Source organism: Lynx canadensis, chromosome C2 (genome assembly GCF_007474595.2).
Source record: "Lynx canadensis isolate LIC74 chromosome C2, mLynCan4.pri.v2, whole genome shotgun sequence".
Lineage (NCBI taxonomy): Eukaryota > Metazoa > Chordata > Mammalia > Carnivora > Felidae > Lynx > Lynx canadensis.
In genome coordinates, this window is record NC_044311.2 from 145,808,022 (window position 1) to 145,929,917 (window position 121,896).

The 121,896-nt window shown below is 41.0% G+C and overlaps 3 protein-coding genes, 2 non-coding genes and 1 pseudogene across 8 annotated transcripts; 3 read left to right on the forward strand and 3 right to left on the reverse strand.

Annotated features, from left to right (window-relative positions):
• Positions 1–1,913: 1,913 nt before the first annotated feature.
• On the forward strand, positions 1,914–2,517 carry LOC115522963 (annotated as a pseudogene).
• A 6,743-nt stretch (positions 2,518–9,260) lies between these two features.
• On the forward strand, positions 9,261–9,396 carry LOC115524371. Its single transcript, XR_003972073.1, has one exon. It is a non-coding gene; the product is annotated as a small nucleolar RNA SNORA1 (small nucleolar RNA).
• A 19,257-nt stretch (positions 9,397–28,653) lies between these two features.
• On the reverse strand, positions 28,654–28,756 carry LOC115524328. Its single transcript, XR_003972039.1, has one exon. It is a non-coding gene; the product is annotated as a U6 spliceosomal RNA (small nuclear RNA).
• Positions 28,757–44,696: 15,940 nt separating this feature from the next.
• Positions 44,697–53,560, forward strand: SOD1 (superoxide dismutase 1). The gene is made up of 5 exons (XM_030329385.1): positions 44,697–44,854; positions 49,523–49,616; positions 51,041–51,110; positions 51,973–52,090; positions 53,133–53,560. Exons 1-5 carry the CDS (start codon positions 44,783–44,785, stop codon positions 53,238–53,240), a joined length of 462 nt encoding a protein of 153 aa, XP_030185245.1. The 5' UTR covers positions 44,697–44,782; the 3' UTR covers positions 53,241–53,560.
• A 2,304-nt stretch (positions 53,561–55,864) lies between these two features.
• On the reverse strand, positions 55,865–116,875 carry SCAF4 (SR-related CTD associated factor 4). Of its 4 annotated transcripts, none has more exons than XM_030329381.1 (20): positions 116,440–116,875; positions 93,883–93,966; positions 92,670–92,714; positions 91,095–91,256; positions 89,513–89,648; positions 89,068–89,207; positions 88,280–88,450; positions 82,808–82,992; positions 82,052–82,160; positions 80,034–80,198; positions 79,432–79,517; positions 78,540–78,730; positions 76,813–76,913; positions 76,256–76,369; positions 75,352–75,508; positions 73,754–73,911; positions 71,648–71,813; positions 71,474–71,560; positions 71,128–71,319; positions 55,865–57,011 (listed from the first exon to the last, which is right to left on the reverse strand). In XM_030329381.1, the coding sequence occupies exons 1-20, from the start codon at positions 116,467–116,469 to the stop codon at positions 56,080–56,082; spliced, it is 3,411 nt and encodes a 1,136-aa protein (XP_030185241.1). In that variant the 5' UTR covers positions 116,470–116,875; the 3' UTR covers positions 55,865–56,079. The 4 variants fall into 4 exon arrangements, with proteins under 4 accessions (XP_030185241.1, XP_030185244.1, XP_030185240.1 ...); XM_030329384.1 differs by having other exon boundaries at positions 71,128–71,253; positions 88,280–88,456; XM_030329380.1 differs by having other exon boundaries at positions 88,280–88,456.
• On the reverse strand, positions 116,507–121,317 carry LOC115522964 (proline-rich proteoglycan 2-like). The gene is made up of 3 exons (XM_030328504.1): positions 121,217–121,317; positions 117,008–117,284; positions 116,507–116,893 (listed from the first exon to the last, which is right to left on the reverse strand). The coding sequence occupies exons 1-3, from the start codon at positions 121,315–121,317 to the stop codon at positions 116,507–116,509; spliced, it is 765 nt and encodes a 254-aa protein (XP_030184364.1).
• Between the last annotated feature and the right edge of the window lie 579 nt (positions 121,318–121,896).

Here is a 121,896-nt window from a genome sequence, read left to right on the forward strand (position 1 = left end):
AGCAGTGGGACTGCTGGATCATATGGTAATTCTACAAGTTAAACTGCTCGACAATGGCCATACCATTTCACATGCCCAGCAGCAATGCACAAGCGTTCTAGTTTTTCCACATCCTTGCCAACGCTCATTATTTTCCATGGGGAGGTTATTTTAATGTTCATTTATTTATTTTTAAATGTTTTTATTTATTTTTGAGACAGAGAGAGACAGAGCATGAGCAGAGAAGGGGCAGAGAGAGAGGGAGACACAGAATCGGAAGCAGGCTCCAGGCTCTGAGCTGTCAGCACAGAGCCCGACGCGGGGCTCGAACCCACGGACCATGAGATCATGACCTGAGCCAAAGTCGGACGCTCAACCGACTGAGCCACCCAGGCGCCCCAATGTTCATTTATTTTTAAAATTTATTTATTTATTTTGTGAGAGAGAGAGAGACTGGGAGGGGCAGAGAGAGGGAGAGCAGGCTCTGGGCTGTCAGCATAGCGCTTGATGCCGGGCTCAAACTCATGAACCGTGAGAGTATGACCTGAGCCAAAATCAGGAGTTGGACACTTAACTGAGCCACCCAGTTGCCCCAGATTTTTTTTTTTTTAAGATTTTATTTTTAAGTAATCTCTACATCCAACGTGGGGCTTGAACTCACAACCCTGAGATCAAGAATTCCGCGTTCTCCCTACTGAGGCAGCCAGCCGCCCCTCCGTGAGGAGTTTTGGAGCTGTCCGCCGCACCAGTGCACACTTCAAGAGGCTGAGGTCCTTGCTTGGTTAACCATCTCCCTGTCCCCACTGGCTTGCCTCCCTTCCCCGCCTCCGAGAGCCTCCCCTGTTCAAGCCCGTGTGGTGATTGTGGTGTGGCGCCAGGCCGAAGAAGCACCACCACACTTCCCAGGGACACACCCCCGCCCCTTTAAGGACACAGCCATTGAGAAATGAATACCTTCTTAGGTTCTGGCGTTTCTAGCTTAACAAGTGCAGGTGGCAACCCACTCCTCTCGGAATTTGTCATGGGGGCTGCTTCCTTGCACACCAGTTGTAAGAGCTTCCACCGAGAGTGAGGCACAATAGGATGCCATGTGGGTTATTCTTCGTTTGTCATCCACACCCACGGTCCACCCTTCTCAGCCCTGTTACGTGCCCTCCGGGGCTGGCCCCTGTGGATGACCCTCTGGGTTGCCTCCACTTTGACTTCCTGTGGGTGTGGCCAGTGAGAGGTACAAAGGAGAGATCAGAGAGCTCGGGTCTTTCTTCCCCCACATCTGTGCTCCATGCACTGGCGCCTGGCTCCTTCTCTCGGGCTCCACGAAGCTCAGCAAGCCTGTTTACTCCCCTTGCCTCTGCTTACCCTCTCTTTGCCTCCATCAAGGTTATTGGTCTCAAGGGTCTTCACTCTCCTTCTTTGTATCCATTACCCTGTGTACCGCTCTGTAAATGGATACTTTGTTAAATTCTTTCCAGAGTTCCGTTTGAGTGTACCTTCAGTTTAAGAAAGCTCTGCCCATGGGCAAGGGCAGGAAGGGGTCACAGGATTGTGGTATGATTTCTCTTTTATTCGTCACTGACATTGTGTAATGTTGTTGATGTCAGTGAGATCAAGGAGAGAAAATGGAGCCCTGTGGATTTGAGAGGGGCCCGGCTCTACACGTGCTACAGCGCACATTCATTCTTCTCTCCACCTGCTGTCACATCAGGAAGGTGGACTTACTGGAGGCTGCTCAGTGTGGAGAAATACATCGACATGAGATCAATTCCTCCAACCTTGGGGAAAGGTGGAATCAACGTTTTTTTCATGCAAATTACTTTTTTTGAAGCTTATGCATCTGTAAAAAATTTTTTTAAGTTTGTTTGTTTGTTTATGTATAATCTCTCCACCGAAGTTGGGGCTCAAACTCACAATCCCAATATCAAGAGTTGCATGTTCTCGGCTGTTTTTCTTCTCTGGATACTGGCGCAGCCTGCGGTCCATGAAGATGCAGCTCAAACTGCTGGAGATTAACCTCGAGTTGCTGAACAAAATGCTGGCCTGGCTGGGGGTCACTGCCAGGGGCGCTTCGAGGACGTGCTGGGGCTGGAGGCGGCTCTGGGCTTGGGACCAGCGCCTGCCTGAGCACTGCTGCTTCTGCTGCTGCTGTTTCCCCTCAAGGCCCAGCAGGAGACCTTTAGGAAGAAAACAGTCGGAGACCGGAAGGGAAGTCAGTCTTAAGGCGCACTTCATGCAGCGGACCATCGGGAACTTGAGAGGTACCACTGGACTTACACAGGCGGTGGCCAGTAACCAAGACAAACTGGAGTGTGAGGACAGATTCTTTCTGAAACAGAGAAGCTGTCCCCTGAAGGCAGAGCAAAATGCTTTGAAAAGAATGAGGCCATTCAGGCAGCCCACGGTGCTGTGACACAGGAAGGCCAATGTCGGGTCCGTTGTCCTGTGGCGCTCTGCAAGGCGGCCTCATGCCCTAGGGGAGGGACACAGCCTTTTCCCCCCTCTTCCCTTCACTGGGAAACCTGTCCCCACAATGCGGTCTAAAATGCGTCAGTACTTGTGGAACACAGTGGTTCTCCTTTGGTTCTGCGGATAATGTTCTTACCCTCAACTAGCAGAGCTCAGCTGTTGATGGAGCAAAATTTGATATATGGTCAGATGGTGAAGCATTTTTCTCCAACCTATGTATTGTACCTCAGTAGCTAATGCTTTAAATGGCTACTTTGTTTTTCTTTTAATATGAAATTTATTGTCAAATTGGTTTCCATACAACGCCCAGTGCTCATCCCAACAGGTGCCCTCCTCAATGCCCATCACCCACGTTCCCCTCCCTCCCACCCCCCATCAACCCTCAGTTTATTCTCAGTTTTTAAGAGTCTCTTATGGTTTGCCTCCCTCCCTCTCTTTTTTTTTTCCTTCCCCGCCCCCATGGCCTTCTGTTAAGTTTCTCAGGATCCACATAAAAGTGAAAACATATGGTATCTGTCTTTCTCTGTATGACTTATTTCACTTAACATAACACTCTCCAGTTCCATCCATGTTGCTACAAAAGGCCATATTTCATTCTCATTGCCAAGTAGTATTCCATTGTGTATATAAACCACAATTTCTTTATCCATTCATCACTTGATGGACATTTAGGCTCTTTCCATCATTTGGCTATTGTTGAAAGGGCTGCTATAAACATTGGGGTACAAGTGCCCCTATGCATCAGCACTCCTGTATCCCTTGGGTAAATTCCTAGCAGTGCTATTGCTGGGTCATAGGGTAGATCTAGTTTTAATTTTTTGAGGAACCTCCACACCGTTTTCCAGAGCGGCTGCACCGGTTTGCATTTCCACCAACAGTGCAAGAGGGTTCCCATTTCTCCACATCCTCTCTAGCATCTATAGTCTCCTGAGTTGTTCAGTTTAGCCACTCTGACTGGCATGAGGTGGTATCTCAGTGTGGTTTTGATTTGTATTTCCCTGATGAGGAGTGACGTTGAGCATCTTTTCATGTGCCTGTTGGCCATCTGGGTGTCTTCTTTAGAGAAGTGTCTATTCATGTTTTCTGCCCATTTCTTCACTGGATTATTTGATTTTCGGGTGTGGAGTTTGGTGAGTTCTTTATAGATTTTGGGTACTAGCCCTTTGTCCGATATGTCATTTGCAAATATCTTTTCCCATCCCATTGGTTGCCTTTTAGTTTTGTTGAGTGTTTCCCTTGCAGTGTAGAAGCTTTTTATCTTCATGAGGTCCCAATAGTTCATTTTTGCTTTTAATTCCCTTGCCTTTGGAGATGTGTCAAGTAAGAAATTGCTGCGGCTGAAGTCAGAGAGGTTTTTTCCTGCTTTCTCCTCTAGGGTTTTGATGGTTTCCTGTCTCACATTCAGGTCCTTCATCCATTTTGAGTTTATTTTTGTGTATAGTGGTAAGAAAGTGGTCTAGTTTCATTCTTCTGCATGTTGTTGTCCAGTTCTCCCAGCACCATTTGTTGAAGAGACTGTCTTTTTTCCATGGGATATTCTTTCCTGCTTTGTCAAAGATTAGTTGGCCATACATTTGTGGGTCCAGTTCTGGAGTCTCTATTCTATTCCATTGGTCTATGTGTCTGTTTTTGTGCCAATACCATGCTGCCTTGATGATTACAGCTTTGTGGTAGAGGCTAAAGTCTGGGATTGTGATGCCTCCTGCTTTGGTCTTCTTCAGTATTACTTTGGCTATTCGGGGTCTTTTGTGGTCGAGTGCACATGGAACATTCTCTAAGATAGACCACATACTGGGTCACAAAACAGCCCTTCATAAGTATAAAAGAATTGAGATCATACCATGCACACTTTCAGACCACAATGCTATGAAACTTGAAATCAACCACAGGAGAAAGTCTGGAAAACCTCCAAAAGCATAGAGGTTAAAGGACACCCTACTAAAGAATGAATGGGTCAACCAGGCAATTAGAGAAGAAATAAAAAAATACATGCAAACAAATGAAAATGAAAATACAACAATCCAAACGCTTTGGGATGCAGCGAAGGCAGTCCTGAGAGGAAAATACATTGCAATCCAGGCCTATCTCAAGAAACAAGAAAAATCCCAAATACAAAACCTAACAGCACACCTAAAGGAAATAGAAGCAGAACAGCAAAGGCAGCCTAAACCCAGCAGAAGAAGAGAAATAAGAAAGATCAGAGCAGAAATAAACAATATAGAATCTAAAAAAACTGTAGAGCAGATCAATGAAACCAAGAGTTGGTTTTTTGAAAAAATAAACAAAATTGATAAAACTCTAGCCAGGCTTCTCAAAAAGAAAAGGGAGAGGACCCAAATAGATAAAATCATGAATGAAAATGGAATTATTACAACCAATCCCTCAGAAATACAACCAATTATGAGGGAATGTTATGAAAAATTATATGCCAACAAACTGGACAACCTGGAAGAAATGGACAAATTCCTAAGCACCCACACACTTCCAAAAGTCAAACAGGAAGAAATAGAAAACTTGAACAGACCCATTACCAGTGAAGAAATTGAATCAGTTATCAAAAATCTCCCAACAAATAAGAGTCCAGGGCCAGATGGCTTCCCTGGGGAATTCTACCAGACATTTAAAGCACAGATAATACCTATCCTTCTCAAGCTGTTCCAAAAAATAGAAAAGGAAGGAAAACTTCCAGACTCATTCTATGAAGCCAGCATTACTTTGCTTCCCAAACCAGACAGAGACCCAGAAAAAAAGAGAACTACAGGCCAATATCCCTGATGAATATGGATGCAAAAATTCTCAACAAGATACTAGCAAATCGAATTCAACAGCATATAAAAAGAATTATTCACCGTGATCGAGTGGGATTCATTCCTGGGCTGCAGGGCTGGTTCAACATTCGCAAATCAATCCATGTGATACATCACATTAATAAAAGAAAAGAAACGAACCATATGATCCTGTCAATCGATGCAGAAAAAGCATTTGACAAAATAAAGCATCCTTTCTTAATAAAAACCCTCGAGAAAGTCTGGATAGAAGGAACATTCTTAAACATCATAAAAGCCATTTATGAAAAGCCCACAGCTAATATCATCCTCAGTGGGGAAAAACTGAGAGCTTTCTCCCTGAGATCAGGAACACGACAGGGATGTCCACTCTCACTGCTGTTGTTTAACATAGTGTTGGAAGTTCTAGCATCAGCAATCAGACAACACAAGGAAATCAAAGGCATCAAAATTGGCAAAGATGAAGTCAAGCTTTCACTTTTTGCAGATGACATGATATTATACGTGGAAAATCCAATAGACTCCACCAAAAGTCTGCTAAAACTGATACATGAATTCAGCAAAGTCGCAGGATACAAAATCAATGTACAGAAATCAGTTGCATTCTTATACACTAATAATGAAGCAACAGAAAGACAAATAAAGAAACTGATCCCATTCACAATTGCACCAAGAATAATAAAATACCTAGGAATAAACCTAACCAAAGATGTAAAAGATCTCTATGCTGAAAACTATAGAAAGCTTCTGAAGGAAATTGAAGAAGATACAAAGAAATGGAAAAACATTCCATGCTCATGGATTGGAAGAATAAATATTGTTAAAATGTCAATACTACCCAAAGCTATCTACACATTCAATTCAATCCCAATCAAAATTGCACCAGCATTCTTCTTGAAGCTAGAACAAGCAATCCTAAATGGCTACTTTGGTTTGTGTCTGTATATTTAGGCCTCGGGTGTGGTTTAATTGTTTGTCCCTAAAAGAAACAAACCTTTTCTGATTAAAAAAAAAAAGAGTTGCATGTTCTTCCTACTGAGCTAGCCAAGCACCCCAAAATTAAAAAAAATTTTTTTACTCAAGTTTAATGAACATACAGTGCATTAGTTTAAGATGTGCAATACAGTGATTCAACAATTCTATACGTTACTCAGTAGTTCTCATCTCAATAAGTATATTCTTTTTTAAATTAAAAAAACTTTAAAATATTTAATTTTTTGTAAATGTTTAGTTTGGAGAGAGAAAGAGAGACAGAGTGTGAGTGGGGAGGGGGAGAGAGGGAGAAAAAGAACTCGAGGCAGGCTCCAGGCTCTGAGCTGTCAGCACGGAGCCTGATGCAGGGCTCAAACTCGTGAATTACGAGATCATGACCTGAGCGAAGTCAGACACTCAATGGACTGAGCCACCCACGCGCCCCTCAATAAGTATGCTCTGAATCCACTTCACTTATTTCATCCATTCCCCCACCTACCTCCCCCTGGCAACCTCCAGTTTGTTCTCTACAGTTAAGTGTCTGTATTTTTGTTTCTTTTTTCTTCATTTGTTTCTTAAATTCCACATGAGTGAAATCATATTTGTCTTTCTCCTACTGACTTATTTCACTTAGCATTATAGCCTTTATATCTATTCATATTGTTGCAAATGGCAAGACTTCATTTTTTATGCCACACCTTCTTTATCGATTCATCTACTGATGGTCTCCTGGGTTGCTTCCATATCTTGGCTGTCAGTGTTTTCATTTTCTTTAGGTAAATACCTGGTAGTGGAATTACTGAATCATATGGCAATTATATTTTTAATTTTCTGACGAGCTGCTATACTGTTCTCCACAATGGCTGCACCAGCCTGTATTCCTACCAACAGTGCACAAGTGTTCCTTCTTCTCCACCTCTTTGCCAATACTTGTCTCTTGTGTTTTTGAGACTAGCCATTCTGACAGGAGTGAGGTGATATCTCATTGTGGTTTTGGTTTGTATTTCCCTGATGATGAGTGATGTTGAGCATTTTTTTTTCATGTGTCTTTTGGCCGTCTGTATGTCTCCTTTGGCAAAATGTCTATTTGTGTCCCGTGCTCATTTTTTTTTTTTTTCAACGTTTATTTATTTTTTTGGGACAGAGAGAGACAGAGCATGAACGGGGGAGGGGCAGAGAGACAGGGAGACACAGAATCGGAAACAGGCTCCAGGCTCTGAGCCATCAGCCCAGAGCCTGACGCGGGGCTCGAACTCACGGACCGCGAGATCGTGACCTGGCTGAAGTTGGACGCTTAACCGACTGTGCCACCCAGGCGCCCCGCCATGCTCATTTTTTAATTGGATCATTTGTGGGTTTTTGGTGTTGAGTTGTATAAGTTCTTTATATGTTTTGGATATTAACCTTTATTGAGCATGTCCTCTGCAAATATCTTCTCTCATTTAGTAAGCTGTCTTTTTGTTTTGTTGATGGTATTGGTTGTAAAAACATTTTTCTAGATATGTCTCCTTTGGCAAGGGAAACACAAGCAAAATAAAACTATTGGAACCACAGCCAAATAAAAAGCTTCTTCAGAGCAAAAGAAACCATCAATAAAACAAAAAGACAACGTAGTGAATGGAATCAACCTTTTATTTGTTGGTGAGATTTCCTTGCTTGGTGTGCAATCTTCTAGATTAGAAAATGTGGCCAGGCTGATTCCACCATGAGATCAACAAATTTAATAAAATATATTTACATAAATCATTAATATATTAAATACATTAATTAAACACATCACATTTATTTAATGCCCATTCTGCTCCACATTCTGCTGAGCTCTACTTAATAATTCACAAATAGACCACAGGTTTACCCCTATATTTTTGGTTCTTAAAAACATAAAATCTGTTTAATAAAATTGATTATGAGGTTTCTTAGCAGCCCCTCCAGCTGGATGGCTCCATGCAAGACGGCACCCAGGACCCCTCCTCAGGAAGTTCCCCCGGCCTGGCAGAAGCTCTTTCCCTGGGGTTTTCTGCCTCTGCATCCTTGACTGCAGTTTCCAAAAGGAAGTGTCAGCAGACAGCATGTCCTTTGGTTCTGTTGAGATTCTCCTTGGGAACCTGGTCTTCAAACTCCTCTTCTAATCTCACTTCTAAAGGTATCATTACTGTCCGTGGAGAGTTCCAAGGACTATGTCTTGAAGACTCTAAGGGAAAGTAGTTGGTATTTTTCCTCCATCATTTCGATTTCGGTTTGGTATGTCAAAGAGAAATTGTCACTTTTGGTGACAAAGAAAAGGGAATAAGTCAATGAAGGGATTAACTGGGCGTTAATTGATTCAGTGGATTCCCACTGTAGGCATGGTGATGGTCAATTTTATGGGCCAACTTGGCTATGCTGCGGTACCAGTTGTTTGATCAAGCACCGGTCTTGATGTTGCTGTGAAGGTATTTTTAGACTTTGAGTAAAGTCAGTTACCCTGCACAAGGTGGGTGGGCCTTATCCAATCAGTTGAAGACCTTAACAGAAAAGACTGAGGTCCACAGAAGAGAGAGGAATTCTGTTTCCAGGCTGACTGTGGACTCAAGACTGCAACTCTTCCTTGGGTCTCCAGCCTGCCCTACATATTTCAGACTTGCCAGCCCACATAATCATATGAGCCAGTTCTTTAAAATCAATCTCTTAAAACCAATCAATTTATTTTTAGTTATTTATTTGTATTTTAGAGGGAGAGTGCAAATGGGGAAGAGGGACAGAGGGAAAGACAGAATCCCAAGCAGTCTCCATGCTCAGTGTGGAGCCCAATGTGGGCCTTGATCCAACGACCCTGAGATCATGACCTGAGCTGAAACCAACAGCCAGACACTCAACTGACTGAACCACCCCGGTGGCCCTGCCAATCAATCAGTGTATATACATACATACAAACTATTGGTTCTGCTTCTCTGGAGAACACTGACTGACACAGTAGGATAAAAAGAGCCGACTCCACTTTCTCAGCAACTTTAAGGGCTACATAAAAGGCTGGAATTTAGTATTGCCAAAATTACCTCATGAATCTTAAGTTTTCAATAGGGACCATCTTTACACAATATTTGGTGAGTGACACATGAGCTGTCCAAAACAGTCTTCTGTGGCTACACTGACACATAGGTGATCCTTCCATCACAGCAAGTTTACTGCAGTGGTGACCATGAGACCTATAACATTTTCTGCTAGGCTCATGGAGCAGAGGGAAAGTAACAAGACTTCCCAATATTAGAAACAATTAAGGAATAAGAATTTCAGATCACTTGCCAAAATAGCAATTGGTATACTTCCTACAGTTTGACTTCTAGGGCCCTAAAGTAAAAAAACTGAATTCCAAAGATTACAGGTGGGGAATTTTGGAAGAATGTCTATATTCAAGTGGAGATCAAAGAGGCCCAACAGAGGGGTGCCTGGGTGGCTCAGATGGTTAAGTGTCAGACTCGATGTCGGCTCAGGTCACAAACTCATGGTTCATGGAATCAAGCCCTGCATTGGGCTCTGTGCTGACAGCGCAGAGCCTGCTTGGAATTCTCTCTCTCCCTCTCTCTTTGCCTTTTGCTGCTCGTGCACTCTCTCTCTCTCTCTCAAAATAAATAAATAGACTTCAAAAAAAAAGCCCAACTGAAAGAACTCTGGACTGATAATGGCAACTGTGGATTAAACAAAAGTTCTTTTTAAAGGGACTATTTTGAAGATTATGATTATGACTTTGCAGGAACTAGGGTGATTGGCAGTGGAAGAAATCACATGTAAAATTCCTTAAATAAAAATTTATTCACTTAAAAATAATAGTCCTCTTCCCCGACACCAGAGATGAACAGATTGTTGTTTTTATGTTTATTTTCAATTGAGCATCAGTTGAAATAACCACTTGGGTATACAGGGCCTGTATACAGTACCTAAACTACATCAAACTAAAAAGCTTCTGCACAGCAAAGGAAATAATCAACAAAGTGAAAAGGCAACCTATCGAATGGGAGAAAATATTTTCAAATCATTTGTCTGACAAGGGCTTAATAACTAAAATATATAAAGAACTCACACAACTCAGTAGCAATATATCAAACCATCTGATTTAAAAACGGGTGGAGGATCTGAATAGACATTTTCCCCAAGAAGACATCCAGATGGCCAACAGACACATGAAAAGATGTTCAACATCATTCATCGTGGGGAAATGCAAATCAAAATCACAATGAGATATCACCTCGCACCTGTCAGGATGGCTAATATCAAAAAGACAAGAAATAACAATTGTTGGTGAGGATGTAGAGAAAAGGGTACCCTTGTATACTGTTGTTAGGAATGCAAGCTGGTGCAGCTATGGTGGAAAACAGTATGGCAGTTCCTCAAAAAATCAAAAATAGAGGGGTGCTGGGCTCAGTCAGTAGAACATGCAGCTCTTGATCTTGGGGTTGTGAGTTCAAGCCCCACATTGGATGTAGGGCTTAGTTTAAAAAAATTAAAAAATAGGGGCACTTAGGTGGTTCAGTTGGTTGAGCGTCCACCTTTGGCTCAGGTCATGATCTCCTGGTTTGTGGGCTTGATCCCCACATGGGGCTCACTGCTGTCAGCTTGTCAGCACAGAGCCTGCTTCGGATCCTCTGTCCCCCTTTCTCTGCCCCTCCTCCACTTGCACTCTCCCAAAAATAAATAAATATTTTTAAAAAATTAAAAAAAAAAACTAATATATCATGTGATTCCACTTCTGGGTATTTATTCTAAGAAAATAAAAACATTAATTTGAAAAAATATATGCATTCCCACGTTCATTCGCTGCAGCATTATTTACAATAGTCAAGACGTGGAAACAACCTAAGTGTCCATTGATGGATGACTGGATAAACAGGATGTGGTATACAATGAAATCCTGCTATCTGTGACAACATGGATGGACCTTGAGGGCATTAAGCTAAGAGAAATAAATCAGACAGAGGACAAATAACCATATAATCTCATCATAAACCCATTTATGTGTAGGGGCACTTGGCTGGCTCAGTCAGAAAAGCATGCAACTCTTGATCTCGGGGTCATGAGTTCGAGCTCTATGTGTAGAGATTACTTAAATAAATAAAACTTAAAAAAATCCATATATATGTGGAATCTAAAAAACAAAACAAACAAAAAACCAAGCTTATAGATACAGAGAACAGATTGTGGATGCTGGGGGGGACAGGTGGGTCAGGGGAGGAATGGGTGAAGAAGGACAAAAGGTACAATCTTCCAGCTATAAAATAAATATGTCCTGGGGATGTAAGGTGCCACATGGTGACTGTAGTTAATAATACTGTGTTTCGTATTTGAAAGTTGCTAAGAGAGTAGAGCTTTAAAGTCTTCATCATAAGAAAGAAAAGAAAAAAAATTATAACCACATTTGGTGAGAGATGTTAAGTAGAAATATAGTGATCATTTCACAATATATACAAGTATGGAATCATTATGTCGTATACCTGAAACAAATATAATGTTATATGCCAATTATACCTTAGTAACTTTTTAAAAAAAATATGTACTTAAAATAGTAGAATCATACACACAGTGTGAAATGCTCACACAATGAGAGTTACCCAGAAACTGAGAGCATGTGAAGAAATATTTGATTCAAATCTCCAATCTCCCTTCTACTCCAGGGCATAGACTTATTGATGGGAATAGTAGGCAAAAATCTCCTTCATGATGTAAATTTATATTCTTTCATTCTTTCTATCTTTGCCCCTGCCCCCAATATGCATATATAATTAAGTTCATGTAAGTTATACATAAATGTATGTTGGAAGTGATCCTACATTGAGTGATGGCTGAGGCTACTGTCAGATTTGACTAAACAAATTCGCCGAGACTAGGGGGCACTTTATTTACTTATAATTTTTTTAAATGTTTATTTATTTGGGGGAGGGGGAGACAGAGTGTGAATGGGGGAGGGGCAGAGAGAACAGGAGACACAGAATCTGAAGCAAGCTCCAGGTTCCAAGCTGTCAGCACAGAGCCTGAAGCAGGGCTCAAACTCATGAACTGTGAGATCATGACCTAAGCCAAAGTTGGATGCTTAACTGACTGAGCCACCCAGGCGCCCCTGGGGGGTGCTTTAAAGTGGCCTGATCTTGCAGTACGAGGCCTCTTCATTACTGTCCCCGGGGGCGGGGGGTCATCAATTATTTGAGTTTGGGTAGAAATGTGTAAGAGACTACTCTGATCTTGGCATAAAAAAATGCGAGCAAATGTAGATCCATGGAATCTGTCCTACAAACTGCAGACTGGACTCTGTAACCATTGGTCTAAGTGCTTCCAAAGACTCAAGATCTTCTAGGGAATAGAAGCTCTATAATTTCATTTAACTACCCAAACAATTACAAATGTGGTCTACTTTTATTATTTATTTTAATGTTTGTTTATTTTTTTTTTTAATTTTTTTTTTCAACGTTTATTTATTTTTGGGACAGAGAGAGACAGAGCATGAACGGGGGAGGGGCAGAGAGAGAGGGAGACACAGAGTCAGAAACAGGCTCCAGGCTCCGAGCCATCAGCCCAGAGCCCGACGCGGGGCTCGAACTCCCGGACCGCGAGATCGTGACCTGGCTGAAGTCGGACGCTTAACCGACTGCGCCACCCAGGCGCCCCAATGTTTGTTTATTTTTGAGAGAGACAGAGTGTGAGCCGGGGAGAGTCAGAAAGAGAGGGAGACACAGAATCCAAAGTAGGCTCTAGGCTCTGAGCTGTCAGCACAGAGCCTGACATGGGGCTCAAACACACAAACTGCTAGATCATGACCTGAGTCGAAGTCTGATGCTTAGCCGACTGAGCCACCCAGGTGCCCCAAATATAATCTACTTTTAGCATATAAAAGTGTTTATAGAGGTGAAAAAATAATTATGCTTAGAGTAAAAAATAATATCCTTAACATTTCTTTTCATAACACTGGCTGAAAGACTTTTCAAATTGAGTTTAGCTGTGATTCTTTTTTTTTTTTTTTGAGTTTAGCTGTGATTCTTAACAGCCAGTCAGTCTTTATGGGATGTATATCTCAAATGAGACATAAAATACACATATGATATGATACATATGTTCATTGGGAAGAGGCAGCTTCACTTCTGTTAGCTTTCCTAAATCCTGAGTCTAATGAAAATTTCAAATGTAGTTTTGTGCACAACAAAAGAGAATGGAAAAATTTTTAATGTCTATTTTTTAAAGAGTGTGCATACATGTGCGTGAGCCGGGGAGGGGCAGAGAGAGAGGGGGACAGAGGATCTGAAGTGGGTGCTGTGCTGACAACAGAGAGCCCGATGCAGGGCTCAAACTCTCAAACTGTGAGATCATGACCTGAGCCTGAGCTGAAGTCAGACACTTAACTGACTGAGCCATCCAGGCGCCCTGAGAATGGAAATTTCTGATAAAATCTCCTGTTATGTTTCTTCTCAAACATCTTTGAATTAAGCTAAATTTTATTTTATTTTTTAAGCAGTTCTGAAGTTATCATCAGAAATGTAATTTAAGTCTGGTAAGGTTTATATAATATGAACATGAAACTGGTAGCCAGCCTCTAAGATGTTCACTATTGACCCCTGCCTCCTGGTGTCCACACCCTTGCACAGGTGTCCACCCTCCTAGCTTGAACCTGGGTTGGCCTGTGGGACCAGTAGGATGCTGTGAAAAGTGGTGGTGTGTGGCTTCCAAGGCTGGGTCATAACAGATATGGTGGCTCTCCTGGATCACTCACGCTGAGGGGAGCGGTTGCCATCCTATGAGGATGCTCAAGCAGCCCCATGGAAAGGCTCATGCAGGGAGTAACTGAAGCCTCCCACCAACCTGCAGGCAAGTGAGGGAGCCATGACCTGGGCACATCCTTCAGCCCCAGTTGAGCCTTCAGATAATAGCAGCCCAGCCAATGTCTAACTACAACCTCAGGAGTAGCCTTAAGCTAGAACTACTGAACCATACCACTTCTGAAATCTACAGCCATAGAAATGATCAGAGATAATAAATGATTATTGCTGTGTAAAGACACTATACGTGGGGTGATTTGTTCACAGCAATGAACAATACAGGAACATGATTTTATTTCAAACATCAGTTATATGGCAGCAAAATGACAAAACTAATCATGCATGATATCCATTCCTGTGGTTTATAATTGATACGCTTCTTTCACTTTTATTCTTTAGTCATATTAGTGCCTAGATACATCTGCAGACATTAAAAACTGAGTATCATTATAAAAATATTTTTTTCAGTCCACGATTTCAATTTGGCAATTGTTTTTTAAGATTTTAATTTTTTTATTTTTTATTTTAATTTTTATTTTTTTTTAACATTTATTTATTTTTGAGACAGAGAGAGACAGAGCACGAACGGGGGAGGGTGACAGAGAGAGGGAGACACAGAATCCGAAGCAGGCTCCAGGCTCTGAGCTGTCGGCACAGAGACCGACGGGGGGCTCAAACCCACAGACCACGAGATCATGACCTGAGCCGAAGTCGGCCGCTCAACCAACTGAGCCACCCAGGTGCCCCAAATTTTTTTATTTTTAAAAAGAGAGCAAGTGGGGAAGGGGCAGAGAGCGAGAGAGAATCTCAAGCGGGCTCTGTGCTGAGCTCGAATTCATGACCATGAGATTACAACCTGAGCCGAAATCAAGAGTCGGATGCCCAACTGACTGCACCACACAGGCTCCCCTAAAGACTTTATTATTTTTTTTATTATTTAAAAAAAATTGTTTTTAATGTTTATTTATTTTTGAGAGAAGCAGAGACAGAATGCGAATGGGTTAGGAACAGAGAGAGAGGGAGACACAGAATCACAGGCTCCAGGCTCTGAGCTGTTAGCAGAGAGCCCGACGTGGGGCTCGAACTCACGAGCTGTGAGATCATGACCTGAGCCAAAGTCGGATGCTCAACCGACTGAGCCACCCACGCGCCCCAAGACTTTATTTTTTAAAGTAGTCTCTACACCTAACATGGGGCTATTAAAATAAATAAATAAAAGTAGACCACATTTGTAATTGTTTGGGTAGTTAAATTCATGTGCCAGCCCCTGAATTTGGCAATTGTAAACATTTATAGTCTTGAGGTATTCAATCTATGATCAAATGTGAAGGTATTTTTTGAATCTAAAGGAGTAAAAATTGATTTCGTACCTGTTACAGGCAAGGTACTGTCATAAAACAAAGGTGAGTGAGATGTGGCTGCTCTCTTCAAGGAATAGATTCTAGTAGGAAAATTAAGACACATGTAGTACACAGACCCACATTTTGATGGCTAAATGCCATTCCTAATGAAGAGGAACCCAGGATTCTTTGAGAAAGACCAAACAGGGAATGTAGGAGAGGAGGGACATTTCTACCACAGAAAGCAAGATCAAAGAGCAGTGGTGTCCTGTCATGAAAACTCAGAACCAACTTGAAGGAATTGCCATGGGTCTAAGGGAGCATCAAAACCAATAATGCACTGATGGTGAATGGATAAACAAAGTGTGGTATATACGTATACACAGGAATATTATTCAGTCTTTTTTTTAATATTTATTTATTTTTGAAACAGAGAGAGACAGAGCATGAACGGGGGAGAGTCAGAGAGAGGGAGACACAGAATCTGAAACAGGCTCCAGGCCCTGAGCTGTCAGCACAGAGCCCGACGCGGGCCTTGAACTCACGGACCGTGAGATCATGACCTGAGCCGAAGTCAGACGCTCAACCGACTGAGCCACCCAGGCGCCCCTATTATTCAGTCTTTAAGAGGAAGGAAGTTCTGACACATGCTACAACATGGATGGACCTGACGCTAAGTGAAATCAGCCAGTCATAAAAAGACAAATACCGTATGATTCCACTTACAGGAGATGCCCAGAGAAGCCAGATTCACAGAGGCAGAAAGTAGAAGGGTGGGTAGCCCAGGGACTGGGGGAGGGGAATGGGGAGTTCTTGTGTAATGGGTATACAGTTTTGGTTTAGAATGATGAGAAAGTTCTGGACACGGATGGTGGTGACGGTTACATAACAATGTGAATGGATTTAATGCCACTGAAGTGTACACTTCAAAATGGTAAATTTATGTTATGTATATTTTACTGCAATTAAAAGGAAGAGAATACTTAGAAATGATTATAGCCAGGAAAGATGTTCTCTTAATCTAATACATACACTGTAAGGGCAAAAAATAAATTAAACAAACAAACAAACAAACAAACAAATAAATAATTAAGAATAATGACTACAACTGATTGAAGCAGTGGGTTATATAAAAAACCCAGAGCAGAAGGTAAATATGAGTGAACAGAAGTCAGGTAAACTTACACTCACTTCCAGAGGCAAAGATAAGGGAATGAAATTCCACTATGTGTTTTCTCCAACACCACAGGCAGTTAGCTCACTCCTAACACCATCTACCTGCAGACTGTGTCACGTCCCACAGGTTAAGGGCTCAGTCCCACTATACTCTCCCCCACCCCCGCCCCTTCGGATGCCGATTACAAGTCCAAGTTGTTACCTGTGCTTCTGGTGACCTGCCATAAATTGGAGCATCCCACGATCCCCCCTTGGGTTGAATTAACTTGCTACAGAGGCTCACAGAACTAGCTCAGAGGAACATTTTACTCGCCAATTATTGGTTTCTTATAAGAGGGTACAACTCAGGAACCATCAGATGGAAGAGATGTGTCGGGCAAGGTACGTGGGAAAGGGTGTGGAGCTTCCATGACCTCACTGAGAACTCCGCTCTCCTAGCACCTCCCCTTATTCACCAACCCGGAAGTTCTCTGAACCCAGTCCTTTTGGCTTTTTACGGAGGTTTCGTTACATAGGCAGGGTTGATGAAATCACTGGCCAATGGCAACCGATTCAACCTGTATTCTCTCTCCCTTCCTCAAAGGTCAGGGGTCAGGGCTGACATTTTCAACCTCTCTTCAACCTCTATTTCCTTGGTAACTGGCCCTGATCCTTAGACGCTTTCCAAAAGTTACCTGGTTGATATAAACGCATGTGCGGCTGAGAGGGGTTTGTTATGAGTATCAAGACACTTTATCGCTATCGTCACTTTAGAAATTCCAAGGGTTTTTGGAGCTCTGGGCTATAGATGGGGACAAAGACCAAATATGTATTTATTGGACATCACAGTATCACAGACATCTTCGAGGAGAAGTGATAGGGCGTCCAGGCAGAGCAAGCAGCCAAGGGAAGGGTTTGAGGTGGGACGGCGATGGTGTAGCAGAAGAGCAGCACGAGGCCCACTTGGCTAGAAGCCGGAGAGCGTGGTTCTTGAGTAAGAGATGGGGCAAAGAGCTGGCCGGCGGGAAGGCAGGACATGGGACACGGGAGGGCCCTGTGATATGTGTGGACTTACTGCTAAAGGAAGCCAGTGGGGCTGCTGGGCAGAAAGAACATGTTATAAACTTAAAAAAATAAAAATCAAGTGTCAATGAAAATGGGAGGAATCACACACTCTCACACAGCTGCAGTTGTATGACCGAGTTCATTCAGTCTGGAGGGAAGTGTCTCAGAACACAGAGACATTAAGTGTGTGCCTGCCCGGCGGGCAGCAAGTCCATGTTTACTCAGGGACACAAAGAAACACGCATGAGAAGGTACATCTGGTAGCAAAGCGCATAGTCAGGGTTCTTTGGAGAAACAGAACCAACAAGATGCACATACGCCTGTGTGCGTGCGTATGTGTATACCTGTATAAAATACAGAATCAGCTCACCTGATTATGGAGGCTGAGAAGTCCCAAGATCTGCAGCTGGCAAGCTGAAGAACCAGGAGAACTCATCGAAGTTCCAGTCAGAGGATAGGAAGAGACGGATGTTCTGATTCAAAGGGTCAGGCAGGAGACGTTCCCTCTTATTCAATCTTTTTATTCTATTCACGTCTTCAGTTGATTGCATGAGTCCCACCTATACCGGGAGGACAATCTGCTTTACTCAGTTTACACATTCAAATGTTATTCTCACAAGAAAAGAACAGCCTTACAGATGGTCAGAATGAAGTTTGACAACATGTCTGCACCCCCCCCACCCCCGCTGGCATGGCCTACTCAAGCTGACACATAAAGTTAACTATCATAAGAAGTATTGGTAGCAACATAGGTGCTCAGCCCAAGGGGATTTATAATTAAAGTGTAGTAAATTGAAAGCATAAAATGTACTGCTGACCAGTTGCAAGCAATGAAATTGTCTCATATCACCATATGGATAAAACAGAAAAAAACGATCAATATCAGGTAACAAGGTAAAAAACAAAACAAAAGAAACAAACTTATTTTTATTAAGACTCTAGAATGAGACCTACAAAATCTCCCCCATCAAAAACCCCCAAATCATAAACTCATTGTGATATTCAACAAAAAGAGAAAGTTCCTTCCCCTAAAACAATGCATTTGCCACCACTGATGGTAGCCAGCGCTATAACTCCTTATTTGGAAAATGGATCATTAAAGAGAAATATGTGAACATTTATTTTACCTTTCCTACAGAAACTGTATTTCAGGATGACCAAATGGGCCTGAGGGATGAGAAAAGTCTCTGCTTTACAGAAGGAAACCGGTTAATTAAAAAAAAATTTTTTAATGTTTATTTTTGACAGACAGAGAGAGAAAGAGCATGAGCGGGGGAGGGGCAGAGAGAGAGGGATACACAGCATCCGAAGCAGGCTCCGGCCTTGAGCTGTCAGCGCAGAGCCCAACGCGGGGCTCAAACCCACAGACCGCGAGATCATGACCTGAGCCAAAGTCGGACGCTCAACTGACTGAGCCACCCAGGCGCCCTGGAAACTGGTTAATAAATGTACAAAAGTCATGATATAAAATCCCCATTGTGCAAACTCTAATGAAAAAACTGACTCAAACAATATCCATCAGCAGATGACACACCCGTTAGGTGAAAGACTGACGGCAAACAGGGTATCAAGTGTCATGCCAGAGATTACTTGCTGGTTGACAGGGGGAAATGCAATTTTTTTTTAATGTTATTTATTTTTGAGAGCGAGTGAGAGAGAGTGGGTGAAGGGCAGAGCGAGAGGGGGTAGGACAGAGGATCTGAAGCAGGCTCTGTGCTGAGAGCAGAGCCCGATGCAGGGCTTGAACTCACGAACTAAGAGGCACCCAGGCGCTCCGAGAAACACAATTCTACACAAGCGATCATGCTGCCAGAACTCACCAGATGCTAGCATCATTAGTAATAGGGCAGCCAGATATTCTAAGCAACCTGGTGAAGCCCACAACATCACTTTTAAATATTCTTACTAAAAATATTTAATATTTTTGTTAAGTCTAAGCAGGATTCTAGATTTAAATGCCAGGTGACAGGAAGTATAGAGGACAAGTTAAATGACCACATGAGGAAGAAACCAGCCAGATTCAGAATGGCAGAGTAACTGATTTGGTTTTCTCAATAAGACAAGGATATGAAACAAAGAAAAAACTGGGAGTTGTTCTATGCTAATTCTAACAAACCAACTGTACTAAAGTTTTGTTTTTTTTTTTAATTTTCTTTTTTTGAACGTTTATTTATTTTTGGGACAGAGAGAGACAGAGCATGAACGGGGGAGGGGCAGAGAGAGAGGGAGACACAGAATCGGAAACAGGCTCCAGGCTCTGAGCCGTCAGCCCAGAGCCTGACGCGGGGCTCGAACTCACGGACCGCGAGATCGTGACCTGGCTGAAGTCGGACGCTTAACCGACTGCGCCACCCAGGCGCCCCTGTACTAAAGTTTTTTTAAGGACAACTGGAGAAATTTGAATGTGGGCTAAGTGGAGGAAGATGCTAAGGAATTAATTTTCTTATGGCGACGAAGGAATTATTCTGGAAGACACTGTCCCTTAAGGCTGAGCTGCTGTGATGTTTGTAACTGACTTTAACATGCTTCAGGAGGGGCGCCTGGGTGGCTCAGTTGGTTAAGCATCCGGCTCTTGATTTCAGCTCAGGTCAGGATCTCATGGTTTGTGGGATTGAGCCCTGCGTCCAGCTCTGTGCTCACAGCACAAAGCCTGCTTGGGATTCTCTCTCTCTCTCTCTCTCTCTCTCTCTGCCTCTCCCCTGCTCACCCTTTGTCTCTCAAAATAAATAACCAAACATTTTTTAAAAATAAATAAAATGCTTCAATAAATTATATAAGACAAAGCATGAAGCAAAAAATGGCAAAACGGTAATTGTTCAATGTAGGTGATGGGTTCACTAAATCATTCTCTGTACTTTTCTGAATATTTAGAATTTTTCATACGTGAAAATTAGAAAGAGCCAGTGGGGCTCTTGGGAAGAAGAAATTCAGGAGCTTTAGGAATCATTTCACATATAAATGTTACATCCAAACAGAAAATGGTGGGTCTAATTCTTGCTGACATATTTATCTTTCCATTAAACCTGTCTCAGAAAGATTATTTCCTCGACGCAGTAAGACAACACAAGTTCCGGTTGTTAAGAGAAATTCTAGGTCATAACGTGGTGAAACTGGCCAGACACCCAGCGCTCTGTAGTAGATTGGGAACTCCAGCTCAGGGCCCAGGAATCTTGGGTTCTCCAGAAGCCTGGGGCTTCTCACCTGGGCCTGCCTATTCTTACTGCAAAGTGGGGATCTGTATCTGTTCAACCGCACAAACCTAACTTACAACCATGTGTAGTGCTCCAGCATAGGGTTAGCAGCTGCCAGGATGAAGGATGTCCCTAAGGGGCTTCCCATCCTGTAGGAAAGACAGTAGAGAGACAGGTAAAGTCCAAAATCCTGCAGGTGCTGGTCAGGGTTATGAAGGCAAATAAATGAAGCACTGAACGAACAGAAAGGGAAGGACTGATTTGGGCTGGGGTACAGGGATCATCTCAAGAAAGACCAAGTCTGGAAGGGCAGCAGGTTTTCTTTTTGAAGCAGAAGAGAAGACACACGGCAGGCCATGTCATGAGCAACAGAACAAAGGGGTGTCTGGGTGAGGCCAGATTAGGGGGAGCAGCAGATGAAAAACCCGAGACCAGATCGTGGCAAACCTCCAAGCGGTTTCTTTGATTCTGGTGCCCAAAGCAGCAAATGCTCGAGGGCCACAGAGGAAAACCAGGAAAGCTGTGTTTTCAAAAGGTGATTCTGGAGAGGTAAGGAGGACCAGCTAGAGAGGAGAGAGGACAGAGGCAGGGGTCATTAAGCTTTTTTGTGCCATGGGCTCCTGCTCAGGATAATGTCCCTAGGTGCTGCTGTGGTCTGAGTGTTTGGTCCCTCACAAATTCACATGTTGAATTCCTAACGCCCAGTGTGGTGATAATTAGGACGTGAGGTCTCTGGGGCGGTGCTCAGTCGGGAAAGTGGAGCCCCACGAGTGGGATTAGTGCTCTTCTAAAACAGACCCCACAGAGCTCCCTGCCCCTTCCACATATGGGGACGCAGCCGGAAGCAGCAGTCTGCAACTCACTAGAACACTACCAGGCCGGCCCCCTGATCTGTCTTGCAGCCTCCAGGGCTGTGAGAAATTAATGTCTGTTGTTTATAAATACCCAGCCTCTAGTACTTTGTTATGACAGCCTGAATGCATTAATGCATTAAGACAAGTGCAGAAAGTCAAGTGCACAGGCTGACAAAGGAAACACTGTTGAAATTCTAGCATCAAAATGTATTTAAAATTTGATATGTAATATATGTGCTTCTTTATTAATACACAGAATGACAAGATCTAGTGATGAGTCTAATAACTTAGGATTTCAAAGGAATGATGAGTGTAAATAATAGTCCGTATCAGTTGTAATGTGATACAAAAACATCTGGAATTTCCATGGGTGACATAGACACTGGTACTGCTATGGTTTGCTGTCTCTTCATAATTTACAAGACTAATGAATTTTACTTCGAGGTTGGTGGAAATATCAACCTAACTGCTTTCCCAGCCAAGTGTAAGGCCTCCTGAGTTCTATCCAAGGACCCCTTGGGACACCAGTTAAAGAATACTGGGACACCAGTTAAAGGCTTCTGAGCTTGAGGGTGCCCTGTTACCCCTGAAAATAGATACAGCACTGATGGGTAAATGTTTAGGATCTTGTCAAGTTCAGGGAGAATCCATTTTCTTTACAAGGTCTGAGTTCACTGATTCTTTTGGGTGAGACGGACTGGAGCACGATATTAACTAAGGCTCTAAGTGGCTCCCCACAGGTGAGGTATTAACTATAGAGAGGAAAAAACACCTTTATAGTGGAGAACTATCCCAGATATTATAATGTTGACCACAGAGCAAGTGTCCAACATTCAAACAATAATAATAGGACACACTGAGATCACAATACTCCAGACCCAAAATGTGTAACCAGAATAATCTCAAGGAAGCAATCAGATAAGCCCCAATTAAGGGGCCCTCTATAAAACTAGGCACTTGTCCTCTAAAAAATGTACATGTCATGACAAAGTAAGGCAGAGGAATGCTTCCAGATTATGGGAGATTCAAGAGATTTGACAATTAAATGTCTTGATTAATCCAGGACTGGAGCCAAGCTTGAAAACAAAGGTTTATAAAAGATATTATTGGGACAACTGGCAAAATATGAACATGGAAAAAAAAATATATATATATATTTATTTATCTAAAAATTGTTTTAAAGTTTATTTATTTCTTTTGAGAGAGAGAGTGTGTGAACATGGGAGGGGCAGAGAACATGGGAGGGGCAGAGAACATGGGAGGGGCAGAATCTGAAGCAGACTCCATGCTGTCAGCATGCAGGCCGATTCAGGGCTCGAACCCACAAAGTGTGAAATCATGACCTGAGCCGCAACGAGTCAGATGCTTAACCGACTGAGCCACCTAGATGTCCCTACAATACTATTGTTTAATATATTTTCCATGTTTGGGTGGAAAATGTTTGGGTGGCTCAGTCAGTTAAGCATCCAACTCTTGATTTCAACTCAGGTTATGATCCCAGGGTCATGGGATTGAGCCCACAACGGGCTCCATGCTGTCTTGTGATTCTCTCTCTCTCTCCCTCTGCCCCCTCCCCACCTTGAGTTCTCTCTCTCTTTCTCTCTAAAATAAAGCAAACAAAACCAAACCAAAAAAAAACAGTATTGTATTAATACTAATTTCTTGAATTAGATGATTTTTCTGAGATTATATAAGAGAATGTTTTTGTTGTTAGTATATTCTGAATTATTTAGGTGTAAAGGGTACATATTAGTAGTCTTAGTGATTCGGCAAAAATGTCTCTTTTATTAGACAGACACATAAATATACATATATATACATGTATATCCAGACACATATACATACATATATGGAGAGAGTGTTCATGAACAATTGTGACATAAAAATAAAAATGTTGGGGCACCTGGGTGGCTCAGTCGGTTGAGCATCTGACTTCAGCTCAGGTCATGATCTCACGGTCCATGAGTTCGAGCCCCGTGTCAGGCTCTGCGCTGACAGCTCGGAGCCTGAAGCCTGCTTCAGATTCTCTCTCTCTCTCTCTCTCTCTCTCTCTCTGCCCCTCCCCTGCTCATACTCTATCAATCTCTCTCTCAAAAATAAATAAACATTAAAAAAAAAACCTTAAAATAAATAAATAAAAATGTTAACAATCGGTTGAATCTAGATAAAAGGTATAAAGAATATCGATCTATCTACCCACCTACCAACCTATTTCTTGTAAAAAAAAAAAATGAAGTCTCCCTGAACTTGGCAAGATCCTATTTACCCATCAGTGCTGTATAGATAGAGCTTATCTATAGTGATATCGAGAGAGAGGCAGAGAGAGAGAGAGAGAGAGAGAGAGAAGGAGGGAGGGACAGAGACGGGGAGAGGGACAGAGAGAGAAGTGTAATTCAGGATAATACCAGAAGTGCTATTTCTAGGTCAAAGGTAAATACTGTGTACTTTTGTTAGATACCGCTCAATTCCCTTCATCAGGGGATGTACCATTTTGTATTCCCACCACCGTGTGTGAAAGCCTACTTCCTCACAGCATCGCCACAGAGTAGTTTGTCAAGATTTTGAGGTTTTGTCCTGATGACAGGTGCACTGTAGCTTAAATTCGTGTCTTGTGACATGCACAGGGCTTTCATTCTTCTACCAGGTAAGTGGCTCCTAAGACCTTATTTCAGAGAAATGGCTTCCACTTAGGCTCCAGGTACTTGCTCTTCAACCCCAACCCCCCTTTCTTCCCTGTCTAGACAGATAAGCTCAGTCAGATTGTAGGAGTGGGATCCTCACTGTCATCATCATCATTATCAAATCTGCCTAGACAAGAGAGGGCACTCAATACATTTGTGCCAGTGGTATATTGGCACGGAACTGGACAGCTTCCCCTCCATCTCTTACATCTTCCATCTCAATATCCACAGCAGCCTCCTCTGGGGGGCACACAGACAACACCCTCCGCATTGAGTGGTGACAAAAAGGAGGTTCAAGGAGATGAAGTGGCTTGTCCAGCCTGTAAGTGGAGAATTTAGGACTAGGGATCACACGTTTGGGTCCCTACTGAGTGCCTGTAAAGTTAGGGTACAGTCCCCAAGACTACCCTCACTTCTGACACCACGGGCAAGTCCAAGGATTCCCACAACCACCCTAAGTTCAAGAATTCACTAGAAGGACTCTCAGAACTTGCTGAAACCTAGTATACTCGCTGCTATGATTTATTAAGTGAAAGGATACAGATTAAAATCAGCCAAGGGAAGAGACACAGAGGGTCCAGGAGAGTTCCACACACAAAGCCTCCAGCTGTCCTCTCCCAGTGAAGTCATGGACAGTGTCAACTCTTGGAAACAATGTGTGGCAATATGCATGGACTACTGCCAACCAGGAAAGTTTACTCAAGCCATGGTGTAGAGTTAATTTTAATTGGGCTCTGATCATGAGGACATGGTCAGTTGCCCACATGGCTGACCTCAGTCTCCAGTGTATCCAAGGATTGAGCTGATACTACATGACCAACACCCCCACACAAATCACGTTGTTAGACCATCTGGCACGGCCCAAGGATCCAAGTAAACAAAATCACTCTTATCAGGGAGGACATTCTCAGGGTTTAGAGATCACCTCCTGGCTGAGGGCAAAGACGAGATATCTCTTTGGGCAAGGTTAATTCTTTACTGCACAGCGCCCTTTCCTTGTAATCCATTATAAGTGGGGGTACCTGCTCACCGTCACAGAAGGCTCGGCCTCTGCACCCATGCATCTGTGATGGAGTAATCCCCCTGGCTGAGCACCAGGACTGGGGAATGGAATCCAAGCATAACAGAAGGGAGGATGGCACAGGGGAACTCAGGAGTGAACTGAATGACGGCCTTTGTCAAGAAAAAGTACAATCGATACTGGTGACTGAGAATTTGCATCTGATACTTTTCTCTGCTCACCAAGGGTGGAAGAAAAGTGCTAGTTTGAGCCCCCTGTCTATTGGGTCAGGCCTGGCTGGCCTCAGTATCATTCTCTGAGTGCATCCGGGACCCCTAGGTGGTGCCCATTTTCAGTTTAGGAAGCAAATTTAAAAAAACAAACAAAAAACAAAGAAACAAAAACAAGGAATCCAAAAGATTAACAAACCTCAGCCTTCTATCAAATCACATTTCCTGCTGAGGTACTGTTACGGTGAAAACTGGCTTGCAATTTGTGCAAAAGGTATTGAGTTCACCTCTTTATTCGCTTTTTAAATCTTAGCCGTGGGAATGTTGTGGACATTTGGAAAAATATTCCACCCCCAAATAGGACGAAGTTCAACAGAGATGAGGCCAGGGGTCACAACAGAGAAGAGAAGGAGAGGATGGGGCGACAGGGAGTTGGGAGTGAGCAGAGAAGTCTCGTTCACTTTCCCTCAGAGCTTCCTCTACTGTGTGATCTGAAGGAGGATGGGAGACCTTTGCTCCGGCTCCCTGAGCCCATCCCAGCTGCTCTTTTCAGGGTTTCCATTGTCTTCCAGCCTTCCCTGGAAAGGACCCCACAGCCACAGGCAGCTGTTTTATTTCTTCATAACACAGAAGCCTGGAAAGACCCAAACCCAGCACCTGGGTTACCAAAGCGTTGGTGGGTGCTTATTTGGGCATAAGATTGAAATAAGACTTCTTACTCAAGACTTGCTCCTCCCTGCCCCCTTCCTCTTCCCTGTCTCATTCCCGCAAAGGAACCAGAACCTTCCTCCCAGGGATACTTTACTTATTGATTAACAAGTATTAACTGAGCATCTATTAATGCCAAGCATCGATGGGAGTGATGATGGGGAGACACAAATGATAAAAACAAACCAGAAAAATACCAGCAGGTGACCATTACTTACAGGTGAGTAAAATAGTGTTTGGTAGAGAATGGGTGGGTGGTTTTCCCATGATCAGGAATGGTCTAAGAAGGTGACACTGAGGGGCACCTGGCTGGCTCAGTCAGAAGAACACACAACTCTCGATCTCAGGGTCATAAGTTCGAGGCCCACATTGGTTATAGAGATTACTTAAAATAAATAAAAATTTTTAAAAAAAGGTGACATTGAAATAAAGACTTGAAAGACAAGAATGGGCCAGCAATGTTAAGAGCTTCTGTGGGGAAAGAAAAGGGAAAAAACCTTGACTTGATGAACCAGCCCTGACTTGCCCCGGAAGGTGTGGAATCAACTAGGGTGAACTGAACTGACTGAAACATGGCTTCTACACCTTGTGGAATGAGTGAAAGAGAAGTTAATAGGGAAATTAAGAAAGCTACAGTTCTCTCTAAGAGGGGGAGAGGCAGGTTAAAGAATAGGGCTGTGGGCTGCTCTACTGAAACCCACCAAAAAGTCTCCAGGGTCTTCCTACCAGATTTGCCCCAGTGGGGACCTGCATTATTTTCAGCATAGTGAAGTGGTAATGAGCAGGGACGCTGGCATCAGACGCATAAATCTTTGAATTCTGAGTGTGTGACTTTAGGCAGAAACTTAATGAGGTGGAGCCTCAGTTTCCTCCTTTGTAAAAGGGGTATAATGAACTCTCCCACTCAGGGAGGTCAGGAGGGCTAGATGCGATGGCCCGGCACAAGGGACCACAAAGGGCAGTGCCCAGCCCTTGGGGTGGCCCAGGAGGACTGCTCAGAGGGATAAGTAGGGTTCCCTTTGGCAGCCCCAGGGACAGGGTTAGGGTCAGGGTCTAAGAAAGGAGTAAGGAATGTCTTTACAATCTGGTGGGCTCTCTTCCAGCAAACTCCTGGCAAAGGCCAAAGGGCACTATCTCACGCTGCTGTTACATAACTGGTTATATAACTGCTTATGGGGAAACATAATTCTACTGAAGGCTGCGATTTAACAGAACCATTTGTAATTGTTTTAAAACACATCATTTCCCCACACCAACATGGAAACAGCCAGCAAAACAGGCAATGCAGGTGGCTTGTGACCATGTGTAAGGTTCGGATTTCTAGGGATTGTCAACATAAACTGAAAGAAAAAGGCAAAAGTAAGCCCATCTTGTTTTGGGACACAGTAGATCAGAATTCCAGTCCTGCTTGAGTAGCCTTGGGCAAGTTGCTTAATCCTTGCTACTCAAAGCGTGGTCCGTGTGCCAGCAGTAGAAGGATACTTGGGAGCTTGGTGGAAATGCACAATTTCAGGCTCCACCCTAGACCTGCTGATTCAGAGCTTGCATTATTAACCAGATCTCTAGGTGATTTTAGGCGCGTGAGAACTGGGGAAGCATTCGTTATACTGCATACCTGAAATACAATATTGTATTTTAACTGAAAGTATTATTATTGTTATATCTTTTTTTTTTTTTTTTTTAATTTTTTTTTTTTTTTTTCTCAACGTTTTTATTTATTTTTGGGACAGAGAGAGACAGAGCATGAACGGGGGAGGGGCAGAGAGAGAGGGAGACACAGAATCGGAAACAAGCTCCAGGCTCTGAGCCATCAGCCCAGAGCCCGACGCGGGGCTCGAACTCCCGGACCGCGAGATCGTGACCTGGCTGAAGTCGGACGCTTAACCGACTGCGCCACCCAGGCGCCCCTGTTATATCTTTTAAGTAAGCTCTATGCCCAATGTGGGACTTGAAATCACGACCCTGAGATCAAGAGTCATATGCTTTACTGTTGGACCCAGTCAGGTGCCCCTTAACTAACTGAAATTAAAACGGAAACTTAAAAAGCCAAAAAAAAAAAAAAAAAGAACTGGGGAAGCATTTAACATCCCTGAGAGTCACTCTCCTAAGACAGGGGCCAAAGTGGCTTTTAAACAAATTAAATATAAGTATAAACAGCTTTTTTTTTTTTTTAATTTGCTAAATCATTCTCACCAATTTATTCTTCCCAACAAGTTTTCAAATCCTTTGTAAGCACTCTGCCAAAAAAGAAACCCATTGGAATTCTCATTAGAATTGCATTAAAGATATAAAATAATTTGAGAATTGATATCTTTATAATATTTTCCTATCCAGGAACATGGGCTGTCTCTATACTCAGTCTTTTTATTTTTTATTCAAGTATAGTTAATATGAAGTGTTGTATTAATTTCAGGTATACAATATGATGACTCAATGATTCTATACATTACTCATAATGATCAAATCTGCTTCACAAATTTTTATGTCATCCTTGTGTAGGGGTTATATTAATCTTCTTCGTATAGTCCCGATTTTAGTATATGTGCTGCCAAACAACCAATAAATATACCCAGCTTTTGAACAATTAAAAATTAACCAGGGGGTGCCTGGCTGGCTCAGTTGGTGGAACATGCAATTCCTGATCTCATGGGTTGTAAGTCCCAGCCCCATGCCGGGTGTAGAGATTACTTAATGAAATCTTTAAAAACAAAATTAAGCAGAACATCGAGTAAAAGTGAAAAAGCAAAGTCTTCCTCCACTCCCCAACTCCTCTTCATCCCACAACTCCTGCCCCACCCCACCCCCAGCCACTCCCTGAACCTTCTCCAGCTTGGCCTGGTATTGGGTTTTTCTCCTCTGCAGGCAGGCAACCCCTGCACTCTAGGCATTACTTGCCTGGAGTTTGGGGGGTGGCAGTGGAAAATCACCCTCCCGCCCACAAGCCAACATGCTCTTCAAAGAAATGTTCACTCTGATCTGGCTGACAGATCACTCCCTTCTTCCAATAGAGCCCATAGGAGGCGATGGTTCCAGGTCAAAAACTGGTCCGGCCACCTCTTAGCAAGTTATGAGGGGAGGTCCCTACACCTCTCTTAAGAATGTCAGGTTCTTGGAGCACCTGGGTGGCTCAGTCATTTGAGCAGCCAACTCTTGATTTCAGCTCAGGTCGTGATCATGGTTTGTGAGTTCAAGCCCCACAGCGGGCTTTCTGCTGTCAGTGCAGAGCCTGCTTTGGATTCTCTGTCTCCCTCAATCGGCCCCTCCCCTGCTCATGCACACACACACTTTCTCTCTTTCAAAAATAAATAAACATCAAAAAAAAAAAAAAAAAAAAGAATGTCAGGGTCTTGTCACATATCACTTATATTCTTGGTTTGGAGCATCAGTTGTTATTCCCGGACAGGGGTCTGCTACAGTTCTCCAAATCTGCAGTTGGTGGATTGACTCCAGAGACGGAATCTGTCCCAATGATCATTTCATGGTCAGCTCCTTCAATATGAACGTGACATGATTGAAATATGACTTCCCTTCATGTGGGCCATTCTAGACGCTCTAAGGGAAATCAACCAGCATTTAGGGCTTCCCTGACTGCTCAGATACCTTCCATCTTTCTCCAGTTTTAAGAGTCTGGGCATCTTGGCCCAACTTAAAATCTAAGGTTCTCATCCGTCATCTCAACTAATGAACAATAAATATTATATACTCTGCTGATTGCTGTGTAAAATGATTCTAGTACCAATCCTAATGTGCGTGTGTTGGGGGAGGGGCTCCCCACACCGTTCAACAAGTATCTGGACACCAGCTAGGTGTCCTACAGTTCAACTCAATTCTGCCACCATCTACCCAGAGAAAGCATCAGATTCCACAGGTTGAGGTCTCAGTCCCGCAAGAATGGTCTCACCACCCCTCAACCTCAGAAGCTGATCATAAGCCCAATTTATCACCTGTGCTTCTGACCAGCCAGCTGTAGATCAGAGGTTCTAATGGCCCCCTCCTTGGGCTTGATTAATTTGTTAGAGCAGCTCACAGAACTGAAGAGGAACATGTCGCTTGCTAGATTACTGGTTTATTATCAAAAGAGGATATGCCTCAGGAACAGCCAGCTAGAAGAGATGCATAGGGCAAAGCGTGGGGAAAGGGTGGAGAGCTCCCATGCCCTCTCCCGGGGTGCCACTCTCCCTAAAACATGTTGACCCACCCACAAGCTCTGTACACCAGTCCTTTTGGGATCTTGTGGAGATCTCGCTGGATAGGCCTGACTGATTAAACCACTGGCCACTGGTGAGATCCAACCTCCAGCCCTTCCCCCCCCTAGTGTAGGGCAGGGGAGGCGAATTTAAGTTCTGACCCTTGAGGCACATGGTTGGTTCTCAAGGCAACCGGTTTCCATCCTTAGGTGCTTTCAAAAGTCACCTCGCTAATGCTCTTATCACTTATGGAATTGCAAGGGCTTTTTAAAGGAGCTCTGTGCCAGACATGGAAAAAAGATCATATATATATTTCAGCACAGTATCACACTGGACACAAATATCCTTTCCTTAGCGAAATGCGGACTTGAGGAACATAAGCAGCCTGCATCTTCTTTTGATACCAATTGATTGATCCATCAAATATTTATTAAGAGTTCGCTCTGTGCCAGTGCTATGCTGGCACTAGTGGTTTCATGATGAGTAAGACAGGCAAGGTCAAGGTTGAAGAAGGACACTCCTATGAGCTGGCTTTCAGTTATTTCTAATTCTAAAGGAAAAGACTCTCTGAAAACTGAAAAACTTACCTCAGTCTTGTTGAAAGTAAACTGAAGCATATTAAACATTTTAAGACTTGGAACAAAAATCAACCACAATCAGACAGCACCCAATCTAACAGACAGGAGCCCCAAGGAGCTCCTAGCTGAAAATGAAAGACTTTTACAGGCAGAAGGGAACAGGAACAAGGGAATTATACTGGGCAAAAAAGTGGGTTGGTTACTGAAAGGTTACTTTTCTTTGGGGACGGGAGGGAGTCTCTCAGGCAGGACACCTAACTATTGCTGATTCCTGACTGACTGGTTTAAGATTCCATTTCTGGGAGAGCCAAAACTGTAGTTCAATTAATTCTCGGTTTGGTGATGTGGGGCTTAACATAAGCAACTCAATTTTGGGCTGGCTGGCTTGTTTTTAAGTCCCAACCAAAGGTGAATTTTTTTTTAATGCCTATTTATTTATTTTGAGAGTGAGAATGAGAGACAGAGGGTGAGCAGGGGAGGGGCAGAGAGGGAGAGAGAGGATCCCAAGCAGGCTCCACACTGTCAGCATAGTGGGGCTCAAACTCATGAACCGTGAGATCCTGACCTGAGTGGAAATCAAGAGTCTGATTAACTGACTGAGCCACCCTGGTGCTCCAACCAAAGGTGAATCTTATATCCTAAAAATTTGCTTTGTAGTATTTTTAATAGTTAAGCATTTAAAAAAAAACTATAATATTTTTGGAAAAATTAACACAGTACATGAACATGGCAAAGTCAAATGGCCCAAAAGGCTATACAGGTAAAAGTCCTTCCCTTCCCTTCCAACCCTGTTTCTGGCTCCCTTTCCCAGGGCTGCTAGGTGAAGTTTTGGACTTAATGCCTAAGTGGGGCCTCCTGGCCAGCTCTCCTTCTCCTCAGTCCTATCTGAGATCTTTGGACCCGAGGGCTTTGGCTTGCTGGACAAAGGGGGTGGGGGTGAGGACAAGTCCCCAGTCCCCACATGAGGCCTTGAGTTCTCATACCCCATCAGCTATCGGGAGTAGAGATAGAAGTCATTCATTCTCAAATGCTTATTGATTGATCCAGGCATTTGGAATACACTGGCCAGTAAAACAAACAAGTCTCTGCACCCATGACAGCTCACATTCTAACGTGGGAGGACACGGTGAAATGCAAACATGAAAAGTAAATTACAGGAATGAGTAAACCTTCCTTCTTGGAGGTGGAGAGCTGGTGGCAGCGGGGGGTGGGGGGGGGCGACGAGTGCCTGGCTTAACGTTTGCCTTCTTGCTACTCTCACTACAAACTAAAGAGCTTTAAGTTGGGAAGTGGGCAGTGCAAGGGGTCAGTGGCTATCACCGACGGCTCTAAAACGAACACGTGTTTCTGCGCTTCCCTTCAACAACAAAAATAAAACAGACCTCACAACACAAGAACCCAGTGAATGACCAATTTTTCATCTTTAAGCAGTGCTCTTCTAGAAAAGGAGCCATTTCTGATTTCCAGGGAGACTTCTTATGGCCAGTGGGTTGGAGGTGGAGCCCAGGAAGAAAGGAGTGAGTGCACATCACTCACAGGGGCCACGATCCTGGACAGGCCCTCGTGTGTGAAATTCCCTGGTGTGAAACAAGGCAAAAATGACCCCTCTTCACTCTTCCCTGTTCCTTCGCTTACTTGTTTTTAATTGCGATAAAATACACATAACAAAAAATTTACTACCATAACCCTTTTTTAACATTTATTTATTTTTGAGACAGAGAGAGACAGAGCATGAACGGGGCAGGGTCAGAGAGAGAGGGAGACACAGAATCCGAAGCAGGCTCCAGGCTCTGAGCGGTCAGCACAGAGCCCGACACGGGGCTCGAACTCACGGACCACGAGATCATGACCTGAGCAAAGTCAGATGCTTAACCGACTGAGCCACCCAGGTGCCCCTCATAACCATTTTTAAGTACACAGTTCAGTGGTACCAAGTACATTCATATTTGTGCAACCATCACCACCATCTACCTCCAGATGTTTTTTTGTCTTGCAAAACTGAAACTCTATCCCCATTTAACAACAACCCCCCCCATTCTCCCTTCCCCCAGCCCCTGGCACCCACCATTCTACTTTCTGTTGTCTGTGGCCTCCTCTGGGTCCCTCATATAAGTGGAATCACACAGTGTTTGTCCTTTTGTGTCTGGCTTCTATCACTCAGCATAATGGAAGGTAACCTCATGGTTCACTCCTGTTGTAGCAAGTGTAAGGATTTCCCTCCTTCCTGTTTAAGGCTGAGTAATATTCCACTGCATCTCTGTACCACATTTTGTTTACCCATTTGTCCAGGGACACTTGGGTTGCTTCCACCTTGTGGTTATTTCAAATGAGGCTGCTAAAGAAACATGGGTATACAAATAACTACCTGTTGATGAGCTGCTTTCAATTCTTTTGGGTTTATGCCCAGAAGTGGAGCTGACCTCCTTACTTTTCTTTTTTAAATTTTTTTGACGTTTATTTATTTTTGAGAAAGAGAGACAGAGTGTGAGCAGGGGAGGGGCAGAGAGAGAGAGAGAGAGAGAGAGAGAGAGAGAGAAAGAGAATATGAAGCAGGTTCCAGACTCTGAGCTGTCAGCACAGAGTCCAATGTGGGGCTTGAACTCACAAATCATGAGATCATGACCTAAGTCGAAGTTGGATGCTTAACTGACTGAGCCACCCAGGCACCCCTAGAATTAATGTGATTTGAAGCCCTGTACTATAAGGCACTGAAAGGTTAACAGAAAGCACATGTTATAAGAAAACTGTAAGGGGGAAAAGAGCCCTGATCAAGTGGCATATGAAGGAAGGTAACTGTTATTTTGAAGGGGGGCACCTGGCTGGCTCAGTCGGTGGAGCATGTGACTCTTGGTCTGGGGGTTGTGGGTTTGAGCCCCATGTATAGAGGTTACTTAAAAATAAAATCTTAGGGGCGTCTGGGTGGCTCAGTCAGTTAAGCGTCTTTGGCTCAGGTCATGATCTCACAGTTTGTGGGTTTGAGCCCCACGTTGGGCTATGGGCTGACAGCTCAGAGCCTGGAGCCTGCTTCAGATTCTGGGTCTCCCTCTCTCTCTGGCTCTCCCCTGCTCATCCTCTATCTGTCAAGAATAAATAAACATTAAAAAAGTTTTCTTAAAAAATAATAAAATCTTTAAAAAAATTACTATCATTTTTGGTAATAGTTTGGTAAAACCAAACATATTCTACAGACCTTAGGTACTCAGTGTGTGTTTTGTCTGAATCAAGACTCATGGGAGTCTGACGATATTTAGTTCCTTTAATTGTATTTAACATGTAAAATTAGAATAACCAAATAAAGTGTGGCTAGCAGACCAGCAGCAGCAGCAGGTCCTGGCGGCCCATTAGAAATGCACATTCTCAGGCCCCATCTTGGACCTGCTGAATCAGAAACGCTGAGGGGTGGGGCTGACTCATCTGTTCTTTAACAAGCTCTCCAGAGGGTTCTGACACACAGAAAGTTTGAGGTCCTCTGAGGTGGAGAAAGTGAAACACTTTTTCCTCAATATTGTGGGAAGCAAGGGAAAAAGAGAGCTGTAGAGGAAACAAGTACTTCCTCTCTCCCTAGTTCTGAGGGCTGAGGCAGAAACACAGAGAGAGACATGGAAGATCTTGAGAACTTTAAGAGGGTTAGTGGCATGCATACAATAGCGGGCGGAAGAAGATCAAAGGTCTTGGAGAAGGTCCATGTGAGGAGACATTTCAACTTGGCACCAGGCGGGTGCAGCCGGGTATGGAGGGAAATGTCAGGAGAGGGAGGTCTGAAGAGCTTCACGTGGCCTATGCCTGGTCCCTACGGCACCTGAGGTTTCTGTGGGCCCCAGTGTCAGAATACAAAGAGGCCAAATCAACCGGTAGGCCAGCAGAAGACTGGGGGCAGGGCAAAGAAGTAGGGACCTGGTGATGAGGCAAATGGTTGGAACCACAGGTGGGACCAGTGATGTCACCCAGTCCAGAACCATACTGGACCAGCTGCTCCGCAGCAGAAACCAACAAGGACCCTGATGACATCACATGGATAGAAGGTGCCCTCCTCCACTGGTGCCCAGAGTCTATCCTGGAGTGCACTCTGAGGAATGGGGGGAAATTCAGCATCTACCAGTGAGACAGGAGACTGTCCACAGTCTGAGGAAGGCAGGCTTCTCCAGATGGAGAAGTGTGGGGTTTGGGATAATTAATAACCTCCTCCGGAAAGTGACTAGCATTTATGAGAAAATAATTAAGCAATTTTCTCATAGACTCTGATGAGATTAAGAGCCTCTGTGGGCAGTTAGATTTACCTGCACTGTCTTGTTACGAATCACCTGAAGCGCTAACCATCAGGCTGATACTGAATAGACAATCGTTCACCTGACAGTCCTTTTTGAACCTAACGTTAACAATATTAGCTTACTTTTTCCATTTTTTTGAGACACAGCGCATGCACACGAACAGAGGGCGGAGGGGGGAAAGAGAGAACCTTAAGCGGGTTCATCGCCCAGTGCAAAGGTTGTGGGGGGCGGGGGGGGGGTTCTGACATTAGGCTCAATCTCACAACTGTGAGATCATGACCTGAGCCAAAATCAAGAGTCTGACGCTGAACCAACTGAGCCACCCAGATGCCTCTGGTCTCCCTACTTCTATCAAAAGTTTTTACCAAAAGAAATCTCTGAACTGGCTTTATTCCATGCCTTGCTCCCCTATAGCAAATTTAAATAAAGTTTTATGCATGCTCATAACAAGTTCATGAGAAAGTTTCTTTAGTGTCTAAAAAGCACTGAGTTAATCTAAAACAGTGGTTTTCTGGGGGCGCCTGGGTGGCTCAGTCGGTTGAGCATCCGGCCCTTGATTTTGGCTCAGGTCATGATCTCACGGTTCACGAGATGGAGCCCTGTGCGGGGCAGCACTGACAATGCAGAGCCTGCTTGAGATTCCCTCCCTCTCTCTATGCCCTACCCCCTGCCTATGTGTGTGTGTGCACGCGCGCTCTCTCTCTCTCTCTCTCTCAAAATAAATAAACACTAAAAAAATCAAATCAAATCAAATTGGTAAAAAAAAAAAAAAAAATAAAGCAGTGGTTTTCAAAAGTGTGCTCTCTGGGACAACCAGCATTACCTGAGAATACACTAAATGTAAATTCTCTAGCTACACCCAGGTCTAACGGATCATAAACACAGGGAGAGGAAGGTGACTTCTGGCTATGGCCAAGTGAAAAGGTCAGCAAATCCTCTCCCCAGAATGCAATTATAAAGCGAGACAAAATTGACAAGAATGACAATTTCAGTGCTCCGGAAATCGGCCAGAGGCATACGACCATCTGAGAAGTGTTTATGCTTGAAAACTGTTGACCTGTGGGTCAGAACAGAGGATGTCCAAGGCATTCTGGCCTGGGACTGCTTCTATGCCCGCCAGCCCAGTGGGTGTGAAGGCTCTACCGGGGCGGGACAGGCCGTGACGGCTGGCAGCCATGCTGCTGTGGTTGAGGGGGGCCCAGGGGGCCCCAGTGTAGGGGACATGATGCCCATGCCCAGTGACACTGTCAGTGGAAGAGACGACAGCCTTGCCTTTCAGGAAGTATGACAGGAAGTCTTTCAGACTGAAAGGAAGTGACATCAGATGGCAATTAGATGCACAGGGAAAAATAAAAAGCACTGGAAACGGTAAATATGTGGATTAATATAAAAGACTTTTTAAACATTATTTCCTCATTTCTCCTCTTCATTTCTTTACAAGATATAGGATTACATAAAGCAACACTCATAGCACTGTATTGTTGGGTTCATACCACATATAAATGTAATACATACAACAATAGTAATACATGAGAAGGGGAAGAGAACTGAGCTATACTGCAGTAAAGTTTCTATATTTTGCCAGAAGTAAATTAGTGTTAATCTCAACTAGATTTTGGTAAGTTTAGATGCTGTAATCTATAGAGCAACTACTAAGAAAATTCATTTTAAAATAGTAAAAAAAAGTTCAGAGGAATTTCAATGCTATACCAAAAAATATTTAGCACAAAAGAAAGCAATAAAAGAGGAACAGAGAAGCAAAGAAGAAGACATATAGAAGACAAATAGCAAAATAGCAAATGTAAATCCAAACATATTATTAATTATATTAAATGTGAATGGCCTAGGGGTGCCTGGATGGCTCAGTCGGTTGGATGTCCGACTTCAGCTCAGGTCACGATCTCGCCCTTCATGAGTTTGAGTCCCGTGTTGAGCTCTATGTTGACAGCTCAGAGTCTGGAGACTGCTTCGGATTCTGTGTCTCCCTCTGTCTCTGCCCCTCCCCTGCTCATGCTTTATCTCTCTCTCTCTCTCAAAAATAGATAAACATTAAAAAATAATAAAAATTTTAAAAATGTGAATGGCCTAAACATCCCAATCGAAAAGTGGAGATATTCAGATTGGATAAAAAAAAGCAAGATCCAAATACATGCTCTCTACAAGAGACACATTTAGATTCAGAGACACAAATAGTCTGAAAGTAAAAAAATGAAAAAAGATATATCATGAAAATAATAATGATAAGAAAGTTGAAGTGGCTATTATATGGACATCAGCTAAATAAGATGTTAGAGGGATATTTCATAGTGATTAAAGAGTCACTAGATCAGCAATCTACAAAACCCTATTTCCAAATAAGATCACATTCCAATGTAAGGGAGGTTAGACTTCAATGGATGAATTTTGGAGGGGTCACAATTCAACCCACAACAAATCTAATGTCCATCAACTTGTGAGTGGAAAAACAATTTGTAGTATATACATATAATAAAATACCATTTAGACATAAAAAGGAATGAACTACTGATACATGCTACAACACAGATTAAGCTCTAAAACATTATACTAAATGAAAACAGTCGGGTGCCTGGGTGGTTTAGTTCGTTAAGCATCTGACTTTGGCTCAGGTCACGATCTCACAGTTAGCAGGTTCGAGCCCTGCGTTGGGCTCTGTGCTGAAAGCTCAGAGCCTGGATGGAGCCTGCTTCAGATCTGTGTCTCCCTCTCTCTCTGTCCCTCTCCTGCTTGTGCTCTCTTTCTCTCTCAAAAGTAAACAAACATTAAAAAAAATTAAAAAAAAAAAAGAAAGAAGTCAGATGCAGAAGACTACATGTTGTATGGTTCCATTTACAAAAAATGTCCAGAAAAGGCAAATTTATAGAGAAAAAGGCAGATCAGTGGTTGCCTAGGGCTTGGGATGGGAGAAGGGATTAAGCAAAAACCAGCAGGAGGAAACTTATTGGGCTGACAGAGAAGTTTTAAAACTGAATTTTGGTAATGATTGCCAACTATGCAAATTTACTTAAAAAAAAAAGAAAGAAATCACTGAAGTGTACACTTATAATGGGTGATTTTTTTATAGTATATAAATTATATTTTAATCAAGATATTTCTTTTTAAAAAGTTTCGGGGCGGGGGGGGCGCCTGGGTGGCTCAGTTGGTAAGCATCCGACTTCAGCTCGGGTCATGATCTCGTGGTTTGTGAGTTCGAACCCCACATCGGGCTCTGTGCTGACTGCTCAGGGCCTGGAGCCTGCTTTGGATTCTGTGTCTCCCTCTCTCTCCGCTCCTCCCCCACTCACACTCTGTCTCTCTCTCAAAAATAAACATTTAGAAAAATAATAAAAAAATAAAAATAAATAAAAACTTTCGGGGGTGGGGACCTACAACCTGGGTATTAAAAAGCCTTCTAGCTAATTCTTATACTAAGGTGTGCAAATCACTGCTCTAAACTGATTAAACCAGATGAACTTGACATAACATCACTGGCATATCCAAGTCTCACCCAGTTCTTACCCACCTAAAGCGGTAGAGGATCATGAAGACAATTACATCCGCCTAGAGGGAACAAATTACTATATTTTCTTTATAAATCTGAATAGCATGTGTGTTAAATTTGATATAGAGCCCGGACTTAGAAGTGACCCTGAGGTTCAGACCCACATCCAGGTGGACAATGCCAGCTTGGCACTTCCAAGGTTCCTCAGGCACCCCAGATGCATCCTGTCCTGAATGAGGCTCTTTATCCTTCCACTTGCTTTCCTTGGTAAATAGCACCATCATCCACACCCTGTGCCCCAAGCCTGAACCCGGAAACTACATTTGCTCCCCACCCCAACCCCCCATCCTGACCGTTGATAGACAATGAGGCTAGCAGTTGCATTTCCATTATCTCTCCCCTTTTTTTCCAGTAATGGCCTTAGGCCAGGGCCTTATCATGGCTCCCAAATGGCCTCTCTGCCTTCAGTCCACCCAACCCTTGGTCAGTCCCCACACTCAGATATCCTAGGAATCACCCTCACATATGAACACAATCGTGCTGCTTCCTGCTAAAACTCCTTGGGTGGCTTCTCCTCTTTATCAGTTAGAAACTGCTTTTGACTGCACATAACAGAAAGCTGGTTATGCTTGTTTCACCAAATAAAGGTGTTATTTTTCTCATGTGATAAAACAATACCCATTCTCAAAGAAAACCATTGTTAGTTTCTTTAAAAAAAATTTTTTTTTTAATGTTTACTTATTTTTGACAGAGACAGAGCGTGAGCAGGGGAGGGGCAGTGAGAGAGGGAGACACAGAACCCGAAGCAAGCTCCAGGCTCTGAGCTGTCAGCACAGAGCACGACATGGGGCCCGAACCCATGAACTGTGAGATCATGACCTGAGCTGAAGCTGGACACTTAACCGACTAAGCCACCCAGGTGCCCCAGAAGGAATGTCTTTTTTTTTTCAAGTTTATTTATTTTTGAGAGTGAGCTAGCATAAGCGGGGGAGGGGCAGAGAGAGAGGGAGGGAGAATCTGAAGCAGGCTCTGCCAGTGCAGGGCTCAAACCCATGAACCATGATATCACGACCTGAGCTGAAACTGAGTTGGATGTTGAACCCACTGAGCCACCTAGCTACCCAGAGATCATGACCTGAGCTGAGGTCAGACGTTCAACCAACTGAGCCACCCAGTGTCTAAAAAAGCCCAGTGTCTAAAAAAAAACCAAAAAACTCGCAGGTGGTTCTAATGTGGGGCCCAGGTAGCTTCGATTTACAGCCGAGATCTAGACAGAATTATCCAAGAAGACACTGTGGGCCAGACTGAGCCAGAGACCAGCTTGGAACTGCTGAAAATAAAGCATATGACATATGTTATTGATGAGATTATTAAATATCCAGCTAACTGGCAATCACAGTTTGCAAACTTCTAATTGCAGACTGTTCACTCCTGCTTACTAATGTAACGACTACATTAATTCTTACGCTATTCACTTTCCAACTTTTAAAAATGCCTCCGATACTTCATGATTCTGTGATATAATCTTCTTACAGGGTTTATTGGGAATAGGTTTCAGGTTAGGGGATTTACTATCATCTGCATTTTAATAGCTGCAGAAAAACTAGCTAATACCACTTTTAACAGTTTCTCGTGGGCTTCCTAGTTGTTGGTGCATTTGTTTCTTAGCATTAAAAAAACCCTCTCTCTTTCTACTTTGCTTCTTTTGGATTATCCCTAGCTCGGACATTTTCCTACAATTCATATAAAAATATGTTTTCATTAGCAAAGGCCTTGGTGATAATCCCTTTGTGATGTGTGATATGAAGGAGATTAATAGAAAACTAAGTATTTACCGAGAATGATGAAGATATAAGGGGGAAATTACTTTCAGTCACAGAAATACAAATGATTCAGGGAAAGAGAAAGATGAGATAAAAGAGAAAAGTAGAAAAATGAGCCCTAGGAAAGGAAGAAGAGGAAGGGGAAAATGGAAACGCAAGACTGAATTTCTAGTCTACCTTCTCACTCACCTCTCAACTACAGAGGTCCCCAAAACACTGATTTTCGTTCTCAGGAATGCCAGAATGACACATCGCAAGCTGCTTAGTCATCTACACAGGCTGCAGTAATATCGGAGACATCTATCCCCCTTCATCATTCCCTATAAAATCAAAGTCTCTCTGGATTACCTGTGCTCTATTCTGAGTGTCAAATTCCAGCCACATTCTGGGGCTCAAGACAACCCCAGCTACTTTAGGACTCTTTGGACTTCTTGGAGATAATGATTCTCAATCGGACTGGCCTGGTACAACAGTGAACTTTTCAAAATTACCCGTCTGAGTACTCTGGTCACACTCCAGTTTGAAACACACGAACTCTGGGGCTAAATTATGGAATTGAGTCCAAAGCCATCACGGAATCCCAAGGTTCAAACGAATAGGCCTGCCCTAACATTTACAAGACTGGGGCAAGGGCACCATACACTAAATATTTAAATGATATAAATCAAGATGACAGCTAAATAAAATATACCCTATCCTCTGCCTTAACAAATATACCTTCATAAAGACCCAGAAGGCAGATTCAAATATGGAATTCTTGGGCTTCTTGAGTTCTATGTAGGAAGGCGGCAAAAGAATGAGAGCCAGTCCTCTGTTCCTGGTCCTTCCTTCCTTCCCCAGCCCCAGGCTTCAAGGTGCACTGAGGGGGCCTATGGTCAAATTCAGATACATACCCATGGTGGCACAGTCCGTCTTTAGTGTGTCCAAGCCCTGGAAACAGGTCTAGTGCGCCAAGAAATTCCAAGGTCTTACATATTTAATGACAGTTCTGAACAGTGGTTCTCAACTGGGGGCAATTTTGCCCCTCAGGGAACAGTTGGCAATTTGTAGTGGTATTCAGCTTGTCACAGCTTGCGGAGGGGGGTGTTAGAGCATCTACTGGGTAGAGGCTGGGGATGCTACTAAACATCCTACAAGGTACAGAACAACAACAACAAGTGTTATCTGACCCAATATTAATAGTGCCAAGACTGAGATATCCTGCTGTAGAAGGACACAATACTGCTCAAGATCACATACAGGCACGCCTTGGAGATATTGGGGGTTTGGTTCCAGACCCCTGCAATAACGTGAATATTGCAATAAAGTAAGTCAGATTAATTTATAGTTTTGTTTACACTATATGAAAGTCCAGTAAGTGTGCAACAGCATCAAGTCTAAAAAAATGTACACACCTTCATTTAAACATACCTTATTGCTAAAAAATGCTAACCATCATCTGGGCTTTCAGCCAGTCGTAATCACTGATCACAGATCATAACGTAATGATAATAACAAAGCTTGATATACTGCAAGAATTACCAAAAATGTGACACAGAGAGTGAGCAAAGTGAGCAAAGGCTGTTGGAAAAATGGTGCCAACAGACGCGCTTGATCAGGGTTGCCACAAACCTTCAATCCGTCAAAAAATGCGACATCTGCCAAGCATGATAAAGTGAAGTGCAACAAAATGAGGTATGCCTGTATTTAAATTCCTTAACCCTGTTCTAGAAGGAGGGGTAAGGTTCACCCTCCTGGCTCCACAGACTCTTTCCCCCTCAGGAGAGCTGGCTTGAGGAGGGGCAGACAGGGTCTTCTAAAGTATGGGGCCCAGTGCCAGGAACTTCCTTGCCCAGGAGGGAGGGCAGTGCTGGGAATGAACCTCCGGGGTCCTCTAAACTGGCAGGACAACAAAGGCCTTCCACTGACCAAAACAGGGGGATGCCCAGGCTTCATCTGAATAGCTCAAGAGAGAACCAAGCCCCTGTCCCAGGCCGTTCTTTGCATCCATGGGCTGGCTGGTTCGGGGGCTGGATCTTTGCCAAGTACTCCCGATGAACTGAAACCTGAGTCTCTAACTTCCTGGAACCCAAAGAAACTTAGACCTTGAGCAAAGGCCCTTTGGCTGGCATGCACACATTTATCCAACTCTCTATTGGCATATGCCTGGAGAATAGTAGTAAGTATAAGCAGCAAAATTACAAATATGTGCACTTTCGAGAGGACGATAAAAAATGTGGATTGTGCATCTCTGGTAGAGGAAGCCTTGGAGTCTGAGGATCTAAATAAATAAATAAAGTTTAACACAGATGTGGCTGAAGCACTCCCTGCCCTGGTGTCACTGTGGCCTTGGATTAGGTCTCAGTATTTTGTCATCCTCACCACTGAATCCTGCCGACTGAGGGAAATACGGATCTCATGGTGAAGAGTTCTCAGGAAATGGGGAGGATTTAAAAATCCCACATAGCAAACAGAACACAAATCCCCAGCAAGCAGAGCTCTTTTTCCTGTATGTCTGTCCCTTCTTGGCCCCTATCGGGGTCTCCTTGTCTCCACTTTTCTTTTCAGGACACTTTCCCCATCTCCTCTTTGGAGTCAAGTAGGGTCCAGCCCTTTGCCTCAATTTTCCTGCTTTCGTGGGCAAGAACTCCTGCAAGCCACAGGTTCTCAAAGCGAGGTCCCAGGCCAGCAGCACCGGTGCTACCTGGGAACAAGTCAGGAATGAAAGTTCCAGAACCACAGCAACCTGCAGTTTAACGAGCCCTTTAAGTGACTGTAATGCACACTTCCACTTTAAGGTAACTTCATCCCACCTCCAAAAAACAGTTTAGTCAACTTTGTAGGTGTTCAGTCAGGCATGCCCTGTCGGGGTGGAAGATGAAGATGCCTACTCTCCTCCATGCCCCCAGCGTGGTTTATTTTAAAATACCAACTTTTTTTTTAAAGTTTGTTATTCTTTTTTTGAGAGAGAGAGAGAGAGAGAGAGAGAGAGCGAGCAGGGGAAGGGGCAGAGAGAGAGGAGAGAGAGAATCCCAAGCAGGCTCTGCCTTCCCCAGGTGGGGCTTGAACCCAGGAACCATAAAATCATGACCTTAGCCGAAACCAAGAGTCCCATGCTCAACAGACTGAGCCACCCAGGCGCCACCCCCTTCCCATGGCCTATCAAACTAGCCTCCCTGCAAAAGTGTGTGCGGAGGAAGGTGGATAGGATTCTCAAAGCCGTATCGTTGCAAACAAATTCACATTCACTGTAAAAAAAAAAAATTCTACGAGAACCTAGCAGAAGTTAAATTTGCACCCCAAAGGTGCCAGAGTCTCCTGTCCATCTTTCTACACATTTCGGAGCACACAGTGAATATGTTTATCCTTTAGTAACATACACACACAAGTAGTTTGTGTTTTTGCTCATTTCATAACAAATTTGGAAATATCTTTCTGGAAGACTAAGCAATATTCCGGCGTTTGGAGGTATAAATTGTGTGCCCATTCTGCCCTCCTCCCCCCGACCGCTGGGCAGGAGGGCCGCACGAAACACGAGAGACGTGCAGCAGTCAGTCAGCTGACGTTTTGGGATTCTCACCGGTTGTGGCCTTCTCGGTCTAACAGGAAAACTGTGAAGAGAACACAGAGTTCCTCTAGCCAGATTACCAACGCTGTGTGCTGAGGACTAAAACAACCGCAGGGAAGAAAAGGCAAGGGCAGAGATTCAGATGCGCCGACCTTACACACCCTCAGAAACCCAAGAAACAAGACACACACGAAAACCACAAAAAGCAACCAGCTTGACGCATCCCAATTTCCAAGCAACAGAGGAGACAAGGTCATTATAACCGATGACATTTCCAGACAAAGTGACTTAAGAAATTAAAGGCGTGCCACATATACCTCATTTCCCCAGGTTCGCGTACTGCAATCCACAGGCTGGAAGGGAATGGCTGATTTTTTCCACAGTTCCATGTTTCTGGGCGTTTTCGAGCCGCGGGGCGGAGGGAGCCGGCCGCGCGGGACGCAAGGTTCCCCACGCCGCCCCTTAGTCCCGCCCCCGGTCGTTCCAGGCCACTCGCGTGCCAAAGCCCTGTGGGGCGCGGGCTGAGCGCGGGGGACGATTGGTTCCGGGCCAGGGTGGGCGGAGCCAGAGCTTCAGCCTTTAAGAGCGCGCGGCGCGGCCGCCTCGGTTTGCGTCGGCGTCTTCTGCGGCGTCCTCCGGTGTCCTCGGAGCCCTGGAAGCTCGGACCGGACCCCGAGCGTCATGGAGATGAAGGCCGTGTGCGTGCTGAAGGGCCAGGGCCCGGTGGAGGGCACCATCCACTTCGTACAGAAGGCAAGGGCTGGGGCGGAGGCCGGCGGGAAGGCCGCGCCCGCTCACCTGTGCCCCGGAGCGCCGGCCCGCCGGGCCTCGAGCCGCCTTCGTCACGCCCCCGCCGCGCGGAGTCTGCGGGTTCGCGCCGCCCGAGGCCTCTGCCCCGCGGCGGTGCGGCGGCCGAGTGCTGAGTCACCGGGCGGGCCGGGCAGGGGCGGCGGTGCGTGGCTAGGCCTGGGCAGGGGTGCAGGGAAGGAGCCTCGGGCGGCCCCGGGGGTGCTTGGAGAGCGCGGACAGAGGCCGGCTGCCCCGAGGGCCTGGGCCGGCGCCGCCGCGTCGGTAGGCCGGGGCGGAGACGTGACGTTTTTGCAGAGGCTGTGGCCCTTCCTTGCGGGGTCGTTTTCTGGGTCCTGAAGCTCGTGCCGATTCGGAGTTGCGCAGTCCGGGGCCTGGCTGCCCTTGAGGTTCGGGAATGGGGCGGCGGGGGCGGGGGGGGGGGCGGGTTGGTGGTGGCGAGTGCGGCCGAGCCACCTGGGTATAGTCGCATCCGTTACCCCGCTTTGGGGTTTCCTTTCCGCTCAAGAGGTCTGCAGCTTGCAGCCTGTGGGCACAGCCCGTCCCCATGCGGGTGTTCGTACAGCCCCGGAGCTAAGAGTGGTTTGTATATGGTTAGTTCAGAGGGTCCTAAAAAACAAGAGTCATGCGACTGTACAAAGAAATAAAACCATTGAATCCCTGAAGTACTGATTAGTGAAAGTTTATTGTGCACACACCAAAAGATGGTCGTGAACCGGGAGCACTCAGACCAATTCATGGAACGCGGCTGAGGGGTATATATTGTCATAAAGCATCTTCTGTAGTGAGAAGGCAGTGACTTTATGTTTCGCAGTGATGGGTTATGATTTTAGTTTTCTTAGATGCTAAGAAATTGGTTAGTGGCTACCACATACTGACCTTGGGAAACAGCTTGACTTTTGCTTACCATTTCCACAAGGCATAAATAAGAGATGACCCATGTCAAGTTAGTCTTGCCAAATAAGCCAATTAAGCTTTTGCCTGTATGACTAACTTGGTTTTGTCTGATCAGGGAATTATCAAGGCTGGTCTCCGTTTGTTTTTGATTTTAAGGGGACAGAAACCTTGGCCCCTTGCCGAAGAGTTTGCTGACCCTTGCTCTGGGTCATGGTCTGGCTGTAAAGTCAAAGAAGATGGCCCTGGGCAAAGCTCCTTTTCCTCCTCCAAAGCTCCAGAAGCCAGAGAACTAACCTACTCCCTTGGGTGTTTTCCAGACCTGTGATGTTTTACCCTGGGTGCACAGTAGACTCATTTGAGGAGCTTTTAAAAAATGTGATACTGATACTAATTCCAGATCAATTATATCAAAATCTGTCAGGGCGCAATATGAGCATTGCTGGTTGGCTTTTTTTTTTTTTTTTTTTAATGTTTATTTTCAGAGGGAGAGAACCAGTGGGGGGGGGGGGGGGGGGGCAGAGAGAGAGAGAAAGAGAATCCCAAGCAGGCCTGGCACTGACATTGCAGCGAGCTTGATGCAGGGCTCTATCTGACGAATTGTGAGATCATGGCCTGAGCTGAGATCGAGAGTCCGAAGCTTAACCCACTAAGACACCCCGGTGCCCCTGAGCATTGCTGGGTTTAGTTTCTACACTAATACTAATTTGCATCAAGCTTTGAGAACTTTTAGAGGGTAGTGGATGGGATTTTGGAGTTGGAAGTCAGGAGACCTGGAGTGTCACTCAACTTGCTTGTCTGGACATTGATTTAACCAAATTTTCTGTAAAGTGGTTTTGAAATTGCTCTACCAACAAGCCCCCTACTGAGATGGTCAAAGAATAAAGTATACAGAAATACTCATTAATTGTATTATGAAACACATGTTTTACAAGGAAGGTGTTTGTCTCCCAAATCTTAGCAAGGTTACGAACTGATGGAAAATTGTCGTACTTTGCTTGATAATCGTGATATTCAATATATGAATGAGGTTTAATCTTTAAAGGGGCTTACAGAAATGTGAGAGGACAGGAAAAGTAATCTTTGTAAGTGTCCCTGTTTATGAAATTTATGCAAGGGAGTTTAATTTTATCCTTTGAGTGGTTTGAAAATTTTCTGGAAGAGGCTTTTTGGCAGTTGACTAAATTTTGCTGCTTTCATTTGCCAGACTTTGTTTTGCTCTTCTCTCCTTGTGTAATTTTGCCAAAATACTAGAGAATCTAGGCAGCTTCTGAGGGATCCCTTCCCTCTGGCTATGGAGAAATGGCTTCTGCTTTACATTCAGAAGCCGAGCTGTGAATCCATACGTAACTCAGTCTACCCACCTTCCCTGAGCTGCATGTATGACTCCCCTTTTTCAAGTTCCAAACTTCATTTTGGTGGTGCTGTTTGTACCTGATAAAAGATCCTTGTGTAGTTCAGCATTACAGCTCTACGGATATGCAGGTGTGTTAAATTGGAAATAAACCATATTTGTTTGGTTTAGAGAGCATTTAAAATTTTGGATTAGTGGGGCATCTGGGTGGCTCAGTCAGTTAAGCATGGTTTGTGAGTTCGAGCCCCTCATTTGGCTCTTTGCTGACAGCACGGAGCCTGCTTGGGATTCTGTTTCCCTCTTTGTCTGCCCCTCCCTTGCTTGCTGTCTCTCTGTCAAATTAAATAAAAATAAACTTAAAATATTTTTGGATTAGTTTCCAGTTTTTAAAAATCTGAAATTTTCACCTAGAAGTCCAGATTCCTGGCTTCTTTTTGAAAAATTTGGAGATCTTTTGAAAAATTTGAGCCTTCATTAGCTCAGGACAGCACTCTGCGGGACCAGTTGGTTTATATTCCTTTCGCTTCCCTGACCTGTTTTTACTCATTTAAGACAACAGTGCGGCCCCTGTAGGGCTGTAACTAGGCAGCTTACTGCTGAGCTACTCCCGTGTGCTCTGCCTTTACCCAGGACCCGTGTACAGATGCTGGGAAGACCCTGCCCTTTGTCTCTGTGCTCTTGGTAACGCCGTGTATTCGGGGGGGGGGGGGGGCGGGTAACACTTTCGTTTTGGTTTTTACAGAATTAAAGCTTATGCTTAGAAAAATTCTAGTGTAGGGGCGCCTGGGTGGCGCAGTCGGTTAAGCGTCCGACTTCAGCCAGGTCACGATCTCGCGGTCCGTGAGTTCGAGCCCCGCGTCGGGCTCCGGGCCGATGGCTCGGAGCCTGGAGCCTGCTTCCGATTCTGTGTCTCCCTCTCTCTCTGCCCCTCCCCCGTTCATGCTCTGTCTCTCTCTGTCCCAAAAATAAATAAACGTTGAAAAAAAAAAAATTAAAAAAAAAAAAAAAAGAAAAATTCTAGTGTATCTGTCCTCAAAAAGCAGAGCAAAGAAGGGCAGCAGTTGCCACACTACTTCCTTTGAGCGGTGCTTTGTATCCAGTGGGAAGTCAGATGTTCAAGGCCAACACCTCTTGTAACTGTTGGCCCTGACTATTAAAAAACAAACCAAGCTAAAAACAAAGACGCCATCATGTGTACTTCTGTGTGTGTTTTATTTTAGTTCCTAAGATCTCTTTGTAGCTATACTAGTTAACTTTCTTTCTGTATGTATGTAGCTGTATAGTACTGTTACCTATTATTGTTGCCTGCGTGGTGATCCCTATGTGTTTTTCTACCTTTGTGTTTTCATTGCCCTTTCTCTGTGCTGTCAGAGTGGAAAGGTTATCTGGGTTTGAATGCCTAAAATGACTTTAGAAGACAGTACCTTTGGTTAGAGCAGAATCAGTCCCCCGGGGACAGTGGGACAGGATATTTTCTGGCTATTAATAAAAAAATATCTCTGGTGGAAACTGATAAATACCCACCTAGGGGGAGAGTGGAGAACCAGGGATCCTAGGTTAGTTGTATATGATTAGTGTCGTTTCATTTTGTTTTTTTTTCTTTCTTTCTTTCCTTTTTTTTTTTTTTTTTTTTTTTGGAGGCAAATTTGTATGTTTGCTTTATGGAAGAGGGTCTGCATGAATAAAAAAAGGTGCTATGATGTGTTGACATTTGGGTTAAAAAGTTTGATATATACACCTATTCAGCATGTGCAGATATAGCATATTCAAAAGTATTTACAAAATAAATAACTTATTCATGTTACATATTCACTGAAAGGGAGTCAATCCCTACAAAGTCTATAATCTACCATTTAAGTGCTCACTCTACTTGCCACTCTGATTAGGTGCTTTTTCTGGGCTATTTTATTTATTTTAATGTTTGTTTATTTTTGAGAGAGAACAAGCAGGGGAGGGACAGAGAGAGAAGAGAGGGGGACAGAGGATCCGAAGCAGGGTCCTAGCTGACAGCAGCGAGCATGATGTGGGGCTTGAACCCAAGAACCATAAGATCGTGACCTGAGCGGAAGTCAGATACTCATCCTCAACCCACTGAGCCACCCAGGCGCCACTGGCGTCTTTTATTTAATTGTGATGCTGGCTTCAGGGCTCCTGGGCTGTCTTAGAACAAGGTCACATCTCCCTAGCGTTGGGTCCTTGGCCTGGAACAGTTTAATAGCTCGCTAGAAAGGGGTGGGCCTGGGATTTGGACACAGATCTTTCAACTCCCGTGTTCTTTTCCTGTGACTGGTAAAGATAATTCACCTGTTTTCTTTGTTTAGCAGCACTTGCTCTCTCAAACTTCTTGCACTTTTTTTTGACTAAAGGGCAATGGGCCTGTGGTGGTATCAGGAACCATTACAGGATTGACTGAAGGCGAGCATGGATTCCACGTCCATCAGTTTGGAGATAATACACAAGGTGGGTGTTGTGTTGGTCCAGTGACTCCTACCTGTTTCACATAGTAAGATAAATGTATTGAGTAGAGCTACCCCTTAACATGAAAAAAAAAAAAAGTCAAGATAATATGATTACTAAGGTAGACCTTAGGGAAATGAGCCATAGCACTGGCTTTGGACTCTTTAAGTGTGGAAAGGAAGAGGACGAAGTTGATGTGGTTTTTGTTTGTTTTTTATGATCATATCTTGATTATAAAAGAGTCTCAAGTATTTTTTTAGAAAACAGAAAAGCTGCTTTCTTACTGCCATAGTGATCGCAGGTGTTTGTGAGCTGGGGTTGAGGGTGGGTGCTTCAAGCACAGGGTCTGCATTTATTTGCATCATCCTGTAAGAATAGCTCCATGCTGCCGACGCAGGGGTCTTAGTGGGACAGAAGGAAAGTCAAATATGAAAAAAGAATGTAAACTCTTGATGCTTTGGATTGAGTTCCATTAATTAGAAGCAAGTTAACAAAAGTTTATGGGTTAAAATGCATTTAATCCTCTTCTACCGTTTTTGAGTAATCTGAACTGGGTGTTGAGACTTTTTATGGTGAAAACTTGATTCATCTTGCTGGAATTTGTTTTTACTGTTCTGTAATTTAGTTCCTGTAAGAATTGTGATTTAATGACACGCTTTGATCTATTTCAACAATTAGCAAAACTCCTCAGGTTGCTCTTTACTTTTTTACTGGCTCTGCTTTGGGAGGTGTGTGCCATGGACTTACTGTGCTGCTTCCTGTAACCTGTGTGTCTTCTCCCTGGGGGAGCTGGGGAGTAGCTGTAAACAATGGAGACTTTCCGTCACCTGCTGAGGGAAGAAAGCCATGTCACAAAAGCACTTTCTGCATTGTGTTCTGTGAGAAAGGCCTTCCCTGAAGCACAAGAGTGCCATTTTTACAGAATATATTCTGAATGCCAACTCCTGGAGTTCTGTGAGGCAACAGCCTTGGCCCTTAGACAGAAGGTGCCATTTTATATTCTGCGGGTACCAAGTAAAGGCCACAGTAGGGCTCCTTGGTAGTGTGTTGCCGGGGAGGTGAGTTTTTGTAGTTAAGGTATGCTACCTTATAAACTACAGTCATAATCCTGGGGTTTTAATGATAGAAGAACCATGAAGATCAAGTCTTGGCCCTCTTGTTTTACGGGGCAGTGAAGAAATCAAAGCCCAGAGAAGGGTATTACCTTTACCGCTGTCACACACACTAGTTAGAACTTGTCCCTACTGCTTGCCTATTTTATTTTGTCTTAAGGTGTTGCTTCCTGTTTTTATGAACCTAGAAGTTGTGATGTAGGTCAGTATTTTCTCTCTTTGAGGTTTTAGTAATGACCAGTTTGTTTTAAGAATTTATTTTGGAATTCTGATTCATAATTTAGCTACCTTTTTGTTTTTGCTTTTGGCAAATAGGCTGTACCAGTGCAGGCCCTCACTTTAATCCTCTATCCAAAAAACATGGTGGGCCAAAAGATCAAGAGAGGTGAGTGACAAAGTGCTTAACTCTTATCCAAAGTATGGCACTGGCTTGTTGGGTCAGAGCGGGTATAGTACTTGCAGATTGCACGCTGACATAACTGAGTAGTCTTCCCCACCTCTGCTCTTGAATTCATTGCCCTCTAGGTAGGCCCTCTATGTATGTATGCCTCCCACCCCGCCCCAAGTAACCCTGTATCCCCAAGTGCTGGAGCGGCTTATTCCCTGGGCTGTTAATTGACAAATGGGGACACTTAAGACGATTTGGTTTTGTAGCATTTATTGAATATAGAACTAATACAAGTGCCAAAGGGAACTAATACAGGAAATGTCATGAATAACAGTACTATCAACCACTAGCAACATAAACCATCATTGTGAAACATAGGTAGCCTTGTAGATAAAATTGTTACTGAAAATTCAGTGAGTCCATTTGTATGTGTGTTTCCTGAGAGAGCCTTTCAGGAAAATACTAAATTTAAGGACTGGGAGTAATTTATTTTTATAACAGGCCTGGGGCATAGCTTTCTTAGCCATGCCAAGAATTAACAGGCATAACTCAGAATTTACCCTTTGGTACTTTACCTCTGAAATTCCAGATGTGCCCCCATCCCACGATTCTTCCCAGAGTATTACTTTGTAGATTTGAAGCTTTGAAGAGCAATGGGTCTAGAATGTCAAGTTGTTCCTAGTTTGTATGTTCCAAAATTTTGTCATTCTGAAAAAGTGGGTGCTATTTGATACATATTATATCCACCTCTTTGTCCATCCTTATGTATCTGACTCAGTTTTTAATTCAGCTCACAAACTAGCCTGATGGTAAGGTAAATGGAAATCAGTCCTAATCCCTGACCCTTTTTCAATGTTAGGCATGTTGGAGACCTTGGCAACGTAACTGCTGGCAAGGACGGTGTGGCCAACGTGTCTATGGAAGATTCTCTGATTGCACTCTCAGGAGACCATTCCATCATTGGCCGCACGATGGTGGTGAGTTTTCATATAATAGGGTATGCATACAGTTTTTTCTAACAGTCCTGTATCTTCTCACGATTTCATGATTATTGATCCTGATCCACATACATTGTACTTTTAGTTCAGATTAGGAAAAACAGTTAACCTATTGATGACAGTGACGATGAATTAATGATCTAGGTTGGTTATGAACACTGTTCTGCTAAGATGCAGTAGTAAAGTAGGTTACGTTTGATCATATTAGATCCATATTGTGGAAGCAGAAGTCGTCTTTGTCTGGTTTTTAAATGGCCGTATTTTCTTGCCACGATTGAATGTCCCCCCCCCCCCCCCCGGTAGTTAAACAGAACATTTTGTTAGGTCTAAAATCTGAGACAGGCCTCAGTATTCCTTATTCGCATCTGCAGGTTATGGTCACTTGTCTAACACGTGGAAGGGACTGCCTGGGAGCTGCATCTGGTTCTCACAAACACCAAGTAGTCTAGGCTCTCTGTTGCCTGTAGTCCTTTCTTTACAGCTGACCCTTGACTTTTCTTCAGCTGTAGTTGTGAGGCAGAAAAATCATCGATCAGTGTTAGATGAGCCAAATTGAAAATGCTGTTATTTAAATAGTCCTGAGATATTTTTAAGATCATTTAGACTTCTAGTTCATTAGGCACAATTTTGAGTTTTTAAAATTCACTTTCCTTTTCTTTTCTCTCCAAAACAATGTTTATTGTAAGAGAATAAGTGTAATTGAGGCCATGAACATGTCTCACAGAGGGTTAACATTGGCATGTGGTGGCCTAGAAGAGTCGTTGGGGTTTTAGCGATAGCAGCTCAAACCTAGCATGGACAGTTAACTTCCATCTGAATCATCAAGTGAAAGCTTTGAGTAGTAGTTGTTGCTATTTTTTACTACTAGATTAAATATTAGCGTATTTCCCTGCTAGGAATTATTTTAACACAGTGTTTTCTAACATTAAGTGGTTCTTAAAAGTCTTTTGGGTATTGTTGGGAAGAGGTGGTAATTACTTGCTAGCACTAAGTATGTTAATGTTCTTAAAACTTTTTAAAGGTCCACGAGAAACGAGATGACTTGGGCAAAGGTGGAAATGAAGAAAGTACGCAAACGGGAAACGCTGGGAGTCGTTTGGCTTGTGGTGTCATTGGGATCGCCAAGTAAATATTCCCTAGGATGCGATCTGAGTCCTAGTAACTCCTATGTTATCTTGCTAGTTGTAGAAATTTAACTTGATAAACATTAAACACTGTAACTTTAAAAGTGTAATTTGTGTGACTTTTTAATTGCTTTAAGTACCTGTAATGAGAACTGATTTATGATCACTTGGAAGATTTGTATAATTTTATAAAACTCCTATTCAGTTAAAATGTCTGTTTCAATGATCTCTGTATTTTGCCAGGCTTAATAATCATGGGTATTAAACTTCATTGTCTGAATTTCTTCAATTCTCATTCAAGCCCGCAATAAACAAATATACCATATGGCACTGAATTTTGAACCTAGTGAAGTATCCAGATTGAAACTCAAAATTAGCTCTTGATACCCTACATAGAGTTTGAACAGAACAGATTTAGTAGTAGGTTGACAGGTATTACATGTTTCATAGAGGTCACTTTTCAAAGTGTTTTAAATGATGTTTAAATTTTTAGCAGCCGGTCTTTTAGCTAAGACTAACCTCAATTTAAATCTTGGACAAATATCTTTTGTCAGCTTCAGGGAAATTAAGATGGTTTCTCTGATTAGCTCCTCAGCACTTCGACTCAGTAAGATTAAATTACCTACCTGCCACAGTGGCACATATTTCTCTCCATACACACGTGAGCAGTTACTCCATCTGTGCCAGTCTGCTTTCACATTAGCCATTTAAAGAAATCTACCATAGCATTTTAAGATGGAACCAAGGAAATGTTTAAACGTGGGTTATGTCTAAGGATTTATACATCAAATTAGTAAATTTAAGGCTAGTTCTCTTATCGTAAGTAAGTACTTGCTATGTACCTATGAGAAACTGCTTTTAAATGAATGTTAACCTATTTCAGATTTGACTCTGGAGCATAGTCGTTTATTGAGAGTTGCAGAACATTATTTCTAATAGAGAAACCAGAAAGAAGCTACAGTTCTGATTGATCATAAATATATGATATACTTAATCAAATGTAGGATATCGCTTGGGAGGGGAAAAGCAAATTTGGAAAAGGACAATTTGTAGTGCTTTCAAAGTTTTAAAATTGGTGATAAAGAATATGCTCAGAATAAGTGGTTAAAATCAGTCAGGATTTAAAAATCTGAACAGATTTCACTAATGTGCAATTTGGAGTACATATGTGGGATAGGACTCAAATATAGGGACCTGCTTGTGACCTTTCAAGTCTCCAGTGTAATCACTACCACTTGGTATGGGGGGGGGGGGGGTGTCATGTGCAAATTGGATGATCCCAATACTTACAATTGGAAACACGGGTTTTTTAAATCCCTGAAATCTGACCACTAAATGATCACATGTATGTTTCTTTCCAGAAGCAGTTTCAGTTAGGACTTTTTAAAACCTCTCCGTGGGCCAACATCAAACAAAGGACAAGTTTTATCATTTAAGTGCAGATACGAACCTGGATTTTTTTCTCATTTTCTAAAGTCGGGAACACAAGAACATTGTCCTAGATACATTCTCCCTGTCAAAACCAAGATCTTGCTGCAGAGTACTATTTAAGAACCAAAGTAATAAAGCAGCTTTGCCTGGGGATGAGGGCAAAGAAAAAGTTACTGCTCAACACACTGAATGAAACGAGGACAGTTTAAAAATGTAATTTAGGGGGAAAAAAAAGGTTCAACAAGGCCATAAATACTTGGATTGTGTGGTCTTTTCCTTGGCACTGAGTAAAGCAGTTTTATGGAACTGCTTTTCTGAACTATTTCAGACACAGGTTTGATTTGGCTTTGGATGACTTCATGTAATAGTTCTTGGATAACCTACATCTATTTTTCCTAGTAAACCCAACAATTTTAAGCAAAAGAGAAAATATATGTTCTCATATGTGACAAAAAGTTCAGTCTACCTCTGCCCAGCAGGGGAGTTTAAAAAATGGTAAAGAAAGGCAACAGGCAAAGCCTATATTATAGGAAACAATAGGTTGCTTTTAAGTCCTTAAAACATATAAGACAAAAAGCTTTTAGGTTGCAAATTTAACCTTGATTTCTTTCACCCTTTTGAAAAATTTAATGGGATGGTAAGAAAACATTCAACCTTCTAAATAAGTAATACCCAGGCAATCGGATTTTATAGTACAAACGGGTACTCTGGGATCCAGTTTCCTCCCCCCAGCAAAATTTCTCTTTACAAATTAATTAGGGCAACATTTACCACAAAGCCAATGGCAAAAAAGAAATCCTTGATTGAACTGCGAAACTAACAAGCTTTTCCATTAACATTAAAACCATGAACCTTTACACCTTATGACTGAAATGCTAAAAATAAAAAGTATTACAAATGAAGTGTTTGAGAGTAACTACATAAAGATGTCTATTTCCATCAAGTAAACAAGTCTAATTTAGACTCCAATACAGTATTAACAGCTCAAACTTTGATGGTGAACAATCCTTTTCCACCTTAATGCAGTGTAGGAAGAATAGCACACATTAAAGTTTGTTATGAAAATAGAGTTTATTAAAAACATCCCTATTGTTTTGAGGAGCTTTCACCGTTACCTTGTCTTAAATTAAAAAAAAAAAAATAGAGAGCACTTCTAATTACGATTTGTAAACTTTTTAAAGTCAAAACTTTTAAAAAGTTACAGCAAAAAGGGTAATATTTATTCATATTTTCAGTATTTTTTGTTATTTTGTGGCTATTTTTAAATAGAAGGGAAGCAATCAAATTGCTTACAATTCCCCACCAACTACTGCGGGGCTGTGATATAGCAGGAGCAAATATAATACAGCATCTGTACACCTCAAGCTCTACACTCCAGAAGCGTCACTGTCACATTTTGACAAATTCCAGTCTCTAACGAGGAGCCTCTGCTGCTGAGCCAGAATCCTTTTCGGGTTCAACGGATGAGGTAGCCTCAGCAGGTAACTCTTCAGAAGATTTTACAACTGCAGACTCAGACTCCCCCTTATCAAGTTCTGAAACAGTGTCTACGTCTCCCACTTGGCTACCGGGAGGTTCAACGGTTTTGTTACCACCTGCCCTGTCTGTCACCTCAGGCTTCTCCTTTCCTCGGTTTTCTTCCTTCTCTCTACGAGACTCTCTATCTCTAGAATCTCTCTCTCTGTCTCGATGCCCACTAGAGCGTCTATTTCTCTCTTCCAAGTCTCTGTGCCTGTCCCGGTCAGGGCTCCTTCTTCCCCACTCTCTCCTTTCACGATTGCTATTATCTCTATCATCATTACGGTTCCCATACCGTTCCCGGTCATTTTCCACCCTATTTCCAAAAGATCTTCTTCCAAACCTCTCTTGGTCTCTACCTGAATTGAACTGCTGCCTGTTATCGTTTCTAAACGGTTGTGGTTGCTGCTGAGCCGGTGGCGGCTGCTGAGCTGGTGGCGGCTGCTGTGGCTGTGGCTGTGGCGGTGGCGGCTGCTGTGGCTGTGGCTGTTGCTGCCTCCCGTCTCTGTCTTCGGGACCCCCTGGGCCTGGCCCCGGGCCCCCAAGCCCTGGCATTCCCCCAGGCCTAACAAAGGGGCCATGCGGTGGAAAGGGGCCTTTCATTCCATGAGGTGGAGGCATTCCAAAGCCCCCGGGGCCTGGCGGTGGACCTCTATGCATCATGTGCGGTGGCATGGGACGAGGTGGCATCAAAGGAAATCGCTGTAAATGAGGTGGAGGCATTCCTGGAGGGCGCTGAAGTGGGATTAGGCCAGGTCGGGCACCAAGGAGACCAGTGGATGGTGCTTGGAGCCCAATTACAGGACCAGGTGCAACTCCTTGAGTACCTAAAAGAGAGTAATAAAAATGTCTATAAAATAACGCAGAAGATGGCATTCTGGTTTCAACTGTTTCCTGTGGAGCCTGAATCAAACTGAAATTCAACCCAGAATCTTCAAAGTTGTCTGCCAGTCTACCTGCGCAAAACTCAACGTGAGGCCAACAACCCATAGCATGTAGTCTTAAAGATAGATTACATACTATATAAAGATATGTATTAGTGTGTAGATGATGAGGATCTAATAATGGTAGAGGTCAAAGTAAGATGGAAAAGGACACTGCAATATACCAATTTTTGGAAAGAGTATGTCCATCACTAGTGGTTGGTAAAAATACTTAAAACACTCAAAATACTTAAGACATTTGAGAAAGACAATGTACGGGTCCTCATGACACAAAGCTGAACTATGCTATGTGAGCCAACTGAAGGCCATCTCAGGTGTACTCTTAGGAAATTTTACACTCTTAAGTCTTAACTTACTGGAAAAAAATAGGGTCACTAACCCAGAAAATCCACTGAAGAGGGAGGTCTCCGATTCCATGTCATTAAAATGCCTTATTAAACGGTAAACATCACTTGAACAGTAAAGCTTATAAAATAAAGATCAACACACCAGTGGGGAGTTTATTTTTACAGGTCCTTTTTCAAAGCACACCCTAAGGCATAAACCTGCTAGGCCGAAATGATGGAATTATGCTGAAAAGTCCGGCCATTCACTTTCTATTCATTCCTCCTAAGGTGGCGAGACCAATGAAGTCGGTGCTGTTGAAGGTGACAAGGACTTCACTAGTTTTATTTCCTGTTTTCATGAGGGTTGGCTCAGGTTTTGGTGTTAAGTCCTACAAATAAAACCACCCATCCTTTAAAACGATATGGCAAAATAGTACAGATTCGGTTTTGGTTCACCACTTCAGTAACAGAACGACATCATCCCCCTCTCTATTTCTTTGCAAATATCAACACCACAAGGCAAACACTATGACGAATAGGAGTTACTCTAACAATGGAAAATGTTCCAGATATTGTCAGAATATATTATTTACCCATGTACTGCATGCAGAAAGGCCTTTGAGCAAGTTAGGGGCTATGACTCTCAACCACCGATGGTAAGAGAAATGCTTTTGGGACACTGATACCCAATACTTTAATAGGAAGTTTTCTTGCCCCCTCCCCCAACAGCAGGTTATTTTATGTTGACAGAACCACTTCTTCATGTGTGCTTTAGCATACATTAAACAAGTCCTGCTTGCTCCTAAATTTTCTGTATCAGCAATACTAAACCTAAACAAGAGTTTCTACTTCAGTTTCGGATCCTCACAACATGTGGTCCAATCCCATTCTGTCCGATTTAAGGACTAAATAGAATGGACCTGAAAATCTACGTATACCAGTTTACAACTCACCAGCTGTGGTATTTACTTAAACACAATACCTTCTTTCAAATGCTTACAATGAAGTCTATTATGTCTGGTGAAATACAATCTCACTTAGGAATGACCTTGGACGTGTGCCTCAGAAACAGTACCTGCCTCTTGTGGAGATTAAGTGGGATAAAATACATAAGACTGAGCTCAGAGCCTTGTCCACAGTTAAATGCTGAAATTTTCACATCTATCTTGACAGATGATAAATATCCTAACATTAAATATCTGACTTCGCAAAACTGAATGCATTTTTCATTTATGATAGGATCTTATTAACCTCTTGTGGTCGGTCCCCCAATACCCACCATAGTTTAAAGTCCAGCACTTTGACAGTTGGGAAAAATGTGAATACACCGAGCTTCTACGTGTCAGGTCTTAATTTTAAAAATGCAAATGACTTCAGTAAGAAGCTAGAAATTATGGAGTGGATAAATGAAGCAAAGACCTAGTTGCTTCACGCACTCTTCAGACGTTCCTTAGGAAAACCCCAATGAACATATACAGAACCACCACCTATATACCGTATTTCAGATTGAATAAATCCAATGGCAAACATTCCTATTGTTTAGTAAACTTTTACTGAGTGCATACCATACAGTGGGACAGCAAAAGCCCCTAAGATATGTCCTTGCTCTCACTTTTAAAAGGAATCAGTACTGGGGCGCCTGGATGGCTCACTCAGTTGAGCATCCAACTCTTGATTTCGTCTCAGGTCACGATCTCACGGTTCGTGAGTTCAAGCCCCGAGTTGGACTCTGTGCTGACAATGTGGAGCCTGCTTGGATTCTCTCTCTAACCCATCCCCACTCACTAGCTCTCTCAAAATAAGCAAAGATTTAAAAAAAAAAAAGTTAAAATAAAAGGAATCCGTCCCAACATTTACAGACTCTATACCTCAAAACAACATAAAATGTATGTACCCCATTACTGTCCTTTAAACAAAGAAATCCTGCACAGATGCACTTAAACAAATTGAACTTTACTTTCCCACCAGTCCTTAAGGAGTAAAATAACCACTGAGGTGGGATTAGGCCTTTTTCAGAGATTTGAGTACTTGTTTATAGGGTTAAGAGACCAATGCCAAATTTTTAGTATATGTGCTGCCGAAGCGAGCACTAATGCCAAATTTTTAAGTAACACTAGAAAAATGTGGAAGAGGTTCAAAGCACCTTATTGTTGTTAAAGAATTAAGTTCAGATGAACCTTTAAGAGGAAACGATGACTCTTACAGGACAATGGAAAGGTCCTGTTTCTTGATTTACCCAGGAAGACTGGCTTCCTCAGTTACCAATCTGACAGTGGCCAAAGGATGTATGGCCACCTCACCCTTGTGCCAATCAGACAAAATGGGCAATCATTCTCCATAAAATATAAACCTGTCTCTAGGAACGCAGCTCTTAAGTCCTTCATAACATGCATCTGAGAGTGCACGAACATCGATTTGATAGGGTTAACATTTACAGTCATATATTTACCTACAAAGCAGTATTTTTGTACAGCAAAATTATTGCCTAATTTGATTCTGTATGTATGGATATTTGTATTTGCCTAATACTATACACTCAAATCCCTTCCCTCATTTGTAAATAAGTGGATTTCCTTTTAATCATTCATGAACCAACATTTACAGATTCCCCTGACAGAATATCCAACCCCATAGTCCTAAACGTTGGCTTAGTGATAAAAGTGTGGATTACAAAAGTGATAAAAGTGTGGATTACATTTTTTTTTTTCTGTAGTGGACAAGTATTGCTTTAATAAGTTATATTTAACTAAAAATATACCAGGTGGCATAAAGCCCTAGATAGGCATGCTAGCTGAATTTCATTTTTAATTAGGAAAGCAGACGTTATGCACATTCAATGGACTGTATAGTGAGTTACCCAGGTCTAAAGGGCATTCAAACCAATTATTCATTTTATCTGGAAGTATGACATGCAATGTCACTGCCAAGTGTTCTAGAGTTGCAAGTTAAAAAGAATTCACACATATTGAACATCTGAACTTTATTAACTCATTTCATGTGCTGGAGATAAAACAAGGCCCTCTCCTTTAAACAGGAAATAGCCTAAGTAGAAAGAAACTGCTGGAAGAGATGGCACGAGCTAGTACTGGTGACAGAGGTGGAAGTGATTAAGCTGGTGGGCATGAGTCTCAGTGCAAGTCCTAGAGCGTTTGAATAGGGTCTTGAAAGAAAGGGCGGAAAGACATCACTGGTCAAGAGAACTGCAACAGAATGTCTTTTGCCAAGAGAGAAACAAATACAGAAGATGAGGTTTGTTACTGAAGTAGCAGGAAAGAATTTGTGTAAATACAAATTACTATCAATTAAAGAAAAAAAGAGGTTCATAAGGCTGAGCAGGCAGGCCAGGGCAATTCAGAGGTGTTACATGCCACAAGAAGAAACCTGGGACTTACCAAGAAATTTTTTGCAGGGATGATCCCGTGTTCATTTTTGAAAGACCTTTCTAGCAAGCAGTGTACAGGAAAGGAAGGGAAAGACACTGGAGAGCAGGTGGACTCTCACTCTCAGAATCTAGGGTACAGAAATGAGAGACTGAACAGAAACAGAGGTGACAGAGAGGAGGAACACAGCTCTCTGCTCTGAATAAGTGGATGGAAGCATCAATACAATGCAGGAATTTAAGAAAAGAAGCTATTTTGGGAGACAGATGACAAATTTCATTCCCTCCACACCCCCCCCCCCAATTTCTGAAAGTTAGAGGGGCCTGGCTTAGATCTGGTGGAAATGTGAAGAAACTGGTATGTATACCTAGAGTTCACAAGAGTCACAGTGTTACCCACAGCACAGGCAAGAAAAAGGGAATTCAGACCTAGGAAACACCACCTTAGAGACTCTGAGATTCCTAACACAGTAAGATTTTAAGGCAGAAAAAGGTGACAGCCGCAAATATCAGTATTCAAATTTGAGGACGAATGAGAAATACACTGGACTTTAACTCAAAATAACCAAGACTTAACTGTGGATATTCCAATGATGAGCCCCAAACCAGTCATTTCACCGTTAAAAAACAAAAGTAAAGATTAAAGGGGAGGTGACTGCTATCTAGAGCAAAGATGTTCAGAATTGTGTGAAATAAAGAACAAGTGTGTTAAAAGGCTGAAGGGGCAGTGAGGGGGCGGGGGGTGACTGGGATCATGGTTGGAGTCCAATGTGGACCTTGAAATCTCAGGGGAACATAAATAAGGGATGCAAATAGGATCTTTCTGCCAAGTACCACAGTGCGTGGGGACAGGGAGACACACAAAGGTTTCAACTAAATACTGTGGGTGTGACCAACTGCCTCAGTCATAGTTGGACGCTCTTCAAGAGGATATAGGGGCACCTGGGTGGCTCAGTCGGCTAAGCATCCCAACTCTTTGTTTCAGCTCAGATCTCATGATTGGTTGAGTTCGAGCCCCATGTTGGGCTCTGCGTTGGCAGCGCAGAGCCTGTTTGGGATTCTCTCTCCCTCTGCCCCTCCTGCATGTTTTCTTTCAAAATAATAAACAAACTTAAAAAAAAAAAAGAGGATGTAAAGTGGAATCTTTTAAGGAGAGCAAGGACTTGCTAGGTGAAAAGGGGAGGGAAGAGAGGAGGAGGAGAAAAGGTGGACGGGACATCTAAATACCTCTTCTACAATCTTGTCCTCCAATCTACCAAAGTCGCTGCCTCTAGGAAGTCCTGCACCTTTCATTACCAACGTGTCCTCAACTGCAAGTACCCTAACTCTCCAACCTCCTTCCTAGAATCATTTTTGATCCCGTGAGAGTCAGGCCCCCACAGTACCCTTCAATGTCTTTACTTTCCTCCTTACCTGCCTCAGAGTCCACGGTTCCCCCTCACCACAGTTGTCTGGTAAAACCTCAATGGTTTTGAATGCAACTGTTCTATCCAATCTGTACACAGACAGGGCTGGGGGTCACCCCACCCCCAACACATCGACTGGCCTCATTTTAAGTTTATAACCTCAACCACAAGTGCTTAATTCTGGTTAGTGATCCTAATTTTCGTAGGCAGCTCACATTCTCATTTCCCTAGACGTCTACTTCACGTGCTCATGTTTCTCCTCAATCCTGTCTACCCTTAGGGGGTTTTAGAACAAATCCAGGGAGATAAAATTTACATAGTTTATAATTCACCCATATAAAGTGCCTAATTCAATGGGTTATAGTGTCTTCAGAGTTGGGCAACCATCACAATCTTTAGGATATTTTCATTACCTCAAAAAACCAAGTTCTGTATCACCCCCCATTTCCCTGTGATCGCCCCACGCCTCCCTCCAGGCAACCACATACCCTGGTTTCTGTGTCTCTACATCTGCCTATGCTGTACGTTTCATATGGATGGAGTCATACAATATGTGATGCTCTGTGACTGGCTTCTTTCACTTAGTGTATGTTTTCAAGGTTCATCCATGTTGCAGCGTGTACAAGTGCTTCCGTTTTTTAAATTACCAAGTACTATTCCATCATAGGGATATACCACAATTTTATTTATCCTGTCTGGTTTACCATGAAAAAAAAAAAAAAAAGGATTTTGGAAAAAAGACTTTCTCATTCACTTACCCACCACCCCACCTACCAATTTACCTGTACCTGTATCCATAGGACTCCTTCTGTCTGAGAACAGCTATGCTCCAAGAATTAAGTCCTTTATTCAAACCCTGAACCGATGCCCTCTTACCTACATAAGGGTTATCAGCTTAGCCAACACCTCTTCTTTCCTGCAGCAAAAATTTCCCCTCTTTCCAGTAATAAAAATGCTGTAGTTTCACCCATCTTTTAGAAATAAAACCAAAAACTCCCTTACCTTGCCATCTCTTTCCAACTTTCACCTCATTTTGCTGTTCCTCTATATAACAAATCTCCTCAAAGAAATGCCCAAAATCACTGTATCCATTTCCTCACCTTCCATTCTCTCCTGCCCCTGTGTAACTGGGCTTTTGGATCCATTATTCTGAGGCAATCACATTTCTAAGGTTACCCAAGAGCCTTCATTCTGCTAAACCCAGGCAGCAAGTTCCAGTGCTCTCCCTAAGCCACCTATGTGACTGATAGTTGATCCCTCCCCCTCCTTCCTAGGAACTCTTATTTGGCTGCCAGAGAAGCCCCTCTACTTTAGCTGCGCCTTCCAGTATCCTCTGCTGAACAGAACAGTGGTTAAAACCACAGGTGTCGGAGCAATGCTAGCTGAAATTCTGACTTCACCACTTGTAGCTGTTCACCTGGGCAGCCTACTCAGCTTTGTGCTTCAGCCTCCCCATCTAGAAAACGGGGTAACTGTACTTACCTCTTAGGGCTGTTAACGCTCAAATGACTCACACATACAAACTCTTCGCCAGAGTTCCTGGCATCTGGAACTATGTCTGTCTTAGTTCTCAGTATTGTATTCTCAACGGCTAAGTTGCTGAAGTTTTCCTAGGCTCATCCCTCTCACTGTATTTACATTCCCTTCTTAAGTAATCACTGGCTCCTGTGGCTTTGCTGATCGTTTGTGGAGGATATCTGGAATTATATCTCAACTGTATTCAAGTTGTTTACTTATCATCTGCACCTGAACTTCAAAGTTAAAATAGCCAACCTTTTAACTCGATATCCCCTCTGCAGATCCAGTCCTCCTTGACATTTGCCCATCTCAGAAATGGAGATTACATCCTATCAACTGCTCACATCAAATACTGAGCTCAATCTTGACTCCTTTCTCTCATATCCCACACTTAAGTAGTCAGGCAATTAGGAAGGCCCTATCTTTAAAATAAATTCGACGTCCAACCACTTCATTTCCTCCACTGCGCCACCCCAACGCAAGCAGTTAGCCTGCACCTCTTCTACTGCGACAGCATCTGAACTAGGTCCTCTTTCCACTCTTAACCAACTCCTAGAGTCTGGTGTCTACGTAATAGCCATTACCCTTTAAAAAGTATACGTAAGGGGTGCCTGGGTGGCTCAGTCGGTTAAGCGTCCGACTTCAGCCAGGTCACGATCTCGCGGTCCGTGAGTTCGAGCCCCGCGTCAGGCTCTGGGCTGATGGCTCGGAGCCTGGAGCCTGTTTCCGATTCTGTGTCTCCCTCTCTCTCTGCCCCTCCCCCGTTCATGCTCTGTCTCTCTCTGTCCCAAAAATAAATTTAAAAAAGTTGAAAAAAAAAAATTAAAAAAAAAAAAAAGTATACGTAAGACTGAAACTACAACATTCCCCACTGCACTCTCAACCTGGCCCTTGACAACCTTCTCTAAACTCATAGCCTGCAACTCTTTTCTTTGTTCATCCTGCTCCAGCCACACTGGCACCCTGTGGTCCCTCAAACAAGCCAAGTTCACTCCCAATTCAGGCCTCCTTTTGTTCTTCTACCTCAACTATCTTTTCTCTGTATTTCCATGGCTTTCCCCCATCATTTCTCTCCATATTACCGCCTTAGATGCCCTCCTGGGCCATACATATACCATTTAAAATAGAACATCCCATGTGACACTCCTCCAATTCCCTAAGTGTTCTCTGCTTTACTCTTCATCATAGGATTATCTCCATGTGAAGTTATTAGTTTATTATCTAAGTCCCTACTAGAATATAAGCTCTAGGAAGACAGGCTTTGTCTTGTTCATTCAGGTATCTCTAGTACCCAGAAGGATACCTGGCACACAGTGGCTACTGAATAAAATACACGAAGAATGTATGAATGGCAGTGGCAGAAGTGATGACCAAATTCTTCAAGGAGAAAATATCTCTCAGGCTGCAAGAGCAGAGACTAGAAGGTCCAGGTCTCTCCCCCAGGGCGGTGGCTTTCCATTGTTAACCTACAAAGATCTGAAATTTATTTTGAGAAATTCTGCAACTTTCTTTAACTACCTCCTTTTCTGTTTCTAGTTGGCAGTTTGACATTTTTTGATCTGATCCAAATAAAATGTCACTGTGGCATTTGCGTGAGCCTAAAATGAAATCCCACACAAGGAAAAAAATTTACCAACCACTCTTATCTCTCCCACCAATGCCCTAAGATCCCTAAGCATGCATATATATGTGTGTGTGTATATATATATGCATATAATGTATATATATATATGCATATAATTTTTAAAAACCATTGTTTTTCTTCATGCGAGACATTCAGAAAATTGCAGTAACAGTGCAACCCATACATGTATTTCCTTTGCCTAGATTTCATTGTTTATTAACATTTGGAGCATAACTATTTTGAGAAGGCTCCCAGGCAATTCTTGCAGTAGGCACTATGTTGGGAGCCGAAGAGAACAAGAGTAAGGAGCTAGTTTTCAAAGAATGAGAAAGCACATTTTAGATAGTATTGTACATTAAGATTACACCAAAAAAATTGGTGCTTAGGATGTTAATGAGAAATCTTTAACAGAAATTTGAGTTTTCAATAATATATAATGCAAATATATGGGAGAGGTGTATCTATTTTTAGCAGAGGGGTACATTATGTTTTGCTGAAATCCAATACACGAAAACCAGAATCTCAGATAAAGAGAAATCAGAGACAGATTATTTCAAAATGACTCCTTGGCTTTTTGCAAAATTATGCACAATAGGTTTTGTCTGGTCAACTTCCTACAGTTCATTTGTAGTGACTTTTTAGAATTTGTATACCAATTGCTATGTTACCGTAACTGGCAAAATGGAACAGCTCTAAGTTAAGAGTTGCACTATCTGAGTCAAGAAGTTTCGAATAAACAATTAACCTATCACGGAATGAGATTTTCGACAGGGAGTGTTACTTTCAATGTTAGCTGGAAAAAATCTTACCTGAAATTGTTCACAGCCACATCTTTGTCTACCAAAATCAATCTAGAGCCCAGAGTGCCTGCCCCTCCCACCTTCCTCAAGCCCAAAGTGATGTATGTCGGAGAGATTTAAATTTAAGAGAGACTCGAGGCTGGAGTTCTATAGCCCAGGAAGCACAGAGGGACATGGAGACAACGTGATAAGCAGTTTTCAAGTTTCTGTATAAGACCTTCCCTGTAGGTTTCATCTGAAGTACCTCACCTTCTGAGAAAACACAGGGTATTCGTCCATAAATTTAAATCCAAGGCAAGTATCTGTTGTGGATTAATAGTTATTAATTACCCACTGTATCCACTGAACAATGTTATATACTATATTGAAGGTACTGTGATGACTATTTGGGAACCATTTCTACTATATAACACTAGTGGAATAATTACCAGTGTAATATTTAGAGTACCAATTTGAGTATTTTAGAGCTTTCTGAAAGAACACCTTATAGGATAAATAAAGTCAACAGATTTTGGGGGGGTACCAAAACAAATACCTAGCAGGCCCCTCTAGACTATAATTTAAAGTAACCAAACATTATAGCAAAGTTCACAATAAGAAAAAATATTAACATGTAGAAGTTGTATTAAAAGTTAGGTATTATCATTAAAAAACTACTTTCCAAAGGATTTTCTTCAGGTTTTCTTTGAATGTTATTCACACTAGATTGGTGCTCTAATGTTCTAATTTAAATGTTGTTAAAAGTACTAACTATAAAAAAAAAAGTCAAAATTCTGGCAGAGAAATCCAAGCTAAGTGAAATCACCACAAATCAAGTATCAATTTTAAAGTAATTATAGAACGTGATGGTAAAACTATTCACCTTCTAGGCAGTTGTAAGGATCATAACTATTACAATAAAGCAAACATGCCTGTTTGATAATTCCAAACCAATTCTGTGCACATAATTTCTTGAAGTGTCCAAATTTGGGAACACTGACTCAAATGCCTACTGAGTTCATGCAGGGATGTGTAGAATCAAGCCTGAAGGGCATCACACCACTGTCTAACAATTCAGCCTGGAGGCCACCAATTTGTGACTTCTGCTTTAGATCTTTGGCAACAAAAAATACCAGTAAGTAGGAGGCAATCTTAGAACTACCCAATTCTTACAAATTTCACCATCATCTACAGCAGTGTGACTAAATTAGGAAGAATCTGCATATTAATAATTAATGAATACATGTATCTGACAAGAGAAAAGGCTTTAATTTTCCACAAAAGGAATGAGTCCAAGTTACCATAATTTTTCCTTGAAAAGATATTCTGGATATACTGGTAACAGAGTAGAGATATGTAACACAAACAAACATTTTTTTGTGTATTTCTTTTTTATTGTCTGGAACACCAAAGTAATAACCCAAATTTCACATTTACAATGCACTTTTTTTTTAATAAAAATGCTATACATATTAGAGATACACGTTATACAAAAGTTTTTGAAAAGTAAACACATACACTTATACAGTAAAGAGAATAAACTGAATTGCTATTATCATTAATATTCCTTCTCTCCTAAATGATCAACCACTGTAGACAGTTACCAACAGCTTTTATGAAACCATCACTATTCTAACTAGCTATCTTGGTGTGTGAGGGACTAAGAATGGATTTCTTTAAAATGACGTGATAATGAATTATTATCGTGCATCATATAACTTCATATTTTCAGATTATCAGTTACTAAAATAATCAGAACCCTACAACATGGAGGTTTAGTTCTCTACAAACACGGTAGCATGGGCTACCTCGGCCCAACTCCAGAAACAGGTAGTCCTCACTTCCAGACCAACACCCCACACTTACATCTGATCACTCGGAAAATTCCTTAAGCCAAAGCATCCTTGCAGCACTCATTGCCTCCTCCCAGTATAATCAGCCTTACTACTAAGTTTTGGGAGATCTGTTGAACATTTGTTTGGTCCCCGCTACTTTAAAAGTATCATTATTACCATGTTTCAATAATTAAATCCAAGAACTCAGTTAAGTCTCAAGGATAGGTTCACCTCCCCTTACAAGAAAATTATCTGAATACTGTTAATAAGAAGAATATAGATATCATATTGTGCTAGTTCAGTGAAATACCACTATGACTGGCATATATTTTCTCAGTACAACTGATGGAACTTTAATATGTGTGAATTTCTGACCTGGTCTAATCTACCATGAAAAGATCTAAGGCAACTATGTCAAGATACATTTTTTCCTAAAAAGCTTGCTTCCTCTGCCAACAAACAAAACAATTTAAAACGAATCATGGCTAAAGTGATATAATTTTAGAATTTCAAAGTATAGATATTCTTCTCTAGGTATTCTAAGTATCACTTAGAACACTCCTTACCTGTAATAAGCACCCACCATTCATGAACAGCCTACCCTGTGGCAGGCTCCGTGTGTCAGTTGTTTTATATACACAGGCCCAGTGAATCACCACAACACCCTGGTGTGTCATTTTTATTCCTTTTTTTTTTTTTTCAAACAGATGAAGAAACTGGAGTTTCATATCCCCTTCTAGGCTTAAAGGTTTCTGGTACAGCATAGCATTTCTTTTTATTATCATAAGAGAAAACATTAGAGCACCAAGAGGAAACTTGAAACCATCTTAGTTCTAATATTCTGTGAACCTGGTTAACAGCAACAACATCCCACCCTGATCAGCCATCCTTCAGTGCTGCAATACTGCATGTGATTATTGCATTCCTTTATCAAAATGATGCAACTATGATTACTCTTTTGGATAAATCCTCCTTTATTTGCCCACGCATTAAGGTCTCCTTTCTCTAAAAGGTCAAAATCTACGGGATATTCTTTTCAAGATTTCTAGTTGAAGGGACACAAAAAGTCTTTCTTTCTTGACTGGAACTAAACAACTGCATTTTACTTGAAAGTACTCATTGTAACAGAAGTTTTCACTTTTATGTTATGTCACATTTTAGTCTTTCCAGATTTGGAACAGCCTTTAATTTCTAAGTTTTGTTATGAAAGTTATAGACAAAGAAGTGAAGTATAAACAGCCCAGCACTGAAAACCATCTATCTATCTACTTATTCAAGTAACAAATGTCCCTCTCTCATGGAGTTTTCATTCTAGTATGTATCTGGGAGAGGGAAGGAGGGAAAGACACACACAGTTATGCCAGGTAATGATAAATGCTAAGTGCTTAGCTTACTAAGTTTGCTTTTCAAGCTCACCAACTTTTGATCTGTGCTTTATTTTGTTTCACATGTTGGATGCAGAGTTTAAATTATGCACTTCAGTTGTAAAATAAAGGGCAGAGGCGTCAAGACCTAAATGTTAAATCAGAAGCAGGCTACTTATTCTTTACGTTTGTTTGAAAGTAGTGGTTATTAAACTCTTAGGGATGAAGAAATCGTTCATTCAGTGAGTTTACTAAGACCAGAAAAAAAAAAGCACAAATGCATGCCATTTTGTAGATACTCTCAGGTGGCCTAATATCCATGGGATGCTAGACTAGGAATTTTCACTACAAAGAGAATTTATAATCACGGGTGTTGGTGTGATGTGGAGAAAAGGGTTTGATCAGAAAAGTCTAGCCAACTCAGATTCTGTGATTCTTATGTAACCATCTTACTGCAAATATGAAAAAACAAAATGCGTAACAAAACTGATATCCAAAGACGTTAAGGTCTCCTGGATCCTAGAACAATGTTCCTCTACTATATGATTTTCATTATAGTGTAGACCCCTTAAGCAACTTCCTCATTAAACAAACTATTTTCCATCATTATGATAACTATTGCTACATTACTGGTGACAAATTTTAATCCCTAATCCTCTTTCACCATTACCCAGTCTGCGTACTAAAGGAAATAAAAATCAAGTTTATTATCGGACTAAGCTCAGTCTCAGAGAGGGCAGAAGACAGCATGCCATTTAAAAACAAATTGATTTTTATTATAAATATAGTATATGCACAAAGTAAAAATTTCCAACAGCACTGAAAGGTTTAAGTGAAAAGTAGAAGTCCTACATCACAAACTAATGTCCTATAGTCCTAATGTCCCATAGTCCTACATCTCAGAGGCAACTATGTGCTCTCTCCTAAAAAAAAAAATCTAAGATTATGAAAGCACATATGTACATATACATATACCTCTGAAAAATACAATGGGCTCACAGGACTAGAATGTTATAATACTAAGGATTATACCTTAGTATAATCTAACTACCCATTAGGAGAATCAAGTGTTAATTATACTTGGCAAAACCACTTCAAAATACAGGAATTTATTAATGTAATAGATTAATAACTATAACAAGTGTATAAAATATAACAAGTGTATATAAAATAATCATTTATAATTCAAGCAAAGGTAAAGCCTCTTAAAGACGTAAATAATCTAAATCACACTTCCCTTGATCGTGGCAGTAAAATTGTGGGTAAAAAGTCCAACAGATAAAACTAGCAGGAGAAAACTGAGGGGTCAATGAGAAAGCATTACCCTAGGCTGTACAAATGTCATTCAGACAATAAAGCCATTTTATTACATGTACCTAAGAGAAGTTCTCTGCTAGCCAACAGAGAATGCTACCACAGCCCAGAGTTTTAGAAAAATTGGTCCAGACAGGAAAAAATTCTGTTGTCAAAGAAATCCTATCTCTTTATAAAGCTGAATGTCTGGGGTTGTATCAGTCATGGACTCTGCACCAATTCCTTCTCTCAGAGATTAATCACTTTCCTATACCAAATTAAGATGTACAAATCCACACTTTTATTCAGGACGAACATGATTTCATCTTTGAGGCTGTCTCTGGGGCTACTCTTGGTAAAGACCAAGTGCACATATTTAAGAGGAAGATCTTCCTCAAAGAAATTAGCATTGTTCTTTAAAAAAACCTAACTTGGGTGGGGAAAAAAAAACTAATGATAAAAAAAATCAACTTACCAAGAAGTGAAACAGGCTGCGTTACAGGAGGGGTGGGCAGATTCGTGGGTGCAGCAGGTGGCACAGCAGAGCCATACATTTTCACACTGTCACCAGACTCGGCGTTTCCTCTAGCCCCAGACACCACTGTTGGAATGGGATTTCCAATAGATAAGTCTTTTGTAGTGTCTTCATTTATACCAGCGATAGTAGCTAAGGAATATAATTACATCAACATGTGAAGCTGAATAATTATCTCCCCAATCAACATTCTTTTGCCACACTCTAGACCCTGTTACTGGTCCACTCTCCCCTCCTACTCCCAACTCCAAGAGGACTAGTGAACACAAAAGAAAAACATGCTTACAGTTTGGGATGCTTATTGGTGGAGTGTGAGGAGGAGGAATGGATACTGGTGGAGTTATAGGAGGTGGGGGTCCAGGAGGAAGAAAACCTACAATAAGAAAAATAATGTCAACTTATGTTGTGCCAACTAATCTTGGGCTCTAAAAAGAATGTCTTCTTGAACAACTCACGGTACCTGGTGGCAGATGCATCGGATTAAATCCTGGGCGCAAAAATGGTGGAGGAGGAGGTGGAGGAGGAACACCAGGACCAAAACCCGGAGGAGGAATGCCCAAGGGAGGCGTGAAAGTGGGTGGCTGGAGAGCACCAACTACAGGAGGACCCGGCTGATGTGGTGGGACCTAAAGACAAAGGAAGAATAATGAAGCCACATATCTAGCCACCCTCCCATCCATACAGTAAGTTGAGATGAAGATCTTGTTGAAAAAGGTATTTCGAAATTTGTGATTATGTGAGTAAATTTGTCTAGTAACAGGTGGTAATTAGTACCTACTCTAAATGACAGTCATCACATTTCTGTTCTCTATGACAGCAAATTCACATTGCATCTCACAAGCATCTACTGGTGTTCTGACAGAATATCCTATATGTTAAAAAATGTTCCGTGGTCAGGTTAGTAAATTTGATAACCACAACTCTAAGAAAAGCTACCTGGCAATTTACAGTGATTAAAATCACAGGTCCTGGGGTGAAACTGCCCGCCCCTTTCCCATTTTTAACTAGCTTTGTGACCTTGAGTAAGCTATTTACAATCTCTAGACCTCAGTTTACTAATCTGTAAAATAAAAAAATGTCAACCTCACATAGTAATAGGGATTAAAGAGGGAATACGTGTTAAGTGCTAGTGTCTGTCACTTAATAAACACCCTACAAATGTTAGCTATTAAAAAAAAAAGTCTGAAAAATTTTAACAGATTAGTCAGGTTTAAGTGAGTGGTGATATATACATTGAATCTTATTTAGAACTTGTGCTGGAAGGGCCTGTCCAAAAGATCAAATAACGAGTCTGTCAATGTAGGGAATCTATTTATAAAATGTCACCACTAAGTATGTATGAGAGCATGTAATTTTCTCCTTACACTGGGAAAATCAAGAGGCTAGGTAACCCACTTTTGTGACAGCTCAGATTTATCTGATTCAGATTTAATGTGAGAAACTGAAAAAGGTACTGAAAACAAGAAAAACCTAACAGATCATAACACTGTGGGTCAAGGACTTAAAATTTTTACCAAACGGTTGTTCATTATTGAGCTCTTATTATGTAACAGGAAACATGCTGAGTATTTAACATTCACGATCTCATTTAATCCTCAAAACAGGGGCGCCTGGGTGGCGCAGTCGGTTAAGCCTCCGACTTCAGCCAGGTCACGATCTCGCGGTCCGTGAGTTCGAGCCCCGCGTCAGGCTCTGGGCTGACGGCTCAGAGCCTGGAGCCTGTTTCCGATTCTGTGTCTCCCTCTCTCTCTGCCCCTCCCCCGTTCATGCTCTGTCTCTCTCTGTCCCAAAAATAAATAAACGTTGAAAAAAAAAAATTAAAAAAAAATAAATAAAAAAAAAAAAATCCTCAAAACAACTCTGACCTAGGAAGAACACCGGAGCCAAAGCCAGGAAAGGGAACTTGTGCGTTTATAGATAGGAAACTGAAGCTTAGATTAGGTAGGTGATCTGCCCAATGTCACATTGCTGTGAATAAACAGTTGAGCTGAGATTCAAACTACATTCTGTCAGAATCCAGTTTGTCTCCTCCTACGTCATAAATGCACCCACTGACCACACAGCAGAGGTTTATGAATATACCTTTGTGTTAAATAGCACTCAATTTATTAAATAGCTCTCACTCATCCATTAAAAAACTTCATGATAGCACCGCCCAAACTGAAGATTAAGAGACTCTCTTTCTCTCAAAACAGCTGCTTGTTGGGTGGATATCCAAGTTCTCCCAGAACATAAACCCCCACCAAAGAATAAAGATTCAATAAAAGAAAACAAGGGGAAGCGGAATACAAGAAATGCCATCAGGTTTGCATCTCAAGTCTGAAACATTATAAAGACACTAAATAACCTAGACAGATGTAAGGCGGTATGAATTGATTTTACTGATGTTTATGAAAAAATGTGTTAGTTTATAAACAGTAGGTCTGACATACCAAAATACTATTAATATGCACATTTATGTGTTCACATCTTTGAACACTGACCTAGACATACATCTATAAAAAGATTTAGAAAAGTTTACCTTTCAGACACTTACAAGTTTAAATAACACCCCAAATGTTCTTACCTGTGGAGGTGGCACTGTTATAGGTGCGGGCACAGGAATAGGAGGGACAGGCACTGGTAAAGGTTTAGGTATAGGTGATACTGGTTCTGTATGTGAGGTTTCTGCCCCTCCATTTTGAGCAACTTCATTTTCATGCTTCTTGGGGATTCCTTTCCAATCTATGAGTTAAAGAAATTTAACAATAAAAATTGACAATTTTTTTATAACTTTAAATCTAGAATTTTTAAATGATTATATAAAAAAATCAGCAGTCTGATTTACTAAAGAAATGCTTATGCTAATCTTATATTATTTAAATGAATGAACAATAACATGCACGCAAAAGAATGCTTATTGTGTGTCAGCCACAGTTTGAAGCATTTTATATATATATTAATCCAATGAATTCTCATAACCATCTAGAAGTAGGTCCCATGATCATTCCCATTTTATAAGTGAGGAAAAGAATTTGGAAACTGAGGAAAACAAGGTCACATACTAACAAGTGGCAGACATGGGACTCAACATACACACATCTGGCTCCAAGGTCTATGTTCTTAACCATGATGGTGTGTTGTCTGGATTAAAGATCCCCGGAGGGAGGAGCAAGACTCTCTGCACCCTGACCAGAGCCTGTGCCAAAATGTTTGGCACACAGTAGACCCCTAATACCTATTGCGTGAACGGAAACCTAGCTCTACCTGCCCTTTTTAAAAGAAGTTTATTTGAGAGAGACAGAAGAGAGAGCAAGACAGAGAGCAAACAGGGGAGGGGCAGAAAGAGAATCTCAAGCAGGCTCCGCACTGTCATCACAGAAACCAGACTCGGGGGGCTGGAACTCACAAAAACCATAAGATCATGACCTGAGCCGAAGACAAGAGTCGGACACGTAACTGACTGTGCCACCCAGGAGTTCCAACCTAGCTCTCCCCTTAAGTGAAGGCATCACGCACTGTGGGGAAAGAAGTCAAGGTATGGGAATGGCTCAACATCGTTCCACCTCTTTTTGGCTCTCAAACCAACTCTGCTTGCTTGAAACTCCTTTAGTCGCTTATTTTATTTTGGCACACCACCCTGCACTCCTTGTCCAGCTATCTATCAGTCTCCAGGTCATGCCCTCACATGCTGCTATTTTCCCCACTGTAATCCTACTGTCAATCTGGATTTTTAATATTCATGCCACAGGTAACTACCTTCTTGCCTTACATGTTTACTTTCAATTGTTTCTCTGGACATTTAAATGCTTTCAAAGAAATTATTATGAAACACTGGATGAAAACAATACCAGTAATGTTCAGTTTAAGACTCATTTGGATCTGCTAGGTTTTTCACAGCGAAAAATTCTATTTAAGATCTACTTAATACGGAAATTAATGATTAACTCCACAATCAGTATTATTTCACTTATGTCTGAATCTATCCCACTAAATATAAGTTGCATTAAGGGCAAAGACCACATCTGTCTTATTCACCATGGTTTCCTCAATTTTTAATGGAGAGAATGGCACATAGTGGGTACTTGAAAAATCTCAAAAATCCCTACAACAAAGAATAAACATTTTTCATATGCATTATCAAGAAAACAGATGAATTTTAAAAGAAATTAAATACTGCGTCACCTGGATTAAGTGTATCACTGTCCAACATTCCTCCTTCACAAAAACTCTCCAGTTCTTCAGGCTTGACTTTGTCCCATGGAATATAAGTAACTCCCAGTTCTACATCCCAATACTGCTTATAATCTGCCTTTATTCCTTTGTTTAAAGCCCAGGCAATCTATATCACCATTAGTTAAAATACAAAAAGAAAGCACAGGAAAGAAATGTCAGTTTTGAGAATTAACCGTTCCTCACATTTCTAATCACTCAGATTTGGGCAACAAGGGAGCAATCTGACCTATCCCTGGATCTCCCTTTGATGCTAGTTAATTGGTTAACCTTTTCTCCTACTTTGTCCTGGTGGAAATTTAACTGGCATCACCTCCTTATCCACTCCTCCAACCATTCACTCCCCAATCTACTGACATAAAACATAAAAGAGAAAAGGAAAATAATGTTTATTGGGGAAAGGCTGAGGTTTCCTGCATAGCCCAGCATACTGGGGACCACTTTCCAAAGTCTTGGGTACTTTGAAATTATTTAAGATTAGACAAAATCCTTTTGCACCACAATCATCCAAGGGTACATAACTGAGGAAATGCTGACTCTGGCCCCTTAGGGGAAGAATATCAATGTACCTATTATCTTTATCTCTGTTGAACATTTTCGTTTATTCTAAGAATGAGATGGCAAACTTTAAAAATAAAATGTGTAAAATCCAAAAAAAACTTGCAAATAAACATTTAACATTTTAAATTAAATTAAGTTAAACTAAGATTTTAAACTTTATGTTAACTTTTAGGAGATACAACCTCTTAAATAGATATACATGAAATGCCTTAGTGTCCAAAATAAGTTTTTAAAAAGCCAAGTAATATTCTGTGTTAAGTTTTTAAAAAATGAATTACAAGGGATAAAAATGTACCTTTATGGATTTCTGGTTCACTTTATAGTTTCCGCGGCTCAGTTTCTGCAGGGCGCGATAAGCATCTTGCCTATGAACCATAACAATATAGGCACAACCTCTGGGAGGTATCATCTGCTCCGAAACATTTTAATATTATAAAATATAATAAAATCAAAGAGCAACAAGAGAAAATAAATACTAAATAACTAGTTCCAACAACCCCAACTCCCCTGCCCATTACCTACCCACAAAGCCAGGATTCTATAATCTGAGATTAACTTGTTATAAATTGGCAAATTCAAGTTTGGTCTCAACTATCGACTTTTAATGAACCTATGCTTCTCCAAGTTTTATTAACACAGATTTTTCTAGAGAAAGGTTTTAAATTAAACTTGGTTGTCCAAGAAATGTGGTTAAATAAATGAGAGGATGCTAAACAGGGACTCAACACTTATACTCTAGCCACATCTACTACAAAGCTGGGCAAATTTTAACTTGGGCCTCAAGTCCTTAATTTTATAAAATGGCATTAATCACACCCATCCACTGTCACTACATTAAACATAAACACTCACATTAATTGATTCAATTGGACCAAACTCTTCTAAGAGACTTGCAACATCTTGCTGAGTAGTCCGTTTGTCCAGCTGTCCCACCCAGAGTGTAGTGCTACAAACTTGAAATAAAATTATAATCATAAAAATATATACATTTGATAATGGGCAGCACTGTACTTTTCTACAGTGAAAAAAATCATTATAGAAAAAATGCACAAGTTACAGGATACCATAAGGCTAAGTAGCAAATCCTATATACATCTAAAAAAACTCTAGAGGGGCGCCTGGGTGGCGCAGTCGGTTAAGCGTCCGACTTCAGCCAGGTCACGATCTCGCGGTCCGTGAGTTCGAGCCCCGCGTCGGGCTCTGGGCTGATGGCTCAGAGCCTGGAGCCTGTTTCCGATTCTGTGTCTCCCTCTCTCTCTGCCCCTCCCCCGTTCATGCTCTGTCTCTCTCTGTCCCAAAAATAAATAAACGTTGAAAAAAAAAATTTTTTTTAAAATAAAAAAATTAAAAAAATAAATAAATAAATAAAAAAACTCTAGAAAATTGTGGTAGTACTTCCAGAAATGGGAGTAGGATGGTGAATAACATAAGAGTTGAAAAATTCTGTCCCTTTTGTGGACAGATCTAAAGATTTCATCTATGAAAACAGGCCAGAGACACAATAACCTGCCCAAGGCCATGAGAAGACCCGATCCCAGCTCTCTTGATCAACAACCAGTCTAGTGCTTCTGTCCACTGCTACAGTTGTCCCTTTCTGACCATCGAGTGTACACGATGGTTTTTCTCTTATGCTGTGTTCTACGTAATAAATCTTATAGAATCAGAAGTTTTACATATGCCCTATTTGTATTATAAATTAAAATTTCAATAATAACTGCAAACTTGTACCAAGAACGTGTCTAGGGGTGCCCAGGTGGCTCAGTCGGTTGAGCATCCGACTCTGACTCAGGTCATGATCTCAGTTTCTGAGTTCAGGCCCCATGTCGGGTTCTGTGCTGATAGCTTGGAGCCTGGAGCCTGTTTTGAATTCTGTGTCTCCCTCCCTCTACCCCTCCCATGCTCATGCTCTGTCTCTCCCTCTCTCTCTCAAAAATAAAGAAACATTAAAAAAATTTAAAAAAAAAATGTGTCTAGCATACTGTATTAAACATATTCTAAATACATAATGAAATTCAGGAGATAATATAGTCTGTAAAACTGTATCTTTATAAAAGAGGTTATTAGTTAATCTGGAAAAAAAGGAGAACCTTGCTATTATGTATAGGAGAGCTAGTTAACTGCTTTCTATTCCATACATTAAAAACATGCTATTATTTTTTTTTTAATTTTTTTTTTGTTTATTTATTTTTGAGACAGAGAGTGACAGAGCATGAACGGGGGAGGGTCAGAGAGAGGGAGACACAGAATCTGAAACAGGCTCCAGGCTCTAAGCAGTCAGCACAGAGCCCGACGCGGGGCTCGAACTCACGGACCGCGAGATCGTGACCTGAGCCGAAGTCGGACGCTCAACCGACAGAGCCACCCAGGCGCCCCAAAACATGCTATTATTTTATTCCTCATCACTATTAGTTTGGTTCACTCCTTATTTGCTGCTTTACAGCTGGCTTAACATATCAAAGCAAACTCAAGGGTATACACCAAAACACAAACAAGATATGACAAAATAGTATTTTGCTATCAGTTAGAAAACATTTTAAACCCAGGACACAAAAAAAAATAATGCAAGAAGTTTAATTTACCACTTGCAGTTTCTGGTTTGATTTGAGGAAGGCCTTTTTGTCGGCGTTCTCTTTCTTTTTCTCGATCTCGCCTTTCTTGGGACCGAGATCTAGGCGAATGTCGGCGTCGATCTCTGGACCGAGAACGAGAACGTCGATGACGGGACCTTCGTGATCTAGAGCCAGATCGAGATCGCCTTCTTTTTGGTGACCTAACATTTTCATGAGGGAGAGAATGAGTAGAACATGAGAAAAAAAAACAAAAAAGGTAAGCAGGTGTTAATCTGGAAAAAAAAAAATATACATATATATATATAAAACTAGATAGTTTAATGTTTGGATATGTAATAATTCAGTAGCAGGGAATTCATTTTAAACATTTTTAATATGTTGAAAGTTAGAAAGCATGCATATACTTAAAATGAGATAAATAAGGTTACTAGCATATAAAAGTATTTCTCATCTTCGATAATTTGGTACTAGACTGAATTACATACTGGTAGTGTTAGAAGCTGTCATCATTGGGATACACTTCTAGTATTGATATCTATCTTCTCAGTTAACTTCTTTTCTGCAGCAATTAAAAATGTTACCTGATTATAGTATTACTTATTATCTTCCCATTTTTGTCAGCTAATAAACTTGTGAAGGAACTGTGAATACATAATTCTTATTCTATGTATAGCTGTATGCAGCGATTACATCAACTCAAGGGGAAAAGCATGGGTGAGATGACCAACCTTAGTTGTTTTGTTTTTTTTTTATTACTGCCTCTGCCCCCATTCTACACATACAGACATACAAATATACCAAATGTTATTTTATTAACACTGCATATCTAAAAATAATCCAGTTTGATTTTAATTAGTCTCCTAAGACATACAGGATTGGAAAAACACTTTCTATCAATTACCTGGATGCTGACCTAGATCTTGACTTTCTGTTATCAGACATGTGTCGCTTAACCTCTTGGATACAAGGTTGTTCTACTTCCATTTCCTTTAAAAAACCAAAACCAAAAACAACCACCCATCATTAAATGAGAAAAGTGGAAATTGTAAAGGCAAGAAGACAAAATCTAAAAATTGCTAACTTACAAAATTTCTCTTGCCCTGAAACAGATTTATTCTGGTTACTTGACATCACATTACTAGTTTAATAATGACTGTCCATCAGCAGGGAAAAAATTTTATATGGTTTACAAGATTAGAAGAAACAAACACGTCTGGAAATTTGTATAAGTCATATACTGTTTTAATAAGCCATTGACTACAGCAGTAAACTAGGCAATGATTAAGTATTCTACATTCTATCTCGATCCTCACAGAATCCTATGGAAATTGGTATTACTATGTCCACTTTCCAGATGAAAAACTTTAGGCACAGAGAGGGTTAATATGTGCCCAATAAAGTCTTTCTCCACATTGAAAAATGAAGATAACAAGCAAACAGGCAGGAATCTGCACATAAGCTGAAGCAACCAAAAAGATCATCAATCTGAGAATACAGTTTTACCTGATGTGTCTTCTGTGTAAGTGGTTCATTTTGAGCCTGAAAAGAAGCTTGGAAAGGCTGCTGCACGGGTGGAGTTGGAGGAATCACAGACTGAGCCATGGGAGGAAATGGAGGTGTAGGAAGAAGGCCAAAACCTGGCATCTGTCCATTAGGAGGAAGTGGAACCTTTTGAATTTAAAGAAAGCATATGAGTAGATTTTAAATAACAGCTACCAAAAATAATTAAGAAAGTCCTTAGTTACTTGATATACAACTAAAATATCTTCGGGGTGCTTTGGTGGCTCAATTGGTTGCACGTTCGACTCTTGATGTCGGCTCAGGTCATGATCTCCTGGTTCGTGGGTTCATGGTTTCAAGCCCCGTGTCTGGCTCTGTGCTGACAATACAAAGCCTGCTTGTGATTCCCTCTCTCTCTGCCTCTCCCCAACTTGTGTGTGCACTTTCAAAATAAATAAACATTTAAAAAAAAAAACCTAAAACACCTTCAATAAATTTTCATCAAGGGAAAACTGTAGTGAGATGCAATGATTAACAATGTCCATAGGTATAATATTTACCTGAAGAACTGTTACATATCCAAGTATATAGGTCAAAAATCCTATAACTCATTTAAAAATTATAAAAAGGTTTGACTTTATAGATTTAAAGACGTGATTTCATTTATATGAGGAACAATAGTGACAGACTAAACTTAAAAATCAGAGAGGTACTGTATTGCAAACTATCTCCCTTCAACCTCAAAGGCAATTAATTAAGCCTTCTGGGAGGGGGAGTGGCTACAGCAATGATGTGTACAGGTTCACTTTTTAAAAATTTACTCCAAGGGATGTTTCAACTAACATGCCTACTTTTTGGGCTTAAAATATCATAATAATAATGCGAATAAGCCACAACGTAACATATTTCTGCATGTGCTGGTCCAATACCAACAAAATTAAAAGTATAATTGTAATTATCACAAAGAAGTATTCCTTCTAATTTAAATTTTCAGTAACTGTTAATTGGAACATTTGGAAATAAGTGCACCAGGTTTTCTTCAGATTTTAAATAGGCTTATAAAAAACTTCTCGGGGCGCCTGGGTGGCGCAGTCGGTTAAGCGTCCGACTTCAGCCAGGTCACGATCTCGCGGTCCGTGAGTTCGAGCCCCGCGTCGGGCTCTGGGCTGATGGCTCAGAGCCTGGAGCCTGCTTCCGATTCTGTGTCTCCCTCTCTCTCTGCCCCTCCCCCGTTCATGCTCTGTCTCTCTCTGTCCCAAAAATAAATAAATAAACGTTGAAAAAAAAAATTTAAAAAAAAAAAACAAAAAAAACTTCTCAAACCTCATTCATCTATAAGTCATCAAAATCATAGTATCATTTTCATATTACCGAATTATCGAATGGACCAAACACAATATACATAAGAAAATGAATATCCTCTGAAGAAATTTCTTAGAGCCCTTTCTAAATAAGGCTACAAAGTAGTATACAATTAAAAAAAATATACAGATTCTCTAGATTGGCTTTAGCCTGGATCCCGACACCTATAATTTAGCGGTGTAGTCAAGTTTAGGAAACTCTGAATAGAGGATTTACTAAAATAAACCCAATGAACAAATAAATCTCTACCTAACTTCTTCCAATTCTCCAGTGTGCTATGCTCCCTTGACTGCAGATTTCACACTACACTTCTGAATGTGAGAGCTGAAAACCCTCTAAAGCATCTTAACATTTACCCCAAAAAAGGTTCCTCACGAGGGAGAAGTGTACAACTAAGCAGGCTAACTCCCTGAAACAGAGCCATAATCTCGCCCTAAACGATTTTAACAAAAAATACTTACTATTAAAATATACAAGGATGTAGTATTTAGCATCCCTGTTTTAATTAAAGTTTTAAAAAAATAACTCAATTACATGCTCATCGGCTTTGACTGCAGCTGCAGTACTACGAAGCCAAACACACAGCTGAACAGTGGTCTGTGAAACACAATCCATATGCTCTAATGAACAGATCTTCGCTTATTAAAACTCAGCTGTACCTGATGGTGCACTGGATCCTGCTGTATTGTCATCATTCGAGGCTGAAACTGATCCATGTTTTGATGTTGTGTGTATGCTGGCTGCTGCATGCCATCTCCAGGAAACCCACTAAAAAAAGATGAGTCATCTTTTATCCGTTCAAAAACACGTAAGATTCTTAGCCACATTTATGCTACAGAGACATTACGAATGTTGCTCAGGGGTCATCAATAATCAACATCTTACCGAATCAGGTACTTGCCCACATTAATTTATATACTCAGCATTATTCCCAACATAAAAGCCATTTTTAACTGTAAATCTGATAGGATCTCCTCCCAAGAGAAAACCCAAAATATAATTTTAAAAAACTATATGAAAAATGATTTTGTTACTAAAGTTATAGCTGACCCTTGAACAACATCACCTTTCACTGTGTGAGTCCACTTATTCACAGATTTTTTTGTCGACAGTGCAGTACCGTAAACATATTTTCCTTATGATTTTAACGTTGTCTTTTCTTTAGCTTACTTTATTGGAAGAACACAGTACGTAATACATACAACATACAAAATATGCGTTACTCAACTGTTCCTGTTACCGGTTAGGCTTCCGGTCAACAGTAGGCTATATAAGTTTTGGGGGAGGCAAAGTTCTACCATGGATTTTTGACTGTGCGTGGGTCATCACCTCAACACCACGCTGTGCAAGGGCCAACTCTACTTGCATCATGTTTCCCACTGTATCCCCTGTGGAACAGAAAAAAAGACACTTACAAGGGTGCCTGAGGAGGGGAAGCGGCAGGCGTGGCAGCCGGTGTGGCAGCAGCAGGTGCTGGTGCAACAGCCACAGCAGGTGCCGTGGCGGCGGCGGCAGCAGCGGCGGCAGCAGCAGCATCTTCTTTCTTTGATTCTTCCACAGCTTCTGGCTCATCATCATAATCAAATCTATCAAGAAGCTTCTGGAATATGGATGCCAATATTCCATTTTATTTTTTAATATTTTTGTTTATTTTCTAAAAATCAGCTCTATCCTCAACATGGGGCTTGAACTCCCAACCCTAAGATCAAGAGTCGCATGCTCTACTGGCTGAGCCAGCCAGGCGCCCTCCATATTCCGTTTTAAAATTGAGATTGGGATACACCGCACAGAAGACTTCATAAAAACAACAGATGTTTACTATCATCTATGATGCCACTGTGTTGTCATGTACAATCTCACGTTCCCACTGGCCCCTTAGGACCTTGGTTTACAGATAGTTTCCATACAAATCCCATCTGAAAAAGACAATTTTTCATTCTGCTTTTCTTCCTCAACTTAAATGCAGTGTTTTCTTTGGATTATTTTCTATATGCTTATTTTATAGTTAACTTAGCACTATGAATATTTTATTAAAATATTCTCTTTCACAGACCAAAAACTTTTGGAACTTGGCACACATGAAAATGGGCGTACAGGGGCACCTGGGTGGCTCAGTCGGTTAAGTGTCCCCTTGATTTTGGCTCAGGTCATGATATCACCATTCGTGAGATCGAGCCCTGTGTCAGTGCAAAGCCTGCTTGGGATTATCTCTCTCCCTCTCTCTCTCTCTGCCCCTCCCCAACCTGTATGTGCTCTCTCAATATAAATAAACTTAGAAAAAAAAAAAAGAAAGAAAAAATGGGTGTACGTTTTCAATTAACTGTAAAATGTACCAAGACTGTCTTATCAAATGACTGTAAATGCCTATAAAAAATGTCCATGTACTGCTTGCATAAGAACATACTAATATGACAAAGAAAAAAAGAGAATGGTATAGACAGGGCCATGAAGAACTTACTACCTAGGCACTAGCTTCTTCCTTAAAACTTCACAGCACATATCAGATTACCAGAAACATTAAAAAAAGAAGAAAGGTAAGAACCCCAGCACTTCACAAGATCATGTCTAGAAGAAGAGGCATTTAAAAATAAGATTACGAGGACATCTGGGTGGCTTAGTCAGTTAAGCATACAACTCTTGATTTCGGCTCAGGACATGATCTCAGGATTCATGAGACTGAGCCAGCATCGGGCTCAGCATTGACAATGCAGAGCCTGCCTGGGTTTCTCTCTTCCTCTTTCAAAACAAATGAATAAACATTAAAAAAAAAAAAAATGATTACATCCGTTCAGAAAGGAAGGAAGGTAACACCACAAACACCTACTACTAATTCTATTACTATCTACTGTGTCTTACTATCTACATGATACTTCATGACATCACAAGAAGCCTGCAATGTAGACATAATTTAGGTACAGCTTCTTCTTTTTATAGACAAGGAATCTAAGGTATAGGGGATTAAGAATCATTACTAAGATTGCACAGTCAGCGAATGGAAGAACTGGGATGTGGAACTGTTCTTTTGACTTCAAAGTTCTCAGTCTCTGGCATTCAACAAGTAGACTTCCCCTCAAGCTGTGTCCATTGTCATGGATTTTCAACTTCAAATTCTTAAATCTGAGTTGTTTCATGCCAGTTCTGCCTAAAAATAATGGTTCTACTTTATTGCACAACAGATTTCTAAATTAGGATGGGAAGTCCCCTTCTTGGACAATACTGTGTTTCTTTGTAATGCTAGGCCATGTCATTAAAAGTTCTTATTATATTGAGCAATCTAATTATGACCAGGACACTATGCTGTTTCACACACATTAGTATGTTTAACCCCCACAGCAATAGTAAAGCGTAGGTATTACCATCACTATTTTGCAGTGCTGCACACTGAATATTTAAGGGACTAAGTACCAAGACAGAGTCAGTATCAATAATAGGAATCAAAATTAAAACTAAGGTCTAAACTGTCTACGAAAAACAAAACCCATGGTCTTTGCCATTTATCACACACACAGATATGTTCTTTTCAAGTTTATTCAGAGAAAGAGAGAGTGAGCACATATGCTCGAGTGAGCAGGGAGAGGAGCAGAGACAGGGAGAGAAAGTCGCAAGCAGGCTCCTCGCTGTCAGCACGGAGCCCAACTCGGGACTTGATCTCACGAACCATGAGATCATGACTTGAGCCAAAACCATGAGCTGGATGCTTAGCACCCCTCACAGATAGATATGTTCTTTGAAGTTTTAAGATCTATACCTAATGCTTTGGAAGAAGATTTGAAGCAATTAAAAAATTAAACTGAAATCTATCCAAAAAGGCATTTTTTTGTTGCTTTTTAGGAAACTGAAGATCCATGAAGCACCTGAAATAAATCGTTCCCAGTCAAGCTGTTCTACTAGCTTAAAACAGACCTTTTAGTCAAAGGAAAAGCACAGAATTTCTTTTTCTAAACTTCATGCAACTAATAAACACTGACCAACTACTAGGGGTGAAACACTAGAGGAATTACAATTCAAATTAACAACAAAAAAATAAGGACTCCATTAGCATTACTGTTATTCAACATTTTTTTTGGAAGTCCTAGCCCCCCAATACAGTAAGAAAAAGAAACAGGCATAGATGTTGAAGAGGAAAAGTCAAATTTAGTAGCTACCCAGAAATCTCAGAGAACCTATTAGAAAACTGTTTAATAACACGACCACTTAAAAGAAACAAACATGAAAAAGGACTAAATACCTTAAGAATAAATGAAGCAATAATTGAATAAGACTTAAATGAAAAATGATGTCAATAGAGATGCAGTATAAGAAGCTCTTGGCACTTCTTAAATTAATACATTTTAAAATTTATGCTAAATTTCATCTTTTTTTTTTAAGAGTTTTTAGAAAAATATTTTATTTATTTTTGAGACAGAGAGAGACAGATCATGAGCAGGGGAAGGGCAGAGAGAGAAGGAGACACAGAATCCAAAGCAGGCTCCAGGCCCTGAGCTGTCAGCACAGAGCCCAACACGGGGCTCAAACTCACAAACCGTGAGATCATGACCTGAGCTGAAGTCGGACGCTTAACCGACTGAGCCACCCAGGCGCCCCATGTTCATCTTGAAAAAGTATGCTGTGATGGTTAACTGTACCAATTTGACTAGGTTAGGGTGCCCAGTTGTTTGGTCAAATATTCATCTAGATGTTCCTGTGAAGGTCTTTTAAAAATGTGATTAACAATTAATAGCATTTGAATAAAGAAATACCCTCCATAATGTGGGTGGGCCTCAATCACTCAGTTGAAGGCCTTAAGAGTAAGAACTTAGGTTTCTTGAACAAGGAATTCCCAAGACAGCAACATAGAAAACTTGCTCTGTAGAATTCAGACTCAAAACTGTAACATTAACTCTTACCTAATAAATTTCCAGCCTGCCTTCTGCCCTACAAATTTCAAATTTGCCAGCCTCCACAACTGAGTCAAATAATTTCTTAAAAATCAACCAATCTCTCTTTCTCCCCTTTCCCTCTGTGTGTGTGTAAGCAGTATTTTCCCCTGGAGAATACAGATTAATACATATGCCAAAGAAAGTCTGAAAAAGAAGCAGAGCGGGGTGCGTGTGTGTGTGTGTGATACTTGGAAATGAGATACAGAATATAGTATAGAAGCTGCAAGTATTTAAATTGTTATGACACAGAAATAAACGTATTAGCTGCGCACAATAGAATCCTAATGTCCACAAATAGACACAGAAACAAATGAGAATTCGGAATTCAGTGTATGACAAAAATAGTGAGGGAGAATTGGCTATTTCCAAAAAATTCGAGATTTAACTGTCTTGAACCATATTCTAAACTAGGTTCCAGATGGAATGAAGAGACAAACATAGAAAACAAAAATATAAAACTACCAAAATATTAAAAAAAAAAAAAAAAAAAAATCCAAGCGGGAAGAGTTTTCCTAAACTCTGAAAGAGCAAACACAAATCTGTTCAAAGCAGAGAATTGCTTCCCCTTTTACTTTAGAACTTCCTGTTTGCAATTTTTTTTCCCTATTAGCATGTATTCCTTTTCTACTTATGTATGTTATTTGTTTTGAGAGAGAGCGTGCACGAGCAGGGGAAGGGCAGAGAGAAAGAAAGAATCCCAAGCAGGCTCCACTCTGCCAGTGAAGAGCCCAACGCGGGGCTCAGACTCCTGAACCATGAGATCATGACCTGAGCCAAAATCAAGAAGTGGACGCTTAACTGAGCCACCCAGGTGCCACTATTCAAACTTCTTTTAATCAGTAGTTGTTCATAAATCACTAAGATATAATGACAACCAGTATATACCAAATGCATTCTTTTTTGTTTAAGTGGGCTTCATGCCCAGTGCAGAGCCCAATGCAGGACTTGAACCCACAATTCTGAGATCAAGACATGAGCTAAGATTGAGTCGGACACTTAATCAACTGAGCCACCCAGGCACCCCCAAAATGGATTTTTAATTTGGACTACCAGCAATAAAGTTATTATATCTTAAAATTAAAATCTGGAAAGAATAAAAAATTTTAGAGATGATTAAACTAAAAATTATCACTTCATTCTAGGGTTTTCAAATATTTTTGCTTTTGCAGTGAGATCTGTAAGATGAAATCAAAGTTTATATAGTCATAAACCCAATAAATACACAAGACATAAAACAGCTAAGATAGAGTTGCTTGAGTTAACATTTCAATGGGAAGCTCTAAGCTGTGCAAATTCAGCACATCTATGCCCTTACTAGCTCAGCTCCTTAAACATGCCTATGGCCAACAAAGATGGAAGACACTGAACAAAACTCTCAAGTGATACATATTGTACCTAAGTTTTAACAGCAAAAAGCACAAGGTAACTTAATTGTCTATCAATAGAGGAATGGCTAAACTGTGACACACAGATGTAATAGAATATCCCTAATAAGCACTCAGTAAAAATGTAGAACTAAATCTACTAACCTTAACAACAAAGAAATAAGATTAAGATAAAAACGAGCAAGTTAAAAACTGTATATATTTTCTTTATAATATTTATAATTTATATTTATAACATTTATAATATTACCTATTGTGACATACAAACATATTATGACCAATGAAGAAAAATATATCCATGGGAAATTAGTTCGGAAAAGAGTAGTTATCTCCCAAGTATGGGGGTTAACGGTGAAAGCTTTCCTGTTTTCTTTTCCATTTCCTTTTTACTGGAAATTTTTGTAATGAGTATATATTACATTTATAACCAGGAAAAATAATCAATGTTTTGATATTGAGGGGGAAAATTCCTCCAACCAAAAAACAACAAAATGAACAATCTAGAGAGAAAGAGAAGAAGTAACTTCCACATTCCAAATTCAGTGGTCTAAACAGTTAAGGTGGGTTATTGAGTGAAGCCTACCTTGTCAAATGCAGTTTTTTGCTCAGGCGGGGGGAAAGCAGCTTTTTGTTCAGGTGGCTGTGCAGGAGCCGTCTTTAACTGAGCCGTGATAGCCTGGACCTGCGCCATCACAGCATTGTCAATGGCGGGAGACTGTGGTTTTGGAGGTTGCTGAAAAGTCTGAAGGATCTGCTGAAGCTTAAAAAATGGGAAAACTGATAAACCACATAGCAAAGTATAATCATAGTATCAAAAGTTAATTTACTGAAGAGAAAAAATTCTTAAAGGTGACTCAAAATAGCGTAGGCACAAAGTAAACTGGAAAAAGAAAACACCTTTTAGTAATGGTTAAGTCTGTTGTAAATATCAGGGATTGGGGTCACTTAAGGTTAAAAATATATGCTGACACCCCAAAGGCAGAAAATGATGGTCAAAAAGAGAAAATACATTGAACTGTAAACAAGGTAAATAAACGTTTTCTAGAAAAATGTAAAATTCACCTCCAATCCAAATAATTTTGAAGTTAATTGGAAATGCTAGAATTATGAGCAACAATACCAACCAGTCAGCAGTTCTGAGGTTCTCTTCAAAGAGATATTGCCATTTCTCAGTATGTGGCTCCCTTATTTTTCACCTTTCCCACATCTTCTCTATTTATCCCTATTCCATTACCTTCCTACTGAAGGCTTTTCCAGGTGAAAAGTAGAAATATTTCCTTCCTTGAATGTCCTCACTAGTTAGGAAAGGAAAATCAAAACTGACAATAGTACCTAACTGCAAGGAATTTAATCTCCAGACAGGTAGTTTACCTGTTGACCTTGAGTTGTCTGAAACAGTTGGGCCACAGCAGCAAAAGCATCAGAGCTAGGCAACTGTGGTACAGATGGTACAGAGTTTGTAGTGGCTTGGGGGGGTTCAGAAGAAACTTTAACTGGAGGTGGAGGTGAGCCTAAAAAAGAAAAGGTCATTAAGACCTACAAAAACTTTAATCTACACATTTTCCTTTTTGAACTCCATTAAGCTTTTTTACTATAACAACATTCCATTCATTTTAATATATAGTAAAAACACAGATCGTGGTACTACAGCAAATACTGAAAGCATATTTTTACTAGAAATAAGAATTATGAAAAGTAAACCATAACTTCCAATTTCTTTTTTATGGAAAAATTCTACCAGTACAAACAGACTTCAAACTTCACATGCAGAAAAAGTTGTAACATTTTCTAAGCTCACAGATATATTTGACCATACCTTCATTATTAGTAACAGTTTCTGGTACTGGAGCGGCATTACTAGTTCCTGCTGCCATGTCCAAAAGAGGCTGAATAATTTCAATTTTGAATACTCCATTTTTTTGCCAAAGGTTCAGCACGCGAACTATTTTACTCTGTTATGTGTAACAAAACATGAATATACAATAAATATTTGCATAAATAATGTATTATACGTCTTACTAAAAAAAAAAAAAAAAATCCCAAGGCTAGTATTTCTGTACTAAAGCTATTTCACAAACAGAAAAAAAAAGTTATCTTCAGAATTACAACCTGGTTAAAAACTACTCTGATAAAGTAAAAAACAAAGAAGGGGAAAAAAAAGGGGGGGGGGGAGAATCAGAAAAGAAATATAACCTGGATAATCCAAATAATAATAAAAAATGTATTTGAAATTTTCATTTCATTTATGATTACAAAAAGTGCCATCACCGACAAAAAAAAGTTATCCGAGGAAAGTAAATGAAGTGAAGAAGGATTTCTTCAGGATATTTATATAATTATAATTATAATTATAAATTATAAATTATAAATTATAATTATAACAGTTAAAATATTTACGAAACTGATCTGTAACTGATAGGTAAGTAATCTTATGGAGCAATAAATATGGAGAGCCAGAGATGTGTTATTCATGGGAGTAACTCTTATGTCCTACTCAAGGTATGATCTTTTCTCCTGTATACTTATCCCATAAGAATACTCCTCCAAGAACATAAATATAATATCTACAACACTCAAATTTATATACTATTTACTGTAAATGTCCTCATTCTTCATTATTCTGAGTAGATTTAGCAGTGTATTTCTCCCACCTACTGGGAGTTCTACTATAAATGTCTGTAAAGTTTTTCTACCTTTCAACGGTACATAGTAAAATCAGCTATAAATACAAGGAATTAAATACTGTAGTCTGACTGCTAACGAATACCATTTATGCTCTAGCATCTCTACAGGCAGGAGAAAGCCATCAATTATTGGTCCCTTTCTTCTGCAATAAGCAACAATATGAGAGGAGTACTGCCTTCCTCCACTGTAGAATTTATCACTCAACTACAAGTAAATCTTTCCAACAATGTCTTCTTTAAAGTAAGATGGTGCTCCTTTTTCAACAGTACAACATTCCTGAAGAACTTCACAAGAAATTAAACATGAGATGACCACAACAGAAAACACTGGATTTTGTTTCAAGTTCAGAGACCACCACATAATTCTTTTTTTTTTTTTTTAAATTTTTTTTTTTTTTCAACGTTTATTTATTTTTGGGACAGAGAGAGACAGAGCATGAACGGGGGAGGGGCAGAGAGAGAGGGAGACACAGAATCGGAAACAGGCTCCAGGCTCTGAGCCATCAGCCCAGAGCCTGACGCGGGGCTCGAACTCACAGACCGCAAGATCGTGACCTGGCTGAAGTCGGACGCTTAACCGACTGCGCCACCCAGGCGCCCCTCCACCACATAATTCTAATAGTACAGTACATTTCAAATACATAATATAAACAGATTCAAATAAATATAGAAATAACAATACAAGTTTTAATGTAAAAATGATTTTTACTATACCTTATCTTCAGATGGACAAAGATATAAATATTGGAATGTGGCAGTTATGTTTTTAGAGAATCTTGGCCCAAAAACATCTTTATCAGTTCCAAACTGATGACGAGACTGTCGCACAATTGAGTCAATTACATATAATCCTGGAACCTTGTACTCTGGTTTACACTACAAAGGTAAAAATGTAAAGTCAATACAAGAAAAGCAAAATCACAATTTGACACGCATTTATCTCCCTTTTATAGAATTCTATATATCCAATGAGTTTTTCTATCTAGAAAGTGCCTGAATATTTAGCTCTTATTGGCTAGCTTGTCAAAGTTCACAGCTCCATACAGAACAATCAATTATCTTGATACTTCAAATCCCCAATAATTTACATTGCCCTCTGATCCTTCTATCTCCCCACAATTTCCTGGAATCAACATTACTTTACCAATCCCTAAGCCACTTCCATACAAATCCACTTATTATGATAACTCCTACTCCAACTTACCCTGATTAAAAACAAAAGCTAAAAGGAGATACCATTTTTGTCTTATCAAATCAACAAGAAAAGAGACATTTATATACATTTCTGGTGGTACAATCTTTCTGGAAGATGACTTAGCAATAAAAGCAAAGCCTTATTTGATCCAACCATTCTACGTCTAGATATTTACCATAAGGAAAACAATTAAGATGCATCTAATTTTCTCTTTAAGGACAGCCACTGAAGTGAAACGTCTAACAACACAGAACCAGCTGGATAAACTTTGGAAACAATCATGTGATGGAATACTCTACAGATGTTTATGATAAATTTAGTGGGGAAAAACAGGTTATCAATGTCACCATTTTCCCTTTTATGAATGTACATGTACACAATTAAAAAATGAGTAGATCCAGATATAAATATCAAAGTCATTTGGGGTGGTGGCATGCAGGTAATTTTAATTTTTTTCTCTTTTACTTATTTACACTTTGATGTGCTACTATAAAAACTTCTACTGGCCATTTTTTTGGTCTACTGGGACTCTAATTCTCATCTCTTAGCTAGTATTCAAAGGCCATGGATCAAAGACAATGCCACACACATTTATTAGTATATACCACACGACACAGCTCCAGGTTGGGGAAGAAGACAGAGAGGTTTAAGTATCCGTTCTCAGTCCTCTGGTGAGACAGATGTGTGCTAATCACATGGTTATAAAACCAGATACAACTGTGAAACTGAAAAATGATTTAATTATGACAGAAGCAGAAAAAAATTAGAAAGAAAAACTTTACAAAGTGATTTCATTTGAAATACTCCAGGATTAGTTAAATGTCAACAAAGTAGACAGGGCAAACAGCAGGGGAGGAATGTCAGGGAAGCATCCAACACAGTACAAAAGACTGGCTGAGTACCTACCTCACACTCAGTGCTCAGCCAACAGTACTGCTATAAATTTGTTTTTGTTTTGTTTAAAAACAAACTCAAGCCTAGTGACAACTTTTTTTTGTAGAGTGGGTTTAAAAGCAAGCATCCAGATTACAACGAAAAAAGTAAATTACAAATACTGATAACTAAAATGAGGTAATAATGAAATGAATAGTTACCTTTTTGATGAACTTTTCTACTATTTGAACTACATGCTTATAAAGCTGAAAAGAATTAGAAGAAAATTACTATGGTTTACATATTTCCACATTTTCAGTAATATAATTAGAAAATACTTGAAACCTTAAAATTTGCAAAATCTGAATAATTCTCAAGATAATAGTGAGTGAACCATGAGAAATAATCCTTAGTCAACAAGTGAATATAAATCAGAAAGAAATTAAGTAAAACAGAAACTACTAGGGTGCCTGGCTGGCTCAGTCAGCTGACCGTCCGACTCTGGATTTAGGCCCAGGCCATCATCTCATGGTTAGTGGGATTAAGCTCCTTGTCTGACTCTGCGTTGATAAGGGAGAGCCTATTTGGGTCTCTCTCTGCCCCTCCCCTACTCACACACGCTCTTTCCAAATATATAAACAAACATGAAATAAATAAATAACACAGAAACTACACCCCCCTCCTTTGGAAAAGAAGTTCCTTTTCTTAGATTTTTAATCAATAAGCCTTAATAAAGCAGTGTATCAAGCAACTTTATGAGGGATAAGAACAGTGTAATAAAATAACAGAAACACCTTTGATTCTACTCTCCATTTCAGTTAATTCAACTTTCTGAGTCAGTCTCTCTCTCTCTCTCTCTCACACACACATACACAGGCAACTATGTGAGGCAACGGATGTGCTAATTAGCTTGACTGTGTTAATCATTTCATAATGTATGTATGTATCAAACTATCATGTTCCTCTTTTCTTTTTAATGTTAAACAATTTTGAGAGAAAGGGAGAGAATCCCAAAAAAATCACTCAGCGCAGAGCCTGACGCAGGGCTCGATCTCACAAATGTGAGATCATGACCCAAGCCAAAATCAAGAGTCAAGTGCTGAACCAACTGAGCCACCCAGGAGCCCCAAACCATCATGTTCTGTTCTGTCCAATTCTATTCTTAAATATATTCGATTTTATTTGTCAATTATACCTCAACAAAGCTTGAAACAATATAAAGGGGAGATACGATAGAACAACAAAAGGAAAAAAGCGGGTTTTGAAATAATATGTTACAACACAAATACACTGTACTTTATTATCATACACCTTCAGCAAAAGCTAGTTACTGCTCTCTGATTCAGGCCTAAACTAACAGGTTGAATTCTCATGTTTAACAATATTTTCAAAATTTCCAAAAAAATTTTTCAAATTAAATATTTTTACTCTTACCTTAATAGCTTTAATAGCAGCTTTAGTGATAAGAATCATCTTGGCTCGAGAGATGGGAGGTTTCATATCCATAAGTGAAAAGAGCTTAAAAAAAAAAAAACGAAAATAATTTAAAAATCAAAGGTAAAGTTAGAAGTCAATTCCCAGTTCTACAAAGACACTGTAATTTATTAACTAAAAGAATAACAAACTTTTGAAACTAAGTTTAAGATTTTAGCTAGTAAAGAAAATCCAAGCACTTTTCTATATAACCTGCATCACCACTAAGAAAATACAGTGGGGAAACAATATTAAACATTAGCAAAGAAGAAAAAAAAACATTAAGAAATTCACAAAATCTGTAACTAAAATAATTGCAAAGTTTTGCTGAAGAACTCAAAAATGATTTGAACAGAAACATACCATGTTCCTGGACTGAAAGCTATAATCTGACTCAATATTTAATGCAAACCTTACTGAGATTTTAGAGAACTTTAAATAATTCTAAGGTTCATTTGGAGAAAGATTCATTAAATCAGGCAAGACATTTAAAATCCTGGAATTCACAATTTCTTGGATTAGTCAGGAATGGCACCATAAATGGCACCATACTGAACAAATCCCATGACAGTAAATCCAACAATCAGGTGCTCCCCATGAGATTTAACCACCCATGTATATACTCCTTCCCCCCAAAGTTTAAATCGAACCAAGACATAATGAGAGCCCACAGAGGGTTATAAAGACAAAACCCTGACATGAAGAAGCTTATATCTAGCTTCTTAAATTCTTCTTCTGCTTTTTTTGTTTGTTTGTTTGTTTAATCATGGGCAAAACACTCACTTAGGACTTCTAAAAACATATTTTGAAGTAAGTTTCAGGGATTTATATGAATCATATTTCCTTCCATTTTCATCTAAATAATGTTGATATTTCAAATATGGAATCTCTAAAGACACAGACCTTTACTAGACCACTAAGAAGCTAACCTAAAGGACAAAGTCTCTCTTCATACGGTAAACACTCCTACCTGGTAGGGTATCCTAAAAATTCAGAGAATTTTCACAGCTTTTCAAAACTACAGACACAAAGGGACTACAGGTAACAGTAATATTAGAAAAGGTATGGAATGACAGATACAATCAATACAAGAACCAGACTTAAGACTTAAAACTCTGGTTTAAGCAGAGAAAGAATTTTTCCATAAGCAGTATTAAGATACAGAAAATAGGAGAAATACAAAGACATTAAGAAAGGAATTTTGTTTTCAAAAAAGTGGTTCTCTAAATAAGGTCATGATTCTTTATTATTTACCAATGTAATAAAAATTATCCTTGAGAACAATGCTCACTAACAGAAAACAATTAGAAAGGAGACAGTAATCTTTGAGATTATATAAACTAATGAGAAATTTAAAAAAAATAAAAGATAATTTAAAGTATGACAACTTAAATGCAAATTCTAAAAATGTAGGGCACCTGGGTGGTTCAGTCTGTTAAGTGTCTGACTCTGGGTCAGGTCATGATCTCAGCCCTGCACTGGGCTCTAGGCTGTCAGCCCAGAGCCGCTTCAGATCCTCAATCTCCATCTTTCTCTGCCCCTCCCCCACTTGCACACCCATCTCTCAAAAATAAAACATTAAAAAAAGTTCTAAAAACGTGAATGTAAAATTCTAAAAATTTTAAAAATGAAATATATAGCATGCATTTATAAAGGATATATTCTGACCATTTATGAGTTAAAAAACTTACGAAGAATTAAGACAATTTATTATTACTGTTGTTCTATTTCCTTCTCTGTACCTTAAAGCAAAGAAAAGGAACGCAAAAAAGTTTATATATGGATCTTAAGAAAGAACAACAGTGAAAACTACTTCTCTGGTAATTAAAAGCTTGGAGAATCATATTTTCATGAAGCCTGAGCCAAAGCTAATATTCATTTAATGTACTGAATAGCACTTCTTATTTCAGCAGTAAGCAACCTGCCATAGAAAAAAACTCAGCCAACAGAGCACACAAGACAGATCAGTGTACCTTTTGATAAAATGCTCCATAATCTATATTTAAATTATAACTTGTTAAAAAATTAAAATACAGACTATATCATAAAGTAGTATAACCATTCAAGCAGAAGACCAGCAAGAGAACCTCAAGTGCTATCCATTATCTAAGAGACAGTGAAAAAGGTATTATGTTAATACATTTCAGGAAGAAAAGATAACTTGGGAAGAGGAGGGAACCAACATTTGTGAACTACTATGTACAAGGAAGATTTAAGTTTAGTGGTACATAAATTTATTTAGTTTCACATTAACAACTAACAGATTCTCTTATACCTGTTTTGAGATGATACTCAAAAGGATTACATCTGTTTTGGATGATGCCCAGGGAATGGGTGTGAACTAAAATTTATAGATTTCATAGCTCACAATTCCCAATAGCATACTCATACCCTTAATAAAATGCTGCTTATTGATTAAATACATACCACATCATTAACTATGATGGGGAACACAGACAAAATATCAAACACGCATTTATGCCTGTCTATATGCATTGTTTTGACTCAGGAGTAATGATGAAACACATTGAATTTAAATTCCGGATGCCTACTGAAATTCAGGCAGACATGAGAATACGGATCTGGAACACAAAAGATCCAGGCTAGAAACTGGAAAGTCACAGAATCAAAGCCATGAGTATGGGTGAGGAGAAATTTGTAGTTAAGAAAACAACCAAGAACATATAAGCTAAGGTATACCAAAAATTCCTGTGTGGTACAGAGAAAGGGGTTGCAAAAATGAACACCAGGACAAACGCCAAAAATTAAAGGCATTTGGCATGGTCAAAAGGTATTAAGAGGTGCAAACCAAACCTTGTTCAGTTGGACTATGAGGTGGCTGAACAGATATGTTTCTGAAAGTGATTTCAAAGTCCAACTGGTAAAGTGGCAGGTGAGGAGGCAGAAATGCAGTTTTGGATCATTTTTCACTAATGTAATGCATCTCTGAGAGCTCAGAAATAGCAAACTAAGTGTCTTGTACACAGAGGAGGCAGAGCCCTGTTTCAGTGCTTTACAGATGACCACCCTTAAACATCTCTTGTGAGTACTGTAATCCTTCTATAACATTTAAGTTTCTTTTTAGATGCTCTTTCCTTTACAAATGCCTTTCTTAAACCTTAAAGCTGTACATCTGTATTTATATAATTTATGAAGAAAAACACTACAGGCAGATATAGAAGTTTCAAAACTGGAGGTTTAAAAATTACCTTTTAAAAGCTCAGTGAATGTTAGCAATATTTTATTGACTTCTTCAAAGCACAAATTTATCCATCAGTCTATCTTTTTTTTTTTTTTTTTTTTTTGAGACAGAGCGCAAGGAGGGGAGGGGCAGAAAGAGAGGGGCACAGAGGATCTGAGGCAAAGTCTGTGTTGACAGCAAACAGACTAATGTGAGGCTTGAACTCACAACTGTGAGATCATGACCTGAGCTGAAGTTGGACACTTAACCAACTGAGCCACCCAGACACCCCTTTCAGTCTCTACTTTTGCAAAGCAAAAAGGTCCCTAGTATCCAGATCAATGCCTTCATTGGAAAAAGAGACTCAGAAATTATGCTGAAATCGATAGACTTTACTGTAACTATGAACACTGGCACTATGTATTTAAATAGAAACACCAACAGCCTTTATGATAAATATTGTAGTTCCATTTTACAGATGAGAACACTGAGGCACAAAAGTTCAAGAATAGCTAGAAGTCATAAAGCTAATTAAGTGGTAAATTCAATCTGTGGTCTACCACTGCCCAAAGCTCAAGTTCTTTCCAATAACTACCTAAGAATAAGCAAATTATTTAATTAATACTATAATACATTACCCCAGTGGAATGAACAATACACAGATATTAAAGATGATAACCACTGTATGACTAAAAACATATACATATACACACATGCATGCATGGAGACCCAAATGAGAAAGTAGACAAAAATATAATTGTTACGAGGAGTTGGACTCAAAAATTTTTTAGTAACAAAAAAAAAAGTGACCTAGAGATAAAGGGATGTGCCCAGACAAGCAATAAGAGGCAATGTACTGTCCTTAACTGGATCTAGAGCGAAGCTGAAATTGAATAATCTTAGAAAAGAAAGAGTTAACTGCATGTTGGCTGAGGAATCTCTCAGAAGCACACAAACTTGTGCTGACCTAAGACTCAGATTATACTTACTGAATGAATTTTTAAAAACAATAAATTTCTGTTTAAGTAATGATCAGAACATAAGATCAATAATCAACTGTCTGGGAAATCCTGGCTCCACCACTTGCTATAAGAAGTTGTTCCTTCATCTGTAAAATGAAAATAATAGCCTCTACATTTAGAGAAGTTTAACACAAACAACACATTCAAAAAGCACTTAATGCAGCACCTAGCACAAAGTAAATACAAATAGATGTTACCTATTATTACCACCACATATAATTTGGTTGAAAGGAGAAAACAATCCTGGAGATAATCCAAAGTAGTGTTTTTCAAACTGTGGGTTGAAGTACATTAGAATAGAAATATAAACAATGGATGTGACACAACTTTTTTAGTGGAACAGAGTAAAAAATACAATAGCATTATGCACAGCAAAGGTAAGTACTATTTGGTGAAACTTCTTAGTTTTGTGTGTGCCCAAACACCTGACTCTACGTAAAATTTCAAGTCGTACCACGGGAGTGACAGTCAAAAAATGTGAAAGGCAAGGACTCAGAGAAAAATTATTTTGTTTCCAAATGAGGAAAATACAGCCCAAACTAACTGCTGTAACCTTTCAATAATAAACAGATTCCTTAAACCACGAACACATTTCTTACAAACTGCAGGAAAACAACATCATCAAGTTAGAAAAAAAATTTCACATTTTTCAATCAAGTTTAGAATATGCAGTATATTCAGAGTAGAAACAAGGGTAGAGATAATTCAGGCTCTAGTTATTTCTGACCAACATCCAGTCTCAGCCAACAAGCCTCAAGAAAAAAAATCTATTGGCTGTATATAAAAGCCTGAGAACCATAAAATTCAGTATAACTCCAACAAACTACTAGTGAAAAAGAAAAAAATCAGACGTTGTGGTATTCTGGAAAGAGTCAGAAAGACCTGGTTTTGATTCTGGGTCCAGCCATGTAACACAATTCTGGGCAGATTATGTAACCTCTGTAGGGCGCAGCATCCTCCTATGTAAAAACGACATGGTGGTTATCTACTTCAGAGGTTTCAGTGAGAACTGAATTAGTTCTTGCACATGGAATGACTAGTGTTATCACCTGCAACAGGGCAGGTGCTCAATAAATATTCCTAGGAGCAGCACTCTCCCTACTACTACAGCCTATATTCACAATTAATGTAATCTGTCAATGAAAACAACTATGTCAAAGCAGCCAGAGGAAACCATGCAATTCTCTAATATAAAATAGCAGAAGCAGTAGGCCGATAAAGGTACAAGACCCCCTTGGAAGGCATCAGTTGGAAAAAAATACGTGCCAACAACAGACTGAGTTTGGCTTTTTGCCCTGTCACTAGCTAAATGACTATAAAAAATATAAATGTGAATATAGTCTTGCAACATGCCTGATAGACAAAGTAGTCTACAAATTATTAAGAATCATTCATCAAAAACTCTTATTTCAATAAAGAATAGTTTCAGGAGAAGGTAAAGAATAAGAATATTTGGCCTGTGACACCTGTAGAATTCAGTTTGAGGCAGTCAAAGTAACAAGATACTCTGCTATTCACTAACAGTATAAACTTTGACAAATTTAGTTAACTTCTTTAAACTTCAAGGATTTTTAAACATGAAAAGGGGGATTAATAGTATACATTACATCTTATAAGGCTGTTAGGATTAAATGAGATAACATACAGACATCTCAACCTAGTAACTGACACATAAGTAGCTCACTAAATAAAGCTATACAATGTCTGAGAATCTTTGCATCTACGATTGCATTTAGAGAAAACTTCTCTGTAGTGATGGTACGGTAGTATCAAAGACTCTTAAAGCTGTATAGCACCTTAGTATCTAATCCAGTACTCACACCGAATTTAGAACCACTTTTATAGTATATCTGCAGTTCCCGCCTAGTGACGTAAGGCTTAATAACTCATAACTAATCAGCCCCAGTGGTTACAAAAGCCTCCTGTGAACTAACCCTGAATCTCCCTTCTGATACCTTCCCTCTCCTGTTCCAATTCTGCACAATATTTATCTCTCTCATGATAAAATATTCGAAGGTAACTAAACCGACTTCCCTTCCACCTATCTTCTTCAACTATTAAGTGGCATTTCTTGATCTATTCTGGCTCTTTTTTTTTTTTTTAATATTTATTTTGAGGGCAAGCAAGAGCGAGCGAGCGAGCAAGCACACAGGGGAGGGGCCGAGAGAGAAAGAAGAGAATCCCAAGCAGGTTCAGCGAGGTCTCACGACCCTAGGATCATGACCTGAGCTGCAATCAAGAGTTGGATGCTTAACCGACTGAGCCACCCAGGCGCCCCCTGGCTAATTTCTTTTAAGTATGATACCACCAAATGGACATCGTCCAGATATATTACTGTGTTAATGGAATCTAGTGTATTTTCTTAGTTTCCTATTTCTGCAAAAACACATTACCACAAACTTAGTAGCATAAAAGCAACACAAATGCATCTTGCAGTTTTGGAGGTCAGAATCTCTAGTCTGAATTGAGGTGATAGCAGGGCTACATTCCTTCTGGAGGCTCTAGGGCAGTATCTATTCCTTGGCTTTTCCAGCTTCTACAGGGTGCCTACGTAGACTCCTTTGGCTTACGGTCTCCTCCTCCATCTTCAAAGACAATGGGGTGGCATCTTCTTCCATCCTCCCTGACCTCTGTGTTTGTTGTCACATCACTTTCTGATTCTCCTCCCTCTTTGTGTAAGGACCCTTGGGATTACATTGGGCTCATCTAGATAATTCAGGATAATTCACCCATCCTAATTAATATTCTTAACCTAATCAAATCTTCAAAGTCTCTTGTAAGGTAACATATTAACAGGTTCCAGGATTCTGAAGGGGGGGGGGCTTATTTATGATCTCCAAAAACAGCAGTGCTTAATCCATTAACTCACATCTATAATCAACCAAAACCCTCAAACTGTTTCCAATGGAATCTCTCTCAAAACTAGATCTTCATGTTGACTTTATGTTGGTTTCAGACAGTCCTTTCAATCTACTCAGGCCATCTGGAAATAATTTTCTGCCACTTGATGTAGTAGCTACTCCAATCAGCTCGTAAATTTCATTAACGTGCTTTATATGCCTTCCTCCAACTCAATGTTTTTAAAAATAAGAACAGGACCTACTTGTGGGATGACCCTGATATTCCCTGGACACTGCCAGTCAGCTAAAATTCATTTAACACTCCATCCTGTCTATATTTTTCTAATTTATTCATAATGAAATCATGACAAATATCTTTCTGAAATATTTGGTTTACAGTCCTCACTACACAAAACACACTTCACAAAAGAAAAAAGATTAATGTATTCTGCTCTGAATTGTTAGTGAATCTGTTCTGACTCCTAGACTAGAAATTTCTAGTTGTTCATAAAACAAACTAACAACCATCAGAGATGAAAGTTACTGGCATTGAGTCTACAATTTCTGGAATATGCCTTTTCCTATTTTTTTAAAAAGATCTGTCAAAGCAGTGAAAGAATCAGAAGATCATTCTAGTCTAAGTAATTCTTCTAACCTTAAATCCCTCAATGTTTTCTTTAGGAATCATTCAATGGCATACTTACCACTACCTTTTCTCCCCTAAACTTTAAAATATTTGCTTTCCTAACATTTATTTTATAATGAATTATATCGATTATACATGTAGTATTCCTTCCTTCCTATTATCACCTCCAAGATGACAAATTTTGCCTTAAGCTCCTGTTATTAATACTTAACTACAAACTTTAAAGAAAAATATGAATGCTTCCAAAAGGAAACACGTACACTTACAGGCTAGTATTCAAATCTTCCTCCTGACAGATGCAGATATCAAAGCATTTAATTCTAGTCTTTCTTCCTCTTCATTCGACTCAATGTATCAGACACATGAGCTTCAACCAAATCAAGTTAACTCCAACATAACTTGAATGTTTATTAGTAACATATAAACACTTTACAGAAGTACACATCAAATTTCCTAACAGAAGATAATTAGGAAAAAAAAAAACTTTAAAATCCTCTTTTCTGCAAAGATGCTTTGTCTATCTAATTACAGCCTGAAGATAACTCTGTAAAAAAAAATTCTTACTGCTGGAACATTAGGAAAGGGATAGTTTACAGTTCCTTTTTACTTGGCATTTCACTTTATGCCTTTATATACACTTTACCAAATGTTTGTTGGAACTAATACTTTCGTAATACTGGGTAATTCAGGGGCACTTGGGTGGCTCAGTGGATTAATTATCTGACTCTTGGTTTTGGCTCAGGTCATGATCTCACAGTTTGTGGGTCTGAGCCCCATATCAGGCTCCGTGCTGACAATGTGGAGTTCACTTGGGATTCTCTCTCTCCTCCTCTCCTGCTCTCTCTCTCAAAAGCAAATAAATAAACTTAAAAAAAAAAAAATACTGGGCAATTCAACATGATGGGGGAGGAGTTGGGAGGTACAGAGGGTTGCAAAACCACCACACATTAAACAATGCCATTCTGCCAACTATGCCATTCTACCTGAAAGCAGAACATGTACAAGATGGTGAAATTGAAAAATATGTACAGGAAAGTAACTCAATTAACAAAGAAAACCCCAATAGCTGATTAATAAATACAGAAAAAAAGTTCAACCTTACCAATAATCAAAGAAGTACAAAGTAAAACAAAGAGACACAATTCTTCAATTATCTAACTGGCACAAAGGTAGATCAGCATCAAGCAAAGGCGGCACTGCCCTCTGCTGAGACCTAATTGGTGAGCTTTAATTCCAGAAGGAAATTTAAACCCATGTACCAAGAACTAAAAAATGTCAGTATCTTTTAAACTAAGAATTCCACTTCTAGAAGTGTATCTAAAACAATAATCATTTGCACTCAAATCTTCCATGATTTGAAAATTAGAAAAAATATTAATGGTATTCAGTGGGATATTTTCTTTTATTTCCTAAACTTATATACTTGTATTAATATTAAAATTGAAATACTCAAACCCATTGACTTAAAAATGAAAAACTTTGTATGAAACAAAGTTTCTCAACTTTTGATTATAAATATAAGTAAATAAATAGAACCATCATTATCAGATACAGCTTATTCATTACTTAAACATTGTCTTTGATATTAACACTTATATCCAAGTCAGTGGCTTGTAAATCTTTAATAAAATTTTTCAAAATTATTAAAATATTTAAAAATCAATTTTAAATTTGTTCCTTTAAATCTTTATAATAAGGGATACCTTGTGGATACAAAACCCAAATTTAAGAAATCACTGTCTTTAGTATAGACTTTGTTGACCTTTGTGCATTAAACAAAGTATCCCTTTGGGGTGCCTTGGTGGCTCAGTCGGTTGAGTGCCCGACTTCGCTCAGGTCATGATCTCACAGCTCGTGAGTTCGAGCCCCGCGTCAGGCTCTGTGCTGACAACTAGGAGCCTGGAGCCTGCTTCACATTGTGTCTCTCTCTGCACCAACCCACTCGCATTCTGTCTCTGTCTCTCTCAAAAATAAACAAACATTAAAGAAAGTATCTCTTTAATTACTGACATACACTTCACTGCCAAGCAAATTGTATTTACTTTCTATAAAGTCAAAAGTGCTTTGAAACCCAAATGATTAACCAATTTTCCACTTGCTTAGAGGAAAGTATACAGACAAGACAGTCTGGCATTAATATGAAATATTCTTAAGATGGAGCAAACTTACAAGGCTTTATTTTTTTTTTAATGTTTTATTTATTTTTGAGAGAGAGAGAGACAGACGGACAGACAGACCGCAAGTAGGGGAGGGGTAGACAGCAAGAGGGAGACACAATCCAAAGCAGGCTCCAGGCTCTGAGCTGTCAGCAAAGAGCCCAACACGGGGCTTGAACTCATGAACCAGTGAGATCATGACCTGAGCCAAAGTTGGACACTTAACCGACCAACTGAGCCACCCAGGCGCCCCTACAAGGCTTTTTAAAACAAAGAGTCAGGAAAAAGAAACTATTGTCTCCCTGTTCCTACTGAGCAGTCTTTCATTTGACTTAAACACTACAAAATAGTTCCACTGATTTCTCTATAAAATTCACTCTTCAGATTTCTCATGATTCCTATCCAGATATTTTTACAAGTAACAATGCTGCACAAAGTATTCTCAAGTTAAAAAAATTTTCATACTTTTCCTACATTGCTTTATCTTACTACATCCTACATCCTCCTACAAACACTCCAGCTTTTCTCCTCGTTCCAGAATTTAGAGAAATGCACTACAAAATACACATGTAAGTGCAAATGAAAACTGTTAACATTAAATACAAAACCACTTTTGATTTAACTACTTATATTTCTATGTGAATTAAGAAAACAGCATATAGCAAACAGTTTAAACTTCATATGTCTTATTCCCCACTTTTTAATTCTATCACCCACCCCTATTTGTTAATATTTCCTGCTGGCAGAACAGATTTTCTAAGCAGTTAATTTCTGACAACTTATTCTATACAATATGCCCTAATTTATTATTCTTCGTTTAAGACTAACTCTCCTACAATTTCCAAGGGTCCACCTTTCACTCAAACTTTTAAGTTTTAAGTTGGTCAGCTGGCCAGCCAGCCAACCAGCCACTCAAACTTTTCACTTTACAACCAAAGCTGCCTCTCTTTAGCAGGGCTTTTAACCCATTCAGTTCCAGCTTAGGACAACAGGTCATTTTTTTTTTAGTCCTTACCTACATTTTGGTTCACTGAACTGCAATCAATCCTCCACTTCTTCCTTTTCACTTGACCAAGAAACAGCCAGGTGGCAATTTTGGGAAATGGCAAATATTTTATCCATGGCACTGCTCTATTTTACTAGCACCAATGCCAGATTTCAAAATTACTTTTACTGTGCCTCATTAGTGAACTTTATGTCTTCCCTCCCAAAATTGGCCAGAAAACATTTTTGTGAATTAAGTATTTCCTCCTAGACCTCAATAGAAGAAATAAAACTTGGTTCCTGGATATAAAATCATTTGATTAGAAGAAAAAATAAAAATTACCCATACGTTATATATTTTATTTATAATCAGTTATTTCCACAAAGTTGTCATGACTAGATTTATGCACAAGCATGGGACTAAAATTAAAAATGTTAGCATTTAAAAAATCCCCAAACCAATTTAAAATTTAAATAGTGATTATAAATTAGTAAAAGAAACATACATGTCTAAAAGCATATCTTAAATTTTAAACATGGATCATCTATGGATGACTTAAAAACTTACCAAACTTCATTATTCTTAAATTTTTACAAATCCTTCCAAAAGTATACATTATAGTACACTCACTACCATGCTTCAAATGTACAAAAGCTGTTTAGCGAGCCCTCTCCCCTCATAAACACTCCAGTAGACAAAAATTAGCTGCTCAAAAGCCTTCAGAGTAGCCAGGTGGGACTATGGACTGAGCTCAGATGGGTACTTACAGTACTCCGTCAAATCTCAGAATTGCCAATCTATACGGTGTGACCGTGGTCAATTCACACCATCTCTTCAGCTTCCTTACCTTTAAAATGGAAAGAATGCAAAGATACCCATATACAACTCCTAACCCATTAGCTGACATCTGGCTGGTAGTTAATGGGCAAATGCAGGAATCATTTCCTGTCCTTCCTGTGAACTGTTCCCACTGGGTAACTTCTTAAAAGAGCATGTAAAAACTAAACATATCTTATAAAACAAACTTAGGATTCAAGATCAACAAAATAATTTACAGAGGCACTCAGTAGCCAAAAAATATTGTTTTCAATTGAGAAAAAATCAGATCAAGCAACAAAACAATGAAAATGGGTTAAAAACTAACATTTTTCTATTTTTTAAAACAGGTCTGAGATATGATTCATATACTATAAAGCTCACTCCTTTAAAGTATACAATTCAGTGGTTTTTACTATATTCCAGAGTTGGGCAACCATTAGCCCTATTTTGTTTTAGAGTACTTTAATCCCCTCCAAAAAACTCCATATTCATTCCTCCCCACCACCAACGAATTTTAATCTACTATCTCTATGAGTTTGCCTATTTAAAAAAATTTTTTAAATGTTTATTAATTGGGGGGGGGGGGCAGAAAGAGAGGGAGACACAGATTCGAAGCAGGCTCCAGGCTCTGAGCTATCAGCACAGACGCGGGGCTCGAACTCATGACCTGAGCTGAAGTCAGACAAACTGAGTCACCCAGGCACCCCATGCCTATTTTTGACATTAAACAATAATAAAGGCCTTTATGAAGATTCAAACATATCTCCAATGAACCCCAAAGTTGGCTGTCCTTTCCAAAGTGATTTACCATTCAGCATCTCTTAATTAAGGTGAACGAGGTGATACACGGCCATTAAAGTTTAGAGAGTATTTAGGTATATTGCTGTAAATTTTCCCATTATAGACTTTCTTTCAGCAGGGTCTTAGAATTCCACTTCAGCAAAAACTCAGCTCTGACAAAAGGAGGAAATAAAGTGGAATACTCATGATAAAATGAAAAAAGATATATTAAAAATTTTGCAGAGGAAGACTTTATATAGAGGTGGTCAACTATTGGTCTTTCAGGTAACAGCAGGACAATGGGAGAAACCAATACAGGGCAACCAATAGTGGGTGAATTGTCTCTAAAGCCTCTAAATACAAAAACTGACTGAAATCATTTTACCATTACTAAACACTGACAATTCTACATAACATCAGGGACAGAATATTTCTTCCCCTAAAATAAGTTGTTGACTGAGATGCTTAAGTTTAAATCTACTGCTGTGGTTACTGTTGAGTTTTAACAATATAGAAGCATCAAATCTGTACATTTTTATTACATTTCTTTTAATAAGCAATCTATTCTTAGTGGAAATTTGTTAGGAAACCCTCCAGTTATGTGGTCAGTGCCCAAAACATGCAGATTCACCACAACTGTGAATTCACATTTGGAGAGTCACTACAAAGAAATTTCGTATAGCTTATGCTCAGGCTCAGTTTGTTTCTCCAATCCTGTGGTTCCTATAAATGAGTGTGTGTTTAAAGATTAAAGAGTTACATTCAAAATAAGATAGCTGAGTGCAATTCTTCTTTCTTGAAATCCTTTTTTCTGGTATAAATATTTACTAATAGCCAGGATAGGCCCTGAACAAAGGTATAATGGAACATAAAGCTTGAAGATCCATGAACAAAAATCATGGAGGTCATTATTATGCAACAAAATATAAGGAAGCAGACATTTACACCTAATTTGAAGAATGTTTAACTAATAGAAATCTATACTGAATTTTTTGGTGGAAATATTTTAGTGAAAACATTTTTTTGACTGAGGAGGCATTTCAAAGTCATTACAATCAATGCTGAAAAAAGACATGGGTACTACTGTGATTTCTAGAATGTATTGTGAAGTGGGTTTTTTCTAAATTTGTACCAAAAGTGACTTATGTTTAAGACTCCCTAACCAGTGTATGTGTGTTGCTTTATGTACAACTTTTCGTAATTAAAACCAATAAAAAGTGTTCTTCATTCAATTATGGGTGAAGGTAAGATTGATGAATCTGGCTATAACTGTTTACTGAACACAAATATGTGAAGATCACCTTGACAGTCATTGGCAAATACGCAGAAATAAGGCTTGAAAGGAAACTGGAATATAATATAAAGTCAATATTATGACAGACCAGTAAATAGGTAAGTTTTTCTACTTTTTCCCAAAAAAAGTGCTGATGCAATTTAAAAATATTAACTCCTTTTTTCCACTATAACATTTATTTGCAACTGGCATAAAGTTCAAGTTTCTTTTTTTGGCCAATCTCATGATTACTTCTGCATGAAGTAATTCTGTTGTAGAAAAGGTCTATATTAAAAAGAAAGAAAGAAAAATTGTGCTTTGGTGGCAAATAAGCAAGGCATGCCATTGTTCTATAGTTTCTTCCAACTAGGATTACTGACCCACATGGATTTATACCAAATTCACCAATTATCCAAACAATGATAACAAACAATGATATCCAACAAATGATAACTCCGAGCGGAACTTGTATGGCTCTCTACTTTTCACTGAGCCCTGCCATCTCCCCAGCCCTGATGCCCAACTCCATCACAACCTTAGCATGGGGGTGCCTGGATGGCTCAGTAAGTTAAGCATCTGGGTTCTTGATTTCGACACAGGTCATGATCTCATGGAGACTACTTAAGATTCTCTCTCCCCCTTTCCCTCTGCTCCTCCCCCACACATGCTTGCTCTTTTTCAAAAACAAAAAACCATGGCATCTAACCCTTTTTTTTTTTTTTTGGAATATTTATTTTGAGAGAGAGAGAGAGAGAGAGAGAGAAAGTGCAGAAGCAGCAGAGAGAGGAAGACAGAGAATCCCAAGCAGGCTCCACACTGTCAGCACAGAGCCCAATGCAGGCTTGAACTCACAAACCATAAGATCATGACCTGAGCCAAAACCAAGAGTCAGCCACTGAGCTGACTGAGCCACTCAAGTGCCCTTTAGCTTCTAATTCCTAACTTCACTCCAGCGTTACAGTAGATTTCTTGCTGACTTCACTACTAACCTGCACAATGTGCTTCACTGGAATATCAAAGTTTCTATATTTTTCTATGCCTTTGCAATCACCCATAAGGAGCTCTAGCTATAAAGCAATGAAATGTAATCAATAAACCATGAAAATATTTAACAGGACGAAGGTGACCAGGATATAATAAATTATAGTATTGTTTGTGAAATCTTAATAGTTCTCAAAAAAAAAGTCGTTGACAGTGCACTTTTAATTACATGTAGTATTAGCAAAAACGCAAACATGTCTCTTCAAATCTAAGCTTTCTTTTTCTAAGTTTATTTATTTTGAGAGAGAGAGAGAGAGCGAGAGAGAGAGAGAGAGCGTGCACCTGCATTTGCACATAGTGGGCCAGGGGCAGAGAGGAAAGACAGAATCCTAACCAGGCTCGATGCCATCAGCGCAGAGCCCGATCCAATGTAGGGCTCAAACTCATGAACTGTGAGATCTCAGGAACTGTGAGATCATGACCTGACCCAAGATCAAGAGTCAGGCGCTTAACCTACTGAGCCACCCACGCACCGCCCCTCCCAAGTTTAACCTTTCAAGATATTTTTAAGGCCTAGTCTAACACAAGCCTAACTACTACCAAATTCTCCCTTTTCCTGTTCTATCAAAATAGAATATTAATCAACCAATGTTACCAAAAATTTGAACTGGTAATAGGTAAGCTGCTTATTCTATATACCTGACAACATAGCATAGCTTGTTTTTAGCTCATTAAAGTTGTATGCTTGCGAGGTGGGCTAAAAAAAAAAAAAATCCAGCATATTATCTCAACAAATGTTATGAATAATATTAAAGGTTCATTGTTTATGTAACAACTTTGTTCCTACCATGTTATCAAGGTATATTTAAAATGAGATTTCAGTGTGTGCAGATATCTGTAAAAACGTTACCTGGAATGCTGAAGTAAAGTATATTCACTTGTGCTCCATGGCAGAGAACCACCTACAATTTGTATCTGGTAAAAAAAAACATTTCCCCACCCCTGCCAAATACCAACTACCATTTTGTCAACTTTCTGTCAGGAATTTGGTTTCACAAGACTTATAAGTCAACTTTTCCATCATTCCAAGTTCTCTCTGATTCAGTTCCTTAATCATGTGTCCATGTCATTTTTAATGAAACAAAATACTAAGCAAAATTCTAGACTTTTAGGGCAGGGGATATTTTCAACAAGAACATCAGTGATAAATGCTGCAACAGAAAGCTCCGAAAAGCCAGCTTCCCTCCACGCACTATAAGGCCGGATTTTTACTGTTGTTGGAGATAAGCAACTCACTGAGGGTCAAGAAAGAGCAGAAGAATACAATGATAACTTTAATATCTAAAACTCGTGTGGTAATAGCATAACACGGTCAAATGAGGGAAGAGAAACCTCCAGTTTTACTTCAACTATTGCCCTGGTTCTCTGTATCTCTTCCACACAGTAAGAATCTTGTGTCAACTCTTTGTCCACTGCTTTAGATAAAACTCTCCAAGAAGAAAGGAATGATCAAAAACAACTAAAGACTAATATTACGGGTTAAAATGATAACAACAACAAGGTATCTTTATCATATGATTTAAATTCTGGAAGACAGAGGCACCTGAGTGGCTCAGCAGGTTAAGCATCCAACTTTGCCTCAGGTCACGTCTCGCGGTTTGTGGGTTTGAGCCCCAACCCCACGTCAGGCTCTGTGCTCACAGCTCAGAGCCTGGAGCCTGCTTTGAATTCTGTGTCTCCCTCTCTCTCTGCCCCTCCCCCATTCCCACTCTGTCTCTCTCTCAAAAATAAACATCAAGAAAAAAATTTTAATAAATAAATTCTGGGGTGCCTGGGTGGCTCAGTCAGTTAAGCGACTGACTTCAGCCCAGGTCATGATGTCGCGGTTCGTGGGGACAAGCCCCACATCGGACTCTGTGTTGACAGCTCAGAGCCTGGAACCTGCTTTGGATTCTGTGTCTCCCTCTCTAATGTTTTAAATAAACATTAAAAAATACATACATACATACATACATAAATTCTGGGAAGACAAACACACCTAATAATTAATAGGTACAATACTCCATACACAAAACTTTCCAGTGGGAAAAGGAAGGAGCGACAAGTTCCCCACTGAGATGTGGGACTCAACTCTTCAGGATAACATGGTGGTTCTAGACAGCCCAGTGAATAAGTGTACCAACATAAATTCATAAAGTATTCATAAAGCTTAATTTGTCTGATCTTAAAGATAAAAATGAATGTTAAAGTTCTCATATTTTCTTCCTGAATTCCCAACATATCATTATATGCATACCACTTCAGTATCTCAGTATCTCAGGGCTGTAGTTCTCTAAAAATAATCTGAGGATCCCTGGGGGTCTGAGTTCCTTTCAGTGGTCAATGAGGTAAAAACTGGTTTCATTTTAATACTAAGACATTTCTTGCCCCTTTCATTCATTTTCTCACAAGTGTACCGCAAAAGTTTTCTAGAGGCTACCCTGACGTGTGTAATTGCAAGAGACTGAACTTCTAAAGAAGTACATATGAGAACCCAGGTTTAAAAACCAAAGTTTAAATGAGATTTGCAAAAATGTAAAACAATGTCACTCTTCTCACTTTTGTTTCAGAAATGTTATTTTTCATTAAAAATGTTATTTTTGTTAACATCTAATGATTTGTTACATTTAATAAATGCATTTTTCATGGGGCGCCTGGGTGGCGCAGTCGGTTAAGCGTCCGACTTCAGCCAGGTCACCATCTCGCGGTCCGTGAGTTCGAGCCCCGCATCAGGCTCTGGGCTGATGGCTCGGAGCCTGGAGCCTGTTTCCGATTCTGTGTCTCCCTCTCTCTCTGACCCTCCCCCGTTCATGCTGTGTCTCTCTCTGTCCCAAAAATAAATAAACGTTGAAAAAAAAAAATTAAAAAAAAAAATAAATGCATTTTTCAGATTAAATATCTAAAATGGTAAATACCTCCAAAATATATATGATATATCATCCACAAATGTAAGAGTTCTCTGTGGTCCTTACCTTTTAAGAGCGAAAGAAGTCAAAATGCAAAGTTTGAGAATGGCTGCCCCAGAGAAACTCTTATATATGAAGACATGTTAAAGAAAGTTCACTGTCATGGGGCACCTGGGTGGCTCAGTCGGTTAAGCGTCTGACTTCGGCTCAGGTCATGATATCACTGTTTGTGAGTTGGAGCCCCGCGTCAGGCTCTGTGCTGACAGCTCAGAGCCTGGAGCCTGCTTCCGATTCTGTGTCTCCCTCTCTCTCTGCCCCTCCCCATTAATGCTCTGTCTGTCTCAGAAATAAATAAACATTAAAAAAAAAAATTAAAAAAAAAAAGTTCACTGCCAGCAATGAGAAACGAATGTTCATCAACTGGGGAACTAGATAAATAAAATACGGTTTATTCAAATGACAGCATCCCCCCCCAGCAGTTAAAATGAAATCTTAATATGTAATATTAGTAAAGTTTAAGGAAAAACACAAATATGTACAATATACCACTCAGGCATATCAAAACACAGAATATTACATATTGCTTATGTACCAGAGATTGATACTAAATTCACTTTGATTGCCTCTGGAGGAGGAAAGGGCTTTAACTTTTAATATTTTAAAATTTAAATTAAATCCACTTATTAGGGCTCCTGGGTGGCTCAGTCAGTTGAGCATCTGACCCATGATTTCAGCTCAGGTCATGATTCCAGGGTCGTGGGACTAAGCCCTGCATCGGGCTCGGGCTCCGTGCTGAGCATGGAGCCTGCTTAAGATCTCTCTCTCCCTCTGCCCCTTCCCCAGGCTGGCTCCGCAGGCACATGTGCACACACACTCTCTCTCAAAAACAAAAAACCCCACAACACTTATAATATTAATATTTACAACTGTCCATTCTTACTGCTATATCTTCTCTGCACTTTTTAATACTTTAATTAAAAGTCTCAAAATCATAGATGCTGCCAAAAAAAAAAAAAGTGTGAGGAAATCTACTCTTTTGGAATTAGACAAGATTGGTTAAAGGCTAAAATGTAATCAATAGATTTAAAAAATCCAATCCATAACTCTTATTCATTCAACAAACTTACAACATACCAAACTCTTCACATTAAGGAGTGTATAAGCATAGCAGAAAACAATGAGCTATAATTGGCCACTCACTTTTTTCACTTACCTTTTTTACAACCCCTACAAAGTGTCTCACCATAAAAGTCCTGTTTAGTGGGTGTCTTTAGTAACTTCATCTTTTATCTTCCTTCCTGTATCAGAGATACTGACCTCTTTTACCTGTGATCTGTACCCTTCCTTTTATCCACAATTTTGTTCTAAGCAAGCCCTCATGTTGCTTTAAACTATGCTTCTCTACACTTCCACTCTCCCAACATGCTCAAGCTTCTACTAGCATCTAAGAGACCAGGGCCTGAATGTCACTTATTAAGGCTGAAACCTCATATATGCTATATATGAGCATACAAATGGCCCAGCACCAGTGCCTTCTATACTGTTAATTGCTCTTTCCCTTCATGTCCTTAAATCCCTCATAGCCAAAATTCTAAAAGACTACATTTGTTTCCTTATCTCCATCACCATTCAACCTTAAACTTCAGATCCCATTACTCTCAAATTTTAGTTGCTTTTTTCTTAAGTCTTAACCTGTAACCTCTCCCTTGGTATTATACATATTATCTGTAGGCAGCAATTATGATGAGAAGATGTGCACTCAAATCCCAGCTCTGCCATTAGCTAACAGTATGCCCTTGGGCCAGTTATTATTTAACTTCTTTGAAAATCAGTTTCCTCATCTATAAATGGATGTCTGTGCAAAGCTGTGGGAATATTAAGTTAGATATGTATATATAAAATGCCTGATATGCCAGAGATGCTTATTAAATATTAATTCTTTTCTCTCCCCTCTCAATTTCCTCCAGGGCACATCTGAGAGTGACTTCCAGATGTCTCCCTCTATTCATTGGTTGCTTCCAAGTTTGAGTCCTACATGCCCAACTGCTTGCCAGAAATTTCCACATGACTTTTCCACTCAATCTCAAACCCAACCTGTTCAAAAACCAAACATATTTCCCCCTCCACTAAGTATGCTTTTGATGATTGCTTGACTTGCGTTAGTAGCATCACCACTCTCCCAGCACCTAGAATGTTGGGGGCAAAAGGTGCTTATAAGCCTACGAGATGGCAAGGTCCATGGATTCCTCTGGCCCATATCCTTTTCCTGCTCTCCATGCCAAACTCTACTTAATTCGACCTTAGTCCTGAAAATGTCAATCTTCCTCAGATATCTGCCTTTATAACATACACTACAAATCAAGCAGTTTTCTTGATTGTATCACACTACTTAAAATCTTCAGTTTATCCACAGCCCCAAAATGGAATTCAAACACATTAGAAGGACATAAAACTTGTCAGGCACCAAATTACTTAACCATCTTTACTTTCCCGTAGCCTCTGGAACCAAACTATTATACTGTTCACTTATTCCTGAGCACTGTTGTCCCTCAATCACTACTTCCTACACCTTCTGAAATTCTGAAACTGACATCAACCTTTTCTTCCCAAGTCTTCACTTGCCATCCCACAGTACTTTTAAAGAGCCCCAAAGAAGCTGTTCTATCACATATTAAAGTTATTTGCCAAAGTCTTGTGTTCTCTATTACATTAGGCTCCTAGGGGACAGAGATCCTTGGTAGTGCCACAGTATTTAGGACACAGCTTTTGTAGCTGAGCACGCACTCGAAAGTTTGTAAAATTAAGGTAAGATTGGGGAGATTTGAAATTACAGGGAACTAACCAATAACATTTCATGAATGGGGAGAAAAAACTGAGAAGCACTACAAATCAAACAGGCAGGTGCAAGACGATGGATTTTAAAATCAGACTAATTTCTCCAGAAGGAAGTTTCTTCAGAAGAAAGATGGAATTGGCAACACACACCTAACATAATGTAATTTGCAGTTCATGAAGACTAGGAATGGAAATAAAAATTGAGCTGAAAAATGTACCAAGATAGGAAAATTCTCATTTTGTATATTTTAAAAAGGTTAAAATACCATTTCCCTTTTTCAAAAAGGCAGTATCATACCTAATTTTGGTTTTTCAAAGTAAAAACTAATCACACTTTTCCAGAACTAACGTAAGATATTTTGCTTATTAATGTGCTCAATGTCAACTTCCATAATGCCTAACTCACAATTAAGTACTTCCGAACTTAAGAATACTCTAAAAAATCCCCTTTTTCATTAAAAAGAGTCCATAACATTTTATCTCAGGAAATAAATATTTACAATCTTTAAAAAACTGTTGTACCATTTATACAAATCCTCATGCATTCAACAAGTATTTGCCTCCTATGGTGAGGGGAGGAGGAAATACAGACTCTCTGCCCTCATGGAGTCAACATTTCAGTGAATTTTGCCTTCAGGAAACCAAGTCAACTTCCAAACCTGAAATCTTTGGAGTAGCATCACAAATTCTCTAGCCATCAAATATTAGGAAATATTATTTCGTTATTTTGAAAATCATCACACTGTCCAACAGCAGTTGCCATTACAGTTAAGACGTTTTTTGTACCCAACAGTTGAAGACAAATCATCTAGAGGATAATCTGTAAGGCAATGAAAGGTCCTAACTGCAGTGTTACTGGAGGGTCGCGTATTACCGCACTGCAAATCTAGAAGAAAAGTTATCGCACCTTAATTCTGTTACAAGTGAAATTACAAAATCTTATCGTGAGATGCATCGAGTTTTCAATATATCAAGACATCTAGAGCTACAGTACTCCGTCTGACTTTTTCAATGCTGGGTTCCTCTTTAGTGTTTGGAAAAGGAAAATAATCCAACTCAACACAAGACAACAGTTTCCATTCGGTAAGTGTATTTTAAATTATCAATGGTCAAGTCCCCTCCCCCCAAACCGATTTTGATGAAGAGGGTGTGTGGACTCTACGCTCCAAAAACAGCACCTGGAACGGCTGGAGATAAAACTATAGAGCTTTAAGGCGGCAGGCAGCTTTGTTCCCGGTTTTGGGAGGTTTTCACATGTAAATGTTCCCCTAGAAGGGAGCCGAGGATTAACTAACTACCTCGACCGGACTGCGAGGGTGGGAGACTAGAGGCCAAAGCCGGCTTTCTACCGGACTAAGGCGGGGCAAGTACTCTCCCATTCAACTTTTTAGGTGTCACGTTGGGGCCAAAGAGCCCATTACAAGGATCGTGTTCACCACTCGAAATCAGGAGCCACCCCTCTTCATTTGGGGACCCCAATTCCCAAGTGTGTGAATCTTGAGAGAGGGGGGATGAACACCCTCTCCGACTCCTCCTCGACCCGGGATCAGAGTCCAGTCGCCGCCGCGCCGGGGCCTGAGCAACAGGAGAGCGGAGGCCGCCGCTCCGCCAGCCCGGCGACCGGCAGATGCTCCCGCTCCCCCGCCCCCAACCCCACACGCCCGCCCGCGCTTCTTTCTTAGCCCCTTGCGGACGCCCGGCACTGCGAAGCCAGTAACGGGCTGGGAGCAGAAAGCGAGAGCGCCGGGACCTGAAAGAGGGCGAAGTTGGAGGCACCAGCGCCGACGCGGGCTGGGGGAGGCCGGAAGGGGGCGAGGGGGGCAACCCGAGGTCGCTGCCCGGGGGTGGGCGATGGGGGAGGGGTGTGGGGTCGGTTCCCGTGGCCGCCGCGACCTCTCCCGGGCCGCAGGCCTCTCCGCGCAGGCCCCGCCGCCCCGGAACCCGGGCAGGAAGCGTCCCCACCCCGACCACAGCTTTAAACCTCCGGCGGCGGGAGAAACGGAGTCCCGGCTCCCGCGGCAGGCCCGGCACCCCCGCGCCCCGAGCACTCCTCACCTCCTGGTTGAAGGCGTTGACGGCGTCCATGTTCGCGCTGCGGCGGCGGCTGCTCCGGGCCCGCCGGTCACATAGACCTCGCGCCGCGGCGGAGCGGGGCCGGGGAACCGGCCGGGCCTGAGGGGCGGGGGGGTTGGGGGGGGCGACGAGCGGCGGAGCCAGAGGCCGGGCAGGAAGAGGCTGCGGCCGAGGCGGCGGGGCGGGCGGCAGAGGCGGAGGGTGGCGGGCCCCCTCTCAGTCCCGTTCGGAGGATAAGGAAAAGGAGGCGGCGGCGGCGCTGGGCTCCAACATGTCCGTTTGGTGGTGGCGGCTGCGCTCTGCGTCTCGCTGACACGGCCCCCCGCGCCCTCACGCACTGGCCCACACTGGCCCGACCGGCGAGCGGGCGGGCCTCTCTCTCCCTCTCGCCAGCGGGATGGCGGCAGCGGCCCGAGTCCACGCCGCGCGGGGCACCCTGGGACGGCTCGGGCCTCCCAGCGCTTCCTGTGCCCGGCTCCCGCCCCGCCCCGCCCCGCCTCGGGCGCGCTGGCCCCGCCCCCGCCCCGCCTCCGCCCCGCGCGCCGCGCGCCCGGCTGCTGGCGCGTGACGCCGGGACGCCGGGCGCTTTCCCGCCGGCGGTGGCGGCGGGCCCGGGAGACTGTTTGGCACTGAAGCTGGGCCCCGGCGAGGGCGCGGGAGAGCGCGGGATCCCAGAGTCGGGAAGCTGGCACCGAGAGGGCCAGCGCACACGCGCGCCCCTGCCCGACGCGGCGTTCGCGGGTGCGTTTTCGTGCCATTCTACCCATGCGGGCCCTGCACCCGGCCGCGGCTGGCGGGCGGACACAGACCCGCTAGCTTTCCGCTGGCTGGAACAAAGGGCGCAGGATTTAACCTCAGCCCGCTGAGCGTGCATTTGCAGGCGCCTGTTCAGCCTCTGCCTGCGCAGCCCTGTATCTGCTCTAACTGTGCGAGAGTGAAGCCCCGAGAACGACGTGCAGGCACTGGATATCCACGCAGGCCTGAAGGAACCCTTGTTCAGCTTGTGCCGCGTCAGGAGTGGATTCTCTAAGCCTTGATACCGATTCCCCAAACAAACGTTTCCTTTTTGGTGGAAACCCTTTGCTCTGGCTCACTTACCTTGAGTACCAACTGTCTGCTGGCCACTGAGCTAGGTTCTGGGGTTATGGAAATAAAACGCAATTTTTCTGCCAGCCGACAACTCCGTTTAGTGGGGAGGACAGACACATGAGCAGATAAGAACTCAAACATGATAAGTATTAGGGAAGAGACCCAGGGGAACAAAAAAGAAAGCTATTCATCTGACTAGAAGTCCAGAAAGGCTTCTCAGAGGAAGTGGCACCCAAGCTACATCTGGAAACTGCAGCCGCGGTTGGAGAAGGCCCTGTGGACTGACTGAACCTGATGAATACTTGACATCACCAAGGAGGACCAGCTGGAGCTTAGGGAGTGGGGTGGACTGAGAGAGACTGACTGAGACCAGGTCCTGAAGAGCCTCCGTGCCCTGCCGAGGAGTTTGGATTGTGTACCCGAGGCAGAAGGGAGACCTGGAAAAGTTTTAAGAGGAGGGTGGTGTCATGCAATGTGCTCTTTCAGAAGAAGGGTATAGAACAGCAAGGGTAGGGTCAGGGAAAGAATGGCTCTAAGTCCCAGAGGAGCCCAGGACTTAAGGCAATGGAGCAGAGAAGGAAAGACAAGGTCAGATGTTTAAGAAGTGGAATGAATGGGCTGGGACGGAATGACAGGTTAAGGAACAGGGAGGTATCAGGAGGATGCTCAAGGTTCTGGCTTGATAAGAGTTGCGGGTGGTGGATTTGTGAGTCAATTTGGGGACTCTGGAGAGGAAGGAATGTGTTTGAGGGAAGGTGGCATAATAGTTAACACTTGTAGATCTTTTACCATACGCCAGAATCTATGCAATGCAATTCTATGATATTTCACTTAATCTCCGTAACAAGCTTCTCTGTATGAGGTGGCTATCAGTAATGCCTTGTTTTATAGTTGAGGAAGTGAGGCCCAGTTCAGTTAACTAACATGCCCAGGGCCAGATGATTTCCTCTGGGGCCCTTGGAGTTGAGGTGCTCCTGGGACAGATAAGTGAAGATGTCTAGGAGGCAGTTGGGTAAACATGTGTGGAGCCAGGAGAGCTGGCTGAGAGGAAGTAGAGACCTGGGAGTCATTAGTGCACAGCAGAGCTAGTGGTGGGAGGAGCTGGAATAGGGAAAGCTGGCTGGGAACACAGGTATGGAAGGAGTAACAAGTTGGAAGATGAGGCCAGCCCTGTCTGGTGCTGGAGGTAGAAGGCAGCAAGGTGTAGACTGGAAAGTACCTGACAGCATCTAGGATCTCAGCAGGAACATTGGCAGGAGTGGAGTGAGCCCAACTGACCTGCACCCAAGAGAGGAAGGCGGCAGGAGATATTTCACAGAAACTTGGCTGTGAAGGCTGGTTGTGAGGGCCCCAGGGAAAAGCTGCAGGATGAAGAAAGAGTATGCCTGTGTCTTTTAGGATGAGAGAAACATACTCGTAATTATTTGCTGAAGGAACAAATAAAATAGATCCCAAATATTCTTTTCAGTCCCACCCATCATCCACTTCATATTCCTACCTTTCTTTTTAAATATTTATGGGAGAGAGTGTGAGCAGGGGAGGGCAGAGAGAGAATCCCAAGCAGGCTCCATGCTGTCAGCAAAGAGCCTGACTCGGGGCTTGAACTGACAAACCGTGAGATCAAAACCTGAGCTGAAATCAAGAGTCAGGCGCTGCACTGACTGAGCCACCCGAGCACCCCCAATATTACTATCTTTGTATCTCTGCTCAACTGCCATGACCATTAAAAAAAAAATTTTTTTTTTGAGAGAGAGAGGGGGCACAAGTGAGCAAGGGCGGAGAAAGAGAGAGAGAATCCCATGAGAGCCAGAGAGAAAGGAGAGAGAGAAGCAGGGCTCATGCTCACCCAAAGTGGGTCTTCAATTCATGAATAGTGAGATCATGAGCTGAGCTGAAGTCGGATGCTTAACCAAGTGAGCCACCCAGGCACACCATGACCATTTTTTTTTTTAACCCATTTTGCTTCTATAAGAGTTGTCATCTATAGGACTGTCAACATGGCATTAGAAAATGAAATTTTTAGTAGATCCAAGATCCCCACACCTTCTTTCTCGCCCACTGCCAGGGCACAACCAAGTTTTGTCACTGTCTGGACAACTCTGTGTGAACAGCTTGGTTTTTGCTCTCGTGTAAAATCCCTGCTCCTCCACATAGGTAGGCCCATTTAGCAATCAGCTGATGTTCAGACATCACCTCCTTTTCATCATTAATCAGTTATCGAGCACTTACTTTATACCAGGTACTGTGCTGAAACGCTTTCCCACTCTCCTCCCAACCAGACTCAACATCTCCTACCATATGCGTCCATGACCTTGCAATAACACTTCTTACCTTGTATTGCTATTACCTGAAAAAAAAAAAAAAGTCTGCATTACTTGGACATGCGGTGCCCCTACCCTGCCTCTACCCCTTTCTCTGACCAGTGGCAGAATTTTAAAAAGTACCCACAAAGCCTAATGGGATCCCTTTCCCCCAAATTCATACAAGGAATCTTTTTTTTTTCCCCCCTATGAGTCAGTGAAATAGATTTGGCTGAGGAAGGCTGAATTCTTGAGCTGGGGTGGGAAAGAGGCGTGGGGGAAGGTGGTGAATTCAGTTTTAAATGTGTTGTTTTGGGATTCAGTGCATTGTAGTGATTGGGCCATAGAATGGCTATTACATTAGGGGCCTACAGGAGAACATTTTTTTGTAAGCCATCCTACCGAGATTTGAATGCATAAGGAACAAGATTTGGATTCTTGTGTTTGATATAGATTATTTAGATTTAGGAGGTTCTTTTCTGGATAGGGTTGTTTGATTTTAATGTTGCTAGTGTTCGGGAAGTCTTTTAAACAACTTGTTTGGGGAACGTGTGTTATCAGCTAGATAGCGCGTACCCCAGCGGCATTGTCTCCCATTTTTCTGTTCAGAAGACGACAGCACCTCTGTCTGCTTGGGGATACGTGACAGCCATTTGTACGGCTACTGCTGGACTTCTAGCTCTAGCTGTCCAGGCAGACAAGCCAAATCTTCCAATAGGAAATTTTTGGCAAATGACAAAAACTCAGGAGGGCTGTCCTTTGTGAGCAGACCTTGGAGCAGTAGGAATGCAGCCTATTAAAAAGATGGCTGGAGGATGATAAATACACACAACTGATAAAACTCAGCAAGACATTTTATCTAATTGGAAACTTGCCTTCTCTCAGAGAACATAGATTTAAGCAGATTCATGTGTTCATAGTGTGGGTGTGAAAAGAGACAGTCTGAAAAGCCATTCCAAACAAACTTGTGTTTTAAAAGAGTAGGTGAAATCGATATTCAGAGGAAAGAAAAGATGGCATGCAGGAAGTAATATTCTGGCTAATGCTGTGTCCTTCACATGCCAACTTGTTCTCTTGAAAGTAATGCTGGCTACAGTCTACAGGTGTAGAGAATACAGGAAGCATCTCACTCCTGAAGAGCCCAGGAAAGCATTTATAGGTAAGAATTCCATAGAAAATAAGTTCTTTCTAATGCTTTATTCCATATACTTTCTGGAGCAATATACTAATTATATTGTACAAGACTCATCCTTTCTCCTTGGTCTGCTTGTCTTCTCTGGCTTGCCTCCCCCACTTCCTGAGATTTCATCTGATACCTATGGGATCCTTCTCCCTCCCCGCATAGGGATCAGAAATCTCTCCTGGTTTACGATTGCATTTCCAACTGCCCACTGGTAAATTCCACGTGGATGTCCCCATCTGTCCCCAAGGTGTCCACCTGATTCCTTTTCGTGTCAACCTCTATCTCCATGCCCTTTAGGCTGTTGGTGCCAAATTAGTGGAACAGATTACAAGGCAAACAGGAACTGGAAGGAGGAAGATCTCAATGGTAGTGGGGGCAATGGGATTTTAGGGAATTTTCATTTCCTTCTTAGTTTTTCATCATTTTTTAGACTCCCTACCGAAGGCATGTATTACTTTTGTAATCAGAAAGAGTAAGTGGCTCAATCAGTTAAGCATCTGACTCTTAATTTCGGCTCAGGTCATGATTTCAAGATTCGTGAAATCAATGCTCCAAGTCCCTCTCTGCGCTGACAACATGGAGCCTGCTTGGGATTCTCTCTCTCTCTCTCTCTCTCTCTCTCTCTCTCCCTCCCTCCCTCCCCTGCTCACGCTCTCTTACTTTCTCTCTCTCTAAATAAATAAATAAACTTAAAAAAAAAAAAGAAGGAAATAAGGGTGCCTGGGTGGCTCAGTTGGTTGGGCATCAGACTTCTGCTCAGGTCATGATCTCACGGTCTGTGAGTTCCAACCCTGCCTCGGGCTCTGTGCTGACAGCTCAGAGCCTGGAGCCTGCTTCGGATTCTGTGTCCCCCCTCCATTTCTCTGC

Excerpts from the sequence above, each read along its gene's own strand:
- SOD1 (XM_030329385.1), top strand. The coding sequence starts at position 44,783 with ATGGAGATGAAGGCCGTGTGCGTGCTGAAGGGCCAGGGCCCGGTGGAG. Across the intron at positions 49,617-51,040 it reads GTTTGGAGATAATACACAAG|GCTGTACCAGTGCAGGCCCT; the intron begins GTGGGTGTTGTG and ends TTTGGCAAATAG. Across the intron at positions 52,091-53,132 it reads TCATTGGCCGCACGATGGTG|GTCCACGAGAAACGAGATGA; the intron begins GTGAGTTTTCAT and ends AACTTTTTAAAG.
- SCAF4 (XM_030329380.1), bottom strand. The coding sequence starts at position 116,469 with ATGGACGCCGTCAACGCCTTCAACCAGGAG. Across the intron at positions 80,199-82,051 it reads AGGATCCAGTGCACCATCAG|GTTCCACTTCCTCCTAATGG; the intron begins GTACAGCTGAGT and ends TAAATTCAAAAG. Across the intron at positions 71,561-71,647 it reads TCCGATGCATCTGCCACCAG|GTTTTCTTCCTCCTGGACCC; the intron begins GTACCGTGAGTT and ends TTCTTATTGTAG.
- LOC115522964 (XM_030328504.1), bottom strand. The coding sequence starts at position 121,317 with ATGGAGATAGAGGTTGACACGAAAAGGAATCAGGTGGACACCTTGGGG. Across the intron at positions 117,285-121,216 it reads GGGCAGTTGGAAATGCAATC|CCAGCGGAAAGCTAGCGGGT; the intron begins GTAAACCAGGAG and ends CCTTTGTTCCAG. Across the intron at positions 116,894-117,007 it reads CGTCACGCGCCAGCAGCCGG|GGTGCCCCGCGCGGCGTGGA; the intron begins GCGCGCGGCGCG and ends GAGCCGTCCCAG.